The sequence below is a fragment of the Salvelinus fontinalis genome, chromosome 33, assembly GCF_029448725.1.
Source record: "Salvelinus fontinalis isolate EN_2023a chromosome 33, ASM2944872v1, whole genome shotgun sequence".
Classification (NCBI taxonomy): Eukaryota; Metazoa; Chordata; class Actinopteri; order Salmoniformes; family Salmonidae; genus Salvelinus; species Salvelinus fontinalis.
In genome coordinates this window covers 47371923-47516101 of record NC_074697.1, presented here as the reverse complement: position 1 = coordinate 47516101, position 144179 = coordinate 47371923, and the positions used below count along the sequence as shown (strand labels likewise).

The window sequence follows — 144179 nt, the reverse complement described above, 5'->3', positions numbered from 1 at the left end:
CAAATTCAATTGGGGATCATCAGCAAGCTTATATCTTCAACCAAATACAACCCATTTAGTTTTAGCAATGTTCAAACACCAATTTGTTCATATCAACCCACTCAGACACCATTCTTAGTTCACTACTCAGTACATCTGTTAGCTCATTACATTCTGATGCTGCGCTATACATTGTTGAGTCATCAACATACATTACCACTCCAGCTTTGTTCATTACTTGATGAAGGTATATCATTAGTAAAGATAGGCTTTATCACAACCGGCTGTGATTGGGAGTCCCATAGGTGGCTTGGTATACGACAGTAGTAGACCAGGCTGCCTAGCTTGATAGCTAGCTGCTAGGCTAGCTGCTACGCCAATGTAGTACCATCTTGTTTGAGCAAGGATCCCAAGACATATATCAGCGGTCCCAGCATTAACGTTAACTGCGTCACAGGATCCAGATATGAATAGGAAAACTATTATAAACTTTTATTAGCTAACTAGGTAGTGTGTTGTTGAAGTAAAACAAACCGAGGATGTTGAGGATCAGCGAAAAATAAGTGTTGTTTCCTACCTTCACCACCTGGGCGGCGGTCCGGGACCCAGTTGCACAGGGCGGGGTTCAGACCCAGGGCCTCAAGCTTAATGATGAGCTAGGAGGGGACGATGGTGTTGAATGCTGAGCTATAGTCAATTAACAGCATTCTTACATAAGTATTCCTCTTGTCCGGATGGGATAGGGCAGTGTGCAGTGTGATGGCGATTGCATCGTCTGTGGATGCAGGGTGTCAGGTAAGGTAGAGGTGATATGATCCTTAACCTCACTAGGGTATGTGGGACGCTAGCAACAAACAGCCAGTGGCAACAGCCAGTGAAACTGCAGGGCGCCAAATTCAAAACAACAGAAATCCCATAATTAAAATTCCTCCAACACACAAGTCTTTTTGCCCATTTTAAAGATACACTTGTTGTAAATCCAGCCACTGTGTCCGATTTCAAAACGGCTTTACGACGAAAGCACACCAAACGATTATGTTAGGTCAGAGCCAAGTCACAGAAAAACCCAGCCATTTTTCCAGCCAAAGAGAAGAGTCACAAAAAGCAGAAATAGAGATAAAATTAATCACTAACCTTTGATGATCTTCATCAGATGACACTCATAGGACTTCATGTTACACAATACATGTATGTTTTGTTCGGTAAAGTTCATATTTATATCCAAAAATCTCAGTTTACATTGGCGCGTTATGTTCAGTAGTTCCAAAACATCCGGTGATTTTGCAGAGCCACATCAATTTACAGAAATACTCATAATAAACATTACTAAAAGATACAACTGTTATGCATGGAATTTTAGATCCACTTCTCCTTAATGCAACAGCTGTGTCAGATTTTTTTTAACTTTACGGAAAAAGCACACCATGCAATAATCTGAGTACAGCGCTCAGACACTGTAAAGGTTTTCTTCCAGGGGTAAAGGAGAGGACCAAAATGCAGCGTAGCCAGTGCTCAACATGTTTAATTAAACAATAACCATGAACACTTAACAAATAACAAAATAACAAACCGTGAAAACCGAGACAGTCCTATCTGGTGCAGAACAAACACTGAGACAGGAAACAAACACCCACAAAACACCAGTGAAACCCTGGCTGCCTTTGTATGACTCTCAATCAGAGACAAACGATACACACCTGTCTCTAATTGAGAATCATACCAGGCCGAACACAAAACCCCACATAGAAATAGAACACCTAGACTAACCCACCCAACTCACGCCCTGACCAACTAAAACAAATACATAACAAAGGAAAACAGGTCAGGAACGTGACAGAACCCCCCCCTTAAGGTGCGAACTCCGGGCGCACCAGCACAAAGTCTAGGGGAGGGTCTGGGTGGGCGTCTGTCCACGGTGGCGGCTCTGGCGCTGGGCGAGGTCCCCACCCCACCATAATCACTCCCCGCTTCCGTATCCCCCGCCCAATGACCACCCTCCAACTAAACCCACCTAAATGAAGGGGCAGCATCGGGATAAGGGGCAGCACCGGGATAAGGGGCGACAGGTCCTGGCTGAGGGACTCTGGCAGGTCCTGGCTGAGGGACTCTGGCAGGTCCTGGCTGAGGGACTCTGGCAGGTCCTGGCTGAGGGACTCTGGCTGGTCCTGGCTGAGGGACTCTGGCTGGTCCTGGCTGAGGGACTCTGGCTGGTCCTGGCTGAGGGACTCTGGCAGGTCCTGGCTGAGGGACTCTGGCAGGTCCTGGCTGAGGGACTCTGGCAGGTCCTGGCTGAGGGACTCTGGCAGGTCCTGGCTGAGGGACTCTGGCAGGTCCTGGCTGAGGGACTCTGGCAGGTCCTGGCTGAGGGACTCTGGCAGGTCCTGGCTGGCTGGCTGGCGTCTCTGGCAGGTCCTGGCTGGCTGGCGTCTCTGGCAGGTCCTGGCTGGCTGGCGTCTCTGGCAGCTCCTGGCTGGCTGGCGTCTCTGGCAGCTCCTGACTGGCTGGCGTCTCTGGCAGCTCCTGACTGGCTGGCGGCTCTGGCAGCTCCTGACTGGCTGGCGGCTCTGGCAGCTCCTGACTGACGGACGGCTCTAGCGGCTCCTGACTGACGGACGGCTCTAACGGCTCGTGGCAGACGGGCGGCTCTAACGGCTCGTGGCAGACGGATGGCTCAGATGGCGCTTGGCAGACGGATGGCTCAGACGGCGCTGGGCAGACAGATGGCTCAGACGGCGTTGGGCAGACAGATGGCTTAGACGGCGTTGGGGAGACGGGCAGTTCAGGCACCGCTGGGCAGACGGCAGACTCTGGCCGGCTGAGACGCACAATCGGCCTGATGCGTGGTGCCGGAACTGGAGGTACCGGGCTGAGGGCACGCACCTCAGGGTGAGTGCGGGGAGGAGGAACAGGGCTCTGGAGATGCACTGGAAGCCTGGTGCGTGGTGTAGGCACTGGTGGTACTGGGCTGGGGCGGGAAGGTGGCGCCGGATATACCGGACCGTGAAGGAGGACACGTGCTCTTGAGCACCGAGCCTCTCCAACCTTACCAGGTTGAATGGTCCCCGTAGCCCTGCCAGTGCGGCGAGGTGGAATAGCCCGCACTGGGCTATGCAGGCGAACCGGGGACACCACCTGTAAGGCTGGTGCCATGTACGCCGGCCCGAGGAGACGTACTGGAGGCCAGATACGTTGGGCCGGCTTCATGACATCCAGCTCGATGCCCAACCTAGCCCTCCCAGTGCGGCAAGGTGGAATAGCCCGCACTGGGCTAAGCACGCGTACTGGGGACACCGTGCGCTTTACCGCATAACACGGTGTCTGACCAGTACGACGCCCTCTCACTCCACGGTAAGCCCGGGGAGTTGGCTCAGGTATCCAACCCGGCTTCGCCACACTCCCCTTTAGCCCCCCCCCAAGAAATTTTTGGGTGAGCCTCTCGGGTTTCCAGCCACTCTGCCTTGCAAGCGCCTCATAATGACGCCTCTCCGCTTTTGATGCCTCCAGCTCCGCTTTGGGACGGCGACACTCCTCTGGCTCTGCCCAGGGTCCTTCTCCATCCAGAATCTCCTCCCATGTCCATTCCTCCTTGTACTGCTGCTGCTGTTGCTGCTGCCCGTTGCCACGCTGCTTGGTCCGGGTTTGGTGGGTGTTTCTGTAAAGGTTTTCTTCCAGGGGTAAAGGAGAGGACCAAAATGCAGCGTAGCCAGTGCTCAACATGTTTAATTAAACAATAACCATGAACACTTAACAAATAACAAAATAACAAACCGTGAAAACCGAGACAGTCCTATCTGGTGCAGAACAAACACTGAGACAGGAAACAAACACCCACAAAACACCAGTGAAACCCTGGCTGCCTTTGTATGACTCTCAATCAGAGACAAACGATACACACCTGTCTCTAATTGAGAATCATACCAGGCCGAACACAAAACCCCACATAGAAATAGAACACCTAGACTAACCCACCCAACTCACGCCCTGACCAACTAAAACAAATACATAACAAAGGAAAACAGGTCAGGAACGTGACAGACACAAAACTAAGCCATACAGACATCCGCCATGTTGTGGAGTCAACAGAAACCAGAAATATCATTATAAATATTCACTTACCTTTGATGATCTTCATCCTTATGCACTCCCAGGAATCCCAGTTCCACAATAAATGTTTGATTTGTTCGATAAAGTGCACTATTTATGTCCAAATACCTCCTTTTTGAGGTGCAGGAAAGTCCAGGCGAAAGTTCAGATGAAAAATCATATTACAGTTCGTAGAAACATGTCAAACGAAGTATAGAATCAATCTTTAGGATGTTTTTATCATAAATCTTCAATAATGTTCCAACCGGAGAATTCCTTTGTCTGTAGAAATGCAATGGAACGCAAGCTAACTCTCACGTGAACGCGCATGGTCAGCTCATGCCACTCTGGCAGACCTCTGGCAGACCTCCTCATTCAGCTCCCATTCCCCCATCCTTCACAGTAGAATCATCAAACAAGGTTCTAAAGACTGTTGACATCTAGTGGAAGCCTTAGGAAGTGCACTGTGACCCCATAGACACTGTATATTCAATAGGCAATGACTTGAAAAACATAAACCTCAGATTTCCCAGTTCCTGGTTGGATTTTTTCTCAGGTTTTTGCCTGCCATATGAGTTCTGTTATACTCACAGACATAATTCAAACAGTTTTAGAAACTTCAGAGTGTTTTCTATCCAAATATACTAATTATATGCATATGCATCTAGCTTTAATGGCTGAGTAGCAGTCAGTTTAATTTGGGCACACTTTTCATCCAAAATTGCGAATGCTGCCCCCTACCCTAGTGAAGTTTTAACTAGCCTGTCAAAGCACTTCATGATGACAGAAGTGAGTGCTGCGAGGCGATAGTCATTTCATTCAGTTACCTTTGCTTTCTTGGGTACAGGAACAATGGTGGACATCTTGAAGCAAGTGGGGACAGCAGACTGGGATAGGGAGAGATTCAATATGTCCGTAAACACTCCAGCCAGCTGGTCTGCGCATGCTCTGACGCAGCTAGGGATGCCGTCTGGGCCGGAAGCCTTGCGAGGGTTAACACGCTTAAATATCTTACTCATGTCGGCCACGGAGAAGGACAGCCCACAGTCCTTCGTATTGGACCGCGACTAAGGCCAGGGCGTGACACATATTCGGCATACAAGTGAGTCTGTAAATGCAGCAATCATTGCAATGCAGACGCAACCCATTTAATGTATAGACCCTGAGTAAGGAATTGCATTTTGTCAGGGCTGACAAGATAAAGGTAAACTGTGAAGGCAAGGAGATTGAATCTAAAACAAATGTATCTTACCTTGGTGTGTCCCTAGATCAATCCCTTTCCGGAGACCTGATTGCTGCTAAAATTCTTTCTAAAATGGCAAACAAATTTACATTTTTTATATCGGAACACTGGATATTTTAACATCAAAGTTAAGTAACTGCTTGTCTCAACCTTGATTCAGTATCATTTTGATTATGCCTGCTCAGCTTGATATAGTGGGCTATCAAAAAAGCATAAAAAGAGAATGCAGGTCATGCAAAATAATGCTACCAGGTATATGCTGAATGACCCCCTAGGACCCACATAGGGGTACAGGAGTTCTGGGAGGTGGGCTTGCTGCCTTTGGAGTCCAGAGTGGACCAACTTAAACTTAATCATATGTCTGACATCTTAAATGATCGTACCCCAGAGTACATGAAAAACCACATTGCTATACTCTATAACCGACACAGTTACAATACCAGAGCTACAGTAGTGTTATGGCTTGTAAAATCCCAAGAGTAAACAGTACTGTGAGGAGCACGTTTGTCTATACAGGCATTTGTCTATGGAAAAGCCTCCCCTTGGAGATCAAGCAAAAAAAAGTAAAAATAGCTTTAAAAAGCAGTCAAAGGTTTTCCTTTGGACAAGGCTGTCTAAGTTAGAGAAACCACTCCACTGCCCCTTGTGCCCCCTACTGCTGGTCAGGTGCATTTATTTGAAGGATCGGTATGATGTGCAATTAATAGATTGTTTTAATGTGAATTTAATATGGTTGATTTTTAAGGTTAGGGAGAAGTGCAGTGAATAGTGCCACTTTTTAGGATGTCAATATAAATGAATGCATTTATGGTTGTTTGTAATTTTGTCTTGCCTTTTAATCATTATATGTGTTATTGTTTTTACAATTGAGAACCACTTTGGAAACAAGCGTTTTAATTAATACTTTCAAGTGATATCCTCTGGGTCCACATTGTACATTTTGATGTATATGTCTGTGTTCCAGAATAAATTCAATTCAATTCAATAGCTATTTCAAATGTTTCTCTGGAAACATCTATGGTAAGATCATTGATATGCATTTATTCAACATTCCAGATTTTCTATATAATTATACTGTTTCTGCGGTAACCTGTGGAAAATAAGAAATAAACTAAGGCTCTTTAAAATGTTCCTTTCATTGAATGACTTTTCCTCCTTTCTTTCCCAACGGCTTGAATAAAGCAAAACCCCATGCCAGACCATCTGTAATAAGTTGAAGATACAGCCGTAATAAATGTATGTTAAAATACACTACAGCCATGTAATAGGATTGGGAAAATAAAATCTACATAAGGAAAGCCCTTGAACTAATAGCTTAGATGCTCTATAGACAGCTCTATAGACAGGTTGGTTGTTTAGCAACAACAGCGACACGTGTGCAACTATGGGGCAAAACAGACAGGGTCGGCTTAGATTGTTGACAACATGTAAACTATATTTCGTCTCCAATGTTCATTGAAAATATGAATAAATGTGCACAATGAGCACTTGTTGTCTCTAAAATACATTGTTACAGTTGTTCGGTAGCTAGCTTGTGAATTTAAGCCATATTAGCATGGACTTCAGTCAAAACACCTCAAAACAAGACACGGTATCAAGAACCAGATGAAACTAGCTGAAGCGAGCAATCTATGATTCCCCACATGGATGTTTCTTGTCATTGTTACCAGCGATCTGACCACCAAGAATCACAACAACACACAGCCTTCTGCCTCATTAAAGCATGCACATTGTTTTCGTGATGTTGTCAGCTAACTCGTCTTTTCTCCAACATGTTGGATTTGAGATCCAGCCCGTTATCAGCCTCAAAACCCCATGCTTATGTCAATGCGTTGCACTCAATAGGAAAGGATGAGTGTCACAGGGTTGAAGCTTATGTCAATACATTGCATTCAATGGGAAACGATGAGTGTCAACCAATTGACGCTTACGTCAATAAATGGCAGTCAATGGGAAAAGATGTGTATCACAGGGTTGATGCTTATATCAATACATTGCATTCAATGGGAAAATAAGAGAGTCACAAGATTGATACTTATGTCAACTGGCTATGCTCCCAGCAATCTTTGCAGTGCCAATGGGAAAAGATGAGTGTCAACCAATTGAAGCTTATGTCAACACATTCCAGTCAATGGGAACATATGAAAAAATGAGACTTACAGACAGAGAGACAGACATATGGACATCTCTCTCTCATCCACCCTAGCCCTGTCTCCCTCCTCTCTCTCCTCTCTCTCTCTCTCCCCCTCCCTCCCTCCCTCCCTCCCTCCCTCCCTCCCTCCCTTCACTTCTCCTTGCCCCCCTGTGTCTCTTTCTCTCTACCTCCTCATTATCCCCCCTCCTCTTTTTAATTTTTAATTTAACCTTTATTTAACTAGGCAAGTCAGTTAAGAACAACTTCTTACATACAATGACGGCCTACCACACATTTAGCTGCATCTTCTTCTCCCTCCCTCCCACATAAATATGTGTCAAGGGCTTTCAAAAATGACATTCAATGCAAAAAAGTTGGTGAAAGGCAGACAGACAGGCAGACAGAAAGGCAGACAGACAGACACATGCAGGCAGGCAGGCAGAGACAGACAGGCAGACACAGATAGACAAACTGACACACAGACAGTTTCGAATTTCAAGTCAATCTAAATAAATGTGAAAAATATCCTTTTCAGAATTCATTCTAACAAGGATCTTAGTTCCTAGAACTGCAAGACCACTGTGACCAATGTAGGTCAAAAATGCTTTTGGGTCGATTAACCCTTCAAAACCGCCACTATAACCCCCAATTTAGTCACTTCCTGTAATTGTGTAATTGCAGGAAGCTGAAATTCAAAGTAGAGCCTCCTAGGGACACTTCAACAATGCCCTGAGTTTCAATACTTTACGTGAAGAATTTAACGTTCTACAGAGGATGGAAGACAGTGTTTCTGTATAACTGCAGGGAGAGAATGAAGCACCATGTTGAGGATGAACTAAATCATTTCCTTTTGCCACAGTAAGCTGAGCCTCAACACAGGGCATCCCTATAAGGTCACGATGGGTTGTGGTCAAGGATGTCTTAGCTAGCTCAATTGCAGTCCACGGGTTCGTCATGGTTATGTGAAGAATGTAAGTAACACTTTTTTCTATGGAAGAAAAGCCTTGTTCTCTGTAGGACCAAGTTTGAACAGTGAAGAGTTCATGGTTAGGTGTAGGCTTGTGTTCATCTGGAGCATCTGTTAAATGATCCCATACCTACATTTTGTTTCTAAACTCCACCGTTCTGCCGACGTCACTCAAAAAGCACATGAACTCTAGGTCAGGCTTCACGTGTGGCCTACCTTTCTGAAATGTAGTGGGGCGTGGGGTAAATTAATTAATGCATGTTTTGTTTGCATAATTCCATCTCAAGCAGCAGAACTGTCAGCCATTGGGGCCAAAGTGACAGTCAGTGAGAATGAAGAGGAGGAGCTGAAGAAATAGAATGCAGGTAAATGTGTGGATATGAATTCATTTGAGAGTTCGTTTTGTTCAGTGATATGAACACCATTGTCTAAATGTATGTTTTGTTTGCATATTTCCAGCCCAAGCAGCAGAACTGGCAGGCATGAGGGCCATACCCACTGGGCAAAACACTCCTGTTCAACATCTATTTTTGATTTACATTTGGTTGAGTTGTCAACTAATGTGACTTCAACATGAAATAAACAAAACGTTTCACCATGTCATTGAATTTAAGTTACTTTAGTTTTCCATGTTGATTCAACGTCATCACATAGATTTGTTTAGTTGAAATGACGTGGAAACAATGTTGTTTTAACCAGTTTTTGCCCAGTGGAGAACGAGGTGAAGGAGCTGAAGAAAGACAATGCAGCTAAATGTGTGGATATTAATTTCATTTATCCCTTCATTTATTACATTTATGATTTGGTCGCCTGTATCAGATCGAGAGCTCCAAACATTTTCTCTCTGTAATTGCCGCCATGGAGGCCAAGTGACAGCCAGCGAGAAAGAAGTGGAGGAGCTGAAGAGAGAGACTGCAGGTAAGAGGCTTTTATACTGTGACACTAATTCTACCAACCAACAGAAAAACGTTCACAAACTGTGCATCTATCATTTCCAGACTATGTTGGTGACAACTACCTTTTTCTATCTCCTCGTCTACTCTCATCTGAGAGTCAAGTGATACTGTATGTTACACGTGTCGTTTCCATTCTTCTTATAGAAGTCAGGACATTTTATGAATTCATCTTTCAAAGAGGCGAATATCAATGCCTTGGGCTGGTTGGAATCTCAGGTCCGCAGTGACAGACATAGACCACATTGGAGTAACACAGTGTATTGTGTGCTTGATGGTCCTGTACTGAAGTACAGTCTATTTGAAATACTGTTGTGTTCACAGACAGATCAAAGGCGGCATTCTCTGCCAACCAGAGGAATTCATTTGAGGAGGTAGGACCCTTCACTGATGATGCCACTCTGATCTTCACCAAAGTCACCAAAGTCATCACAAACATCAACAACGTGACCAGCCCAGTTACAGGTACTATTTACACACATTTCTACATGTATGTACTCATCATTTCCAAAGAGACCAGCTACAAGAGTCCAATGTCACTAACAGGCTGTCTATGACAGAACGCCAGTGACATTGTTGATCCCTCCATGCTATTCCTCTGATGCAGGTCCCATCACAGCAGCAGTAAGAGGAGTCTACTACTTCAGATTCACTGGATTGAACAACCGCAAATCTCTGTACGTGAGTGCATGGTTTGATGCACAATCGCTGGCCCAGAATGTTTTTGCAACTGAGCAATAGTCATGGAGGGCAGTAATATGTATGCAGTGGAGCAATTCTAAAGATGGAGCAGGAGGACTCGATCTACATGATGCTCCCAAAAGGTTAACACTATCAGGCTCATTGATAATGGCTTTCAAAGCAACTTCCGTGGATTCCTGCTCTTCCCTAAGGGGAACACAACTAAAGATGTAATGAGCCAAAATATAGGCATGAGTTACTCTGCCAGATACACAAATAAAACAAATCTGGTGAGACAAAGATAGTGATATCATCATAAATTGCTTATTTTTTTAATTAAAAAAACATGTCAGACAAGCAGTAGCCAGCAGTAATTTAACAAAGGTTGTGTTTCACTGCTTAGATGTTGCCAGATCTTACACTGCTTGGATAGGTATTTTACATATTAGCTAACCACATCATATGTTAAAACGATCTATTAGTCAATGACATAGTCAATGACGTGGCACGTAACCATTGGTTGATGTTATCAACATCTGAGCAGGGGAACGTAACCCATGTGTTATATGTCGTGTTCAAAACAACTGGGATTTCGGATCTCGGAAATCTCAAACTTTCGACTTTAGTGCGTTCAAGACAACTGGGAACTCGAAAGAAATATATATATTTTTGAAAGGTCCTTAAACTCAGAATTCCAAGCCAGAAACTCTGGCATCTTTCTAGAGCTCCGACTTTGCGACATGAAGATCACCGATGTTATGGTTTGACCTCGTTTTTTCAGAGTTCCCAGATGTCTTGAAAGCACGCATCGCAATCCGTCAGTCGATGACTCAGTCGATGATGTCGCACACAACCATTGGATGTCTGGGAGTGGTCTGAGTGGTGAGAGGAAACTGAAAACTAGGTTTTATTGGCAGAGAGGTTTGGAACTCTGTTTCTTATTGGTCTATTAACTAATTTCTCACCTGGTGATGTCGCCAGACAGGCCAAAACTCCATCCCACAAAAAGAGGCTGACGTTTCAGGCGGTCTTGTCAAACAGCTCTTAAACTAAAAGGCCATTATCATTTTTACAATTTCTCAGTATTATTCCAAACTCATAGCGTGGAAATATACACTGAGTGTACAAAACATTAGGAACACTTTCCTAATATTGAGTAGCGCCCCCTTTTGCCCTCAGAACAGTTTAAATTCGTCGAAGCATGGACTCCACAGGGATGCTGGCCCATGTTGACTCCAATTATTCCCACAGTTGTGTCAAGTTGGCTGGATGTGCTTAGGATGGTGGACCATTCTTGATACACACAGGAAATGATTGAGCGTTGCACACTCAAACCGGTGCTCCTGGCACCTACTACCATACCCTGTTCAAAGGCCCTTAAATACACTGCTCAAAAAAATAAAGGGAACACTTAAACAACACAATGTAACTCCAAGTCAATCACACTTCTGTGAAATCAAACTGTCCACTTAGGAAGCAACACTGATTGACAATAAATTTCACATGCTGTTGTGCAAATGGAATAGACAAAAGGTGGAAATTATAGGCAATTAGCAAGACACCCCCAGTAAAGGAATGGTGCAGCAGGTGGTGACCACAGACCACTTCTCAGTTCCTATGCTTCCTGGCTGATGTTTTGGTCACTTTTGAATGCTGGCGGTGCTTTCACTCTAGTGGTAGCATGAGACGGAGTCTACAACCCACACAAGTGGCTCAGGTAGTGCAGTTCATCCAGGATGGCACATCAATGCGAGCTGTGGCAAAAAGGTTTGCTGTGTCTGTCAGCGTAGTGTCCAGAGCATGGAGGCGCTACCAGGAGACAGGCCAGTACATCAGGAGACGTGGAGGAGGCCGTAGGAGGGCAACAACCCAGCAGCAGGACCGTTACCTCCGCCTTTGTGCAAGGAGGTGCACTGCCAGAGCACTGCAAAATGACCTCCAGCAGGCCACAAATGTACGACGAACGCGACATATGGACAATAAACACAATTTCATTTTATCAATGGAAATGTGAATGCACAGAGACACCGTGACGAAGTCCTGAGGTCCATTGTTGTACCATTCATCCACCGCCATCACCTCATGTTTCAGCATGATAATGCATGGCCCCATGTCACAAGGATCTGTACACAATTCCTGGAAGCTGAAAATATCCCATATCTTCCATGGCCTGCATACTCACCAGACATGTCACCCGTTGAGCCTGTTTGGGATGCTCTGGATTTACTTGTACGACAGCGCGTTCCAGTTCCTTCCAAAATACAGCAACTTCGCACAGCCATTGAAGAGGAGTGGGACAGCATTCCACAGGCCACAGTCAACAGCCTGATCAACTAAAATATGTGAAATTGTTGCATGTTACGTATATATTTTTTGTTCAGTACACATTAATTAAATGAACGCTGAAAAAATAATAGAGCCGGCATATTACTTATAAGTGCATGCATTTACTTAACAGTTCTCAATATAACAACTGACCACATACCTATACTGCAGTCAATTTTACACAAAGAACCTGTGGTTTTCAGATGTAAGAACAAATGTTAAACCTCCCCACCTTAGTTACATTGACATTTATTGGTTGTAGTTCCTTTCACCTTTCTAAATCCATCTGAAGCCACCCTTCCAGTGGGATCAAGATTATCCTGATTTTCAGCATCAAAATAATCCTTGTCACTACCTTTGAGGTTTGAAAAACGCAACTACAATCTTTAATATTGATAAGGTCAGATTAGATTACCATTTTTTTTTTAAATACCCAATTCTAAGGTTTAAAAAATCATGAAACTAAAGTACATAAAAATAAACTATACTATGAAACAAATTACATTATGGGGAAAAAAGCCAACTCGGCTCCATCATTCATTGAATCAGAAGCTCATTCATCACAAAGCCCACTGATATTGCCAACTAATTTTAATGACTTTTTCATGGGCAAGAAAAACAAACTTAGGGATGATATGCCAGCAACAAACGCTGACACTACACATCCAAGTATATCGGACCAAATTATGAAAGACAGAATTGTACTTATGAATTACGTTAAGTCAGTGTGGAAGAGGTGAAAAAATGATTGTTGTCTATCAACAATGACAAGCCACCGGGGTTTGACAATGGGGATGGAAAATTACTGAGGATAATAGCAGACGATATTGCCACATCTTCAATTTAAGCCTACTAGAAATTGTGTGCCCTCAGGCCTGGAGGGAAGCTAAAGTCATTCCACTACCCAAGAATAGTAAAGCCCCCTTTACTGACTCAAGTAGCCGACCAATCAGCCTGTTACCAACACTTAGTAAACTTCTGGAAAAAATGGTGTTTGACCAGGTACAATGTTATTTCACAGTAAACAAATTGAAAACAGACTTTCAGCATGCTTATAGGGAAGGACACTCAACAAGCACAGCACTTACACAAATGACTGATGAGTGGCTGAGAGAAATTTATGATAAAATGATTGTGGGGGCTGTCTTGTTAGACTTCAGTGCAGCTTTTGACATTATCGATCATAGTCTGCTGCTGGAAAAACACATGTGTTATGGCTTTAAACCCCCTGCTATAATGTGGGTAAAGAGTTACTTGCCCAACAAAACACAGAGGGTGTTCTCTAATGGAAGCCTCTCAAACATACTGGAGAGAGAGACACAGCTGCATGTGAGCTCTCACATTTTTCAACATGTTTTTTTACAAAAGGATAGATTTGGAGTTAGATAAACGTGGATTTTTCGGCAGGGACATATGCAGGATGCTACCCTCCTCAGCATGGCCTTCGCTCCAGATCAAAACTCCAAACTTAAACCTAATTTTGTCCAAAATTACCTGGAGGGATTACTGCAACCAAGGTTTCCTTTTTCCAAGCTATACGGAGGGTGCTCTAGCAAACAAACAGCAGAGACCTGAGGACACCATCCAACCTGGAACTGAGTGAGTAGTGTTTGGTCTAATGCTATTTTGAAAGCCAAGAAGAAAAAGAAAAATGAAAAAAATGGGGGGGAAAGTACATTACAATGATATATTTTATTTTATACTGAGTTAAGGCTGCCAGGCTTGCTAGGACAGACCAGATACAACTTCAATTAGCACTGAGGTGTGAAGTGAGAGGTGTCAAGGCCTTTGGGCCCAACAAATAGCAGGAGTCTTTGAAGTCCCCTTTGAAGCCTCCTCCTGCTGTTCAAAGACCATCCTCTGGCATTTTCTACAAGAAATCTGCCTCCAGAAATAAAAGCTTCTCCCAAGTGGGTGTGACACCTACTCAAGTTGCCTGCTGCACTGCTGCTTGGATTCCACCTGGCGATCTGTTCACCGTCTGCCCTGGCCTGTCTCCGCCTGTCTGGTACAAGTACCCCCACCACACTCACCCCTCTCTCCCGAGCTTTCGCTCGCCTCCAGCACACAGGCACTGTGGGGCGAGGAACTATGAACTTACAATGGCTAGCCCCAAGTCATTATATATTTCCATTTTTTCTTGTGCATTTTGCTATTTTGCTATTTGCCTCATGACTCCTGCATGCTTTGTTGACTACAAACTTTCTTTATCCAACCGTGGGACAGACTATGTTTATTCCAACACTCGGGACTCTGACTCTCTATTGGTTACATAGACTTTTGGCCTCCCATCCTATTCTAACCACCTCTTGCCGGCTTTGTATTCATGTTACCTGATGAAATTGCTGTACAACATGATCGTGTTGCCATCTAATGCACATTCAGATGTCATAAATCAGCACTGCAGAGCTCTCTCTGTCCAATGCTGTGCCTTGATTGTATTACTGTTGATGATATCTGGAAATGTGTATGTACACCGTGGCCCATCTACTGTTGCTATCCCCAATTCTGACTTGTGCTCTGATATCTGCTTCACTGATTTCTGCTCCCCTTTAATCACCAATTCATTAAGTCAGGATTCCTATTTGACTCAGCCTTGCCTCCTTGCCCGTCCAACATTTCCTCATCTCCCACCCCTTCTAATGTGACTATCCCTAATGCTTCTTCCTCTTTTTCCCCTGCCCCGCTACAAAGTTTCTCACTGCAGGCAGTCACTGAGTACGGGGTAATAAAGGAGCTCCTGAAACTTGACCCCCAAAAAAACCTTTCTTCTTTAAGGTTGCTTCCCCTATCATCGCCAAGCCCATCTCCGACCTTTTTAACCTGTCTCTCCTTTCTGGGGAGGTTCCCAATGCTTGGAAGGCAGCCACGGTTCGTCCTTTATTGAAAGGGGAGATCAAGCTGATCCTAACTGTTATAGGCCAATATCTACTTTTCCCTGTTTATCAAAAGTGTTGGAAAAACTTGCCAATAATCAACTGACTGGCTTTCTTGATGTCTACAGTATTCTCTCTGGTATGCAATCTGGTTCCCACTCAGGTTATGGATGTGTCACTGCAATTTTAAAGGTTCTCAATGACGTCATCATTGACCTTGATTCTAAGCAATGTTGTGCTGCTATTTTTATTGACTTGGCCAACGCTTTTGATACGGTAGACCATTCCATTCTTATGGGCTGGCTAAGGAGTATTGGTGTCTCTGAGGGGTCTTTGGCCTGGTTTGCTAAGTACCTCTCGCAACGAGTGCTGTGTATAAAGATAGAACATCTGCTGTCTCAGTCACTGCCTGTCACCAAGGGAGTACCCCAAGGCTCGATCCTAGGCCCCATGCTCTTCTCAATTTACATCAACAACATAGCTCAGGCAGTAGGAAGCTCTCTCATCCATTTCTATGCAGATGATACAGTCTTATACTCAGCTTAGTGTCCAACAAGCTTTCTCTACCCTTAACCTTGTTCTGAACACCTCCAAAAGGAAGGTCATGTGGTTCGGTAAGAAAAATTCCCCTCTCCCCACAGGTGTGATTACTACCTCTGAGGGTTTAGAGCTTGAGGTAGTCACCTCATACAAGTACTTTGGAGTATGGGTAGACGGTACACTGTTCTTCTCTCAGCACATATCAAAGCTGCAGGCTAAAGTTAAATCTAGACTTGGTTTCGTCTATCGTAATCGCTCCTCTTTCACCCCAGCTGCCAAACGAATCCTGATTCAGATGACCATTCTACCCATGCTAGATTACGGGGATATAATTTATAGACTTTCAGGTAAGGGTGCTCTCGAGCGGCTAGGTGTTCTTTACCATTCGGCCACCCGATTTGCCACCAATGCTCCTTATGGGACACATCACTGCACTCTATACTCCTCTGTAAACTGGCCATTCTGTATACCCGTCGCAAGATCCACTGGTTGATGCTTATTCATAAAACCCTCTTAGGCCTCACTCCCCCCTTTCTAAGATATCTACTGCAGCCCTCATCCTCCACATACAACACCAGTTCTGCCAGTCACATTCTGTTAAAGGTCCCCAAAGCACACACTTCCTTGGGTCGCTCCTCTTTTCAGTTCGATGTAGCTTGTGACTAGAATGAGCTGCAACTGGACAGTTGTATCTCAATCTCTTCATTCAAAGACTCAATCATGGACGCTCTTACTAACAGTTGTGGCTGCTTTGCGTGAAATATTGTTGTCTCTACCTTCTTTCCCTTTGTGCTGTTGTCTGTGCCCAATAAACCATGTTTTGTGCTGCTCCCATGTTGTGTTACTACCATGTTTGTCACGACTTCCACCGAAGGTAGTTCCTCTCCCTGTTCGGGTGGCGCTCGGCGCTCGGCGTCGCCGGCCTACTAGCCATCACCGATCCTTTATTCCTTTTGTGTTTGTTTTGTCTTTGGTTCTTTCACACCTGGTTTCATTTGCCTTAATTTCTGTGTGTATAATTTACCCTGTTGCCTGCCTAGGTTTGTGCGGGATTATTTATTGTGATGTTGCTCGTTTAGGTTGTGCCCATTTTGTTTCACGTATTTATACTGAGTGTGTATAAATTTAGGAGCTTTGTTTGTTCCTCTTTTCGTGAGTAACGGGTTTCTCTGTTGTCGAGGGCGTTTGATTTTGTTATTGTGCCTTACCTGTATGTTGGTGGACTTGCCCATTAAAATTACGCATCTCGGACATTTCTGCTCTCCTGCGCCTGACTCCTTCACCTACCTCTAAACACAATCTTGTCACAATGTTGTTGGCGTGTTGTGTTGCAACCATATTGTGTTGTCATGTGTCGCTGCCTTGCTATGTTGTGTTCTTAGGTCTCCCTTTATGTAGTGTTGTGTTGTCTCTCTTGTCGTGATTAATCACAGCCCCTGTCCCCGCAGGAGGCCGTCATTGTAAATAAGAATTTGTTCTTAAGTGACTTTCCTAGTTAAATAAAGTTACATTTTAAAATTTAAAATTTAAAAATAAGTTTGCCCTAAATATTTCAAAAACTAAAAGCATTGTATTTGGGACAAAACATTCACTAAACCCTAAACCTCAACTAAATCTTGTAATAAATAATGTGGAAATTGAGCAAGTTGAGATGACTAAACTTCTTGGAGTAACCCTGGATTTTAAACTGTCATGGTCAAAACATATTGATAGAATAGTAGCTAAAATGGGGAGAAGTATGTCCGTAACAAAGCGCTGTGCTGCCTTTTTAACAACACTATCAATGAGGCAGGTCCTACAGGCCCTAGTTTTGTCGCACCTTGACTACTTTTCAGTCGTGTGGTCAAGTGCCACAAAAAAGGACTTTGCAATTGGCTCAGAACAGTGCAGCACAGCTGGCTCTTGGATGTACACAGAGAGCTAATATTAATAATATGCATGTCAATCTCTCCTCACTCAAAGTGGAGGAGAGATTGACTTCATCACGACTTGTATTTATGAGAGGTATTGACATGTTGAATGCACCGAGGTGTCTGTCTAAACTACTGGCACACAGCTCGGACACCCATGCATACCCCACAAGACACGCCACAAGAGGTCTCTTCACAGTCCCCAAGTCCAAAACACACTATGGGAGGCGCACAGTACTACATAGAGCCATGACTACCTGGAACTCTATTCCATATCAAGTAACTGATGAAAGCAGTAAAATAAGATTTAAAAAACAGATTAAAAAAACAGCTTATGGATCAGCGTGGACTGTGAAGCAACACAAACATAGGCACAGATACATGCATACACACACAAACACACACACGATAACAAACACAATATACACACACAGACACATGGATTTCAGTTCTGCCCACAAATTTTCGATAGGATTGAGGTCAGGGCTTTGTGATGGCCACTCCAATACCTTGACTTTGTTGTCCTTAAGCCATTTTGCCACAAATTTGGAAGTATGCTTGGGGTCATTGTCCATTTGGAAGACCCATTTGTGACCAAGCTTTAACTTCCTGACTGATGTCTTGAGATGTTGCTTCAATATATCCACATCCTTTTCCTCCCTCATGATGCCATCTATTTTGTGAAGTGCACCAGTCCCTCCTGCAGCAAAGCACCCCCACAACATGATGCTGCCACACCCCTGTGCTTCACGGTTGGGATGGTGTTCTTCGGCTTGCAAGCCTCCCCCTTTTTCCTCCAAACATAACGATGGTCATTATGGCCAAACAGTTCTATTTTTGTTTCATCAGACCAGAGGACATTTCTCCAAAAAGTACGATCTTTGTCCCCATGTGCAGTTGCAAACCATAGGCTGGCTTTTTTATGGCTGTTTTGGAGCAGTGACTTCTTCCTTGCTGAGCGGCCTTTCAGGTTATGGCGATATAGGACTCGTTTTACTGTGGATATAGATACTTTTGTACCTGTTTCCTCCAGCATCTTCACAAGGTCCTTTGCTGTTGTTCTGGGATTGATTTGCACTTTTCGCACCAAAGTACGTTCATCTCTAGGAGACCGAACGCGTCTCCTTCCTGAGCGGTATGACGGCTGCGTGGTCCCATGGTGTTGATACTTGCGTACTATTGTTTGTACAGATGAACGTGGTACCTTCAGGCGTTAGGAAATCGCTCCCAAGGATGAACCCGACTTTTTTCTGTGGTCTTAGGTGATTTCTTTTGATTTTCCCATGATGTCAAGCAAAGAGGCACTGAGTTTGAAGGTAGGCCTTGAAATACATCCACAGGTACACCTCCAATTGACTCAAATGATGTCAATTAGCCATCAGAAGCTTCTAAAGCCATGACATCATTTTCTGGAATTTTCCAAGCTGTTTAAAGGCACAGTCAATACGTTTACACAGTATGTAAACTTCTGACCCACTGGAATTGTGATACAGTGAATTATAAGTGAAATAATCTGTAAACAATCGTTGGAAAAATTACTCGTGTCATGCACAAAGTAGATGTACTAACCGACTTGCCAAAACTATAGTTTGTAAACAAGAATTTTGTGGAGTGATTGAAAAACGAGTTTTAATGACTCCAACCTAAGTGTATGTAAACTTCCGACTTCAACTGTATACAGAAATTAATGAAGTTGCTGAAGCTTCATCCAGGAATGAACTGGATGTTCAACGGGGCTGCTCACTTAGTCCTTTATGTAAAGAGAGGCATCATCACATGACAACGCTGTAAGACAAGGCATAAACCATCCTGCAGGTAACTGAGTAAACAATACTCAATAGCAAATGTTTTCCATTACTAACATGATGGTGGATATACTTCAGGACCCTGATACATCCTCAAACCACAGGTGTCAAAGTACACTACATGACCAAAAGTATTTGAAGATCTGCTAGTTGAATATCTCATTCCAAAATCATGGACATTAATATGGAATTGGTCCCCCATTTGCTGCTATAACATCCTCCACTCTTCTGCGAAGGCTTTCCACAAGATGTTGGAACATTGCTGCGGGGACTAGCTTTCATTCAGCCACAAGAGCATTAGTGAAGTCGGGCACTGACGTTGAGTGAATAGGCTCGCAGTCGGCATTCCAATTCATCACATAGATGGGGTTGAGGTCAGGGCTCTGTGCAGGCCAGTCAAGTTCTTCCACACCGATCTCGACAAACCATTTCTGTATGGACCTCGCTTTGTGCACAGGGGCATTGTCAAGCTGAAACAGGAAAGCGCCATCCCCAAAATGTTGCCACAAAGTTGGAAGCACATAATCTTCTAGAAAGTCATTATATGCTGTAGTGTTAAGATTCCCCTTCACTGGAACTAACTAGCCCGAAACCATGAAAAACAGCACCAGACCATTATTCCTCCTCCACCAAACTTTACATTTGGCACTTTGCATTGGGGCAGGTAGCGATCTCCTGGCATCCGCCAAACCCAGATTTGTCCGTTGGCGGGGGGTTAAGTATATATCCCAGAGACCCTCCAGCCCATTGTTATAGTCCTGGATGGCCGATGCCACTCGCTCCATAGTAAATAAGTCCATGAAGTCCCTTAACCAAAGGTCCATGCCGAAACAGTGAAGTTTGACTTATTGTCTGTTTGACTTATAGGAAGGCAAATGCAATGATGCTTTTTGTGGTTCTAGATTGGATATTGTCCACACTACTTCTATGTTTTCAAAGTCTGAGACAGTGGGCCTCCCTTCCGAGAACATTAAGACAACGGCCCCACCATTAATTTGCATATATAATTTATAGTACAATATCTTAAGTTCACTCAATGGGCAGAGACATACCTTTGGTTGAATAACTGGGTGAAGCTTGGTGAACCTTTTCCAGAGGAGAGGTATGGCACACACTCAACAATGCAAATTAGTTAGTTGACATTATTCAAGGACACAAACTATCTCAATCATGGTGCTTGGGCACATTTAAAAATGTATACAGTACAGTCAAAAGTTTGGAGAAACCTACTCATTCAAGGATTATCTTTATTTTTGCTATTTTCGACATTGAAGAATTATAAAGAAGATATCAAAACCATGAAATAACACATATGGAATCATGTAGTAACCAGAAAAGTGTTAAACAAAGTAGCCAACTTTTGCCTTGACAGCTTTGCACACTCTTGGCATTCTCTCAATTAGCATGTTGAGGCAATCACTTGGAATGCATTGAAATTAACAAATGTGCCTTCTTAGTGGAATTTCTTTCCTTCTTAATGCGTTTGAGCCAATCAGTTGTGTTGTGACAAGCTAGGGGTTGTATACAGAAGATATCCCTATTTGGTAAAAGACCAAGTCCATATTATGGCAAGAACAGCTCAAATAAGCATGTAAAATGTAAATGTAAATGTAAATATAAGCAAAGAGAAACGTCAGTCCATCATTACTTTAACACAGTCAGTCAATCCGGAAAATGTCAAGAACTTTGAAAGTTTCTTCAAGTGCAGTCGCAAAAACCATCAAGCACTATGATGAAAGTGGCTCTCATGAGGACCGCCACAGGAAAGGAGGTCCCAGAGATACTTATGCTGCAGAGGATACGTTCATTAGAATAACTGCACCTCAGATTACAGCCCAAATAATTGCTTCACAGAGTTCAAGTAACAGACATATCTCAACATCAACTGTTCAGAGGGCACTGTGTGAATCAGGTCTTCATGGTCGAATTGCTGCAAGGAAACTACTACTAAAGGACTCCAATAATAAGAAGAGACTTGCTTGGGCCAAGAAACATGAGCAACAGACATTAGACCGGTGGAAATCTGTAATTTGGTCTGATGAGTCCAAATTTGAGATTTTTGGTTCCAAACGCCGTGTCTTTGTGAGATGCAGAGTAGGTGAACAGATGATCTCCACGTGTGTGGTTCCCACCGTGAAACATGTAGGAGGAGGTGTGATGGTGTGGGGGTGCTTTGCTGGTGACACTGTCAGTGATTTATTTAGAATTCAAGGCACACTTAACCAGCATGGCTACCACAGCATTCTGCAGCAATTCGCCATCCCATCTGGTTTGTGCTTACTGGGACTGTCATTAGTTTTTCAACATGACAATGAACCAAAACACACCTCCAGGTTGTGTAAGGGCTATTTGACCAAGAAAGAGAGTGATGTAGTGCTACATCAGATGACCTGGCCTCCACAATCACCCAACCTCAACCCAATTGAGATGGTTTGGGATGAGTTAACCCACAGAGTGAAGGAAAAGCAGCCAACACATGCTCAGCATATGTGGGAACTCCTTCAAGACTGTTTTAAAAGCATTCCAGGTGAAGCTGGTTGAGAGAAATCCAAGAGTGTGCAAAGCTGTCACTTTTTATTTAATTTAACTAGGCAAGCCAGTTAAGAACAAATTCTTATATACAAAGATGGCCTACCCCAGCCAAACCCTAACCCGGACGACACTGGGCCAATTGTGCGCCACACTATAGGACTCCCCATCACAGTCGGTTATGATACAGCCTGGAATCGAAACAGGGTCTGTAGTGATGCCTCTAGCAGTGCCTTAGACCGCTGTGCAACCCGGGAGTCATCAAGACAAAGGGTGGCTACTTTGAAGAATCTAAAATATATTTTGTTTTGTTTAACACTTTTTTGGTTACTACACAATTCCATATGTGTTATTTCATAGTTTTGATGTCTTCACTATTATTATACAATGTGGAAAATAATAAAAATAAAGAAAAACCCTTGAATGAGTCGGTGTGTCCAAACTTTTGTCTGGTACTGCATATCAAATCAAATCAAATCAAGTTTATTTTATATAGCCCTTCGTACATCAGCGAATATCTCGAAGTGCTGTACAGAAACCCAGCGTAAAACCCCAAACAGCAAGCAATGCAGGTGTAGAAGCACGGTGGCTAGGAAAAACTCCCTAGAAAGGCCAAACCAGGCTATGAGGGGTGTCCTCTTCTGGCTGTGCCGGGTGGAGATTATAACAGAACGTGGCCAAGATGTTCAAAATGTTCATAAGTGACAAGCATGCTCAAATAATAATCAGGAATAAATGTCAGTTGGCTTTTCATAGCCGATCATTAAGAGTTGAAAGCAGCAGGTCTGGAACAGGTAGGGGTTCCATAACCGCAGGCAGAACAGTTGAAACTGGAACAGCAGCAAGGCCAGGTGGACTGGGGACAGCAAGGAGTCATCATGCCCGGTAGTCCTGACGTATGGTCCAAGGGCTCAGGTTCTCCGAGAGAGAGAAAGAAAGAGAGAAGGAGAGAATTAGAGAGAGCATACTTAAATTCACACAGGACACTGGATAAGACAGGAGAAGTACTCCAGATATAACCAACTGACCCTAGCCCCCCGACACATAAACTACTGCAGCATAAATACTGGAGGCTGAGACAGGAGGGGTCAGGAGACACTGTGGCCCCATCCGATGATACCCCCGAACAGGGCCAAACAGGAAGGATATAACCCCACCCACTTTGCCAAAGCACAGCCCCCGCACCACTAGAGGGATACCTTCAACCACCAACTTACAATCCTGAGACAAGGCCGAGTATAGCCCACAAAGATCTCCACCACAGCACAAACCAAGGGGGGGCGCCAACCCAGACAGGAAGATCACGTCAGTAACTCAACCAGTAACTCAACCTCAGCATGAAAGAGCACCAGTAAGCCAGTGACTCAGCCCCTGTAATAGCGTTAGAGGCAGAGAATCCCAGTGGAGAGAGGGGAACCGGCCAGGCAGAGACAGCAAGGGCGGTTCGTTGCTCCAGAGCCTTTCCGTTCACCTTCACACTCCTGGGCCAGACTACACTCAATCATATGACCTACTGAAGAGATAAGTCTTCAGTAAAGACTTAAAGGTTGAGACCGAGTCTGCGTCTCTCACATTGGTAGGCAGACTGTTCCATAAAAATGGAGATCTATAGGAGAAAGCCCTGCCTCCAGCTGTTTGCTTAGAAATTCTAGGGACAATTAGGAGGCCTGCGTCTTGTGACCGTAGCGTACGTGTAGGTATGTACGGCAGGACCAACTCGGAAAGATAGGTAGGAGCAAGCCCACATAACGCTTTATAGGTTAACAGTAAAACCTTGAAATCAGCCCTTGCCTTAACAGGAAGCCAGTGTAGGGAAGCTAGCACTGGAGTAATATGATCAAATTTCTTGGTTCTAGTCAGGATTCTAGCAGCCGTATTTAGCACTAACTGAAGTTTATTTAGTGCTTTATCGGGGTAGCCGGAAAGTAGAGCATTGCAGTAGTCTAACCTAGAAGTAACAAATGCATGGATTCATTTTTCTGCATCATTTATGGACAGAATATGTCTGATTTTTGCAATGTTACGTAGATGGAAAAAAGTTGTCCTTGAAACAGTCTTGATATGTTCGTCAAAAGAGAGATCAGGGTCAAGAGTAACGCCAAGGTCCTTCACAGTTTTATTTGAGACGACTTTACAACCATCAAGAGTAATTGTCAGATTTAACAGAAGATCTCTTTGTTTCTTGGGACCTAGAACAAGCATCTCTGTTTTGTCCGAGTTTAAAAGTAGAAAGTTTTCAGCCATCCACTTCCTTATGTCTGAAACACAGGCTTCTAGCGAGGGCAATTTTGGGGCTTCACCATGTTTCATTGAAATGTACAGCTGTGTGTCATCCGCATAGCAGTGAAAGTTAACATTATGTTTTCGAATAACATCCCCAAGAGGTAAAATATATAGTGAAAACAATAGTGGTCCTAAAACGGAACCTTGAGGAACACCGAAATGTACAGTTGATTTGTCAGAGGACAAACCATTCACAGAGACAAACTGATATCTTTCCGACAGATAAGATCTAAACCAGGCCAGAACTTGTCCGTGTAGGCCAATTTGGGTTTCCAGTCTCTCCAAAAGAATGTGGTGATCGATGGTGTCAAAGGCAGCACTAAGTTCTAGTAGCACGAGGACAGATGCAGAGCCTCGGTCTGACGCCATTAAAAGGTAATTTACCACCTTCACAAGTGCAGTCTCAGTGCTATGATGGGGTCTAAAACCAGACTGAAGCATTTCGTATACATTGTTTGTCTTCAGGAAGGCAGTGAGTTGCTGCGCAACAGCTTTTTCAATTTTTTTGGAGAGGAATGGAAGATTCGATATAGGCCGATAGTTTTTTATATTTTCCGGGTCAAGGTTTGGCTTTTTCAAGAGAAGCTTTATTACTGCATATACATATGTATCGCATATAGAAGGCGGTTTCAAAGTCTGGGACAGTGGGCCTCCCTTCAGAGAACATGGAAGTATATTTACCATCCTGTTAGCAATGGAGAAAAAAAATCCTATTGATTATTGTTTACTCGTTAACTTGCAGGATGATGAATCTATTTAACATGCCAAATGAAAAGTTTACTTTTTTAATCAAATCTCTATTTTTGATGTAAATGGCATGTTATAGAATTGCCTAGACACTTTTTTGCGATTTCATTTGGTTTTGAGAAACTTAGATTATCAGTAATATACTTCCTCATTGCTCGTTCTGCAGTATGGGGCCACGGATATACATGAACAAAGGCTCCAAAAACGGCAAAGCTGTCAAAATAGTGATGCAAGTCTTTAGTATTAGTATTTATTGGGATTCCTATTAGCGGACAAAACTGTTGACAGCTGAGGCATACAGGTTGCAAAATAGCTGGGAAGGTGTATTGATTCCCAAAATGTTCAATGTACACATGGTGTATGAACTTATACATAAAACAACGCTTGATTCAACAGTTTTTTTCAATTAAAATTATTATGCAAAATTCTTGCCACCAACAGAATGTTATTTACAGTATATACTGTATATCAGGACTACAACAAGCTCAGCTCTGCAGAGTTTGCTGCGAAGAGACAGAATCACAAAATCATTTATTTTGGTATTGCCCCCAGATTGTTTCTTGTCACAGATTCAGGAATGGCTGAAAAATCACAACAATTATTTAAAGAAACCTTACAAATAGCAATGTCGGGCAATTTGGAAAGCCAAGTATTCCCAAACTGGAGTACCGGTACCCCAGGGGTACTCGCAAAGCTGTTGGGGGTACACCAAATAAAAATGTGATTCAGCAAGGCTCTTGCTGCCAAGGGAATGCCTGACAACTTGAAAGATGTTTTGGACACTACAGTGAAAATGGTTAACTTTGTTAAAGCAAGGCCCCTGAGCTCTCGTGTATTTTCTGCACTATGTAACGATATGGGCAGCAACCATGTAACGCTTGTACAACATACAGAAGTGTGCTGGTTATCAAGGGGCAAAGTATTGACACGTTTTTTGAATTGAGAGATGAGCTTAAAGTTTTCTTTACTGACCATCATTTTCACTTGTCTGACCGCTTGCATGATGACGAGTTTCTCACACGACTGGCCTATCTGGGTGATGTTTTTTCTCGCCTGAATGATCTGGATCTAGGATTACAGGGACTCTCCGCAACTATATTCAATGTGCGGGACAAAGTTGAGGCTATGATTAAGAAATTGGAACTCTTCTCTGTCTGTATTAACAAGGACAACACACAGGTCTTTCCATCATTGTATGATTTTTTTGTGTGCAAATGAATTCAAACTTACTGACAATGTCAACTGTGATATAGCGAAGCACCTGAGTGAGTTGGGTGCACAATTACACAGGTACTTTCCCGAAACGGATGACACAAACAACTGGATTCGTTATCCCTTTCATGCCCTGCCTCCAGTACACTTACCAATATCTGAACAAGAGAGCATCATCGAAATTGCAACAAGCGGTTCTGTGAAAATTTTATTTAATCAGATGCCACTGCCAGATCTCTGGATTGGGCTGCGCTCAGAGTATCCTGCCTTGGCAAATCGTGTTGTTAAGACACTGATGCTCTTTGCAACCACGTACCTATGTGAGAGTGGATTCTCTGCCCTCACTAGCATGAAAACTAAATACAGACACAGACTGTGTGTGGGAAATGATTTAAGACTGAGACTCTCTCCAATACAACCCAACATTGGAGAGTTATGTGGATTCTCATTAACCTGTGGTGAGTTATTCACAATTTTTGATAAACAAATAAGGTTTTATATGTAAGATGGCTAATTAAAGAGCAAAATGATTGATTATTATTATATTATTATTTGTGCCCCAGTCCTATAAGTGCTCTTTGTCACTTTCCACGAGCCGGGTTGTGAAAACCTCACACTCATTCTTATGTTTAATAAAAGTATCGTATAGTGTGTGTGTGGCAGGCTTACAATGATGGCAAAAAACAACATTTGAGAGTGCGCTGACCCTGGTGCTAGAGGAGGTACGCATCTGGAGGTTGAATGTTTGAAAGGGGTACGGGACTATAACACGTTTGGGAACCACTGGTTTACATCATAAATATAACAACACAAGACATTGTGCACTATACACATTTACACTGCACCACCGTTACAAATGTACAATACTGTACAATATTACAACAATACAATATTACAATATCATATTGAAGGTAAGATGGCGCCAACAGCCTCCCGGGTGGCGCAGTGGTCTAGGGCACTGCATCGCAGTGCTAACTGCGCCACCAGAGTCTCTGGGTTCGCGCCCAGGCTCTGTCGCAGCCGGCCGCGACCGGGAGGTCCGTGGGGCGACGCACAATTGGCATAGCGTCGTCCGGGGTAGGGAGGGTTTGGCCGGTAGGGATATCCTTGTCTCATCGCGCTCCATCGACTCCTGTGGCGGGCCGGGCGCAGTGCGCGCCAACCAAGGGGGGCCAGGTACACGGTGTTTCCTCCGACACATTGGTGCGGCTGGCTTCCGGGTTGGAGGCGCGCTGTGTTAAGAAGCAGTACGGCTGGTTGGGTTGTGCTTCGGAGGACGCATGGCTTTCGACCTTTGTCTCTCCCGAGCCCGTACGGGAGTTGTAGCGATGAGACAAGGTAGTAATTACTAGCGATTGGATACCACGAAAATTGGGGAGAAAATGGGATAAAAAAAATTTAAAAAAAGATGGCGCCAACAGATATGGCAGCTCTGCTTCTAGTTCCTAAGCAACTTTGCAGTATTTTGTTTTTTTAATGTGTTATTTCTTACATTATTAGCCCAGAATTTTTGGGGGTGTTATTACATACAGCCGGAAATAACTTTTGGATATCAGAGCAGCGGTAACTTACCAGCAGTACAACAAGGAATACGACTTTCCCGAATTGGATCCTTTGTTCGTACCCCCCAGGGTGTTTTGGCTGCTCCAAAACACCGCCAGCGAAAAAAAGGTATTCGGAGTGGACTTACAGTCCGACTCAGGAGGTGGGCACACCATCCACCGCTTCCGAGTATATTACTCGCTAATGTTCAGTCTCTGGATAATAAAGTAGACATGCTCAGGGCGAGGATCTTCTTCCAGAGAGACATTAGGGATTGTAACATACTCTGTTTCATGGAAATATGGCTCTCCTGGGATATACTGTCCCTGTCCATACAGCCACAAGCATTTCGCTACACCTGCAATAACATCTGCTAAATATGTGTATGTGTCACGCCCTGGCCATAGAGAGGCTTTTATTCTCTATTTTGGTTAGGCCAGGGTGTGACTAGGGTGGGCATTCTAGTTTCTTTATTTCTATGTTTTATGTTTCTATGTTTTGGCCGGGGATGGTTCTCAATCAGGGACAGCTGTCTGTCGTTGTCTCTGATTGGGAATCATACTTAGGCAGCCTGTTTTCCACCTTAGTTTTGGGTAGTTGTCTGTGTTAGTGGCCTGTATATCCCTAGTCAGCTTCACGTTAATTTCTGTTGTTTCTTGTTTTGTTGGCGACATTCAAAATAAAGAGAAATGTACGCTCACCACACTGCACCTTGGTTCGGTCATTTCCACCCTGACGACGTTCGTGACAGTATGTGACCAATACAATTTGATTTGATAATATTTGGGTCTGTGCAGATTGTGTGAGTGTGTGCACGGCCAGCTCGCTCATTAGGTAGGATTAGGTGGCCACCTATGGCGGCAGATTGACGAGGGTGGCATTTTCTGAGCTAAACTGACCAAGACGCACCTCCAACAACAACACATAAAACCTCACATAATTCTTCCCAAAAACAATGACAATTTCTCTCAACCAGTGGCATACATTTCCCTACAAAGGGAAACCCAGCCACAAGCTACCCAGTGATGCGAGTCTACAGTGGCTTGCGAAAGTATTCACCCCTTGGCATTTTTCCTATTTTGTTGCCTTACAACCTGGAAATAAAATGGCTTTTTGGGGGGTTGTATCATTTGATTTACGCAACATGCCTACCACTTTGAAGATGCTAAATCTTTTTTTTTTGTGAAACAAACAACAAATAAGACAAAAAAACTGAACTTGAGTGTGCATTACTATTCACCCCCCCCCCCCCCCCCCCCCCCTCCAAAGACAATAATTTGTAGACACCTTTTTTGCAGCAATTACAGCTGCAAGTCTCTTGGGGTATGTCTCTATAAGCTTGGCACATCTAGCCACTGGGATTTTTGCCCATTCTTCAAGGCAAAACTGTTCCAGGTCCTTCAAGTTGGATGGGTTCCGCTGGTGTACAGCAATATTTAAGTCATACAACAGATTCTCAATTGGATTGAGGTCTTGGGTTTGACTGGGCCATTCCAAGACATTTAAATGTTTCCCCTTAAACTACTCGAGTGTTGCTTTAGCAGTATGCTTCGAGGCATTGTCATGCTGGAAGGTGAACCTCCGTCCCAGTCTCAAATCTCTGGAAGACTGAAACAGGTTTCGCTCAAGAATTTCCCTGTCTTTAGTGCCATCCATCATTCCTTCAATTCTGACCAGTTTCCTAGTCCCTGCCGAAGAAAAACATCCCCACAGCATGATGCTGCCACCAATATGCTTCACTGTTGGGATGGAGTTCTCAGGGTGATGAGAGGTGTTGGGTTTCACCAGACATAGTGTTTTCCTTGATGGCGAACACCAAACATGTTTGCTTATTTTCTTTTGCAAGGCACTGTACTAGATGGGCTAAATGCCTTTTATGCCCGCTTCGAGGCAAGCAACACTGAAGCATGCATGAGAGCACCAGCTGTTCTGGATGACTGTGTGATCATGCTCTCTTCACTGAGATTTTCAACCTCTCCCTGACCGAGTCTGTAATACCTACAGTGCATGTTTCAAGCAAACCACTATAGACCCTGTGTCCAAGAGAATGAAGGCCTTGATTTCCACATCCACGGACATTGGTTTTTGGTTCGGTACAGACAAAATATGAACCAATTATAGACATCTATGTTTGGTTCAGATTTGGTGTGGTCTGGACAAGAATTGGTCCAAACATATACTTCTATTATTACGTCTTTTCAACTTTGATTCAGAACCAAAAATTAGCCTGATTTCAAAATCCGAAAAATAAGTATTTTTCAACATCCGGAAAAGAGTCGTTTTCAAGTCCTGGAAAATATTTTAAATGTACGGAAAAATATGTATTTTCACCTTTCATTCAGAATCTAAATTTAACCTAACTTCAACATCTGGAAAATACGGATTTTACACATCTTTTCAACGTCATATTGCTTACTGGGACTATTGTAGTTTTGGGGGCAGCATTTTTTACTCTCTCCTAGGGCGGCAGAAAAGCAAGACCGGCCCTGAATGTGTGTGTGTGTGTGTATGTTACCTGATGTGAAAGAGAGTTACATGTGGTTATGGCTCTATGGAGTACTGTGCATTTCCCAGCCTCTGTTCTGGACTTAGGGACAGCGAAGAGACCCCTGGTTGAATGTCTTGTGGGGTATGTATGTGTAACGGATGTGAAATGGCTAGCTAGTTAGCGGGTATGCGCTAGTAGCATTTCAATCAGTTACGTCACTTGCTCTGAGACTTTAAGTAGGGTTGCCCCTTGCTCTGCAAGGGCCGTGGCCTTTGTGGAGCGATGGGTAACGATGCTTCGTGGGCGACCGTCGTTGATGTGTGCAGAGGGTCCCTGGTTCGCGCCCGTGTCGGGGCGAGGGGACGGTTTAAAGTTATACTGTTACATTGATGATGTTGACCCGGATCACTGGTTGCTGCGGAAAAGGAGGAGGTTGAAAGGGGGGTGAGTGTAACGGATGTGAAATGGCTAGCTAGTTAGCGGGTACGCGCTAGTAGCATTTCAATCAGTTATGTCACTTGCTCTGAGACTTTAAGTAGGGTTGCCCCTTGCTCTGCAAGGGCCGCGGCTTTTGTGGAGCGATGGGTAACGACGCTTCGTGGGTGTCAGTTGTTGATGTGTGCAGAGGGTCCCTGGTTCGCGCCCGTGTCGGGGCGAGGGGACGGTTTAAAGTTATACTGTTACATATGGGTGTCTGAGCTGTGTGTCAGCTGTTTGAACAGACAGTTATCATTAGCGTTAGCATTTTTTTGAGCATTTTCAAATCTCAGAGACAAATATATTGATAAAAGTCACCTTGCCGAGAGACATTTACATGGTTATCAGAATGTCACACCAGGGTAAGCCTACACAAAACATAACCCTTATTTTAAGTGTTTCTAAAATCCCCCATGGGAAAAATGAATGGTGAAAAAGTTATTGGAACAATTTCCCTAGGATTTATGGGTATTATGTCACCTCCACTATGGGGGCTCTATAGGCAAAATATGTGCATTGATTGAAACAAAACACAAATAGGCCTATGCTACAGTTTGTTAACACCATCTGCTCTAAACTTCGCTCACTGTACATAATTCTAAACAACACTGTAGGCTACTTTGGAACAACACTGTACATAACTCATGCTGCCAAACATACCCTTGTAAAAGTGACCATCCTACCGATCCTCGACTCCGATGATGTCATTTACAAAATAGCCTCCAATACCCTTCTCAATAAATTGGATGCAGTCTATCAGTGCCATCCGTTTTGTCACCAAAGCCCCATATACTACCCACCACTGCGACTTGTATGCTCTTGTTGGCTGTCCCTCGCTTCATATTCGTCACCAAACTCACTGGATCCAGGTCATCTACAAGACCCTGCTAGGTAAAGTCCCCCCTTATCTCAGCTCGCTGGTCACCATAGCAGCACCCACCTGTAGCACGCGCTCCAGCAGGTATATCTCTCTGGTCACCCCCAAAACCAATTCTTCCTTTGGCCGCCTCTCCTTCCAGTTCTCTGCTGCCAATGACTGGAACGAACTACAAAAATCTCTGAAACTGGAAACACTTATCTCCCTCACTAGCTTTAAGCACCAGCTGTCAGAGCAGCTCACAGATTACTGCACCTGTACTTAGCCCATCTATAAATTAGCCCAAACAACTACCTCTCCCCCTACTGTCCCGTGTGGCTCAGTTGGTAGAGCATGGCGCTTGCAACGCCAGGGTTGTGGGTTCAATTCCCACGGGGGGACCAGGATGAATATGTATGAACTTTCCAATTTGTAAGTCGCTCTGGATAAGAGCGTCTGCTAAATAATGTAAATGATGATGTAAATGTACTGTATTTATTTATTTAGCTCCTTTGCACACCATTATTTCTATCTCTACTTTGCACATTCTTCCACTGCAAATCTACCCTTTCCAGTGTTTTACTTGCTATATTGTATTTACTTCGCCACCATGGCCTTTTTTTTGCCGTTACCTCCCTTATCTCACCTCATTTGCTCACATTGTATATAGACTTATTATTCTACTGTATTATTGACTGTGTGTTTGTTTTACTCCATGTGTAACTCTGTGTTGTTGTATGTGTCGAACTGCTTTGCTTTATCTTGGCCAGGTCGCAATTGTAAATGAGAACTTGTTCTCAACTTGCCTACCTGGTTAAATAAAGGTGAAATAAAATAAAATAAAAATGCATATTCCCATATGGGAATAAAATCTGATATCAAATGCTTTGCATGCAGATGCTGTATGAACGTTTCACCGGTAAAACTTGAAGAATTGTCATTCCCGATTAACGGTGAGAAATGTGAAGGGACGGTTACCACATAAATGTGTGCATAATGTAGAGGACACACATGCACGGGTGATATCTATTATTAGCTCTGGGGAAGAGGCTTCCAGGGGGGTGGGATGGGCGATTACCTTCGGCGGAACTGAAGCATCTGCCTGTATTTAACACCTGAATTATCATCTGAGAGAGCTGATGAAACGACAACGGTACATACAGAGCCTTACACGTGTTAGTGCCAATTGCACACTTATCATGGAGTACCCATCTATGTAGGCTGCAACATTAAGTATAATGTTCATGCCACAGGAGCGGGCACAGGTGAATGGCGCCTCAGTTGTTGTTAGGAATTTACCACAAAAAAACGTGCTAAAATAATGTGTCAGAATGTACACAGCCAAATGAAAATAATTCCCGACCATGATTGATGATGCTCTTGAGCATTTAACACACTGTTAAAACAGACGCGCGTGCCTGTATTTTCATCTCGAGGTCGCGCATGAAGAGGGCGTAGTTGGAGGAGGTGTTGGGGGGCAACATTTGTGCAAGGCGGGGGACGAGGGCAGGGAGAGGTTCTGCAAACGGAAGGGGATGAACAGGAAGAGCAAGGGCTGCGCACACAGAGGGGGAAACTGCTGGCAGTGTTGGTTTTTCTAAATGTATTTATTCACCCCGTCTCCTTTCCGATTGTGGTAATGATTTTTGTTATCTGTGTAAATGTCCCTTTAAGTTAGTTTATTGGCGCCACGGTCAGTTCTTCCTCTACAGTAAGCGTATTATCAAGCTAGCGACTCTTGACTGTCTCCAGCCTGCAACTTCCCGTCACTTGAGAAGAACGAAGACGGAAAGAGCGAGCAGCTGAAAAGGAAACAGGGTCTGTCAATAAGAATACAGCTAAACCTACACGGATATCAGACGGATAGACAAGTCTATATCATTGTCTTCTTTTAGTCGACTAGGCGGATCTGTGTTCTTCTCATTGGTTTGCCTACCAACCTTCGTTGTTTTCCTTGTTGAGCACCCAGCTGCGGCTTGCCACACTGTCGCCGAGGCTCGAGCCAACCACTGGTGGGGGGTTTAATGGGAGCCTTGTTTCGATAGAACTCCCCCCCCCCCCCGCCCCCTCGACGGACCCTTGCTCGAATCCAATTCGGGCGCTGTCTTCCCGGGGGGTGCCCGGTTTTTGCTTAGTCTGACTGGGGAAGGAGGGCGGTCCCCCAGCCTTGACTGTCGCTCTGGCCGACCCTAGTGGACCCTAATATGGCAGGAAATCTGAAGAAAGGCGGAGGACTGATCGGGATGATGAAGGACGCGTTTCAGCCCCATCACCACCTCCATTCCAATCACCAACCAGGGGCCGTGGACAAAAAGACGGTGGAGAAATGCTGGAAACTAATGGACAAGGTGGGTGACTAGCAGTCATATAACTATCCATCTAGCTACCCGGCTGATGATCTGTGGCCAGGAAGCTAGCATAGATAGCAAATTAGCTAGCTCGCTAACTAGACAGCTACAGTACTAGCTAGTTAGTTAGCTAGGGGTAGCTACACCGACCAGCTAGGCTACACCGACTGGTAGAGAAAGTGGTAAATTAGCTAGTTAATGATATGTATTGTATTAATCTACAGAAGATGTAGCTAGTTGAAGTTAGTTAGAACTACCTATATGGTTGTAGCTAGTTAGCTTGATGCTGGTGGTGGCTGGATTGCTAACTATGTTAGCCAGCTACCTTGGCAGCTAGCTAGCCAATTAACGTCAGCTAGCAACATTGACCAAGAAAATATCGCTTGCATGGTGGTGGTGACTCAATCATCATACCAGATTAGGGTCTTGAAAATAGTAGCTAGTTAAGTGAGCAAAGTTAGGCTTGGGCTTTGACCATAGCCACAGAGCTATATTTTACTGTTCAGAAGATCCATTCCATTGACAAAGGTGTGCAATAACGTTGTAACATGTTATTCATCATTTGGGATTTAGTTAGCTGGCTAAATGTACTTTTAATGATCAGTGATTGTATGATCAGATGTTAAACACAATAATTTTCAAACAATGTGGCAACAATCTAACTGCTCGACTCCCAACACTTACTCTAGCAGTGACTCATGAAGTCCAAAGTATTGTGCAGCAATGGAAATGGATACATGTGATTGGGGACACTGCCCTGTGTAGGGTGCCGTCTTTCGGATGGGACGTTAAATGGGTGTCCTGACTCTCTGAGGTCATTAAAGATCCCATGGCACTTATCGTAAGAGTAGGGGTGTTAACCCCGGTGTCCTGGCTAAATTCCCAATCTGGCCCTCAAACCATCATGGTCACCTAATAATCCCCAGTTTACAATTGGCTCATTCATCCCCCTCCTCTCCCCTGTAACTATTCCCCAGGTCGTTGCTGCAAATGAGAACGTGTTCTCAGTCAACTTACCTGGTAAAATAACGTTAAAAATAAATAAATAAATAAAATAAATCATAAAGAATTAGCTCCATTTACTTCACAAGAGGCGCAATTCACAACATCATTTCTTGGAAAATGTAGCTGGCTGACCCCTAGTTTCCTGTGCGATTCACACGGAATTATCACAGTGATTCAGAGGACAAGACAGCCTTTTTGTTTGTTTCTCTATGAGTAGTCTACACACATGTCACTATTTCCTCTTATCTGTAAGAACCCAAGCCCCTGAAGATTGTCATAATGGCATGTTGGCCAGTTTGCATTGCTTTCCACCAGACAAGCACCTCTGCATTGACTCCGTTAAATAAAGGTTAAAAAATGATTTATGGAGAAGAGGTCACTTCACACAAACAGAAAAACGGAAGTGACACTGCAATGTCAGTTCTCCTTTTCTGTTTCAGAAAGTGACCGTGGCTTCCCATTCAATGGCACACACAAAGTCTAGTCTGTCTGAGGCGTAGTTGAGGAAGAGGTGTGTGTGTGTGTGCCCACAAGACCTTTTGAAATAGAAGACTTTGTCCACGATGGAGGGTTGTTGAAAGAAAAACCACTGTGACAAAACCTGTGATATGTGATCTATGGCATGCTGATTTTAGCAGACTGCTACCCAGTATCGACTTTTCTGTCAAATAGTGTGAGTGCTTCAAGGCAGGATACGACTTTAAAAATTACACTTGCGGAGTCTTTGTTTGCTACTGCTGCAACTGGCGTCCTATCAAGTACTGTTCATAGCATTTGTACAGTATGGTTGTCCTTTCCCTCTTTCAAAACAGGTTCATAATCACTACACTGACCCTTCTGCATCAGGTTTAACCATTTCAATACACGTTTCTCTTCATACGGTTATGCCCCATGCACAAGTTAGCCTATCTGCCCATTCAAATATCACAAGGACAACCCGGACCACCGTGCATGTTTGTAATAGATCTGCCTAAGAACTTCAAAGTTAAGCAGTAAAAGTGTATGACTGGAATTGGCCTATAGGGTTATTACAGGCTTACTGCTTCTCCCGTGTTGATTGGGTCGCTAGTCAATGTTTTAGGGGTTTTATCATAACAGGAACCTGCAGTCATGGGTTACGTCCTGAATTGCGTCCTATTCCATATATATTGCACTACTTTTGACCGGGGCCCGTAGGGGGACGCACCCGTGATCTCGAGCACAGTGGTATGGAGAGAGAGGGGGGGGGGGGGGGTTGGTTCTGTCCCAGTCTCCGATCCTGAGGTTAGCGAGAGAGCGGAGGAGGGGAATGTGGAACAGCTGAGAGGCAATCTTTTGGTTCAGTCCAGGCCACCACGACTGGATATGTGTGTGTGGGCCATGTTTAGCCAACTCTAGGACTTCCCTTCCTTGGCTACAGGCTTATCTGCTCTCTGACAGGATTCATGCACTTGGGTTGGAAGCACATCAGGGTTTATTGTGACCCCCTCTGACTGACCTCAGTCAGTTGGCTCCACTGAACACATGTAGATGGCATGTAGTACTGTGCGCCTCCCGTAGTCTGTTCTGCTGTGATGACACCGTGTGGTATTTCACCCAATAGATATGGGAGTTTTATGAAAATGTGATTTTGTTTCTAATTCTTTGTAGGTCTTTGTAATCTGAGGGGAAATGTGTGTCTCTAATATGATCATACATTTGGCAGGAGGTTAGGAAGTGCAGCTCAGTTTCCACCTCATTTTGTGGGCAGTGTGCACACAGCCGGTCTTCTCTTGAGAGCCAGGTCTGCCTACGGCGGCCTTTCTCAATAGCAAGGCTATGCTCACTGAGTGTACATAGTCAAAGCTTTCGTTCGTTTTGAGTCAGTCACAGTGGTCAGGTATTCTGCCACTATGTACTCTCTGTTTAGGGCCAAATAGCGTTATAGTTTGCTCTGTTTTTTGTTAATTCTTTCCAATGTGTCAAGTAATTCTCTTTTTTGTTTTCTCATGATTTGGTTGGGTCTATTTGAGTTGCTGTCCTGGGGCTCTCTGGGGTCTGTTTGTGTTTGAACAGAGACCCAGGACCAACTTGCCTTGTGGACTCTTCTCCAGGTTAATCTTTCTCTAGGTGATGGCTTTGTTATGGAATCGCTTCTTTTTCGGTGTTTGTAGAATTTAGCGCCTCTTTTCTGGATTTTGATTAGCGGGTATCGGCCTAATTCTGCTCTGCATGCATTATTTAGTTTTAAATTGTACACCGAAGATATTTTTGCAGAGTCTCAATTTGGTGTTGGTGAGAGGACCCCAGACCGCACAACCATAGTTCTATAACTGAGTCAAGAATTTTTAGACATATCCTAAATGGTTTGTTGAATTTGATGTTCCTTTTGATGGCATACTGAGATTACTGTCAGGTCCCAGGAATCTGTCTCTCTCTCTGTTTCTGTCTGTCTCTCTCTCTCTCTGTTTCTGTCTGTCTCTCTCTCTCTCTGTTTCTGTCTGTCTCTCTCTCTCTCTGTTTCTGTCTGTCTCTCTCTCTCTCTGTTTCTGTCTGTCTCTCTCTCTCTCTGTTTCTGTCTTTCTCTCTCTCTCTCTGTTTCTGTCTTTCTCTCTCTCTCTCTGTTTCTGTCTTTCTCTCTGTTTCTGTCTTTCTCTCTCTCTCTCTGTTTCTGTCTTTCTCTCTCTCTCTCTGTTTCTGTCTTTCTCTCTCTCTCTCTGTTTCTGTCTTTCTCTCTCTCTCTCTGTTTCTGTCTTTCTCTCTCTCTCTCTGTTTCTGTCTTTCTCTCTCTCTCTCTGTTTCTGTCTTTCTCTCTCTCTCTCTGTTTCTGTCTTTCTCTCTCTCTCTCTGTTTCTGTCTTTCTCTCTCTCTCTGTGTTTCTGTCTTTCTCTCTCTCTCTGTGTTTCTGTCTTTCTCTCTCTCTCTGTGTTTCTGTTTGTCTCTCTTTCTCTCTCTCTCTCTCTCGCTCTCGCTCTCGCTCTCGCTCTCGCTCGCTCTCTCTCTCTCTCTGTTTCTGTCTGTCTCTCTCTCTCCCTCTCAATTTCAATTTGAGGGGCTTTATTGGCATGGGAAACATGTTTGCCAAAGCAAGTCTCTGTTTCTCTCTCTTTCTGTCTCTATCTTGCTCTGTATCTCTCACCCACCCTGCTCTCTCTCTCTCCTCTTCTCTCTGTGTGTTGTCTTTGAACCCCATGTTATTCCACTGATAAGATCAGCCCGGAGCTCACTAAGCAGATGCAACCAGCCCTGCTCTGTGACTAGGCCACTCAAGACATGGTGGGTTCATTTGAAGGTTGGCCAATTCAGCATCAACTTGTGAATTTGGGTGGTGTTTATGATGGCTGAGTTCAATAGACGTAATAGGTTTAGGTCCAGAATTGAGACGACAGTCACGTTCTCCATTTTATTACATGACAGTTTTGCTCCTGTATCTCTTTATAATGCACTAGGAGAGTGACCTGTCTGAGTGCAAGTTGAACATGAATGTAGCCAGTAAGTCTAAGGTAGACAACAGATAACACTCTGTTTTAGATGGGGCTTCTATACTGGATCCAAAGAAGAAGCTGACAAAGTTGGATGATTGATTGTTTTCGGGAAAATAGGCCCTCTTCCTTGTTTCACTCTGGTCAAGTTACTCATTCATCCCAGAATGCTGTGGCATGCATGTTTATGGTGTATATTGATTATGTGTTTTATGGTTGTGACTCAGCTAGGGCTGTGGGGGTCACGACATTTCGTCAGATGGTGATTGTCAAGGAAATGACGGTCGGTCTCACGGTAATTGACCGTTACTTAACGTAAACACATTTAGCATCTCCTGGCTTCCGAACACAGCCTACAAGTCATTTTAATTAGTCTAAAAAATCCATGTAATAAAGCCTACACTGTCACATAAATCCATCATTTATTTTAAACAGGCCTAAAGAACCGTGATATGAAGAAAATGTAGTCTATTTCAGAAGAACAGAATAGCATACTCTGTGTTGTCCTGATGTGGCGATGCCAAATGGCTGTGGGCTACACTAGTTCATTTAACAGACAAGATTTGCTTAAAAATCTGTGGCATTATTTTATAGTATGAAGAATACAATTGAACAAAGCTGAATAAAAATAAAAATGTTCTCAGCGATTTGAGGGAGTGCGCACGTGCAGCTGTTCTCTGTTGAGCGGTTAACAAAGAAATAATTATTCCTATATGCTAAATTTAGAGTTATTAATGTAACTTTAGTTGTTCTACAAACATTGGGCTATGTTTTGATGTTTAATACATTGTAAGGCTTCACGATGCGACTCTAATGATGATTTGAAAAAAAGTTGCTTGAAAGGCATGAGCTCTGCTTTGTTTTTTTATGCGCAGGCTGTACACATTACATCAGTCTCTCGTTCACAATTTGACAAACGCTTGATAATGCCTCGAATTTCACGGCGGCATCCCCTTTGTGGCCGTAATGCACGCAAAAAAAACTCCATGCCTTCTGCGGCCCGGAGTGCTGCGTCATCCAAAGCGTCTCTCACTCACACACCTCTCCGTCACGTGATCGGGGTCTTTCTCACAGGCTATAAGTGAAGGCCGACACATCGGGGACGCAACTGCGCTCGTGCTTATCGAATTCCGAGGTGCATATCGAAGATATTAGAAGAACTGTCCACATTTACTTCGCCAGTCAACAAGATGAGTAGGCCTAACGAACAGCAAAAGCACTAGCCTATGTCACTCTACTATCCCCCATAGTACAAAGGTCGACCTGTTCTGTGCGAGGAATTAAATATTCCAAACATAATCCGGGACAGTTGTGGGATACGATGGATCGCAAATTAATACAACCACTAGCATCAAATTTTGTTATGCATTGTGGCTGACGCAACAACGTTTAGCTTAAAATGTGATAAACTATTAGGCTATTTCCTTCACATTATAAGCTCAGCAATGCACACACGGCAGTAGGCTATAAGCGCGAATGTTCCATTAGCGGGAAAACACCATTATCAAAAGTGACCGTAATTATGCATGCAATGCTTTTATTATCATTTATAAAGGTGAATTTTTATGGTGAAAAAGGAGCTTCCCCAAACTTGAAACTCACTCGCTGCAGGTTAGGCTCTACACCCCGGATGAATGTTCTTCATTTTAAGTTATTTGTCCTCTTTAGTTGTGATGCAAACCTTAGTAAGACATATAGGCCTATGGGCTAGACTACATGAGGTGTGCGACCTATGATCCGAAAAAGTCAACAAAGGCATTGTTTCTTGCCTTAAGCTGGGCATCATTCACAGGTGATAGGCTAACATTGTCACCCATCAGACTATTCTTAATTTAATCGTAACTCTGACACCGCTTATTATATAGGTCCTGGATGGCAGGAAGCTTGGCCACAGTGATGTACTGGGCCGTACGCACTACCCTCTGTAGTGCCGAGCAGTTAGATGCCGAGCAGTTGCCATACAGGCGGTGATGCAACTGGGCAGGATGCTCTCGATGGTGCAGCTGTCGAACTTTTTGAGGATCTGGGGACCCATGCCAAATCTTTTGTCTCCTGAGGGGGGAAAAGGTGTTGTCGTTCCCTCTTCACGACTGTCTTGGTGTGTTTGGACCATGATAGTTCGTTGGTGACGTGGAGACCAAGGAACTTGAAACTCTTGACCCGCTCCATTACAGCCCTGTCGATGTTAATGGGTGCCTGTAGTCCAGGATCAGCTCCTTTGTCTTGCTCACATTGAGGGAGTGGTTGTCATCTATGCACTTAAATAGCGAATGGAGGACGCTTTTCACCGCGGTTTATTTTCATGCCAGCCAGGTAGGCTATACTCCTGTAGTAAATACAAGCAATGTGCTTAATATTAGGAAAGCTGAGAAGTAAATATAGTAGGTTTAGCCTATAGAAAGCTGATGGGATCCTCCTCTTTTTATTAGCAGCCATCACTCTTTCTCCTGCAGTTGCATAGCCTATAGAAATAGTGCGGTAATACGGTTACGGTCGCCGCAGCAGCCCTAGTCTCAGCTGCATGTCATGCTTTGCTATATTATTTCCCACCAGATGTGTTTGTAGCTTGAGGGGATTGACAATGAGGAAGTGCAAACCAACGCACAGCCAAGATGCCAGAGTCTGACAAATAATTGTAAAAACAAATATTGTCAGCCCCTTGCATCATCTCATGTACAATCCATGACATGATGATTCATACGAAAACAGAGCCCTTCCCTTTGTGTATTGGAGAGGGACAGACCTGTGTGTGTGTCGTCTATTACCAGACCAACAGGAAGCTTTAATCCTGAGATGACTATTTCATTCTCTTCACTGTGTTGAAGGCCTTAAAATAGACTCGCTTAGCAAACCCTGAGAGTCACTATCTCAGCACTGCTCTCTCACTTGCTCTCTCAGGCACTTTCACTCGCTCTGCCACTTCTCCTCCGAGAGGCTTTTCTCACTCTCTCACTTCCCTCTAGTCCTTACTGGACGTGACGCTCTGGCGACACTCTGGTGCACAAGTGATTACTTGTCAGAGAGAGCTCGAGTATTTTACGTTTAGGCGAAAAGTGGTATGAAAAAATATAATCCACGTCATCACACTATCATACCGATGTATTTGTCAAATGGTGTTCAGCGGTAGTTTCGTTTGAGTGATATCGATGGTCCCCTTTTCACTGAACGTTATGTTTTGCGTTGGAGTACTGCTTGTGCATGTAGGTTAAACACTCAAGCGTGCACAGAAGTTAGTTTGTTCAGTTAATGTTTGGGTACTTGTCAGGGTTGTGGTCAGTTCACTTCCCGAATTGAAAAGATCTTCATAGAATCCAATGTGCAACTTTTCAATTCAAGAAATAGCATTTTTATTAGCATTTTTATTTACTTCCTGAATTGTATTAAAGAGGAATGGATCCCAACCCTGGTATGTAATTAAGCATACTACTATGTCTCTTCCACCACGGTTGCTGGCTTCTCATTTGTTTCAGGAAGCTGATTCATCATCCCTATGTGTCCAATCCTCTCCCTCCATCCAGGTGGTGCGACTGTGCCAGAACCCCAAGCTGGCACTGAAGAACAGCCCACCTTACATCCTGGACCTGCTGCCAGACACCTACCAGCACCTCCGCACCATCCTGTCCCGCTACGAGGGCAAGATGGAGACGCTCGGCGACAACGAGTATTTCCGCGTCTTCATGGAGAACCTGACCAAGAAGACCAAGCAGACCATCAGCCTGTTCAAGGAGGGCAAGGAGCGCATGTATGAGGAGAACTCGCAGCCCAGGTGAGAGGATGACGTTTTTGGAGATTGAGGTGGAAATCGAACTCGTTGTTAGACGAAATGCAGGTACTTTTCCTAAAATACTTAGTGGTCTCACAATTGCCATTTCCTGATTTAAAAATAAATAAAATACATAATAATAATTGTTCCGAGACCTCAAGATAAGTGCCTTTGTTTTTGTACAACGAGTGTGAGTATTGGGCCGTCTCATCCTCCTCCTGAAATGATCCTGTGAGGTTGCACTCTAACTTGTGTTAGATGACGCTTAGTTCATTCACTACCAGAATATTAACCCTTTTCGTTAGCCCAGAGCTAAGCCGAGCTGTACGATGCTGGCCTTGGTTACACATCCACCATAAGTCCAGGAACTGTGATTTGAAGGAACATGTCGAAAAGCAACTATCTGAGCCAGTACGGTTTGGGACGGCACAATAGTGTGAAAAGGCTCTGAATTTGTTTCTCCTATGTCTGAAGTGAAGCGGGGGGTTTGTTTTGTGTGCTGAACCTCTCCCTGTCATAGCAGACAGGTGTAGGGTTAGATCTCATCGGCGGGTACGTTTCTGCACCTTCTTAAAGTGGAGCAATGTAGGCTTGTACTGAGTAACAGCCAAAGAGAAGAGTGCTGTGGTTTGTGCACGTGAACATTTGTGGTCAGGATGACGCTATTTGCCTGTGCTCTGTCTGTCTTTGTGTTCACATGCTTTGCCGTTAGTATCCCGCAGACTTGAGGCTTATAAAGGAGCTAAAGAAATTGCAAAAGTACAAAATGTAGACTTAACACCTTTTTTTAAATTATTTTTTTAAATAAAATCAACAACAAAAGAATCACTCCATACACAGTACAAACATATACATACGATCAACTTACAGACACACACAACCAATGACTACATCTTATCTGAACAGACCCGCATGTTCACACCCCCATCCCTAGTGCCCGCATTGTTGTTTGCCACTTGGCCTTAAATTGTATCAATTTAACGAACACGGTTTTAGATGAAACCGCTAATCAAAATGTAGTCTTAACATCTTTTTACATGACCAATATCATATTTTCCCTTTTATGATTTGTAGCTCGGGGGCCAAATTATTCAAGCATCTCAGAGAAGGGAATTGTATGCAGTGCCTTTTAGCAAAAGTTGAACAAGCGTGTTCATTTAGATGCCATTTTATAAATCCCGTCAGAAATGCAGGATTTGGCCTAAATCTGGTTGGGGAAATAGACTGTAGAAATGGTCTATTCTACTTTGCCAACGGCATCCTATATCATTCCTACTCTGATGCGCGATAACTACGGCCCCGGGTTATACAGTTAAAAGTGACAATGAAGCTTGAGTTGCACATTTCTAACTTATTGCTGGACACACTCCAAGCCTCTCCCAGCTCAACCGATTACACGCAGTGGGAGCATGAATACGATGCCTTGAGTTAGGTATCAAGTATCAATGGCAGGATGTGGCCAAATATTTTCTTCTCTAACTGACACAAGTTGGACCCCTGAGCTCATCTCCGATCTACTCAAAAAACACAACCCTTTCTTTCAACTTTTATGAAAAACTGTGGTTCATTTCCTTCTTTTTAATGCAACGAATCAGAGTAGCGATGACTCTCTGCCTGTAGTCTTGCATGGCTTCTGTTTTTTTTAGGACAATGAGTCTCCTTGTGCTGAAACTAAGGGAGAGGAGGAGGCTCAGCTCACATTCCTCTTCTGTCTTCCCCCTAATTGAATTAGCATTAAGTAATGGGCCTATTTGAACAGTCTTAACCACTCCTTTGTGAAATACATTTTCATCATCACTTTATTACAGAGCGAGTGGGTTCTAGAGCCGGAGCTGGTAGTAACCGATGACGACCCCCCCCCCCCCAAAGGGACCAGAGACAAAGAGCGCTATTGTGCCTAGAGGGCTTCAGTGAGTAAGCTCTAGCCCAGTAGCTCTAGCCCAGTGAGTAAGCTCTAGTCTAGCCCAGCCTTACACGCTGACTAAACCGGGCGCGCGCATGTTGATTTTTGTCCGCCCGCACCGGACGCGATCAGGACACAGAGGTTGAAATATCAAAACGAACTCTGAATCAACTAGATTCATTTGGGGACAGGTCGAAACACATGACAGTCATGGCCGTTTATCTAGCTAGCTAATTTGTCCTGGGATATAAACATTGGGGTTTTATTTTTTACCTGAAATGCGTAAGGTCCTCTACTTTGACAATTAATCCACAGATTAAAGGGTAAACTGTTGTTTCTAGTCTTCTCTCTTCCTTAAGGCTTCTTCTTTGGGCTTTTTATGGCAGTTGGCAATCAACTTTAAGGTACATTACCACTACCAACTGGACTGGAGTGTGGACCTCAGTTCGTCTTTCAATCACCCACGTGGGTATATGCTCCTAAAAACCAATGAGGAGATGGGAGAGGCGTGGCTTGCAGGGATGTAGACGGGACACACAGAAATGTAGGAGCACAATGAAAAGTGTTTGACGTATTAAAGCTAGTGCTCCTAAATTAACATTCCAGGTCGCACAACTAAGTATTTAGGCGCAGATACAAGTAAAATGGTCGCACTGTAGAGCCCTACGTACCACTCTCTTTCCTCCTGGATAGGATGGAGATGGTTAGAGCAGTTTGATACAGTGTTAGCTTCAGCCTCGACTTAAATAGTTTCCTGTGTCGACAAAATGTTAGCTATTCCCTTTCCTCTGGTGGTTGATAACGATGGAGCACCGTTTCAGTGGAACATGATGGATGCTAGCTATGAACGATATGACGATTACGCGGTCCTCCCACAGGGTTGTTTGCTCTCGGACCGTTGCAGTACAGAGAGCGATAGTGGGTGGGTGTGGTGCCGAGATGCCCTGCAGACTTCTCCACAATATTACCGCCGCGAAATTTGCTCTTCTACTTATGATGATTTTGGCGTCCGGCCCTCCATATTTAGATTTGAGCAGTACAAATATTTTTCGCCCGCCTTGCACGCAGTCACACTGACACACAGCCCCCATAGTTCTGAGTCGTGTGATATTTGCATTCGGCGTTCTGACTATTGCTGGTTGATTACCACAACCACGGTAGACTGAAAGCCTTTTGCTCATTTGAGTTGTGCTTTTTGTGCAGCGGTGGCCTGCCATGGGAGTCTAGCTGCAACGCTGCTGTGTGTGAGGGGGTGAAGGGTTGGCTGCGCCCTGTGAGCTGCTAGAAGGGAACTAATGATTAACAGTGACACTGTGCGCGCCACACAGTTTCTTCCCGGTAGACTGCGCGCTTCCTTTTCCTGTTTCTCACAGGCCACCTAGTGCCATTTCTACCCCGCTCAGAGAGAGGGGGAGGGTGCGCAACGGGGAGAAGGAGCACAGCAAACGCTAGCCTGTTCATAACCGCAAAGTCCAGACTGAGTATGGAGTTGATCAATGGGTGCAGAAATAGGCCCTTCCAACCTCCCCTATATCCGGATATTGTTCAGACCTCCCTGAGCTTCGCCGTTTGATCTGGCTTCCTTGGCTAAGGCCCTGACCAGCGCTCCATCCTGACTGCTGGTAGTTAATATATCCTGGGGGGAGAGGAGGACTGGTTCCCAAATGGAACCCTATTCCCAATATAGTGCACTACTTTTAACCAGGGCCTATGTAGGGAATGGGGTGGCATTTGGGCAACAGGAGAATCGTCCCGAGGCGGAAGGGGTTCTACTCCAAACCCCGTTTTCATATCCACGGGGCAGGACACCAGAACAGGAGTGCGGCTTTCCTTTTCAGCGTGGCTGCTCTCTCCTCCTCCTCCTCCTCTCACTCCACCACATGCCCATGATCCTGGCCTTGTTGGATCGATGTTTTCAGATCAACATTAAAAGGAAGGACTCCCATCTACATTCTCGCAGCCCCTTTGCAGCCTCCCGCTGCCCGTTGCAGCCTCCGCTGGCTACAGCCGAGGGTTATTGCAGACGGTGGCACCCCAGGGATGTTGGGAGAAGGATCTGCGCGGTTGGCCGTGGGCCTCCTACTTCGTCTTCCTCGCTACTGCAGACACTCACGGTCTCTGTGCCCTCCTTTCTCTCCGCAGACAGAGGAAGCCTCCCATATCTTCTTGCACCTGGCAGTCTCAAGCTAGTCTGCACGTCCCTGATAGTGCCTCAAAACCCCCTTTTTGTTGTGTCCATCTCTTCTAATGCCACCTGACGTAGAGACATATTCAGTCTCTTCTCTAAATAAGCAGACACAAACTATTGCAAATGGTTCCTTTTGGTAGCTTTGCGAATGTTGACAAAGCAGTTGTCGTATGTAGCTGCTATGAAAATGGGCTTCTCCGCCTCCTATCTGTGCTTCCGGAACTTTGTGGTATCACGCCATGTTCATGTCCCTGGCAGCAATAGTGCCACGGCATCCCTCTATTTGCATAGGGCATGTGCCAGTTGCTAAATTTGTCCCTCAAAGCCCTGACCCAAGATAATGTACGACTTCCCATTTTCTATAGACTTTCCATTTTTCTATACCAGCCTACTGGTAAAACAATAGTTCCTCATTCAGGAGCAGGCTATTGGCTTTGACTATCTCTCCCATCTTATCTGCTGGCAAAGGTCTGTGCCAACGGATCAATTCCAGCAATAGGGAAATGCACTGCCGGATAACAATATAATTCCAAAGGATGTGTACATTTTTAGGGCGCATGCAGAGAATGTGTGAGAGCCTACGTTTTGCATACTGTAGCATCACTCGGAGTCTGCTTATTTGTATTTAACCTTTTAACTAGGCAAATCAGTTAATAACAAATTCTTATTTACAATGACGGCCTAGGAACAGGGCAGAACGACAGATTTTTACCTTGTCAGCTCATGGATTTGATCTTGCAGCCTTTCGGTTACTAGTCCAACACTCTAACCACTAGGTTACCTGCCGCCCCAGTGTTTTAGGCTGCTGAATTTGACATTCTTTGCCACTTCATGTACCAGCAGTTACTAATATATAACTCCAATACTGTTCTGTCTGAGAATTTTGGGCTGTTTCTTGATGAGGTCTGTCAGATCAGACAGACAATTTGTGGTTGGTTGTGATGTGAGAAATGGAAAACATTTCTTAATGTTTAAACAGCATTTAAATGATTATTTATTTTTTAACGTTTGTACGTAAGAACAATAAGAAAAAATCCTAGTATTCCATGTGAATTTACAATCCAGCTGCCAGCAATGGTTTTGGTCTCGGTCCCTTTCAGATGGTTAAGCATTGCACCTGTAGTCTGCTACCCTTACTGTACCTCAATTCCACCCCGCGAAGTTCGCATATCCTTTATATTTAACTTCTCAACGTATTGCCATACAGGTAGGGCTGACCCAATTTAGTCGACTGGTTTATTGTTTGGCCGATAGGCTGACGGTCGGGTGAGTTTTTAATTATTTTTAAAAAATCTTTTAGTCGAGCAGTCTAAAATATATTAATGTTGCAATGCGCCCGAAATGGCACTCTCTTCCCTATTTAGTGCACTACTTTTGAGCAGAGCCCTATTGGGCCTGGTCAAAAGAAGTGCGCCATGCAGTGAACAGGGTGCCATTTTGGACACTTTTTATTTTATTTTATTGCACATTAGGACATTAGGGACCATGCCAGTTATCTGAGTCTGACTCTGAGTCTGACTTAATTTGGCTTTGTGAAATGCCCTCGACTGACGGGCCTTTTACCCCATCATGCCACATGCAGGCCAAACTGTTAGCGCTGCTGTGAATGGAAATGCACTTAACGCTTCCTGAGCTCCGGTTCAGCTCGAGTTCCACTGGCCTGCACATCACCCCGAGCCCGATCTCACACACACGCGCGCACCCACACACGCACGTATGCACACACTGAGGCAACACTGCATCGTTTATTTATGGCATACTGCTGCCAGTTTCAAAATAATATAGACCGTATAGTTCTCCTACTGGGTTATGAGGAACATTAGGCTTTAAACAGTTCCTTATTTGACCTTAGGACACAGCAAATAGGCGATGTAAGGCTATTTAGACAGGAAATGGTAAGAATACCGCATCGGTTGCTTCCTAACACTGTTAGCACGGAATAGCACTTTTCGGGTGGAACTTTTTCAGGGGTTAAGCGGCGACTCGTGTCTTTCAGTCTTTATCAGGGTGGATGATATTAGAGGAATTAAACGGTTAATAATTATTATTTTTAAAGCGAGCCTCTGTTTTGCGTTGGTGCATCCGGATGTGTCAGTCAAAGTATGTGTCTCTGTGTGTGCGTGCATGCACTCAAGCACACTTGTTTGTGTGTGTAAGTCTGCTGTCACTGCTGTTTCCTGACAGAGATCCGGTGAGCAGCCAGTTCCGGAGAGTTAAATGTATAATGTGATGACTGTGATGAAAGGGGAACCCAGTGTGGTTGCAGTGTTTTTCTATGTAGAAGTGTCTATGACTATTGTGGTGTGATTGTGTTGCTGCTGCACGGTGGGTGCTGAGGATCCTAGTTCACAGACAGACACCGACAGCCCGACTGCTACATTGTATTGCATTGAGAGTAGGCCTACCACCAGGCTTACAACATGTCAATCCCCCTCTCCCCGATGTAGGCCTAATCATGTAGGCCTAATGTGTAGTGCCACCAGCCACTGTGATTTAGTCCCCCAGACCGTCCGTTCGCCAGTAATTGGCTTCAAGTGGACCGCCCCTTTAACTTTCTCGCCTTCTATCGTGGAAAACAGGAAATGGGGAGGGAGCAGCCAGCTGCTGGTCAAAGGTCAGGCCCTTATAGGAGGAGGGGGTCACCACGAGCGCCGTATCCAGGGATAGCTTGGCCCATTGCCACGGTAACAGAGGAGATCTATGCTCTGTTGTCGAGGCAGCGGTGGATTGAGGGGGCATATGTATCTGCGGGTTAACTACTGTAGCTCATGCAGAATAAGAAAATGTATCTGCCCCAAATAGCACTCTATTCCCTATATAGTGCACTACTTTTGGTCAGAGCCCCATTGGAGCTGGTCAAAAGTTGTGCACTATATAGGGAATAGGTGCCATTTGGGACGTAGAAAAATAAATGCCACGCCGGGGTTAGCAAAACAACCAGCCGCCCACGCACTGAGGTTGCATTTACTCAAACACTCTCTCTCTTTCTCTCCTCTCTCGCTTTCTCTCCTCTCTCGCTTTCTCTCCTCTCTCTCTTTCTCTCCTCTCTCTCTTTCTCTCCTCTCTCTCTTTCTCTCCTCTCTCTCTCCTCTCCTTTTCTGTCTCTCCTCTCCTTTTTCTCTTTCTCTCCTTTATCTCTTTCTCTCCTCTCTGGCTAACGATGTCCTTGGGTTTTTCAGACAAAGGAATGGCCATAAATAATGAATGAGGTTGTGTGTTTTTTTTAATTTTTTTTTTAGTTGTTGGCGTAGTCTTTTGGACTTTCTAACTAACTTTCCTTCGGCACTATTGTTGTTTCTGTGAACACTGGTTTTGAGTTAAAGCTGATGACGCATACAGAGGAAGAGGAGTAGGGGACTAGTCTATATGCGCTTGTGGGGATCTGAGAGGATACGATAAGCCTAAACAATGTGTTAATAGCGCCACCTTGCCCTCTGATAGGAATAGGGAAGCAGTGTGTCGTCTTCACTGTCCACTAGGCTAGTCTCTGTATCAAACAACATACATGAGATGCGTTTTAAAGTTTAGGGCTCCCTGCCTTGTAGCATTGGAGCCATGCCCAGCCGCGCACAGAAATACAGAGCAAGCGTTGTAGCTCCGAGTTCTACCCTAGTCAGAGATATGAGGACACACATACAACAGACCCGCTGCCAGGCGCACTGTAAACTCATAAGCTACAACATCACTCTCGGGAATGGCAGTTTAACTCGTTGTCTCGTAGAATGTGACCCTTAATGGTGACTAGACACACACACTAGTCTCTCTCACACACAAGGCATACCCTATGCCAGTGACGGGACACAGTTATGCTTCACCGAGGGCACGTTGCCACCTACAGAGCAATGCACTCACACTAGCCTTGTCAAGAACCAGGCTTCCTTAAAACTGGAAGCCAGGGGAAGTTCACGGCGGAAAAATGGTAAAATGAGGTGGACACCCGGTGTAAGTTAGTGACGCAACACATCACACCAATCAAATGTCTTGCTTGGGCGGAACTCTAATTGTGCAAACTAGCATACGGAGCAACTCCACAAAATGTGTCCTTCCTGGTCTGAAAACGGCGCTGAACATAACACGGAGCACCAACAGCATGTGGAGGGAGGGGTCTTGAGATGTAGCAACCAATCGTAATCTTGCTGCTGGGAGCCAGCAGACCATTCAGATCATTTTTGCAAGACCTCTAAGGGAGGCGTGACAGTGGCATGATTTTAGCGGTATGGCGTCAAGACTACCCTCACACAAACTGTGTATGTGTGTGGTGAATCCATACGCTTTCTGTTTGCCATCACTGCCCACTTGGTTAGCTAGGGTCAGTAATGGCCACCTCACCAACAGGACTCCCCCTTCTCGAAATGTGAGCACTCATAATTTGGCATACTTTTCCAGCGGAAAATAAATTTGTGATTTAAATTAAGCCTGTTGGTTGAATTTGAAACTTAAACTGGAAAGTGTGAAGGAGGGATTAGAGAATTGAATTGGAAGACGGGCTTAGTTTTGCAAGGGCCGTGTCAAGGTGACGAGGGGAAGCGGCGCAGGACTGATTTTCTAGCGGGGCAGATGGGCTTCTACTGCTGCAGAATGCCTCGCCTCACTCAAAGGCTTAGCTGGAAAGCCATTCACAAAAAAAAGAGGCTACATTTTCTTTTTCTTCTCGTTTTGGCAGTTGAGTGTCAAAAAATACCCCCACAGGCGCGCACACACACACACCCACACAATTTGGCAGGGTGTCTGTATCCTCACTCTGTCTTTTTCGAGCTCATCATAAGGCTGTGTCCTCTCCTCTATCCCCTTACACTCCCTTCCCCACCCTTCCTCTGTGCTGGCATTGGAGAGAGGGGGAGACGGTGCCGCCACACTCGCGCTCTCTTGTGCATGTCAATGCTCCCAGCCCCCCCCCCCCAAGAGCCTCGCACAATCCCTCACTGTGCTATCACGTGCTTTCTTTGCCACTTCGTGCCGCCACTGCGTTCGCCCGCCTGCCTCTCGCCTCGTTGCTCATCTGCCCAGGGGCCTCTGGAATCGGAAAAGTGTGCCAGGCATGTCGTGGCCCCCAACCCCTCCCTTCTACCCGTCAAACCCCAACCTGCACACCCAGGGCCCAGGCTAGCGTGTGTAATGTGATGGAGGTCTAGTCCCTCCTGGCTCTCTCTCTCAGCTTCCACCATTGAGCTCAGCCCCTGGCCTTACAAAGCCATGTTAACATGGCATATTAGCTATCGGTGGCTAAATTTAGCTGAAATGTGTAGTGGCTGTTTTAAGGAATCACACCATGGATTAGTTTGTCTTGGCCCATAAGACTACTTTCAGGGTGAGGAACCATCCAACGTCAAGTTGTATAATACTCTCTCTCTCTCTCTGTTCCTCTTCTGTAGACGGAACCTGACCAAGTTGTCGCTGATCTTCAGTCACATGCTGGCCGAGCTCAAAGCCATCTTCCCCAACGGCCTGTTCCAGGGGGATAACTTCCGAATCACCAAGGCTGACGCCGCCGAGTTCTGGAGAAGATCGTTTGGGGACAAGTGAGTCCACCTCTGCTCTCTGCAAAAAGTTGACATTTACAGCACGCTAGCCAGTCATAGTGAAAGCATTTAACATTTAAGTGGTAAGATTGGATATATTTATGCACCACATGATGAAAACTAGAAGAAAGAAATTGCTTGATGTTTCAAGCTACGTGAGGTAGCCTAGGTAAACAAGATAGAAAGTAGTTAATTAAGTCTCTTTTTGTTTAGGAGGGGGGGGAAAAAATAAACTATTTTTATTGGTCACATTTTTGTCAGTCACCATAAACTCCCAGAACCAGGAAAAGCAACTGGCCAAATTTAAGCCCACAAGATTTCATATGGCCTGACCAAAAATGTCTCCATAGAAATGACAAAATCGTCCCGTGGCTTAATGTCGCAGCTGACCCCTGCTCTAAAACACTATTGTTGCGCTGTGGCGAATAACACGTTTGGAACGTCCATATTCAGGGTAGAATCAGAAGTGGGATCGGACACCTTAAGTGCAATAACAGGTTTAACACAATGCATCAACGTTGCTTGTTCAACTCAATGGGTATAGTACAGTAAACCATATTGTCCCGATGATGTGTTTTAAGGACGATAGTGCCTTGGAAGGTGTTCCGGCAGGCCCTGCACGAGTTCCACTCCATCAGCTCGGGCCTGGAAGCCATGGCCCTCAAGTCCACCATCGACCTCGCCTGCAACGACTACATCTCCGTCTTCGAGTTTGACATCTTCACCAGGCTCTTCCAGGTTGGGCCTATACTCACACGCACGTGCAAACACACACGTACATGCGCATGGACACACAAAAACACCAGCACAAGTGCATGGATATACACACACACACACACACACACACACACACTCGCATGCCTAGATGCGCGCACAAACACTCAAATTCAGGGTCTCAAACACTCAAACACACACACTCACACACAACCCCCCTTGTACTACATTCCACTGCGCCAATGTACACAATTTCTCTTGAGAGATGAGTTGAGAAACGAGTCAGACAATGTGTTTGTGTTGTGTATATCAAATTGTATTGGTCACATACACACGGTTGGCAGATGTTAATGCGAGTGTAGCGAAATGCTTGTGCTTCTAGTTCCGACAGTGCAGTAATCTTGTTAGCTATTACTGTAGCTCCCATGGAGTAGAGTCCTCCATAGTTCCACCACACACCGTAGCCGCACTTTCTAACTCACATGAGTTTGGCAAAGCAATACTTATTGTGGCCATGTGTGTTTCTCTGCTGTGAGGTATCGGGTGGCAGTTGCCTGCATCCCTGCCTGCTGAGAGACAGGGCCAGTGTTTTGAGTTGAGTGGCTGCGTTGCGTGTCTCCAGGCTGAATAGAGGCCTCTTGCTGGCCCTTGTTGGCATAATGCAGTCCAACTCTTAAAGAATCCACTTTACAGCAGTGGATCGCAACTGGTTTTGCTTCAGGACCCAAATTGAACCAGGTTGTCTTAGCCGCGATCCAAAATTCGCATCACAAATTTTATTTTAGCCAAAATGCAGTCTGGAAAACTGTTTAATTCTATATTGACAGTAAATGTGCTAATTATATGGCAAGGGAACAACAGTCCCACCTTTTTTATTGTCAATAACCCATATTCTGGTTTGAGACTCCAAAATCAACCAAATCTGCAAAATAAATAACTCTATATTGAAAATATTAAATATTATGATTGAAGAAAAGTAGTTCAGAGGTTAAATTATAAAAAAAAAAATAGGTTCATTATTTCTACACATTTTATACCTGGTTTTAGTCATATAAATTCAGACTGCTGTATAGAATTAAAAAGTAAAACCACTCACGACCCAATCAAAACCTTGGACCTACCAGTTAAGAATCGCTGCTTTACAGGGAGTCGGGACTGGATGAAATTGTTAAGTGCCTAGGAGAGGAGTGGCTCTTTTTGGGCTAATTCTATCAAGTTTTTAAGTGGCCACCGTACAGAGAACAGAGAGAGCTGCTAGTCAGCTGTGAGGAACAAACTGTACTAAAACGTACCCGTCCTGTCACAAAGGACCTTGGGATCTGACTCGTCCTTAGGAAATATGACTGCGTTATTGACATTTTTTGCAATTTTGATCCACTAGTGACACATCGCTAATCTAGTTGCATTGTATCAAGTTCTAGTTCCCGGACACAGATTAAGCCTAGTCTTGGACTAATGTACCTTCACTGGAGATTCATCTGTGTCCAGAAACTCCCCTGCTGCTCTTCTTCACACACGTCATGTTTAGTGCTGCTGTGCCTGTGTGCAGTGGCCTAAATGCTAAAAGACCAACAACCAATGTCCCCCGTAAGTAATTGTCTCAATTGGACAAGTGCAAGTAGTTGCCCCTTGTTTCAATCCATTTTCTTCCGTTTGGTCCCTAACGAATATGACCCACGCCACTTACATGCCAATTTCAATACCTAAACGCGAAGGTTAATATAAATGTTCCCCTTTTTTTTAGTCATCTGTTTCTTTTGTCGTTTCTAAGGGTCGACTAGTATTTGTTCCCTGAGGGGGAAGTGTTCTAAAGTCTTATTTTTTTAAAAACATTTTATTTTGTGTTTTCTTTAGGCCCTAGCTAGCTCCCTGGCTTGTGTGACAGTGAGTGGATTGGATACAGTGCAACCTAGGTGGCTGGCTGTCTGCGTGTCGTGCTGAACAGCTGAATGCATGTTCTTTATTTGGGTTTTGGACGCGCCCTGGAAATAGCCGCGGCGTGTTTGCCGAGAGCGCTCGTGTTCTTTTGAAGCCCCCTTGCACATCAAGGTCATGCTTCTCATCAGCATGTGAATGAACCTGTATGATAGTGGATAAACTGCAGTAGGGCAGAATTAGATGGAAGCATTATTTCCAGTTGGTAACACAAGACGTAGGGTGGTCTGGTTAAAAGTAGTGCACTATATGGAATAGGGTGACATTTTTGTGACGTATCCATTTGCTCGTTGCTAGCTTCCTTTGCCTGTAGTAGTAAATGTATAATTATGACTGCTGTCTGCCCGGTATGTCTTACTAATGACTATGGTTCCTGTGCTATCTGACGGTTAGGTGTAGTGCGTTAGTAGATTTGCTAGCGGCTCTCATCGATGATGCTGCATGCATGACACTCGGCAGGCAAAGAGAAACGCGTTTTACAATAAGTGGGAGGTAGCTTTCTTTCTGTTCGTATTGTGGCCTGAAGTAAAAGCTGACTGATGTAGCCTAGCCGACTCCAGGACCGCGTCCCCGGGTTGTGTACATTGGGCGTAGGCTAAGAAAAAAGTGTCTTAAATTAAGTGCTTTCTCGTTTTACAGCTAAAAATGACATCTGAGAATGCGTCTTTTAGAAGAGGAAGTGACAGGATGAAGTGACAGGATGGCATCTTCGCGGTCTGTTGGGTCACCATACATGCATGGCCCATCGGTTAACTGTATTGTACAAGGCTAGGTCTTTGGTCACTTTCTTTCCACTTCATTTTGTCACTAAAACCATCAGCGCGAGTTCACTTCACGCTTTCTTTGACCGTTTTCGACGTGTCAAGAGACCTCACAAACTCCCTGGTGTGGATCCCCCTTCGTACCGCTACGTATGCTAGTCTAATTACTAAGTCAATTTGAAATGAGTTTGTCATAGTGCGTTAGCTTTCATTTGCTAGCAGTAGAACTTGCACGAACACTGGTCTTAACTCTCTTTCCTCTTTTCTGTTGTCACCAAGCATACATTTTGTTGTCACCAAGCATACAGGCAGTCGTATTGCAGAGCAGGGTGATTTGACTCTTAGTACAGTACCTTCGTAGCTTCTCACTATGGTTACCACATTACCATTCCCCGGGGGCAGATCTGATATGAAGATAGGGTTGCATCTCTGGAGAAAGTAAAGGGAGCTCTAAGAGTCCGTCATGATTTTGTTGCATTACTCGCCACGGTGTACCGCTGTGTTGTACCACTCTGAGACGACGTGACTCACCCTCTGCTCTGTGCTGCGTGGGCGTATGCAGCCTTGGTCGTCTCTGCTGAGGAACTGGAACAGCCTGGCGGTGACTCACCCGGGCTACATGGCCTTCCTCACCTACGATGAGGTCAAGGCCCGGCTGCAGAAGTTCATCCACAAGCCTGGCAGGTCAGTGGGAGAGTCTACATGCACACACACCTCAGCCAGATACACTTTCTCCTCTATTGTCAAAGCACAAACACAATGAGAGAGGATGATGATGTTTTGTTATCAACTGGGTGGTTCTCAAGCCCTGAATGCAGGTTTCGCTGACATCTGTGGTGTATCAGACTGTATACCATGGGTATGACAAAACCATTTATTTTGTACTTCTCTAATTATGTTGGTGACCAGTTTATAGTAGCAGTAAAGGCGCCTCGGGGGGGGTTATATGGCCAATATACCACGGCTTAGGGCTCTGTGTTGCGTCGTGCATAAGAACAGCCCTTAGCTGTGGTATATTGGCCATTTACCACATCCCCTCGTGCCTTATTGCTTAATTATACACTTTCATTCAAGTTACTATCTCATTATAACCATGACTTTACACTTTCACCTTTATTTTTCTCCCTACAACATATGTGACGGTCACTGACTTGAGTCTTGCCCGTGCTGTCACGTACTCTCACACTCCAAAAACTGCTACTTCGACTACTGTTAAAGCGCCCTGCTTTCTTAGTCTGCCTGTCATGAGCTTACACACACACACAGTAACAAACTCGACCTAACACACTCTGGCGAGCACCGCCAGCTTGGCTGTCGAACGCACACTTGCACAATGACACCAGAAGGCGCCAGTCCACCCTCACCCCTAGTCTCACGTGCCCCCCCTGTGGCACATGGAACAGCATGGTACCTAGCATCAATAGGTCTATTGTAGAGACTGGGCGGATGTCAGTACTCGCTCCAACAGAGGGCAAGTGTGTGACACAATGCAGCAAGTATTGAGCCTTCGTTCACCTCTTGTTCCAAGATGACAAAATTGGTGACTCTTTAAACTGATTTGAATGAATAAGCGTTAAGTATTTGTGGATAGTGTATTCATACTAATAACGCTTGAGGATTCTGTGACGTGTAAACGTTTCCAAGCGTTGTGAGCATGTACTGCATTGTAAGCCGTGCCTGTGTGTACGCTTATAAATTCGGTTGCTTATAGGGTGCACACTCACGCTTACACTAAGCAATACAATTTTGAAGCATGTACAGTATATTGTTTACTGAAGTTTGTAATGGCTGCAATTTCTTTATAAAAGGCTTGTTAATTAAAATGTATCCTTTAGTATTGAACTCAGGACAGAGAAGCTCACCAGGAGTTTGCTTAGGCTGGGGATGAGCTGGGATTGGGCTTTTTGTTTAGGGTGTTTTCCCTATTGTCATTGGTCTTTGGTATGTGTGTTCCACAGCTACATCTTCAGGCTGAGCTGCACGCGGCTGGGCCAGTGGGCCATCGGCTACGTCACTGCAGATGGGAACATCCTGCAGACCATCCCCCACAACAAGCCCCTCTTCCAGGCCCTCATCGACGGCTTCCGGGAAGGATTGTGAGTTCGCCGACCTCTCTCTCCCTTTCTCCGCGTGTCTGCCTTTCTCTCTCTGTCTCTCTAACTGTATCTGTCTCTCGCCTGTCCGTCTCTCTCTCTCGTCTCGCTCTATTTCTCGCTCTCTCCAGTCTCAACTCGAGCTGATCTTTCTATAAACAATGTGGATCATTTTACATCTCAAAGTTCTTGTGCCACTGAACTCAAACCAACATGTCTCATGTTGCATCGGCCACGACTCCATGTCCCCTTCTGTTTTCATGAGCAGCAGGAGAGTTTGATTTGCAATGTGCAGTCAGTGGTTTTTGTGGATAGTGGCTATAATGTCTCCTACAGCAGTGGTTCCACACTCTGGTCCTCGAGTACCCCCAACACCTTTCTGTTGTAGCCCCGGACAAGCACACCTGATTCTACTTGTCAACTAATAATCAACTCCTTGACAAGTTGAATTAGGTGTGTTTGTCAGGGGGTTTAAACAAAAATGTGTACTGTTGGGGGTACTCGAAGACCGGAGTTGGGAACCCCTGTCCTAGAGTATGCCATTGTTCAAACTTCTGTTTTTTTTTATTTTTATAAACGCTGTGGTAAGAATCTTTCAGCCTGTAATCAAATGCTGAATTAGTCTGTGAAAGGTTGAAAGACGTAGTCGGAAACATACAGCTGCGACTCAGATTACACCCTATTCCCCATATGGTGCTGTGTGTTTTTTAAATGTAAGATAAAAAATGATTTTTCCCCCGTTTTCTCCCCAATTTCGTGGTGTCCAATTGGTAGTAGTTACAGCGTTGTCTCATCGCTGCAACTCCCGTACGGACTCGGGAGAGGCGAAGGTCGAGAGCCACGCGTCCTCCGAAACACAACCCAACCTAGCCGCACTGCTTCTTGACACAACGCACATCCAACCCGGAAGCCAGCCGCACCAATGTGTCGGAGGAAACACCGTACACCTGGCGACCTGGTCAGCGTGCACTGCGCCCGGCCCGCCACAGGAGTCGCTGGCGATGAGATAAGGATTTCCCTGCCGGCCAAACCCTCCCTAACCCGGACGACGCTGGGCCAGTTGTGCGTGGACCTTCCGGTGCGCGGCCGGCTGCGACAGAGCCTGGGCTCGAACCCAGAATCTCTGGTGGCACAGCTAGCACTGCGATGCCACCCGGGAGGCCAGTGCCATGTTTTTAAACCCTTGTGGCGGGCCCTGTGTGGCTTTAGTCAATAGTAGTGTACTTTATATCGGGAATAGGGTGTCATTTGAGACAACCTACAGTACCAGTCAAAAGTTTGGACACACCTCCCTCTGAGAGAACGCCAAGAGGTGTGCAAAACTGTCATCAAGGCAAGGTGTGGCTACTTTGAAGAATCTAAAATATTTAACACTTTTTTTGGTTACTACATTATTCCATGTGTTATTTCATAGTTTTGATGTCGTCACTATTATTCTACAATGTAGGAAATTAGTGAAAATAAAGAAAAACCCTTGAATGAGTATGTGTCCAAGCTTTTGACTGGTACTTGAATGTGTGTTGGTTTACCCTTGTGAGTGACCATCTCCTCTGCCCAGCTACCTGTTCCCTGACGGGCGCTCCCAGAACCCAGACCTCACAGGACTGTGTGAGCCCTCGCCACAAGACCATATCAAAGTCACACAGGTAGGTCTCGCTCTCTCACTCTCTCACTCATTCATTCATTAATAACCTTACATACTGCACATCCTGAATCTCGGGTCCTGCTCTGTAGAGAAAACGTTTTGAAACTGAGTGAAAAAGGGTACTCTTTAAACTTGTCCAGTAGGAAATTCAAATGTATTTTCTGTTTTTAAATGTTTTTGCTATGGTGAGCCTTACTGAACACGACCCTGGCTCCTTTTTTAGTTGCAATATAAGGGTGCTTTTAATCTGCTCGATTTGTGTTTACTGTACATGCTATCCTACGCTCTGGGAGGTCTGCTGAAATCCCATGGCTGACCATGTATCTCTGTGTGTACGTCCTCAGGAGCAATATGAGCTCTACTGTGAGATGGGCTCCACCTTCCAGCTGTGTAAGATCTGTGCGGAGAACGACAAGGACGTGAAGATCGAGCCCTGCGGTCACCTCATGTGTACCTCCTGTCTCACCGCCTGGCAGGTACTGTACCCCTAGTCTCTTTCACACTGCTGGGTAAGGGGGGGGTGTTTGGTGGGTGTGTGGGTCAGTGGACGGAAGTGTATATGTGGGTGCATGCATGTGCATTCTCATATAGACATGAATGTTCCTAATCCCCCTCTCGATTCTTTTCTTCTCCTTCAGGAGTCGGAGGGTCAGGGCTGCCCATTCTGCCGGTGTGAGATCAAGGGCACGGAGCCCATCGTGGTTGACCCCTTTGACCCCAAGGACCCCATAGGGGGCTCCTACGGGAGCTGCAGGGGTATTTTCGGGGCGGAGGGTGCCCCGTCGCCCAGCTACGACGATGACGACGACGACCGGCTGGAAGACCCCCACCTCATGATGAGCAAGCTGGCCTGTTCCAAGGTGAGCGTGGTCTAGCTGGGGCCTAAATCTGATTTGGAGCCCTCTTCCTCCTTACTGTAGCTCCTGGGTGAAGTTTCCCCGAGGTACAGGTCTAGGATCAGCTTCCCCTCCCCCAATCTTAACGTTTTAGTGGGGAAAATGCGAAAACTGGCCCAAGATAAGTGTCTAGGGACAACTTTACATGACTCTTCCTCTCCCTGGGCCACGTTCAGCAAGGCACAACATTGTGGAACGTTCAGATAGAAACGTATTATTTGTGACAGAATTTCTCTCAAAGTTTACCGACTGAATGTTGGCACATAGCCTACTGTAATCCTTGTGGACTATAAATGTGCACCCCCGCTCTAAACTGAACTCCTCTGAGGAACTCTTCCTCTCTCTTTCCCACACCTTCAGAGTGTAAGATCACATCGCTTTCATCTTTGACTTCTAAGTTTCCGGGTTAGCTTTGCTTCTTCCAGGTATTTGATGTGCAGGGTCTTTTATTTTTCTATTGTGAGACAGCATCTTTCAGCTGTCTCTTTGTAACACGTCAGAACTCAGCCAGTGGAGTAAGCTTGAATAGACGAATACTTTAAGAGTGAGATTACACAGCTTTGATGTGATGGGAATTGTTTCCTTTGGTATTGAAGAGTAGGTGTGCAGTGACAAGTTTCCAGAACTCTCTCCCTGAGCTGTAGTGTGATGTTGCAGGTGGAGCGGCCCCCTTCGCCCATGTCCCTGGCGCCGCAGTCCTCCCTGCCCCCCGTGCCCCCCCGCCTTGACCTCCTGCAGCACCGACCGCCCAACCCCCCAGGAGCATCCAGCCCAGGGACCACGTCCAAGGCAAGCTCTTTGCGCATTCAGTCGAAAAATGGGAATGTCGCAAGTTGAAATGTGTGTGAGAGACGGGCCTATTTAGCCACTGTTGGACCGCAATGGAGGTTGAATAGAAATTAAAATAAGTAGTAATAATTTATGTTTTGTATAGCACAGACCAAAATCCTCAAAAAACTTTGTTAAATATCAAAGTGTTTTTGGCATGACCGCTGTTAATTAATGTGCTTCCGTAAGTTGACAAATGCTCCTATGAAGGAGGCTACTACTTCCTATGAAAACAGATGAAATTGATTCAGTCCTCACGGTCTGTAATTGTGCTCTCCTTTCCTGTAGGCGTCCTCCCACCACAAGGACAAGCCTCTCCCCCTGCCCCCAGCCCTGAGGAACCTGCCGCCCCCTCCTCCACCAGACAGACCTCTCTCTGCCGGGCCCGACGGGTGGCTCGGCAGACGGCCACTACCCTGCACCCCCCTGGGGGAGCCCAAGCTTCCCCCGGCCCCGCCCAACCGCAACCTGGCCGACTGGAACCCCAGGCCGGTGCCCAAGGCCCCCGGACAGCCACCCGGTGTGGGAGACAGGCGGGGGGTCCGGGAGCTCTCCAACAGACACTCCCTCCCCCTGGCCCTACCGTCAGCCCTAGACGGATGCACCGACGGACAGCGGAACAACAGCTCGCTCAGTTTGGACCATCAGCTGGTGAAGGGAGCCCAGGTATAATACTAGCTTCTGTTAGAGCAGTTGGTTAAATGTGGTTTCACAGACATGGATTTCATCTATACCAAGAGTGTGTACAGTTGCACGTGACTGTTAGGATCACAAGTGAGTATTTATAGAAATAGGACTTTAGCGGTGTCTTCTCTGTTCCTCCCCAGAGTTTTGGAGGCACGGCGTCTGGCAGTCAGGAGTATGACAACCCCAAAGTGAGGCCTTCAGTCTCGGCCAATGCCATCTATGCTCTGGCAACAAGGTACACGCACTCCTCTCCCTGCTGTGTGAATGTGCTATATGATGTATAAGGCCAGGAGTTTTTCCTGGCTGAGTGACTTTACCTGAGTTATAGGTATAGCCTATAGTCAGAACCTAGAGTTTTCCCTGATCAGGTCCCAAAATCCCAATCTGTTTATATTAAGTGTCCCCCTCACTCCCTGTGTTGTCAGACCCCATCCAGATCTGATGCCTGTGGCTGGGGAGGAGATCTACGAGAGTGACGAGGAGTCCGACTACATGATCCCCACCTCTCGGCCTGTCCTGGCCCCCATGGCAGCCCCCCTTGTGGTGACAGAGACCCCAGCTCCCAAATCCCCCCAGCCCAGCTCTCTTAACTCATGGTAAGCACCCTCTGCTATAAGACCCACTCATTGAGAAACGCTTAATTGAAAAGTTTCACTCTAAGTTCGTTGATAACAGTGATGATATTGTAGGTGTACTGTGTACATCTTCAGTAATGTATTTTCTTATTCTGACAATTGATTGCACGTCAATAGCGAAAAACGCAAGTAATAAAAATATATATATTATAAAGTCTAGCCATATGATGTCATGTCCTCTTAGCTTCCCTCCCCTTCCTGTGTTTGATAGGCCCATGCTGAAGGACCTGGATGAAGGACCTCAAATGTATGAAGCCATGTATAACATCCAGGCCCAGGCCCTCACAGCCTCCCTGCTTCACCTGGCCAGAGACTCGGGTACTTCCCTATCAGAAAACTATGGCTGTGTGCCAAATGGCACCCTATTCACTACGTAGTGAATTACTTTTGACTAGTACTTTATGGCCACTCTGTTCTAAACACAATCTGCTTCTGCTTATTATAAACACACATGTAGTATACCCCGTCTTTGCTATTTCAGCACTCCAGCTCTATTCTCATTTTACCCCACCGTTCTAGCCCACTCTATTCTATTAAATTCCATTCTATTTGAGGAGATTAAAATGCCATTGTTTCATTTCACCCTTCTGACCTGACTGTGAATCCCTCTCTTCCCCAGATTGCTCTGAGCTGCCCCCCCTGGCCAGTACCAATGGCCCTATCTGGGAGATCCCCTGCCCGGTCCGGGAGCTTCCCGAGGAGGTAGAGGAGGAGAACGGCTACGACTTCCCCAAACCAGCGTTGCCCGTGGCCCGACGCACCCTCTCCGAGCTGGGGGCAGCCACCAGCGCCGCCTTCAGCCATCTCGTCATGGACAGCGAGCCCGGAGCGTCTGCCTGTAAGGCCCCCACAACTCAGAGCCAGTGATGTAGTTAATTTGTAGGGTCAGGAGTTTCAAAAAGGGGGTAGTTCGAGCCGCATGTGGCTTGAGAGCCATGTGTTTCAGACCCTTATAGTTAATTTGTAGGGCGGGGAGTTTTTTCTGACCTCATCTGACCAGGGAACACTGGACCCTAGGTAGTTTATTTGATAAAGACATGTACAGCAAACGGTGCACCAGATTTGAGCTAAATAAATAGCCAATTCTCATCTGCAATTGTAAGATATAGGCTGTTACTAGAGCCCAGAGTTTTTCCGTCCCAGTCATGGGTTGAGGAAAAACTCCTGGCCCAGTGCACCTCGAATGGTTGACCACCCCTGGGTATTTAACGAGGCTGTCCATCGTGTAGTATTCCTATGTCTTAAGTCTTCAAGACTTACGATTGCGAATCGAGATTTGGGCAGGAGTACTGAATTGTAATGTGCACGCTGCTTGTTGTTCTGTGGTTTGTGATGCGGATGCTGTTCTATTCTCTTCCCTGTTCTTGTAGCCTTCTCCGAGTCCAGCGACGCCCCAGAGCGGCCGCCCAAGCCCCTCCCCCGACGCTTCAACTCAGAGCGCAGGCGCAGCCCCATACCTCCTGGATTAGGCACTGGAGGAGGAGGCGGAGGAGGGTCGGGAGAAGGAGGTGGAGGAGTAGCCAACCCCCAGATCACCAGCGAGATTGAGCATCTCATGAGCCAAGGCTACACCTACCAGGACATCCAGAAAGCCCTGATGATTGCACAGAACAATATGGAGATGGCCAAGAATATCCTGCGCGAATTTGTCTCCATTCCCTCCACTGCGCACATTCTTACATAGTACCTCTGCTCCAGCCCTGCCCAGCTCAGCCCAAAGCAAAATCGCCTGCAGTACTAGCGCTTCAGTGCTAACTGGAGCCCCTGCAGTCTCCTGTCCGGCGCCCTCTCAAAGCTAGCTCAATGCTAACGGTGTGTGACTCCGAGCCCTGCACTCCACGTGATTTCTCAAGAGTGTCTGGACGCCTTTTGTAATGTGCTGCAGGGCCACTCTCCATATCCCACGTGGTGATGCTGATGGCTCATCGTGCAACCGAAGCTTCGGCGGGTCTTTCTCAGTCGTTTTCGCGTCCTCCCGAGGCCTCTACCGAAATGTAATCAACACCTCGCAAAAAAAAAACTTGTACGTGTGTCTATATAAGAATTTAATATATAACAAAATATATATTAAATGTGTATAATGTATACATATATATTTCCAATGAGTTCCGCTTCGAATGTCATTTTTTTTCATGTCGTTCATGTTAAGGATAGGTTGCAGAGGACAAAGATAGTGGTTCTTTGAAACCGCTCTGAGGGAGAGAGCACCTTTCTATAGTCCCCAGCCCTCACTTTGAGGAGAAAGACAGACTCGGTTTAGCATTTAGAAGCAGGCGTTTCCTAAACATTTGGCAACATGTCAAATGTGGCCTTTTAATGATATTGCTTCGGTACTTTCTGGGGAAATGAATGTTTGTGTTGCGCCTCAAAGTAGGATAATGTTAGTGTTAGAGGTCTGGACTGTCATCTCCAGCTAAGGTTGTAGCCCGGTGTGTGTTTGTGTGTGCGCTTTCAAGTGATCTACAGCTATGGGAAAGGTTAAACCCACAGGGGATGTGTCTTTGTCTGGGATGTGTCTTTGTCTGGGATGTGCCTTTGTCTGGGTTGTGCCTTTGTCTGGGTTGTGTCTTTGTCTGGGATGTGTGTACGGTGTGTCTGGCCATTGACTTGGCTAGTAAGGGTAGTGACGCGTGATGGCTGACCGAGTTCACGATTGACAATTTTGACTTAACCCTGGTGAAGAGCAAAGCTGTGTTATGACTGTGTTATTAGCTATATGCATAATTTCCTACTGTGGGTAGCATTATTTCCTACATCGAATCACCTCACCAGTGATTTAGATGACCAAACTGGGACTGGGAAGCCTGTGTTTAGTTTGTTCAGTGAGACGGTTTTTAGAGGCAGTCCTGGCTCTGCTGTTAAGCCACACAAATGTGTGATACCAACTTCGGATGACTTGGATGTCTATGTTAGAGCAGTGGAGGAGGGGGGGGTTCTCTCTCTCTCTCACTCCCACTCCCATTCTGTCAGATCTAATCAATCGAAGCCATCTGGGAGGTCCCGATTGGCCCATGTCCCAATCCCTCTTCTATTCCTGTGCAAAATGAATGTGGGTTAATCGTTCTTCCTCAAATGTAGTGTATCTTTCTAAACATACTTCTCTCTACCAATCGTCTGAATGGGAGGGGCAAAGTGTACTGAAATCTAATGGTGGGCAAAAAAGTATTGACGGATTCTATTAAAGGCCCAGTACCGGGCCAAGATTTTATGATGGGTTAAACACAGCTCAGATAATGAGAAGAGCTTCGTCCGAGATGTACACCGAAGCTGTTCAGCGTTGTGAGAGAAAAAAAAATATGTAATCGATTTACTTTAATAATATATTATTATTATGATCATTATTGTTATTATTAATTCAGAAGTGCTTTACTGCTGCTACTATTGTTATTGCTATACTATTAAGCCTTAAATGTACATTTGTGAATATTGTTGTTTAACCTCCTCTTTTTTTTAAAGTGACAGTATCTAATTTGTGTTCTTTATTTGGTGATGTAGCATACTTGAAAATGCAAGCAGCTTGGGTTGTGCAATTCAAGCTGAATTCAGTTGTTTTCTTATCTTTAGTGTTGGACTGGATAGCCTTTAGGGGAATTATGATGACATCATAAATCGCACCGTCAGCATATTGACGTAAGTGGTAGCACCGGCAAAACGAACGATGTGATTGGTGAAAAGGAACAGTGCCATAACTCAGTCAGACGTCTGTATTGTAAATGCCTCTACTTTAAAGGGGAGTACATCTAATCTAGATGAAATTGGGTGTTGTGCAAGCTTTGTTATTAAGGATCGTCTCAATTGCACAGCTGCAAAAAGCCCAGTAGCTTAGTGAACAAGGACTTGTTGAGACGCACACCCAAAATGTTGACGGGTCGCACCCCCCCCCCCCCCCCCCCCCCCCAAAGGGGAAAGAAAGTTTCACGTTCTATATAACTCTTATTTATTTTTGTAAACCTTTCCGGTTTGACAGGGTTTTAAAGAGTTTTATTTTTCCTATAGAGATATTACAACCATTGTTTGGGTCGGGTCAACGCAACAGCAGGGTTTGTGGACCAGTTGGGAATGTGGACATTTTGTTCTCTGTTTTCACGGAGAGGTTTCCCAGGTTTCCTCAAAATCCCGGTTGGAGAATTCCCAAGTTTTAGGATTTCCCTCCCTGTTATTACTTCCTGATTTCAGGAAAACCTGGGAATTGTGGGAACATTTCTGGAATTTTGCAATCCGATCTGTAACTCAGGAATACCATATGTACACTAACCAGACAAGTGACTTTTCACATGGACTGTTCCGACTAGTCTTGACTCAATGAGTTGACAACACATTGTTAAACTAACGAATGCACTCATCGAAGGTGCACCATGTTCCTGTATGACTACATGATAGGTCTTCATTCACTTTGAGTGTTCCGATTCAGTGGTTATAGGGCCTTCAGAGTTTGAACGCAATCCACAAACCTCTATTTTTAGGGAGGCTATACCGATGAATATGCGAATGTCCACACGTATTGAATTGACAAATGTAGTCTATAACTAATTGTCATCATAACTTGCACATCATCTTGTGCTGACTTCTCTTACATTGTTGGTTAATATGTAAAAATTGCACTGGCTCAAATTCCCATATTTTTATCTCAAGACAGGTACTATTGAGGTACATTGACTTCACCCCTAAAGGTGGAGAGGCTCTGATTCTACAGCCGCAATGGGCTGTAGAATCATCGTATAGGCTAGCTTATCAACTGTATCTCAGTCTCCAGACTGGAAGAGGTTTGTGGTGTCCTTTATTTTTCTTCTGTTCCTAGTTGCCTTGAGCGAAACATTGATGTAACTTTTGAGTGCACCATGTTCAATCGGGATTGTGAGGTTTCGCCTCCCGAGTGACAACAGTCTAAGGCACTGCGTTGCAGTGTTGCGGCGTCACTACAGCCTGGGGTTTGATCCCAGGCTGTGTCATTACCGAGTCCCATAGGGTGGTGCACAATTGGCCCAGCGCCATCCGGGTTAGGGAAGGGGTTTGGCCGGTGGGGCTATACTTGGCTCATCGCGCTCTAGTGACTCCTTGTGGTGGGCTGGGCGCCTGCAGGCTGACGACGATCGCCAGTTGAACGGTGTTTCCTCCGACACATTGGTGCAACTGGCTTCTGAGTTAAGCGAGCGGGTGTTAATAAGAAGCGTGGTTTGGAGCGCCGTGTTTCGGATGACGCATGACTCGACCTTCGCCTCTCCAAGCTCGTTGAGGAGTTGCAGCGATGAGACAAGATCTTAATCACAAAATTGGGGAGAAAAAGAGGGGTAAAATTGCAAAAATAAATAAAGGATTTGTGAGGTTTCAGAACGGAATCGCTTTTCCTTTAATATGAATTACTGTACTGATTCTTGTCTATGTATAAACATGTACAGTGCATTCGGAAAGTATTCAAACCCCTTGACTTTTCCACTTTTTTTTACTGCTTTATTCTAAAATAGTTTAAATAGTTTTATCCCCTCATCAATCTATACGCAATACCCCATAATGACAAAGTAAAACCTGGTTTTTATACATTTTTGCAAATGTATAAAAAACATTACATTTACATAAGTATTCAGACCCTTTACTCAATACTTTGTTGAAGCACCTTTGGCAGCGATTACAGCCTCGTGTCTTCTTTGGTATGAAGCTACAAGCTTTGCAAACCTGTATTTGGGGAGTTTCTCATATTTTTCTCTGCAGACCTTTTCAAGCTCTGTCAGGTTGGATGGGGAGCGTCGCTGCACAGCTATTTTCAGTTCTCTCCAGAGATGTTCTTGTCTGGGCTCAGGCTGTGCAAATCAAGGACATTCAGAGACTTGTCCCGAAGCCACTCCTACGTTGTCTTGGCTGTGTACTTAAGGTCATTGTCTGGTTGGAAGATGAACCTTGGCCCCAGTCTGAGGTCCTGGGCGCTCTGGATTAGGTTTTCATCAAGGATCTCACTGTACATTCCTCCGTTTATCTTTCCCTCAATCCCGACTAGTCTCCCAGTCCCTGCCACTGAAAGACATCACCACAGCATGATGCTGCCTCCACCATGCCTCACCGCAGGGATGGTGCCATGTTTCCTCCAGACGTGACGCTTGGGATTCAGGCCAAAGAGTTCAATATTGGTTTCATCAGAACAGAGAATCTTATTTCTAATGGTCTGAGAGTCCTTTAGGTGCCTTTTGGCAACTCCATGCCGGCTGTCATGTGCATTTTGGCTTCCGTCTGGCCACTCTACCATCAATTCCTGATTGGTGGAGTGCTGCAGAGATGGTTGTCCTTCTGGATGGTTCTCCCATCTCCACAGAGGAACTCTAGAGCTCTGTCAGCGTAACCATCAGATTCTTGGTCACCTCCCTGACCAAGGCCCTTCTCCCCCGGTTGCTCAGTTTGGCTGGGTGGCCAACTCTAGGAAGAGTCTTGGTGGTTCCAAACTTCTTTCATTTAAGAATGATGGAGGCCACTGTGTTCTTCGGGATCTTCAATGCTGCAGACATTTTTTGGTACCCTTCCCCAGATCTGTGCCTTAACACAATCCTGTCTCGGAGCTCTACGGACAATTAATTTGACCTCATGGCTTGGTTTTTGCTCTGACATGCACTGTAAACTGTGGGACCTTAAATATAGACACGTGTGTGTGTGTGTGTGTGTGTGTGCGCGACTTTCCAAATCATGTCCAATCAATTGAATTTACCACAGGTTGACTCTAATCAAGTTGTAGAAACATCTCAAGGATGATCAATGGAAACAGGATGCGCATGAGCTCAATTTCGAGACTCATAGCAGAGGGTCTGAGTACTTATCTAAATAAGGTATTTCTGTTTTTTATTTTTAGTACAATTTATGTTATTAATTTTAAAATAAGGCTGTAATGTAACAATGTGGGAAAAGTCAAGGGAATACTTTCAGAATACTTTCCGTATGTGCCTTCAGAAAGTATTTATACCCTTAGACTTATTCCACTTTTTTTTTTGCAGAAATCTCATTTACATAAGTATTCACACCCCTGAGTCAATATATGTATGAATCACCTTTGGCAGGGATTACAGCTGTGAGTCTTTCTGGGTAAGTCTCTAAGAGCGTTGCACTCCTGGATTGTACAATATTTGCACATTCTTTAAAAAAAACTATTCTTCAAGCTCTATCAAATTGGTTGTTGATCATTGCTAGACAACCAATTCCCACTCTTGCCATAGATTTTCAAGCCGATTTAAGTCAAAACTAACTCAGCCACTTGTGAACATTCACTGTCTTCTTGGTAAGCAACTTCAGTGTAGACTTGGCCTTGTCCTGCTGAAAGGTGAATTCATCTCATATTGTCTGGTGGAAAGCAGACGGAACCAGGTTTTCCTGTTTTGCCTGTGGTTAGCTCCATTCCGTTTTTATTTATTTTTTATCCTGGAAAGCTCCCCAGTCCTTAACGATTACAAGCATACCCATAACATGATCCAGCCACCACTATGCTGAAAATATTGGTGCTCTGTTGTATTGGTTTGCTCCAAATATAACCCTTTGTATTCAGGATAAAAAGTGAATTTCTTTGCCACATATTTTGGGGTATTACAACAGGATGCATGTTTTGAAATATTTTTTATTCTGCACAGGCGTCCTTTTCATTCTGTCAATGAGGTTAGTATTGTGGAGTAACAACAATGTTGTTGATCTTTCCTCAGTTTTCTCCTATCACAACCGTTAAACTCTGGAACTGTTTTAAAGTCACCATTGGTCTCATGTTGAAATTCCTGGGCATTTTCCTTCCTCTCCAGAAACTGAGTTAGGAGGACGCCTGTTTCTTTGTAATGACTGGGTGTATTGATACACCATCCAAAGTGTAATTAATAACTTCACCATGCTCAAAGGGATATTCAATGTCTGCTTTTTATACCACTAGGTGCCCTTATTTGCAAGGCATTGGAAAACTTCCCTGGTCCTTGTGGTTGAATCTGTGTTTGAAATTCACTGCTCAACTGAGGGACCTTACAGATAATTGTATGTGTGGGGGTACAGAGATGAGGTAGTTATTCAGAAATCATGTTAAACACTGTTATTGCACACAGAATCAGTCCATGCAACTTATGTGACTTGTTAAGTACATTTTTACTTCTTTAGGCTTGCCGTAACAAAGGGGTTGAATACTTATTGACTCAAGACATTTTCAGCTTCTCATTTTTAATGAATTTTTAATCATTTAGAAAACTATTTTCCACTTTGACCTTATGGGCTATTGTGTGTAGGTCCGTGACATAACATCTCACTTGTATCCAGTTTAACTTCAAGCTGTAGCACAACAACAAAATGTGGAAAAAGTCGAGGGGTGTGAATACTTTCCGAAGGCACTGTAAGTGTATACTGACTTTTTTTTCTACATACTATACCAATTTGTGCTACGATACTGTCACTTTAAAAACGAATTGTATAGTTACTGATTTAAAATATGTGAAAATTGCTGTTTCATTTCATTTTGCATTCCTGTACGTGTCAGATTTTATATCCCCCCCCCCCCCCCCCCAAAGGTTTTTGTTTACTTATGTGGATAATTTTGTGCGCAGTGCCATATGTTTAGAAGTGTCTAATGTTCTCCTGATGACTAGAATAAGGCATTGTCTGACGAGCGAACATGGTTTCAGCCCGTTGGTCTAACAATCTAAGATAGTCCAGTATTGGTTCTTACCTATACGCCTTCTCTGCCTTATGGGACGACGTCACCACATTACACATCAAACTCCTCTCCCCAATTGGAATTGATCCATTTTTTATCAGAAGAGGGAGCTGTCTGTCCTCGATGCCATTTTTCTCTTCAACAGTCGAGGCGTTTCTTTAACTTTTTGATGGTTTTTAACGCTCATCACTTTGGAAGTCTGCACAGTGCTATACTGTTTATTAAAAGAGTAGGTAAAGACGTCATGTCTCAGTTTAACGGTACTTATCCATAGCTGAACACAGTCCTTGAGCAATCTCTCTCTACTCTGGTTCACACGTGTCGCAACACCTGTGTTGCGGAGAAATGCATTTTCTTCAGTTATACAGTTTTTAAGCCATGTTTTATACATAACATGTTATTGGCTGCTGATTGTGCCCCAGGCTTGCTGGCTTGGGCTTTTGGAGGAAACTTGGCCAGTCCCAAATCAAACCCTAGCCCCCTATGTACATTTTAGGAGTAGTGTGGTAATTGCTCCCTCTTACCTTCTGATAGGAAAAGAGGCATTTTCTGCATATTGTATTTACCGAATTCCCTCAATCCTCCCTAAGTGCATAGGGGCTATGGGTCGGTTTGGGATTGGGCAAGTGTCCGCCTCTCTCTCGCTGCCTTACTGCTTCAGCTTTTCTCACTACCAAGGTCTAAACTGCCATCAGTGCTCCGACGTCCGCTTTGGTTTAAAACATCTGTCTCTCCATGTATGTGGATGGTCCGATAATGTGGACCTTTCAGAGTCCATTGTTTTTTTGTTATGCATTTTCCATTTATAAACGTATTTATTAATTTACCGCTGTACTCCTCCCCTAAAACGTCACGAAATCCTGTTTTTCTTTTCTGGAATTTGAAGCATTTTTCTTTTCTTAAAAAAAAATTAAATATGCATTGTTACGCTGCATTTATTTAGTCCATAATCATTTATCTTTATCATAATCGATATTTCCACTGTATCCATTATCATAGACATCCCTCAATTTGATGCAATCGTGTCTTGTCACTTGAATCACAAAGAAAGGACAGAGAGAACCTGTTGGGCAATTCCCCGATTCTCCGCCCTTCTCCCGAGTCCCGAGCCATGCAGTCATGGATTTAACAATATTGGAAACTACCTCAAACGCTTACACTGACTACTTTTAAGTCCACGAATGGGGAGGGTGCACTGTGCAAATGCACACTTTGGGAGAAGGGTGGAAATCGGAACGCAAACCTTGGACTTTAGGTTCGACGGTGAACTTGAACATGTTTTAATTGTCAACATTGGTGTGCGCTTATCCTCCATTTCATCTTCCAGTGATAAGCGGACAATCTGCCAGTCGACCTACAACAGTCATCCCTGCGTGAACACACCTTGGTAAGAATTTGTTAGCACCGTTGTAGTGTTCTTAAGAAAGGTCTAAGATCCGTTCTGCATATTGGCCCGGTACACCCATTTCTTGTTGCCCTCATCTTGGTATCGATTAAAAATAGAATAAAACTCGCAAATCCATTACTTATCTGAATATGTTTTAGTACTCTTGGGAGGAAACATGGGAGATGACCAGCTACTGTAGTACACCATATATTCCTGTCTTCACAAGCCGAAATTGAGCTTCTCTTCTAGCTATGTTTTATATTTGGAGTATATACAGTATTCTTTCTATCAATTTCTTGCTAGTCCTGTTAAAAAAACGGAAAGTTGCAGGTTGTCAAGATGTACAATATTTTCAGGCTTGAAGAGAGACACGTTTTTCATTGAACATGCATTTTTATTTGGCATTTACTTAAAAAAAAAAAAACGTTTTTACAAACAAAAGGAATCCGTTCACCTGTCCTGAAGTTAATCAGTCTTTGCAAGTCATAGACCATTACAAACCATTTTTTTGAATTATCAAAAAGAACACTGATAGTTCTTGTCAAAAATATCAACAACAACAAAAATAGTGAAAAGGGGAGATATTGAAGGCTGTAATTAGACAGTACAGAACTTACATTTTACTTCATACTATCAAAGATTGATGACTGTCATAGTTTTCTCCTCAGATTGTACCGTAACACATTTGATTGGGAGGACCATGAGTAAAACTGGTGTCCCTAATGATTTGATGCAGACTTAAGCAAAACCACCTTTTTGACCTGTAGTGTCTTTAGTTATTAATAAGAGTAGCTTCTGGGTTGTGTTTTAACATGGCCATGAGCGAGCTCTTGGAATCTCACCTGTTGTGATTTTAAGAAAGCTCAAACTAAGGAGTTGTGTTGTTATCGAGCCATTCTCTGGTGTAGAAATGTTAGTGGGCTGACCAACTGATAAAACAAATTCTTGCAATTTTGTTTGCAGAATGAAAACTACTAGGTATCATAGCATAGCATTTCAGAGGGGTTCTGTGTAAAACACTATCAGAGTTTCACATTTAGTCCCTGTTCAGATGACTTTCATGTGGTTTATATTGGTGGGGGAAAAATAAGAAACCCACGCACTACTCTTGCTGGTATCACTGCTCTTTACGTATCTGCCTCAAGGCCTTCGTCAGGTTTTTAGCATTTGTAATTTTTTACTCTGACGAAGGCCTCGAGGCCAATATGTAAAGCTTGGTAAAGAGCAGTGACGCTAGCAAGAGCAGTATGCGGGTTTCCTCTTTTTTCTCATGTTATTCAACTGTTACCATGCACCTGCAACAAAGCTGGCTCAGATGTGCGAGTGCCTGTTTGAATTTTAAATATAGTTTATTTGCCATTGTGGAGAGTGGGGTAAGTTGAGCCATTTAAAAAAAAAAATGTTTAGCATCACTCAATCAAGGAAAATATAGTGTTCTTTCTAACAAAGTTATCTACATGTATGTCAGAATGTTGTGTGTCCCTGGAAATAATACTAATGTAAACATTAGTTTTGAGAACAGCTTGTCCAAAGAAAGTGGTCTCTTGGCACAACGTACGTATGGCGTAAGTTAAGCCGCCTACACATTTCTGTACTGAATGAAATATTACTACTACTTCTCTTAAAACCATGTCTGACTTTATTTCCCAAACACAATTCAACACGATCACAATAGTTTTTTTTCTTTTAAATAATTTGAAGCATCTTTTAACACCACTTAATTTTTTTAAACACTTAACAGGCCAGGTCCTGTTAACCCATATCCCAGCGATAATGTCTGGCATTGCGCCTGGGAAGAAACACACTTACATTTGCTCAACTTGCCATTGGCTCAACTTACCCCAAAGCAAACATTAACGATATTAGCCTTTTTCTTTTCTTAAAAAAAATTAAATATGCATTGTTACTATTAGCCCTCATGCTAGGTTTAGGACCTCCTATTGAAGCTTACAGAGACACCAACTGATATGTCTGTGTGAATATAACAATCTTAAAAGAATCTACTTTGGTTTAGATACAAGCATCATGAACCTGGTAACACAAATCCATTTGATTTGGTGAAGATACGTTTTTTGGGACCTAACTTGCTTACCACTTTTTACATGTGGTTTCTTCCTTCACATACTCCCTGAAATTATGACCTCTTCCCATTTTGGTCAAATGATTAGTTTTATGTATGGTTTCCTCGAAACAAGGGTGGCCAAACTTACCCCTTTGGCTCAATTTAACCCACTCTCCCCTAGGTCAAAGAGCCATTTTACCTTTCATCAAAAACTAGCTTCACTCGCATTACACACGCAAACACTCCTTCACCCAACTTAAACCAGAGATCCACATCCAAAACAAACAAAACATGACAAAAAATGATAACAAACTAAAGAAAATCAGTGCACTGGATATTTTCACAAAGAATGATAAAACAAGTGTGAACGAATGGAAGCTATTCTGCTAGCTGTGACTTGTAGAATGAGGCTGAATGTATAAGGCAGACAGATGTTTACGAACAAACATATCAGCGTGATTCTAACCTCTTATTTACAAACAGTACAAGAACTAGACAGCAGTTTGTGGAAGAAAAAGTAACCAATAACACTTTGGCCTCATCGGAGCTCTGCTATTGGCTCTGGTAGTACAAAAGAACCCAATCCTGGATATTTCACTACATATCCTTCCTTCCATGAATAAATCACTGATTTGACCTGATTTGCATAGGTCTTCACCTATCCAAGTCACGTCAGCTCAGCGATCACTCCAATGAAGGAAAGCAGGAAGGATACATTCAAACAGGGCCTATCTCTCATAAGATAAGAGGAGGATACAAGGCCTTATGTGTTCATTCACAAAGCCAAAAACAAGCGTACGGTTAGTTTCAGGGGTAAGTAAAAAAAAAAAAAGAATAATAATAATAATAATAAAAGACTAAACTCAAACGGAATTTGCTAAATGATATGTGATGTCACGACCAATACTGGAGTCCACTTTGAGAACATAGCTCTAAAGGTTGGATGTTGGTTTACATGGGTAGATGAAGCAGGCTATATACATGTAGACATGGTAGGTAAGCCTGTCATTAGGCACCCAGGGCCCCATGGTTTCAGTGTACAGACTTTAGCAAAGTAGGAAGTGAAGGCAGGCAATCACGTGCAGAACAACAGCAGGTGGACCTCTAGAGTAAAGCTAGCTCTGGTCCAGGGCGTTAGTTCACGTTCCTCCACTATGCTGCAGAGGAACACGCCTTAACGCCCTGGACCAACAAAAAAAGCACCAAAACTAGCCATGTCTTTTTAAAAGGTTTTTCTTTGGTTATTTTAAATAAAGAAATATATACAGGATATAATATATATGTACACTTCATAAAGAGCAGTTCCAGGCTGATCTTCAGTTATTGGTTGCCTGAGTTGGCATTTGGATTAAGGTGTGTGTATATATATATATATACTGCTCAAAAAAATAAAGGGAACACTTAAACAACACAATGTAACTCCAAGTCAATCACACTTCTGTGAAATCAAACTGTCCACTTAGGAAGCAACACTGATTGACAATAAATTTCACATGCTGTTGTGCAAATGGAATAGACAAAAGGTGGAAATTATAGGCAATTAGCAAGACACCCCAAAAAAACGAGTGATTCTGTAGGTGGCGATCACAGACCACTTTTCAGTTCCTATGTGGCCTGCTGGAGGTCATTTTGCAGGGCTCTGGCAGTGCACCTCCTTGCACAAAGGCGGAGGTAGCGGTCCTGCTGCTGGGTTGTTGCCCTCCTACGGCCTCCTCCACGTCTCCTGATGTACTGGCCTGTCTCCTGGTAGCGCCTCCATGCTCTGGACACTACGCTGACAGACACAGCAAACCTTTTTGCCACAGCTCGCATTGATGTGCCATCATGAATGAACTGCACTACCTGAGCCACTTGTGTGGGTTGTAGACTCCGTCTCATGCTACCACTAGAGTGAGAGCACCGCCAGCATTCAAAAGTGACCGAAACATCAGCCAGGAAGCATAGGAACTGAAAAGTGGTCTGTGGTCACCACCTGCAGAATCACTCCTTTTTTGGGGGTGTCTTGCTAATTGCCTGTAATTTCCACCTTTTGTCTATTCCATTTGCACAACAGCATGTGAAATTTATTGTCAATCAGTGTTGCTTCCAAAGTGGACAGTTTGATTTCACAGAAGTGTGATTGACTTGGAGTTACATTGTGTTGTTTAAGTGTTCCCTTTATTTTTTTGAGCAGTGTATATAAACCATCCTTATTTTGTGCTCTAAATGGGTCTTATGGGTGCATAGAAGAAGCCCATTCATAAAAAATTGCTAGGCTGATCCTAGATCTGCATGTTCTATGTTATGCAAATGCTAAACATGACTGAACATAATGCTAAAGAACTAAGAATCTGGGAATCAGGTTAGAGAACTGCAGCACATATCAGATGGGTTGTCCCGGGAGTTGTAGGCCACAAGGCATCAAAGGATCCATCCCACCCTGAGAGAGTGAACTGGGAACTGGGAGCAGCTGCAGGAGTCGCCCCTTCACACAGCCACACTCACTTCTGCACGTCCATGTACTTATCACCCTTTACTCCAGAGGACGGACACACACACACACAGAATCGAAACAATGTGTAAATGTGTTAAAGGTTGTATCATAGGACAGCTGGTAAGGAACATTCAACATCTTCAACACAACATTGCATTGTATTAACCACTAAAGTTCAGATACTAAAAGATACAATTTTAACTATCATTTGGATGAGTGGTTGTACAATTTATAAGGAAGGTAAAAAAAAATAGCCAGTGTCCATAGTTACCTGGTCACTAGGGGGCTTCTTGTCTCCGTTGACACCTAAAAGCACTGCCTCCTCCGTGTTGTCATTATTCATCTCCACCATAGTGCTGTCCTTATTTGGTTTGGTACTAGAGAGAGAGCGCAGAGTCACCAGCATGACCAATGGAATACCCTTTATACACTACTAAGCCAAGACAACCCGAGCTGGGCTGTTTATGCCTCCAACATAGTTGCGATACTAAAAAGGACAAGAAACTCTCTGAGCCAGCACAGTACGGTTCGGGTCAGCACAATAGTGTGAAAACGGTATCTGATAGAAATGATAATGACACATCAGGTAAAATCATGAAGAAGGGGAAAAAAAATGACAATGCACTATTTTAGAGGTATCCTCTAAGGGATATCCAACAAATTAACCTATCTGATAATGGGTCATGATTCCAAAATATGGTTGCAAAATTACAAAAACCTTCCCTAAAAATGCACAGCTCTTCCAGCAATTATGGGTGGAGGATTCCTGGAAAACCTGGGAATTTTGAGAATGCTTCTGGAATTTTGCAAACCTTAAATAAAATAAAATTGTGGAATACACACTTACAGATCCTGCTTGCCCGAACGCCCACATGGGATCTTGCCCTTCTTGTACAGGAAGTACAGCACACTGCCAAGGATAGCCAGCAGGAGAATACAGATGATGATGACAGCGATGATCACACCGCTGCCCTCTGGTGGGACAAAGAATAAAGAGGCAGAACCACGGGTCATTTCCTGTCCGGTAATTGCTTCGTGATAGCATCGTCCTCTTACGGAGTTTCATATTTTTTGTGTGTGTGTGTGTACGCGCACACGTGCTTGCGTGCATGTCCATGTCATTCAGGAGTGCCGCTTGTATCATTCAGAGACAACAGAATGCACAGGTGGTGGTAATGATGAACAGGCGTGCAGTCTCTGAATAGGTTGTTCATCATGGAAGAAGTTCTTTACTGAGGACTAAAGATCAGTCAGAACAAACACTTTCCAGAGTTGTGCTGCTTGGTTTCTCTGTCAGAGAATACCAACCAGAACTACAGTAGGAGGCAGCAGGACAAAGGGAGAGAGAAAGAGCGAGGGAAGGTAAAGAGGTGGATGGGTGCACTTGGGGATGGACCTCCCCTGGAGGAAGGATGCAGATTTAGATGGATCCATTTCCATCAAGGTACAGAATGGGTGATACCACTCCCTTCTCACAGGAGGGGGTTTGTACTCAAAATGCTCCAGATGCAAATGGAACTTTTCAGCCTGGTTTAACAAAAACATTTTGGGGGTTATGTTTCTGATGATTCATGAAGCATCATTCAGTGAACATATTAAAATGATAACATTGTGGCATTGTAACTAACAAAGTATGAATATAAAAATAAACTAATTCCAGATTTCATCTAATTATATTTTTCCACTTGATAATTTATAAGTATCTCTCCACATAGATAAAGTTGTGTAATACTGTACCTTTTCAGACAGTATTACAAAGTCACAAACAGAGAGATCCCATTAAATTATCAATTATTCCATGTCACAAGTGTTGCCTCCTGAGTAGAGAGTACAAAGCCCTCCCCTGCATAGAGAATGAGGGTGCTGTGGAGAGAAAGAGAGAGTGTGGAGGGTGATGGTGGTGGCTGGGGGTTCAGTCTAGGCAGTGTGAGCTGGGTGGAGCGAGGTGTGGGCAGGGCAGCCTTCTAAGCGTGCTAGGTGGGTGGCAGCATCAAGACCCAGGACCAGAAGTCACAAACCTTTCTTGACTCTCTTCGGAGGAGTTACTGGGGTTACTGTTGTTACTGGACAAACCACACGGACACAGTTATCACGATAATACAGCAGCTCTATGGCAACCTAACACTGTTAACAACTGTGAAACAACCGCCTTGTCTACTTAGCATGGCCCTAATCACTTATCGCCTTTGTTACAAACACAGATAGGCAGGAGACAGGAAACAGGAGCGGCTCTGCAGTCTGCACCAAACAAAAAATGCCCTAATGATTTTCAGGAGCGGCAGCGCTGGCTATTTAATCATATTTTGTCATCAATAAAACAACAACAAACAGGATTTTCCCTCAGAGGGACGGAGGCAATGATTTCCTGGCGTGACGTGAGCGGTCCAATGAGGTAATGGGAGTCAGAAGACTATGTTGAGTGCACTTTAACCATCAACACACAGCTACAGTTTCAGCCTTGCTCCTGATCTGTGTGCGAACAAGACAGATCTTTATGCAATAGGGCGATATGCAACCATTTAGTGAACCTAGTCCGAAATAGGATGACCGTGCAGTAAGAGTTCTATGGCTGGTTTCCTGGATCCAAATTGAGCCTAATCCTGGACTTAAAAGCGTGCTCAATGACAGCCCAGGATCTCCATTGAAATTGCTTTCTAGTCCAGGTCAGGACTAGTCAATCTATCTGTGTCCGGAAAGCCGGCCCATAAAGATTCAATTTAATCTAACATCTAATTATGACAGTTATCAAAGAACACATCAGGATGGGTTCGTATTATATGACTGATCAACACATGGAAAATAAGCAGCTCTCGCCCACCAGTTAGTCAATAAAAGGTTTCTCAACCATGACCGTCCTCATCAGTATAAACCTTAATACACCCACAGAGACCTTTTTGAATTCTGATTCAAAAAGCACCCGTCGCATTTTTTCATTTTCTTTCCTTTTTTCCCCCTGCCTGACTCACGCAGAAACAGCTAAACTAGACCATCAACCGCTCAACAACAAAAGTGTGAGAAAAAAAGGTGACTGATGAATGAAGTTCCTTGTTGCGATAGCACGGTCGTCTTTATTGCAGTCACGCTGCACAGGTGATCAGATCTCCCAACGCTTGCCAAATTCTAAGCGTCCCATTGATATGACATCGCGATCTTCTGGAATGTGCAGCATGACGGCAATAAAGACGATGCGATGACAGTGAGTGTTATACCCTAAAAGAGTGGTACGCTTACCTGTAGTACTGGGATCTGACGAGGTCGTTTGGACAACTGAAAACAGGCAAAGGGAGAGTGACACTCTCCTGTTAGCACACTGACAGTTAAAGGAAAACTAGGAAAGGGAAAGGGCGATTCCTAGTCGGTTGTACAACTGAATGCATTCAACTGAAATGTGTCTTCCGCATTTAACCCAACCCCTCTAGCAGCTTTACTAAAGATGATTTGAGGCTCAGGTTCAAGTTCTGTCCATGTTTCCATGAATTAAATCATTTGGTTGTTCGTGTATTCTGCCTGCTCATTTTCTCTTAACAGTCAAACCGGACATGTTGGCATAAAATATACAAGACATGACAAATAAGACAGTGGAGAGACAACTTACTGGCTTTGATGCTGAAGGGGAAGGAGTCTGTGCCATGGACGTTGGAGGCATTGCAGTTGGCTGTGATGTCAGAGGTCACCTTGACGCTCACCACACTGAGAACCCCGTCCTCTGTCTGTCTGTGGGACACCTCCTTCAGGATCTAGCACACACAGGGAAATAAAGCACAGATAAGACCAGTAACCAAAACATTGTGTATGTCCCAAATGGCATCCTATTTGGGATAAAGTGCACTACTTTTGCCCAGAGCCCTATGGGTCCGGGTCAAAAGTAGTGCACTACAATGGGAAAAGGTGGCCATTTGGGACAAACAAACGCAGATATATCGGTTCAGAAAGGAATGTTGAATATGAGTTGCTTTGTCTATTAACGTTGTTACAGGAAATGACCCAGGTAGCCAGGATCGGAACAGATCTGTGTGTAAATAGATCAAAAGGGGGGAAAAAACACACCATTGTCCCTCTTTCCTTCCAAAGCCAGTCTAAACATTGTCTGTATGAGCTGACCCAGAGAAGCCCTCTTTTCCTGCTGGTCTGACTGTCTGTCGGTCTGTCTGCTTACCTGTGATTCGTCAGAGGAGCTCCAGGTGATGATAGGGGTTGGGTATCCTCTAGCATGGCAGCTCAGGTTGAGGAACTTCTCTGTGACCTCCTCCAGGACTGTGTCTGCTGACTCCATGATCTCTGGGGGTCCTGCATGGAAGAGGGGGATGGAGGGTTAGTTGTGTCTGTGTGTGTGTGTGTGTGTGTGTGTGTGTGTGTGTGTGTGTGTGTGTGTGTGTGTGTGTGTGTGTGTGTGTGTGTGTGTGTGTGTGTGTGTGTGTGTGTGTGTGTGTGTGTGTGTGTGTGTGTGTGTGTGTGTGTGTGTGGGCGGGCTCACCCTGTACGTGGACATGTAAAGAGCCTCTGGTCTCCAGTCCTTCCAGTGAAGGCACCTTCACCACACACACATAAGTCCCCGCCATGTCAAACACAGCGTCCTTCAGGGTCAGTGTGTGGCCCTCTGCAACTTTTTCTCCTTTCTAAACACACACAAACACACACACACACACACGTCTATGAGGGAAACAATATAAATCAAGCAACCACACCTCTTAAAGAACCTTTCTGAGATTCGAAAGACATAGTCGAGACAGATATCAGGGGGCTGTGGGAGCTGTTTTGTTAGAAATTAGCGATCATGGTCTGCTGCTGAAAAAAAACATCCTCTGCCTTATTGTGGGTCGTGAGTTACTTATCTCACAGAACACCGCGGGAGTTATTTAATGGAAGCCTCTGTAACGTAAACCAGGTAGAGTTTGGCATATGTCACGGTAGCTGTCTTGGCCTCTTACCTTTTTTTTCTTTTCTTTTTTTTTACTAATGTCCTACCACTGGTATTGAGTAAAGCTTGTGTGTCTATGTACGCTAATGACTTAACATTATACACGACAGCTACCACAGTAAGTAAAATCACTGCAACACTGAACACAGAGCTGCAGTCAGATCTAGAACAGGTGGCAAGTAATAAGCTAGTCCTAAATATATCAAAAACTAAAAGAATTGTATTTGGGACCAAACACTAGCTAAACTCTTAACCTTATCTAAATCTTGTAATGAATAATGTGGCAATTGAGCAAATTGAGGAAACTAAACCTGCTTGGTGTAACCCTAGATTGTAAACTGGGAGGTTCAAAACATATTGATGCAACGGCAGCTAGATGGGGAGAGGTCTGTCCGCGATAAAGAGCTGCTCTGCTCTTATATGGTCAAGTGCCCCGAAGAAAAACAGGCAAATGAACCGCATCACTACTTGTCTTTGTGAAAGATGTTGCCATGTTGAAGGCAGCCAATACACAGCTCAGACATCCATACATACCCCACAAGACATGCCACCAGGGGTCTCTTCACAGTCCCCAAGTCCAGAACAGACTCTGAGAAACGCGCACCACTACTGCACATGACCACATGGAACTCTCTTCCACACCAAGTAACTCAAGCGAGCAGGAAAATCAAACTTCAAAAACAGATAAAACAACACCTCATGGCAGAACGCGGAAAGTGAAGAGAGACACACGCATACACACACACTCTAAAACACACATTCTACACACACACACACACACACATTGTAATTTTGAGGTACTGTAATTTACCTTGAACCATTCAGTGTGTGTGGGCAGGGAGGACAGGGCATTGCAGGTGGCCATCAGCTCCTCTCCCCGAGCCATGACGTGGGTGTCTTTGGGAATCAATACAGCCAGGTCCAGATCTATCGACACATAACATGCACTGTTAAGAACACTGCTACACTACTCTATATACAGTAGTCCAATGTTAGCAACCGGATCGAAGGGGCAATGGTATACATTGTTCCCATGCAGTTTCACATTCGCGGGACCACCAGTTTGAGAACCACTGCACTACATTACACTACATTTCACTACTACTGCAATAACTAGGCCAGGAGTTTTTCCGGAGCCATGGAATAACTCTAGGCCCTAGTCATAGACTATAACGAGGGTCCTAAATCTATCCTGGTCATGTCACAACTTTTGGGGCTACTAATAATGACTAATGTCCCAGAAATTGTACCAGAGGAACTTCTCACTCACAGTCAACGAAGAGCTCTGTGTGCCCTACGGTTTCTTCATATGTGTCCAGGTCCAGTGCTGTACACGTGATGTTGCCGTTGCTTAGACGCATCACGTCTTTCAGGACCAATACATTCAGCTCAGATTTCAGCTCTTGCTACAGAGAGGGAGTGGCATTTATAACACACATCAACAGTGTTGTGTATGAACACAGACATTCATTCATCACTTACAGTAAACGTATGAATAAATGTATATAGTTCTGTTTATGGTTGGAGACACAGATTTTTTTTTTTTTTACATGGGACTAGGAGTAAGCATGGGTTTCTTACCATATTGTGCATGAATGTAAAGGGTGGTTGAGGATTCCCGTTGGCACGGCAATGAACCTCAACTGTGTCCCCTTCTTTGACACGCCCCTTTGGTGACTCCACCCACACATCAAGAGAAGTGGTTGGATCTGAAGAGATTTTTATTTGATTTAACCTTTATTTATCCAGGCAAGTCAGCAAGATGTAAGACCTAGTTCTTGTTAACAAAGATGACCTGGAAAGCGGCAATTGTGGCCATATCAAGTTTGGCACAAAACAAGAGAGACTTCACAACTGGACAGGAACATGTGGCGACAGCACAAACAGTCAGAAAGTAAAAATGTTGCCCTGTAGCATAGTTGCTTGCATTTATGATTCATACTTCTTGTTGAGACTGAACACGATTTGAGATGGCAATGTACTTGTGTAAGTCTGTGACTGTGCATGTGTATAGTTTTCTACTGTCTCCATATGAGGGGGGACACATTAAGAGGGTGCACAGTAGACTCACAGTGGACAGTGATGTTGATCTTGTTGGTCTCCGTCATCTTGGTTCCACCAGGGACGAGGTAGCTGACTTCGCAGTAGAAGAACGAATCCTTGTCTTCCTTGACCACATTCAGGTGAAGGTCACTCTGGACAGTGTACAGACCACTGGACTCCTTAGTGACCCGGGTCACCACACTGACCTCTGTGAGACATGCAGCACATATGGAAAACAGAGATACTTGAGTTGCTGTAGAAGTGTAGATGTTGATGTGTGCCCAGGTTGGCCAGGTTGCATACATGGGGTGGTTTACTATCGCTTCCTTTTACTTTCTATTTTTAAATGCAGTTTTTCTAAATGAATATTTTCCGCTCAAATCCACAGCCGCATCTCATGTTCAGGCACATGAAACAGACATCTGTTTTTCCAACAGGCATGATCTGTCATAGTAATCGTGGATCTTTGTTCTTTAAGTTCACTGTCAAATTCTTGACTGAAGTCAATCTGATTTTCATATTTGGCAACAGAAAAAATATGTTTGTTCCTTATGAGGTCCGAGGCATGTTTACTACATTCTAAATGTGTTTATTATTGTCACGTTGCCCAGCACCAAAAAGCAGGAAGTGCGTGAAGCAGATGTGGAATAGCGAGCTGTTTTATCAACTCTGTTTCACCTAGCGTAGACACTAATGTCAGAGGGTGTCTATGGACACTGTGGTCAAAGCCTCGGTCGCACTCACCGCCTGGTGTGTTCTGCAGTGGGCTCTGGTCACGGTACCAAGTGATGTTAGGCCTGGGGTAGCCATTCTTAGCCTCACAGCTCCCTATCTGTGGTGAAAGATGACATGACACGGTCAGTGTGTAAACCCTTTTCTCCTCGATTTTGGGGATAAAAAGCTTCATTTGAAATATTTGATACAATAAAACCATCCTAATTTTCATTTCTCTAAATGGTTAGTGCTACAAGTCCTCAAAAGTTACAAGCCCTTACCTTATCCACATGCTATACCCTGAAGTCCTCACTGACCGTAGCTATCGCTAACAATGTGTTTGTTTGTTTGTTTTTACCTTAGATGGGTTCGTATTGCTGACAGAGATCCCAGAGTGCACCCCCTCAATGTTTGGACGATCAGGTGACGCTAGAGAGGAACAATGGATGACATCACATAGGGAGCGATAGCTAGGATAGTTCAGGACTAGGCTAAACCTGGGTCCAGGAAACTGGTCATAGCAATAGGTGCATTACACTCTTACCGAACACCTTGAGCATGGTGCGTCCCTCCATGTTACCCGCTGCCATTCCGTTGACTTGGCAGATGAACTCTAGCTCATCCTCCAGCGCCACGTCCCTGATGGTCAGCGCCACCTCGCTGCTCTTCCCCATCCCGTTCACACTGATCTTGTCTGTGAACTGCCCGTCAAGGTCGACTACCTGTATGTTCTTGTCTCCGTAGTAGATCCTCGAGCGGATGTTGGTCTTCGTGATCTACGATCGAAGGTTGAATTTAATTGTCAATTGGAAAACAGGGCAGAGACAGAGGGGCGGATGCTTGAGATCCATGGGCGTAAAGTACATCTTTGTGCCCGTGTAAAATCTCCCATTTACATCAATGTTAGCTGTCGCATAAATGTACACATGGATCTCAAGTTAGGACTCAGCCCAGAGAGCTAAGAGAGCATGTGTTCATTTGTGAAACGGGGATCTGAGATGGAAGGAATGTGTTAGCCTGGTTGTCAGATCTGTTGGTCCTTGAGCCAACTGCTAACACAGTTAGATTTGGCAACCAGACTAACGTGTGTGTGTGCGCGTCTGTCCATGTGTATGCATTTGTGTGTGGGACTACTCACCATGTACCACTGGATAATGACGTCATCGTGGTTGTCTGAGACCGTGAACATGCAGGTGATCTGGGCCGTGTCCCCAAGGAACACCTCCACTCTGTCCTCCATGTTCACCTCCACCTTGGCCCAGGCTGCTGTAGAGACAGAGTTTGAGATCAATTACATTGCAGGCAGACTGCAGAATCAGTTACGTTTAAAAGCCACTTTGCACAATGACGTGAAAGTTTGTAGCTTTGATCATACTTTAGTAATCATTTATGTGCCAACATTAACGATGGAAACCGCAGTAGGGGGAAACTGCGCCGATGGCCGCCCCACCGCTGTCTTCTAACACACGTGCAATGATGTCAGACGGGAAAAAACAGTTAGTTGTTTGCAGTAACTTCTTTGTTTTTGTAATATCACAACTTTAAAGAATGTATGCGCACACACACACACACACACACACACACATCTGCCTGGCCCGACGTGGTGGGAGCTGAAAAGAAGCAACGCAAAGCTCATAATGGTCAAAGAATAAATAGGCTATGACAGGAATTCTGGAAGCCCACCCATGGTCATATTAATGTGCTGCATTCCAGTGTGTCACTGTTCAGGAGGGAAGAAAGACTCAATTTACAGACAGCATAGTGAGCCAGTGTTCGTCTCTCTCACAGAGGAATGAGCGGTTTTCCCCTCCAAGCGTCTCACAGCGTGAGGCATCGTATGAGGACACACAGGCCAGAAGGGCCATTATGCGCTTTACACACATTATGCACTTTACACACATGATGAACTTTACACACAATATGAAAGCAGACTCCTTCCTATAGCGTAATCTAGTACACTTCACTTCCGGTTGAACACGAAATGAGGGAGAGCTCTGTTTTGTTGTTTTGGAAAGTTTTGAAAGTGTATTGAAAAGTTTCTTAGTACGAAAGGAAATGCCAACAACGGACAGTGAGCCATCGTGCTCATGCATAAAAATAACTAGTAATGAAAGAAAAGCATTGCCAGTTTGAATTTAGAATTTTTCTTCTTTGTTTTATAAGAAACATTCATGTTGAAAATTCCAAATTGTTTGCATAGTTAACTCACACACAGACAGCTCGGACACACACACTTACCCCACCAGACATGCCACCAGGGGTCTTCAAAAAAGTGTACAGTATTATATAGAGCCATTATTGCATGGAACTTCCATCTCATATTGCTCAAATGAAAATCAAACCTGGTTTAAAAAAACAGATAAAGCAATACCTGACGGCACAACGCCTCTCCCCTATTTGACCTAAATAGTTTGTGTGTATGCATTGATATGTAGGCTGCATGTGCCTTTTTTAAATTGATGTAGTTCTGTCCTTGAGCTATTATTGTCTTATAATGTTCTGTATTACGTCAAGTTTCATATTTTGTGTGGACCCCAGGAAGAGTACAAAAAAAAATTGAGATTGGTAATGACCCCTTGCTGTGCGTTTAGACTTTTCCGCCAAGATGCAGCGTTAAGTCACTTTCAGTAGCATGCTGTGAGTTAAGAGAAAGAAATGTGGCAAGTCAATCATGTGTGATTTTTTTTGATGTGGACAGAGTGTGTGGGTGTGTGTTTGTGTGTGGGGGGGGGGGGGGGGGGGGACTTATTGGATGCATGGTCTACGTACATGCACTGTGTGTATGTGTGCGTATCTTCATTTTCACTTTAATAGGTGAGTTCACATTGAGGGCACATTAACACTCACTGAGTACTTTTGATCTCAACACCGTCCTGTCCTATAAACATACACACACACGCTTCTCTGGACCCGCCAGAGGCTAATGGAGGAAGAAGGATGTAGTCTTAGTACAGTGATCCAATTAGGTATCCCCACAAAAATATTTCCTGTGCATTAGTAACGGAACAACAGGCCAATGCTGACTCACTCTGAAGGGGTCATGTTTACAGTCATCATGCTCCAATTCTAAAGCTATCCTCTCTATTTACAATACCAGTCAAAAGTTTGGACACATACTCATTCCAGGGTTTTTCTTTATTTTTACTATTTTCAACATTGTAGAATAGTAGTGAAGACATCAAAACTACGAAATAACACATATGAAATCATGTATTAACTAAAAAAGTGTTAAACAAATCAAAATATATTTTATATTTGAGATTCTTCAAAGAAGCCACTTTTTTTATTTTTTTAAAATGAAATATGAACATTTTATTTCAATTTTCTAGGTGTAACGTTAGCTAGCTAGCACAGAAAACAATAGCTGAGGACATCGTCAAAGAATCCATCCTACTATTGACATTTTTCAGTTTTCCTTTTTTATTGATTTTTGAATATCCGAAACATACAATATACTTGCAGTGAAGCCGCTCAACAACTACATCATACCAGTCATCCAACAGACTCATATTCAGAGCGACACACAGAAGCATCCAGGCTCAATGCAATGCTCAAGGGCACGTTGACAGATCTATCACCAGGCCAAAAAACGTGACAGTACTATTTCTAAGGTCAATTTTAGATCAATGCTATGCATTTTCACCCATTCCTGAACCTAAAACCAGAAACAGGCTACCTGAGGGCAATACCAAAATAATTGGTCTATTGATTCTGTATCCTCACAACAAAATCTGCAGAGCTTCGATGATTTTATGCCCCAAATATTCAACATTTTGTTGGTGGCAAGAATTCTATCTAATAATTTTAGCTGAAAAGCACGAAGTCTTGAATCTTGCGTTGTTTTATATATCAACTCATACACCCTGTACCATGGAATCGGTACATCAAAAATCTCTTCCCAACTATTTTGCAATCTGTATGGCACAGTTGTCAACATCCTGGTCCTCAAAATAAACTGGTATACGTTCCTATTTATGCTATTTTTATTCCTCTGCCAGTTTTGATCCTTTATATTGGGCAGACTGACCAGTTCCCTACCTCCTCCCGCTGCCACCTGCCTCCTCCATTTTTGGGGTAATGCTGTAATCAATTGGTTGTACTCTTGGATTGAGCAGATCTTCCCGTACAATTCTGATAACTCCATGAAGAACATAGCTCTACCATTCCAATTTACAATATAATTTAAGAACAAAATACTCTTTTCAAACATCTTTCCCACAAATACAGGTATTTTATCAACCAGCACATTTGAGTTCAGCCATAATATTTGTTGTAATATTTGTTCTATCTTTACAGGGGGATGAAATTGAAATTGTAGCCAGCTCTGCAATGCTTGTTTGAAAAAGAGAGATACTTTTTTTTAAAGTATCATTGTCAATTAATCGAAAATTATCCTTTTTTAAAAGTATCATTTTCAATTAATCGAAAATGAGACATTGCAATCTGCACAAAGGCAAAAATGATTTTTAAACAATGGATGAGCTTTTCTTAGTAATCTACTTGAGAACCATTTAGGGTTCAAGTAAAACTTTTGAATAAGTGAAGATTTTAGAGAGAGGTTTAGTGCTTTTATATTTAACAATCTCAACCCACCCAATTCAAATGCATTATATAGATAGGCACGTTTTATTTTGTCTGGTTTAGCGTCCCAGATAAAGCTGAATATTTTTTGCTCATATGATTTGAAAAACAGATCATCAGGAGTAGACAGTGCCATAAGTAAGTGAGTAAACTGAGATATGTTATGACAAAGGAGTTAATCAGGGCAATTTTTCCACAAATAGACAGGTATTTACCTCTCCATGGTTGCAGGATCTTGTCTATTTTTACAAGTTTTCGATTGAAATTCATTGTGGAGAGCATATTTATATCTTTTGTGATATGAATACCAAGTATGTCTACTTCACTATCAGCCCATTTTATAGGTAAACTGCAGGGTAATAAAAGTTATATAAAAAATAAAAGTCCAATACGTAATATTGTACACTAGGTTTTACATTATTGATTAAGTTTCTTCCATGTAAGAGAGAAAGAGACAAGAAAGTAGTCAAGACGACTAGCTTGATTAAGTCTCCTCCATGTAAAGCGACAAGAAAGTAGTCAAGACTTTCTAGGTCTGTGTTTTTTAGTCTCCAAATATCCACTATTTCTAATGTGTCCATAATATTTGTGATTTCCTTAAGGGCACGGTGATGATAGTTTGTAGAGTGATTACCTTTACAGTCCATTGAGGTACTTAACACTGTGTTATAGTCTCCTACCATAATGATTTGATCATTTTGTTGCCTGTAAGTTCAATAAATTGGTATAAATGTTTTCGAAGAAGTATGGATCATCCTGATTTTGCCCATATTTATGAGCCAAATCACTTTTTCGTCCACTTTCATATTCAAAAGATCCACCTTCCTTGCGAATCATTCCTGACTATTTGCACACTCAGATCGAAATGTATGTTAAGTAATATCATCATACCTTTTGAGTTCCTTTGTCCATGACAGAAAATTATTTCACCACCCCATTCCTATTTCCACACAACTTCATCAAAGGATGTAGAATGAGTTTCCTGTAAACAATATATGTTATATTCCTTTTCTTTTAGCCATGTAAAGACTTTTTTATAATCTGCTAAAACGTTACAATTATAACTGGCTATAAATATTTATCCCCTTACCATAACTAGATACTACTATTCTCAGTCTAAATTGACCATAATTAGTGCTTGTAAAGTTACTACCATCAGGTATGACGGTCAAAATAGAGCTTTCAAATTGCTGATATTTAGAATTCAAGAAATAGGTTCTAGCGATATTTGTTTCATTCCCTTGCCTGTTTGCCTGTTTGATGTTAGAACATTGAGACAAGATATTATGTGTGTAGTAAATCTGAGTAGGTGTATGATATTGACTCTTTCATTACCCTGTTTTCCCTGAGTAGACGATCCATGTTGGAATCGTGGATTTTTACCTTGGCTGTGAGTGCCTTGTTTTCTGTTTGGAGAGTGAGGATTTCACTCTGGCTAAACTCCAAACTCCCCCTCAGGCCTGCTACCTCCTCACACAACTTTTCCAGTGATACATGGATTCCAGCCACAGCACTAGCCTCTACTTCAACGGTAAGTAAATCGTTCATGTCTGTAGATGAATCGGTTTTTCCTTTTTGGGGGGGGTTAAAGTTATTTTGTGAGGTAGTTGGATCTTTCCATGATGTAGTATGTTGTTCCTCCATAGCGTAAAGCTGTTGGTACTCGTCGATTTCCCTCAGGATCTCCTTAGTATCCAGGTTGGCTCTTTACTGCAACCAGTTGTTTTACGAACAGATAACAATGAGTCTTCCCCACGACGATGACAGGTGTCTGTAGTACAGCCAGCTAGCACTCACGGAATCCACACAAAACATTTTTACACAAACTTGCAGTCCTAGCCGTAAAGGCTAACCGCGTCGTAGAATCCTTAACTACAAAACTTTAGTTCTGATTAAAATCGCTTTTAATGAACTTTTTTTAATATAAACAACAAACCGAGTGTAGACAGTACCATATTCTGTTGCGCACTGATGACTTATCCACCCTTTTCCTTGATGACAGCTTTGCACACTTGGCATTCTCTCAGCCACCTTCATGAGGTAATCACCTGGAATGCATTTAAATTAACAGGTGTGCCTTGTTAAAAGTTAATTTGTGGGATTTCTTTCCTTCTTAATGCGTTTGAGCCAATCAGTTGTGTTGTGACATGCTAGGGGTGGTATACAGAAGATATCACTATTTGGTGAAAGACCAAGTCCATATTATGGCAAGAACAGCTCAAATAAGCAAAGAGAAACGACAGTCCATCATTACTTTAACACATGAAGGATAGTCATATCCGGAAAATGTCAAGAACTTTGAAAGTTTCTTCAAGTGCAGTCGCAAAAACCATCAAGCGCTATGATGAAACTGGGTCTCGTGAGGACCGCCACAGGGACCGCCACAGGAATGGAAGACACAGAGTTACCTCTGCTGCAGAGGATAAGTTCATTAGAGTTAACTGCACCTCAGATTCAAATAATGGACACATCTCAACATCAACTTTTCAGAGGAGACTGCGTGAATCATGATAAATATATTTTGATTTGTTTAACACTTTGTGTGTATGTGTGTGTCCAGTGCTTGACTTGGACTGAAATAGGTGCTGGTACTCAGTGTGGCTGCCGGTACTGTTTATATTAAGGTGCAGGAGCTAATATTCTATAAGAGGAACAGGAACTCAAGCAGTAGAACATTTTAAGTGCCGGTACTCAGCTCCGGTAAGCTCCTGCTCAAGACAAGCACTGTGTGGGGGGATTGACATTGGTCTCTGTACTGAGATTTATAACAAGTTACTGATGTTCGGGAGGCCAGAATGTGAGAGGAGCCGTTCCCCTTGTCCCCACATTGTGTACATGTGAGGTGAGTACCTTCACGTGCAGAAGAGATACTTTAAAACCTCATGTTGCCCTTATAAAGGCTTTGTGAATGCAGGCATTATCTTACCTAACATGGTAGATAATAATCACATGGTATAGCATTATCTCGCAAATAAACAAAATGCTTGATATCAGGTGTTGAAAACATACTTTCATCATTGTGACATGACGCTTTGAAGGTTTTTAGAATGTGATTACCTAGTAGATTAGACTGGACACATGAAGAATGTCTTTTTAAAAATGTTTCATGAATGTTTTTGAAGAAAAAAACGTGGTTTCAAACACAGCATTGTTGGCCACAGTCAGACTTTGGCTGGAGACAGTTGCCAGCATACCTAAGAATCAACCACCTTGAACATCATAATTGAGTCTAATTAGCACAAACGAGTCTGAGACACACGTCTGGAGCGGGCTGACAACAACTCTGATTATGTCTAGGTGTTGACATGCTCTCTGACAGAAGACAAGAGATTTTAAAGGAGTTTCCTTACAGTTCACTAACAAGGAAGTCACTGTTGTTAGTTCAAGTGAGGACAGAAGGTGTCCCCACCTTGCATGGAAGTGTTCCAGCTGTCCATGCTCAATCATGTGAGACCCGTGGGCTTGCCAACAAAGCATGGCGTAATTACACCAGACAACACAGACAAGCATTTTCAGGTTAATTCTTCATTATTGTTTCTCCTTTCAAAGACATGTAAAGGGAGAGCTCTCTTTTTCAGGCCATATTATATCAAACATTTTGTATACCTGCACACCAGACTTTGATGTCTTTGTAGACATAACTCCTGCCTGCAAACACCTAGTGCTGAGCAATTAACCAGGAATATAGGTTATTTTTTGGTTTTGAACTTCTTACGGTTGAGATCCCGTTAATGGGATCGACTTGACAACAGCCAGTGAAAGTGCAGTGCGCCAAATTCAAACAACAGAAATCTCATAATTGAAATTCCTCAAACATACAAGTATTATACACCATTTTAAAGATAAACTTGTTGTTAATCCCACCACAGCGTCCGATTTCAAAAAGGCTTTACGGCGAAAGCACACCATCTGATTATGTTAGGTCAGTACCTAGTCACAGAAAAACACAGCCATTTTTCCAGCCAAAGAGGAGTCACAAAAAGCAGAAATAGAGATAAAATTAATCACTAACCTTTGATCTTCATCAGATGACACTCATAGGACTTCATGTTACACACTACATGTATGTTTTGTTCGATAAAGTTCATATTTATATCCAAAAATCTTAGTTTACATTGGCGCGTTATGTTCAGTAATGTTTTGCCTCCAAAACATCCGGTGATTTTGCAGAGAGCCACATCAATTTACAGAAATACTCATAATAAACATTGATAAAAGATACAATTGTTTTACATGGAACTTTAGGTAAACTTCTCCTTAATGCAACCGCTGCGTCAGATTTAAAAAAAACTTTACGGAAAAAGCACACCATGCAATAATCTGAGTACGGCACTTAGACACAAAAACAAGCCATACAGGTACCCGCCATGTTGTGGAGTCAACAGAAGTCAGAAATAGCATTATAAACTTTGATGATCTTCATCAGAATGCACTCCCAGGAATCCCAGTTCCACAATAAATGTTTGTTTTGTTCGATAAAGTCCATAATTTATGTCCAAATATCTCCTTTTTGTTCGCGCATTTAGTTAAAAAATCCAAATTTATGACGCGCAGGCCAGACGAAAAGTAAAGAAAATCCATTACAGTTCGTAGAAACATGTCAAACGATGTATAGAATCAATCTTTAGGATGTTTTTAACATAAATCTTCAATAATGTTTCAACCGGAGAATTCCTTTGTCTTTAGAAATGAAAAGGAACGCAGCTACCTCTCACGGGGGCACGCCTGAGTGAGCTCGTGGCACTCTGCCAGACCCATGACTCAATCAGCTCTCATTCCCTCATCCTTCACAGTAGAAGCATCAAACAAGGTTCTAAAGACTGTTGGCATCTAGTGGAAGCCTTAGGAAGTGCAATATGACCCCATAGACACTGTATATTGGATAGGCAAACCTACAAACCTCAGATTTCCCACTTCCTGGTTGGATTTTGTCTCAGGTTTTTGCCTGCCATATGAGTTCTGTTATACTCACAGACATCATTCAAACAGTTTTAGAAACTTCAGAGTGTTTTCTAATGTGCATATCATAGCTTCTGGGCCTGAGTAGCAGGCAGTTTACTCTGGGCACCTTATTCATCCAAGCTACTCAATACTGCCCCCAGCCATAAGAAGTTTTAAACAACTAATTGAGGACATACTTTCAATTATTTAAATTCCATTTGGTTCGTTTTTTTTTCTGTGAGCTCAATGTGCACATCGCACAGTTCTCTAGAGATAAATCAGATCCAACCTGAACTGTGCGATATAGTAGGGAGTTGTAGTTTCCAACAGGCCAATATTCAACATAGTGTAGCGCATAAAACGTGGTAATTAACTACAATGACCATAATCCATTGCGCATCACTTGTCCGGTCTGTGTTTATTTTACACCTGCTACGGAAGAGAGAAGAGTGTGCAATCGTGATATAGAGAGCAGCTGTTGCTTCATGAGGTACAGTAACTCTACCTGAAAATACATGATCAAGGTCAGGGTTTCCCAAACTCAGTCCTGGGGCCCCCTCTGGGTGCATGTTTTGGTTTTTGCCCTAGCACTACACGGCTGATTCAAATAATCATAGCTTGATGATGAGTTGGTTATTTGAATCAGCTGTGTAGTGCTAGGGCAAACAACTAATCGTGCCCAGGACCAAGTTTGGGAAACTAAGTGATCCAAGTTATTTATAGTTGGTATTCAGTAGTCATAAAAGTATACCTTATTTACTTTGAAGAACTACAAAATAGTGATTTTGTCAGACAGCATAGGCAGCAGCTCTATAGAGATGAGATGATGACTTTGAAGACAAATAAAACAAATATATACAACAACATATTTTATTCAAGTAAAGTAATGTGAATAAATGAGGGTTAATAAGTGATAAGCAGTAATGGGCAGTCACTACCATCATGGGACTGATTAATTGTTTTATTCTGTGTTGTTACAGCATTCAACCCACATAATGCATGGTGCATTTAATGTGAAAACCAACCTCAAAAATCTCTCTCTCTCTGTCTCTCGCCCATCTGAACCCAATCAGCCAACCAGCTGCTACGCAAACACGCGCACAAGCAACCACACAAACAGCACATACGCTGGTGCACACTCCCTGACCATGTCCGAATACATACTTAAACTGCATACTCATTTCGCCATTTGTTCTAGTAATCAGATTAATTGCACAATCACGCATCAGATGATGCATTCTGAGTACTATTTTAGAAATTTCACATACTATAAAGCTTTCCTTTTTCCCCCCATAACCTGCAGCCCAGAAAAACAGAAGTCTCCAGACAGGTAGATGAGATACGGCACTGGCTTTTCAAAGACTGGAATGTGTTTTGACTCAAAGCGATGGATGGAGGGACACTTGGCACACTGTGCCCTACCTGCCTCCCTCCCTCTGTCTGTCGGTCTAGCTAGCCTGGCTTTAGGCCAAGCCAGCAGCTGCTGGAGAGATGGGAAGCAGGTGTGGGGCACTCACACACACACACCACTTCTTATCTTTTCATATACTTTATCTCCCCACCTCATCCGCTTCAACCACTGGACCTCGACAGGATATCTGGGTTTCAACCACACTAGCTGACGACCTTCATTGTTAATTACATACATTCAGAGTCTCAGCAGTCATCTTTGGGATTCAATTAATGTTGCTACTGATGATTTTAACGAAATCATTAAGGAGGCTGTCCATGTGCTTTCCGAACTGAGAGACCTGAGATCAAAGCACCATCTGGTTCTTTGACATCTCCACCCCTCTGGGTGACGGTGAAGGGAGCGCTCCGGACAAGACTGCTCATCCCTGTCGTCTGGCTTGGGGGGCTATGGAGGGGCACAAATCCCTGTGAGGGGAGGGTGGGTCAGTGGATTTACATCTGTGCTCAGACCCCCAACCAACAACCACCCTTAAATGAAGCATGTCCTCACCAATCAACCCTGAAACAAAGTTTGTTTACATAACGTACATAAATAATGCCTACAATGTATTTAATCTACTCTTGATCTCACAGTCAGGCGAGTGTGTCTCTGAATAGTTTGTAGCTATAAAGTCTGACTCGCTAGATTAATCTGTTCTAAACAAGATTAGGGCCAAATCTAAATCTTCTTTATAATTTTTCGATATCAGCTGTGGATTCTTCCCACTAAAAATACATCTTTTTTATTTTATTTATAGTGGGCTCTAACATGGTTTTCTGTAAATTGACTTTTCACAAAGCTAAAATGATTAGCTCGGATGAACAGTACAGTTTACAATCCAGGAGGGTAGAACGCAGCTATTCAATGCATACTTATAATTTTCCCCATGCATGTTTGTTATAGAATCTGCTCACTGCACGATATGTGTTTCCATACATACTTATAAACACCACTCATTGTTCATAATGACAGTTCAATGACATCGCTGTCACCTCTAAGAATAACAACGCCATATAAACCCTCCTCACAGCTGTCCATGTCCCTTAATGTTGATGATGTGGTTGTTACTGACAAGAACCACATGGCTGAGCTCTTTAATCGCCACTTCATTAAGTCGGGATTCCTATTTGACTTAGCCATGCATTCTTGGCCTTCCAACATCTCCTACCCCTTCTAATGCAACTAGCCCCGATGATCCTCCCTCTTTTTTCCCCTGCCCCGCTACAAAGTTTCTCACTGTAGGCGGTCAATGAGTCCGAGTTGCTTAAAGGAGCTCCTTTAACTTGACACCAAAACAACATCTGGGTCAGATGGTTTAGACCCTTTCTTCTTTAAGGTTGCAGCCCCTATCATCGCCAAGCCTATCTCTGACCTTTTTAACCTGTCTCTCCTCTCTGGGGGAGGTTCCAATTGCTTGGAAGGCAGCCACGGTTCGTCCTTTATTTATAGGGGGAGATCAAGCTGACCCTAACTGTTATATGCCTATTTCTACTTTTCCCTGTTTATCAAAAGTGTTGGAAAAACGTGTCAATAATCAACTGACTGGCTTTCTTGATGTCTATAGTATTCTCTCTGGTATGCAATCTGGTTCCCACTCAGGTTATGGATGTGTCACTGCAACCTTAAAGGTCCTCAATGATGTCAACATTGCCCTTGACTCTAAGCAATGTTGTGCTCTTTTTTTATTGACTTTGCCATAGCTTTTGATACGGTAGACCATTCCATTCTCGTGGGCCGGCTAAGGAGTATTGGTGTCTCTGAAGGGTCTTTGACCTGGTTTTCTAACTACCTCTCTCAAAGAGTGCAGGGTATAAAGTCAGAAAATCTGCTGTCTCAGCCATTGCCTGTCCCCAAGGGAGTACACCAAGGCTCGGCCCTAGGCCCCACGCTCTGCTCAATTTACATCAACAACATAGCTCAGGTAGTAGGAAGCACTCTCATCCATTTACATGCAGATGATACAGTCTTATACTCAGCTGGCCTCTCCCCAGATTTTGTGTTAAACGCTCTACAACAAAGCTTTCTTAGTGTCCAACAAGTTTTCTCTGCCCTTAACCTTGTTCTGAACACCTCCAAAACAAAGGTCATGTGGTTTGGTAAGAAGAATTCCCATCTCCCCACAGGTGTGATTACTATCTCTGAGGGTTTACAGCTTGAGGTAGTCACCTCATACAAGTACTTGGGAGTATGGCTAGATGGTACACTGTCCCTCTCTCAGCACATATCAAAGCTGCAGGCTAAAGTTAAATCTAGACTTTGTTTCCTCTATCGTAATCGCTCCTTTCATCCCAGCTGCCAAATTAACAGGTAAAGGTAAGGGTGCTTTCGAGCGGCTAGATGTTCTTTACCATTGGGCCATCAGATTATCCACCAATGCTCCTTATAGGACACATCACTGCACTCTATACTCCTCTGTAAACTGGTCATCTCTGTATACCCGTCGCAAGACCCACTGGTTGATGCTTATTTATAAAACCCTCTTAGGCCTCACTCCCCCATATCTGAGATATCTACTGCAGCCCTCATCCTCCACATACAACACCCGTTCTGCCAGTCACATTCTGTTCAAGGTCCCCAAAACACACACATCCCTGAGTTGTTCGTCTTTTCAGTTCGCTGCAGCTAGCGACTGGAACGAGCTGCGACCAACACTCAAATTGGACAGTTTTGTCTCAATCTCTTCATTCAAAGACTCAATCATGGACACTCTTACTGACAGTTGTGGCTGCTTTGCGTGATGTATTGTTGTCTCTACCTTCTTGCCCTTTGTGCTGTTGTCTGTGCCCAATAATGTTTTGTGCCGCGGCCATGTTGTGTTGCTACCATGTTGTGTTGTCATGTGTTGCCGCCTTGCTATGTTGTGTACCACTAGTTCCCCCTGTTGCCTTACTAGAGGTCTTAAAATCCTTAAGAGAGGAATCTCTCTCTGAGGCGTTCCCAAAGACGTAAATATGAGAGCCTTGTCAAGAGCTCATCAATCAAACGAGTTCTGCTGCTTTACCCTCTGTCTGTTCTAACAGGCACCAAAGAAAGAGTTCCCCTTTTATCATCAGATCCATCAAATGCCCTTTTATCCGTCAAAAACACTGATCCTCAGAAGTTACACTACACAGGCAATACAATTTGCAGTCAAGCACGTCTGCACACACAGAACATGTTAAAAGTCTTATCATCAAATATGCTTTGTGACTAGACCGTGCGTGCTTCAGAGCGAATGAGAAGAAGCCCACTATGAAGCATCAGACACTAGGACACCAGGACTTGGCCGTCCCCTAATTATTGCCCGGCTCATTAACTTTCAATATCCTCTTTTGGGAGTCTGTTTTTATTAAGAGCAGAGTGTAGTTACCCCCTAGACACTGCTGTTAAATAAATGTAGGATTTTTCCCACCAATGGGTAAATGTAGGATTGGGGAGGGTAAGTTGATCCTTGATCTGTACCTAGTGGAAACTTCACCCCAGAGCATTTTATTTACAACTTCCTGCTAGGTTTTGAATAGCAACAGCAGGGTGACAGCACTTCTTATCAGAGGAGCAACTGAAAAACATGTCTCACTACTAGCTACAGACTAGGGTTTCCCAAACTCGGTCCTAGGCCCCCCCTGGGTGCACGTTTTGGTTTTTGCCCTAGCCCTACACAGCTGATTCGAATAACCAACTCATCATCAAGCTTGGATTATTTGAATCAGCTGTGTAGTGCTAGGGCCCCAGGACTGAGTTTGGGAAACCCTGCTATAGACAACCGAGAACTTAAAAACACATACATACTGTATATCATTAGCACTGATGTGAAGAATAACGACCCACATTTCACCAGTGGGACGACTGGGTTCCCTTTGATACATATGCAGTACCGTATAACATGCTACTTTTAATGTCCAAAACTGAAATACCATGTTGAACAATTATTGCAATGGCGGTAGTTCTGTAAATGTCTGTACTTTGCATTAAATTCCAACAAGTTGGAACAAATGTGTTAAATGATGTGTTCAACAATAATGTGGACGCTGCCTGAATAAGGCATGGCTAACAGGCGAATCCCTTGGCCTTGGACCATGAGTAAACCAATACATAGTGGCTACAGAATAAATTCCAACAAGAAACCCTAAAAAATACAAACAAAACAGGGAGACACAAAGGGTCAAAGACATCACAGAGCAATTTTTATGTGTCAATGCTAGCGTTATGGCTGAGCTCCAACTCATCAGACCTGCCATGGCTCCTGCTGAGTTAGCTGTTAGCCAGCTAGCATTAGAAAGGCTAACTCCAACTTCACTGTGCTTAGTTAGCTACAGTAGCTAGCTAGTCCCGGAAGAGGCTGTGATTCAGGTGAAACTTTACATGCTGAGAGATAGTACTGACATGGGCAGCTGCAATAGGCACATTCCCATGCCAAAAGCAAACGGCGGCTGCCTGATCATCCATGAACCAAATCCTTTCCCCTGGGCCGTCGTCTAATGCCCCAGTCAACATACCGTTACAGTCCAATGATTTATAAGTTAGAGGAGTAGGAGGATGAGCAGAAAGTAAACATAAGATGGAGAAATGGGACCACACACGCAACAGAACATTTTTTTCTCAGTGAATCCGATCCCTTCGTACTCTTTCAGTAGCACACCTGTTCCTAAAATCACCTCAGGCTGGATTTTTTTTTACCTCAACACTCCTCTTCTCTTCTATTGGTCCATCTGGATGTTGTCTTGAATTCCATAGGGAGAAAGGTTGTGAAACAGGGAGGTACTACCTGAACCTGTCCAAGAAGGTTACAGTTTCTACAGTGCACCCTACTGAACACGGCCCCGTCTAGAACGTTCTCTGGCTCCCACTGTGAAGAGACTGAAGACTACGACTGCAGATTCAGCAGAATCACTGGCCTAATCACTCCTTAAATATTTGTTCTTTCTTTGGTATTGCATCAAAAGATGAACACCAACGAGAGTTCACTGTGTTCTCCTGCTTTGATAACTTGGAAACCTGTTGCTCTCCTCCACGCACACACTCCAACACTCAGTTTGCATACCCTATGCATAACAGTTTGAGTTATACATGACTTCTGACATTATGTGGGATGATATAAGTGAAATCATAACAAAATGGACGCCATCTCACAGCTGCGTTTTAACTGCAAACTCAGTGGGTTCCCGCCTTATGCCCTGTCACATTGTGGTACAAATTTCCCCTTCCATCCTACTTCCCACATTTTGAAAAATGTGGCCTCCAAAAGGATTTGTGTACTCAAGAAAAGGCTAAAATAACTCAGAAGTATGGGAAAGGCCAGTAGGGACAATATTATTTTCGTGCCGCCTTCATTGTGACGACAGAGCGAATCCCATGACATGCCTTCTGAAGTATGAAATGTATGCTGGAACTCTCTCTCTCTCTCTCTCAGTGGCAGATCTAAAGATAGCCACCTCTGGAAGCAATATGCCCATGCAGGCCGAGCCAACATGATGAAGTATTCAAGAGCGGCTCTCTCCTTTTTTGGTGTACCTTGAAAGTGGCGTGAATCAATGCCAGGTAGTACACAGTACTATACAAGGGGCTGAGTGTGCCAGAAAAGATACAGTTCACCCTGTGGGACACAGAAGGCCCCCATGAGTAATATTTTAAAGCAGGGTTCCCCAGCAGGTGATCTGATTTTTATTTTATTTTTATTACATTTTATTTTTTTAATCATTGTTAGACATAAAAGATTGTAAAAACACCAGGAAATCAGCTCCAAGTGATTTTAATTTTGGAAAACTATTCCCAAGTATTCCCACACGTAATACATTGTATACAAATGTAAGCAAGGTTTGAAATGATTATGTTTTAGCAAAATATAATATCTGTTTGGGCTTCTTGCTATCAATTTGCAGTTGACTAATGATTTGTTCCAGTCCCCCGACCATCCGCTCAAGAAAAAATCCTCCCGCGGCTGAATCTAGTTAATGATCCCTGTTTTAAAGGCATTCGATATCCACGCAGTGAAAAAAAGCCTTGATGTGGAGATAAAACAAAATCACCTTTATTTTGGAGCTAATTTTACCTCAAGAGCTGTTCCCTGCTAAAAGTATGTGTCGCATCAGAGCAATGAATTGGTACATTATGGTGACGTTAAAACTAGTGTTTATTTCATCTCGGTGTGCTAGTCCTGCAAGTCGTCGGCAATGTAAGGGTTGTTCTAAAGAATTCACTTCAGTAATAACATTAGTTGACTGAAAGTGGGTCTCTTTGGCAGAGTAACACTATTAGGTAAAGGACTGAATGAAACAAGGAGGACCTTTACTGTACTCACAATAATCACAGAACCATCTCAACACCATCTCTGAGCAACGCAAAACAAATACTGGATACATTGTTTAGGAAAATGGGTCCCGCAAATACTAGACGGTCGTGATTCAATGCAGTCCTAAAAAATGTACAATAAAATACATGTTAACAGTGACACACCTCTAGAAACCAGGCCTGAGGGGAAAACTGGATGAGCCCCAGCCAAGTACTTCTCAATAAGCCTGTCTGTGTAATGTCTGCCAGTCGGTGCCCTTGGCTGGTCTGGGCAGAGGCTCAATGGAGCTCTGGAACACCCTGGCTGCGTCCCAAGGCACCCTACGGGCCCCTGTCAAATGTAGTGCACTATATAGGGAAAAGGGTTGCCATTTGGGACACAGCCCATAACAATGGAAGAAGAGAAGAAACTTCAAATGATTTACATGCAGGCAGGCTGACAAGAGAATGCAGGAGCTTTTTCCCAATGTGCTTCAAGTTATCTGTAGCAATTCTGAACTAACAAGACTATTTCTTGTCATCGTCAATTTCACAGTTTGAAAGTACTCTTAATCTAAAAGTCTAAGGGGGGGACTAAGTTAACATATATCGTTATTTTAAGATAGTCATACCATGGATCATTTGGCTATTTAACTGTGAATTTTAGGACTCCTTTGGGTATCAAACTATTTTTTTATCTAAACATATAACATTTTTTTATCTAAACATATATAGAATATTGAGCCTTACTACTATAGCCCTTAGAAACGCATTGAATATCACGTTCATAGGGCCTCCCGGGTGGCGCAGTGGTCTAGGGCACTGCATCGCAGTGCTAACTGCGCCACCAGAGTCTCTGGGTTCGCGCCCAGGCTCTGTCGCAGCCGGCCGCGACCGGGAGGTCCGTGGGGCGACGCACAATTGGCATAGCGTCGTCCGGGGTAGGGAGGGTTTGGCCGGTAGGGATATCCTTGTCGCATCGCGCTCCAGCGACTCCTGTGGCGGGCCGGGCGCAGTGCGTACTAATCAAGGGAGCCAGGTGCACGGTGTTTCCTCCGACACATTGGTGTGGCTGGCTTCCGGGTTGGAGGCGCGCTGTGTTAAAGAAGCAGTACGGCTGGTTGGGTTGTGCTTCGGAGGACGCATGGCTTTCGACCTTCGTCTCTCCCGTGCCCGTACGGGAGTTGTAGCGAGGAGACAAGGTAGTAATTACTAGCGATTGGATACCACGAAAATTGGGGAGAAAATGGGATAAAAAAAAGAATTAAAAAAAAAAGAATATCACGTTCATAAATGGCCCAAAAAATACATGAATAAGACTTTGAAGTGCCTGTCCTATATCTAAGAGATATAAGAAATCTCAGGAAATTTTGTCGTTTTTTTACACATATTTAACCCCTTATTTTTGTTGCCACAAACCTACCTCCACACTTCCATTCGTTTTTGTATGGGTTACATTTAGACGAGTCCCTTGACACTTGTGGGGGTCGTAGAGCAAAACGGAGAACACCATTGTGTTAGGACCCTACAGACGTTTTCGTAAGAAGACCGGTTTTCGGCATGTCTCATGGACTGACAAACACGCCTGTAGCTTGGCCACCTTCCACCGCAGATGCGGAAGCCATAGGCGGAGGCGGTGGATTGAGATGCAGCCTGATATCTCTAGCTTAAACTGACCGATTTTGATGGGGATTTTTTTATTATGATACTTAGAGTGACGCATGGGTTTGTCAATAGACTTATAAGGGTTGAACATTTTATGCTTTAGAGCATCTTAGATTAGCTAAATGGTGTCCCATCCTTCAAATTGTTATTTTCTTTTTTTATTTAACCTTTGTTTAACTAGGCAAGAACAAATATTTCTTATTTACAATGACGGCCTACCCCGGGCCAAACCCGGACGATGTTGGGCCAATTGTGCGCCGCCCTATGGGGCTCCCAATCACAGCCGGATGTGATGCAGCCTGAATCTCCAAAGCATACAGTAGCTATAATGAAGAGCTACTGCAAAGATAGATTAAAATACTGTACTGTCCACTGTGTATTTATTTAATGTGCTTCTTTATGAAAGATGCTAAGATTTAAATGACCTCACCCAATAATCCAGCTCTATAAGGAGGCGCCATACAACACATAATCGTGATATGATCTTGTACATTTGCACACTGTCCGAACAGAGTTACAGTCGGCTAATGGCAACTGCACAGTACGGCCAGAGAGAAGAACACTGTCTGGAATGTAAACAGACGCTGACACGGCCAGAGTGCTCTAATGTATGTTCCATGAAACAGCAAAAACACACACACGCGCGCACATGCACTTGCACGCGCGTACACAAACACTCAGGTGGATGCATCCAGGGAGTCAGTAATGCGGTCTGCACTAAAAGGCTCCTAATGTGCCTCAGATCAGCAGAGAGACATTTGGTGTTTCAGAAAACAACATCCATTATTAAGCAGCGGTGTGTACTGATGGCATTGGACGACACACGGCTTCTGTCAGGGGCCGAGCGATCTCCCCTGCTCCCCCATTTCAACCAATCAAATGAGCTCCCGAGGGTCACTCCAGTACTCTCCAAATACCTATTCAGGCCTCCAGCTAAAAGCAGCGCTCTTTGAGGCTCTGCAAGAGGGACTCCGGTGGTCCCTCACTTTTGATCCGAGATCCGAAATGCAAATGGACGTGGCTGAGGCCAAAGACAATAGTCAATGTGTGTCATGTTTTACCAGCAACTACAGAAATGGAACTTCTCATCTTCTCTGGCTAGTCTGGCTCATCTATAACGGCATTCAATCACATCTGCTGTATCAAATATACCGAACAAAAATATAAACGCAACAGTTAAGTGTTGGTCCCATGTTTCATGGACTGAAATAAAAGATCCCCGAAATGTTCCATATGCACAAAAATATTTTTCTCTCAAACGTTGTGCAGACGTGTTTACATCCCTATTAATGAGCATTTCCCCATATCAAGCAGCTGATTAAACAGCATGATAATTACACAGGTGCAACTTGTGCTGGGGACAATAAAAGGCCACTCTAAAATATGCAGTTTTGTCAGTGAGTGAGGGTGCGCAATTGGCCTGCTGACTGAAGGAACGGCCACCAGTGCTGTTGCCAGAGAATCTAATGTTCCTTTCTCTACCATAAGCCGCCTCCAACGTTGTTTTAGATCATTTGGCAATACGTCCAATACCAGGAAGGGCCTCTTCTTCCTTATCCTCCTCCTCCTCTACTGCTCGATGGTGACTGGCTGGTGTTGAGTTCTCTCAGGTCATTAAACCTCCCCATAGGAACAGAGTGCAGTGTGTGTTTGACCCCAGAGCAAAAGTCAAGGGGTTGAGAACCACAATCACATAGGTTTAGCTTGAGCGTGAGAGATAGCTTTAGAAATGACCAATGCACCCTGCAGTCATGACATGAAATACTACAGTTAAGTAAGAGTCATGTAAGCTTTCTGTAGTTCACAGTAAGTTCATGAAATACTTTGTATTGCTGATCTACAATATTTTCCACACAGAATATTGAACAGTTTCTCCACACAATGATGAAAATCCACACAAATAGTATATATTAGCTTCTTCCTGGAAAATAAAATTTTCGCTGGAATATTCTAAACTCACATGATCTAAAATAACTTTCTGCCTTCACATTGAGATGCTGTAGTTTGTTTCACCTCGCAAATCAGAAGCACATGCCTTTTTTTCTGCTTCAATACATCAGCTGTGCTCATGTCCACATAACTGCTAAGGTGTGCTGTGCTGTACTGTGTGAGTGAGTGATTGGCCTGTGTGTCAGACAAGGAGAGCTTCAGAAGCTACTTTTTTGATGAATTCCACCATCTGAGAATCTGGCCGTCACAAGAGTCTCCCACAAGCCTCTCCAGCTGATAGATTTGGAATTTGGAAGACATTTGACATATGCTGCTATTCAAGTAATTCAATTAGCATATGTTTTTGTGCAGCATAAAGTACATTTAGTGAATCAAGGGAATCTCTATCCCTGGTTTCACCTCGCATTAGCATGATGTTTTCGTGTTCCAAGATCTAATCAAATCAACAACAAAAAAATGGTCACATACACATGGTTAGCAGATGTTAATGCGAGTGTAGCGAGACGCTTGTGCTTCTAGTTCCGACCGTGCAGTAACATCTAACAAGTAATCTAACAATTTCACAACAACTACCTTGTACACACAAGTGTAAAGGAATAAATAAGAATATGTACATATAAATATATGGATGAGCGATGGCCGTGCGGCATGGCAAGATGCAGTAGATGGTATAGAGTACAGTATATACATATGAGATGAGTAATGTAGGGTATGTAAACATATATAAAGTGGAATTGTTTAAAGTGACTAGTGATACATTTATTACATCCAATATTTAATTATTAAAGTGGCTAGAGATTTGAGTCAGTATGTTGGCAGCAGCCACTCAATGTTAGTGATGGCTGTTTAACAGTCTGATGGCCTTGAGATAGAAGCTGTATTTCAGTCTCTCGGTCCCAGATTTGATGCACCTGTACTGGCCTTCTGGAAGATAGCGTGGTGAACAGGCAGTGGCTCGGGTGGTTGAAGTCCTTGATGATATTTTTGTCCTTCCTGTGACAACGGGTGGTGTAGGTGTCCTGGAGGGCAGGTAGTTTGCCCCCGGTGATGCGTTGTGCAGACCTCACTACCCTCTGGAGAGCCTTCCGGTTGTGGGTGGAGCAGTTGCAGTACCAGGCGGTGATACAGCCCGACAGGATGCTCTCAATTATGCATCTGTAAAAGTTTGAGTGTTTTTGGTGACAAGCCAAATTTCTTCACCACGCTGTCTGTGTGGGTGGACCATTAAGGTTTGTCTGTGATGTATATGCCGAGGAACTTCAAACTTTCCACCTTCTCCACTACTGTCCCGTCGATGTGGATAGGGGGGTGCTCCCTCTGCTGTTTCCTGAAGTCCATGATCATCTCCTTTGTTTTGTTGATGTTGAGTGTGAGGTTATTTTCTTGACATCACACTCCGAGGGCCCTCACCTGCTCCCTGTAGGCCGTCTCGTCGTTGTTGGTAATCAAGCCTACCACTGTAGTCTCATCTGCAAACTTGATGATTGAGTTTGAGGCATGCATGGCCACGCACGCATGGGTGAACAGGGAGTACAGGAGAGGGCTGAGAACGCACCCTTGTGGGGCCCCAGTGTTGATAATCAGCGGGGTGGAGATGTTGTTTCCTACCCTCACCACCTGGGGGCGGCCCGTCAGAAAGTCCAGGACCCAGTTGCACAGAGCGGGGTCGAGACCCAGGGTCTCGAGCTTAATGACGAGTTTGGAAGGTACTATGATATTAAATGCTGAGCTGTAATCGATGAACAGCATTCTTACATAGGTATTCCTCTTGTCCAGATGGGTTAGGGCAGTGTGCAGTGTGATTGCGATTGTGTCGTCTGTGGACCTATTGGGTGGTAAGCAAATTGGAGTGGGTCTAGTCCACGTGTTCGAAGCAATCTTGAAGCGTGGAATCAGATTGGTCGGACCAGCGTTGAACAGACCTGAGCACGGGCGTTTCCTGTTTTAGTTTCTGTCTATAGGCTGGGAGAAACAAAATGGTCAGTCGTGGTCAGATTTGCCGAAAGGAGGGCGAGGGAGGGCTTTGTATGCATCGCGGTAGTAGCAATGATCCAAAATGCTGCCAGCTCGGGTCGCAGATTCGAAATGCTGATAAAATTCAGGGAGCCTTGTTTTCAGATTAGCTTTGTTAAAATCCACAGCTACAATAAATGCAGCCTCAGGATACATGGTTTCCAGTTTACATAGAGTCCAATGATGATCTTTCAGGGCTGTCGATGTGTCTGCTTGGGCGGGATATACACGGCTGTGATTATAATCTAAGAGAATTCTCTTGGTAGATAATGCGGTCGGCATTTGCTTGTAAGGAATTCTAGGTCAGGTGAACAAAGGGACTTGAGTTCCTGTATGTTGTTATGGTCACAACACGACTCGTTAATCATAAGGCATACACCCCCGCCGTTCTTCTTACCAGAGTGATGTTTGTTTCTGTCTGCGATGCGTGAAGAAACCAGGTGGCTGAACCGACTCTGATAATGTATTCCGAGTGAGCCATGTTTCCGTGAAACAGAGAATGTTACAATCTCTGATGTCTCTCTGGAAGGCAACCCTTGCTCGAATTTTGTCTACCTTGTTGTCAAGAGACTAGACATTGGCGAGTAGTATACTTGGGAGCGGTGAGCGATGTGCCCGTCTACGGAGCCTGACCAGAAGACCGCTCCGTCTGCCCCTTCTGCGGCGCCGTTGTTTTGGGTCGCCTACTGGGATCCGATCCATTGTCCTGGGTGGTGGTCCAAACAGAGGATCCGCTTCAGGAAAGTCATATTCCTGGTTGTAATGTTGGTAAGATGACGTTGCTCTTATATCCAATAGTTCTTCCCGGCTGTGTGTAATAAGACTTAAGATTTCCTGGGGTAACAATGTAAGAAATAATACATAAAAAAACAAAATACTGCATAGTTTCCTAAGAATGCGAAGCAAGGCGACCATCTCTGTCGGCGCCATGTTGTACAAACCTGTACAATTGTTTTATCTGATCAAGGTTTGTCATGTTTACACATGGTCATCAGAATGTGTGCACAGACCAGGACACAGGACGCATGTAAGCGCCAGGTAGAAACGGGCCTTTGACATTGTGAAGGTGTTTCATAATAATCCTAGGCTCCCAGCTTCAGCACAGACTGAGAATCAGTCATATCCCAGCCAACAATTCTAGGGAGAGAGAATGTTTTTATAATGTTACCCGTAATGTTCCCCTCATGTTTGTGTCCAGTTTTTCTGAGGGTTTGGAGAATATTCCGTCAACATCCCACCAAACATAAACAGAACATGGGAACCATGTTCTCAAAATGTGAGATATTAAAGTTTAATGGGAACGTGGCAGTAACATTTTTGTGTATCGCTTGTCAGGACGTCACCCCCCAAAAAATTGTTACATTACACATTTTTACTGTTGCCAAGCCCATCAAGGCATTGATTGGTGAATCACTGATCAATTCACAGCTACTTTTGTCTGTTGGCAAGGTTAGGAATACTCACACACACCGATTTTAACATACAGTGTTTTCAACTGAAACATTTGACACACTTTGACTACATGGTGCATGTTCATTTATACAGTAATTATTATTCAGTATGTCCTCACCTGGGATTTTAACTCACAGCCTCTTGGTTCACAGCATTCAGATCTTACAGGTAGGCCACTATGTCTGTCAGGTATCAGTTCATTTGACTATCATTGATTTAATTTACTTATTTACTTTCTGTATAGTTGTATAATGTTGTTGGGGCATATTTACCTGTTTTCACGATACTCCTGAGTCACTATGATCATTAAGCGTTTTTCAGAGTGTACTTTTAACAGAACTCAGTTTCACTTTGAAGTGCATTCGCCCTGTTGCTTACACCTAAGCTGTTTCAAATCTACACACGTGTGTAGGGAGGAGGGGTTAGGGTTTCTTCTAGACAGGGCTTAACGATGCTGGCACATAACCTAAAAATATCCATTATTGGGACAGTAGTTAGGATTTTCGTCATTGGTGCTAGTTTGAGACCCACTTGGGGAGTCACCCTACTCTCACATTCTTAGCAACATACAGTACCAGTCAAAAGTTTGGACAAACCTACTCATTTAAGGGTTTTTCTTTATTTTTACTATTTTCTACATTGTAGAAGACATCAAGACCACGAGGTTGGTTGAGAGAATGCAAAGAGTGTGTAAAGCTGTCATCAAGGCAAAGGGTGGCTACTTTGAAGAATCTAAAATTGTCAATATATTTTGATTTGTTTAACACTTTTTTGGTTACTACATGATTCCATATTTGTTATTTCATAGTTTTGATGTCTTCACTATTATTTCACAGTGTAGAACATTTTAAAATAAAGAAAAACCCTTGAATGAGTAGGTGTGTCCAAACTTTTGACTGGTGCTGTATGTTAATGTCATTATTTGGAAAAGTTACAACACACCTATCTGATCTAATTTAAATGTGTTTCTCATTGAAAGATCGGTAGGAATCAGTAGAATTCTAAATAGCAGAGCATCTCAAAGAGAACTATCGTCTTTTTAAAATCTACACCACATATAACATAGAACAAACATAAGGAATAAGAAATCACATCAGCTCTCGTCATTGCATTTCTATCTGTACGATTTCAAATTTGTTGGCAAAACATGGCCCAGATAGTAGTGTTGCTTCTGATAGAAACATACCCAGAACATTGTTGCCATATTCTCAGAATATCAGAAATGTGCATATTTACAGTAGCATGTCTGTTCTTTCTCACATTTGACATTTAAGCAATGATGATGCCAGTTATACCAAAACAATATACAGCACAGAGTTCCATCTCCAAGTTTTAAAGAGATACTTCGGGATTTTGGCAATGAAGCCCTTTATCTACTTCCACAGATACATTGTTATGCCACTGCGTGCAGTTTGAAGGATGTTGCTAACTAGCGTTAGCACAATTGCTAACTAGCGTTAATGCAATGACAGGAAGTCTATGATGACTGCTAGCATGATAGTAGATACCAAAGACTTCTAGTAATTGTACAAATGCGAGTTAGTCATTGGCTGGCAAAACTACCTTCAAACTGAATGCAAAGACAGAAAAATGCTATCCTTGAGTTCAGTAGATAAAGGGCTTCACTGGCAAAAACCCATAGTATCCCTTTAATGTGGTAAAATAGACACATTTCTAAATAATCACTTGGGACCAGTGTTGGGGGTAAAAATGACTTACAGTAATACATTACTTGCATGAGTGACAGAGTAGTATAACGAGTTATTTTCTTCACATTTTTTAATATAATTACAATTACCTTTTCAAGTAACACGTATATTACTTTCAGAAGCATATCTTTACTGGCATGTTGTATATATGTTTTAGAACCTACAGCATGAATTCATGCTAACGGAATTCATGCTGTAGGCTAATCCGTTTCCAATAGGATATCATAAAGCTGAAAATCAAAGAAATATGGCAGCTGTGTTGTTACCCCTCTTAACCTTTTCCTTGTGTAAATGCTCCCAATATTTTTGAATTAATGGCACCGAGGAGAAAGAGAACAACATTTTAGTCAAACGCAAACTCTGCAAAGGCAGCACTGATCTCTTCGTCCAGAAACACCACATCAAACCTGAAAAAGCCTCTGGAGGTCATACCCAAGGGCACAAAGTTCCAGAAATGCATGAAAGAGGGGAAATCTATACACATTATGATAATAGACAAACATGCATAAATAATATTTCCAAGTGTTCTGATGAATTTTCCATATAAACAATTGAAATGTCTGATAAATGCAATTGAAAACGGCAATAATGAAATGAATGTGAGAGTAGGGTGGCTCCATTAGTGGGTCTCAAACCCCGGGCATGCCATGCAATCTCCACAGACAAACCTTGGCATTAGAATTACCTTACTGAAGAGCTCAGTGACTATATTCTAGGTCTGGTGCTTATGGGACAGTATAGTCAGGCCCTATCCAGAAGAAACCATAAACCCTCCTCCCTCGGCACGTGTAGATCTGAAACAACTTGATAGGTGAATGCACTTTGAACTAAATCTCAGCTCTGTTAAAAAAATATATATTTTCAGAATTATCATTAAAAACAGGTTGATATGCCCCCCAAACATTAGGCAACTATACAGAAAGCCATTCAATTGCTGAAAAAAGTCAATAAAATCAATGATGAGAATAGTCAGATGAGCTAATACCTGACACGGACAATGGTGGCGTAGCAGAAAGATCAGAATACAGTGAACAAACAGGTTGTGAGTTCAAATCCCAGGTGAGGACATGTTGAATAATAATTACTGTATAAATGAACATGCGTCATGTATGTTGGAAACACAATGTTAAAAGCACTGTGTGTGTGAGTATCCCTTGCCAACCTCCAAAGAGCTATAAATGGAACGTTGGTTCAAGACGTGACGTGTGTAATACGTTTTTCTTTTGGACACAAATGTTCCTGCAACATTCCAATGAAAAGTGTCTAGAACATTATATCTTGTGTCCTGAGAACATGGCAACCATGTTCAATGCATGTTTGGTGGGACGTCGATGGAATATTCTCCGAACCCACAGAAAACGGAACACATGAATGTTCTTGCAACGTTCCCATGAAACGTGTCTAGAACATTAATATCTTATATTCTGAGAACATGGCAACCATGTTCTGGGTATGTTCTATTTGACATGAACAGATTGGTTTCTTGGAAACATTCCTTGCACATCACAGGAACATTTCTTTGAAAACGTTAGTTAATGACCGAAAGAGAATGTTTGTTGTTAGCTGGGATGATCCCTCTGTGTTTGTGTTTGCAATGTCCTCAGTTGATACTTAGCAACGTGACTTATCCTATCAGTGGGCAGACTATATTTTCTACACCACTTTGTATGGTGATTCCTGAAGTCCCAGACTCAAACAAACACATATTTAGAGTATAAAAGGACAATTATGGTCGAAAAATAAACGCAATCTCACTCATTTAGCCCATTGTCTACTCTATGTAAGAGCGTTATTCAATTTGATCTGGCATTAGGCGCTAAATTACTGGGCAAAGACAGTGTAGAAGGACCATTTTACCAAACACAAAGTCTTTAAGTGCTCAGATTCCTGAAAATCGAGTAAACAGCTCTGGGCTTTAGATGTGGCTTCCACACAACACAATTCATGTGACAGTGGACACTGGACAGTGAAGCACACAGAACAGAACAGGCCTCTTTCATTCATGGCACAAGCAGGCTGTTAGTACTACCTTAGGTATGTTAGCACTTGATATAAAGGCTTACGGTGATCGAAACGATATGTACTGTATCTCTATCCATGGTCAAAAAAGTGAACAAACTAGTTCATAGGTTTGGACGGTTGCATGGAATGCAGTCAATAAGATCAAAGTGTGTGTGCATGCGTGCCTTTCTCCCTGCCTGTGTGTGTGTGTGTGTGTGTGTGTTGTCAGCTGAGGGGGTGAAAAGTTGAAACCAATGTCACCCCATTAGTTCACACAGACTCACACAGCACAGCTGTCATCCCTGACTCTCTCCAATCCTTTATCGTGACACTACCGTAATAGGTGGAGCTATTTAATCTAATAACCTAATACAGTGAGAGGTGCATAGCCACAAAAATATGCCAATTGCTGAAACACATGACCGCAACTGTTCCAGAGGGGCAATGAGGAAAATAAAGCTAGCAGGAGTTCATTTCGCTCTCTGCGTTTGTCTCCCCACATGTTCTTCCTAAAACAGGCAGAGACGGCAAGAATTGGCACGTATAACATCTTAATAAATGAGAAATCTGGAGAAAACCACAATACTCTTTCACGACCAGATGATGAGTCAAATATTAAAGCCACTGTTTACATGCCAACTGGCCTTTGTCCTGACAAATTTGTTTGCTTATTGTATCCAAAAGCATACAAACATGAAATAATGTCCTTCTATGGTATCATGCCTTGTCCTCTGAGAAAACGCCAGACAGCAAAACAAACTGAGAGTCATTACTAATTGTGTAGGTGTGAAATAGAATCAAAGACTGATACAGATAGACAGTATGATGAAGGTGCAGTCATAATATACTAGTATGTAATATTTTTTTAGTATACGCTGGGTGGTTTGAGCCCTGAATGCTGATTGGCTGACAGTCGTTGTATATCACACCGTATACCACGGGTATGACAATACATTTATTTGTACTGCTCTAATTATGTTGGTAACCAGTTTATAATAGCAATAAGGCACCTCTGGGGTTTGTGGTATATTGCCAATATACCACGGCTAAGGGCTGTATCCAGGTGTTGCGCTGTACGTAAGAACAGCCCTCAGCCGCCGTATATTGGCCATATACCACACCCCCTCGGGCCTTATTGATTATTTTATGAACCGGGTAGTCCTGGATGCCCAAGGGGGTGTGGAATATAGCCAATGACACAACCCGGATCGCCTGCATACAGCCCGTAGCCGTGGTACACAACATAACCAAAAGTATGTGAACACCTGCTCATTGAACATCTCATTCCAAAATGATGGGCATTAATAAGGAGTTGGTCCCGCCTTTTCTGCTATAACAGCCTCCACTCTTCTGGGAAGGCTTTCCACTAAATGTTGGAACATTGCTGCGGGGACTAGCTTTTATTCAGCCACAAGAGCATTAGTGGCGTCAGGCACTGATGTTGGGCGATTAGACCTGGCTCGCAGTCGGCGTTCCAAATCATACCAAAGGTTTTCCATGGGTTTGAGGTCAGTGCTCTATGCAAGCCAGTCAAGTTCTTCCACACCGATCTCGACACACCATTTCTGTATGGACCTTGCTTTGTGCACAGTGGCATTGTCATGCTGACAAAGGAAAGGGCCTTCCCCAAACTGTTGCCACAAAGTTGGAAGCACATAATCGTATGGAATGTCATTGTATGCTGTAGCATTAAGATTTCCCTTCACTGGACATAAGGGGCCTAGCCCGAACCATGAAAAACAGTCCCAGACCATTATTCCTCCTCCACCAAACTTTACATTTGACACTATGCATTCAAGCAGATAGCGTTCTCCTGGCATTCGCCAAACCCAGATTTGTCCGTCGGACTGCCAGATGCGTGATTCATCACTCCAGAGAACGCGGCGAGCTTTACACCACTCCAGTCGACGCTTGGCATTGCACATGGTGATTGCACATTGCACATGAGGCTTGTGTGCGGCTGCTTGGCCATGGAAACCCATTTCATGAAGCGCCTAACGAAAAGTTATTGTGCTGACGTTGCTTCCAGAAGCAGTTTGGAACTCTGTAGTGAGTGTTGCAACCGAGGGCAGACGATTTGTACACGCTACGCGTTTCAGCACTCGCAGGTCCCGTTCTGTGAGCTTGTGTGGTCTAACACTTTCGGGCTGAGCCGTTGTTGCTCCTAGACTTTTCCACTTCACAGCACTTACAGTTGACCTGCGCAGCTCTAGCAGGGCAGAAATTTGACTAACTGACTTGTTGGAAAGGTGGCATCATATGACGGTGCCACGTTGAAAGTCACTGAGCTCTTCAGTAAGGTAATTCTAATGCCAATGTTTGTCTGTGGAGATTGCATGGCTGTATGCTCAATTTTATATACCTGTCAGCAACAGTGTCCACATACTTTTGTATATATAGTGTATACTATAAACTGGTTACCAACATAATTAGAGCAGTAAAAATAAATGTCTGTAACGGTAGTCCTCCTCCTCTTCAACCGAAAAGGAGGAGTAGTGATTGAACCAAGGCGCAGCGGGTTGTGAATACATAATTTAATAAAGACACGACAAAACAATGAAGACAGAAAACGACCTATACTTGAATAAACTACAAAATAACAAAACCGAAAATGAATAGACAGACCTGAACAATACGAACTTACAAATAATGCGAAGAACGCACGAACAGGGAAAATAGACTACACAAAAATAACGATGAACAAACAAACCGAACAGTCCCGTATGGTGCGACAAACACTGACACAGGAGACAACCACCCACAACGAACACTGTGAAACAACCTACCTAAATATGACTCTCAATTAGAGAAAAACGCCAAACACCTGCCTCTAATTAAGAGCCATACCAGGCAACCCTTAAACCAACATAGAAACAGAAAACATAGAATGCCCACCCAAACTCAAGTCCTGACCAACTAACACATACAACAAACTAACAGAAATAGGTCAGGAACGTGACAATGTCAGACAATCAGCATTCTGAATGCTGCCATTTTACGGGCTCTGAACCAACTGTGCTATTTTTTTTGTTTTTTCCGCATTGTTTGTAACTATTTTTTATTTTATTTTGTACATAATGTTGCTGCTAACGTCTCTTATGACCGAAAATAACTTCTGGACATCAGAACAGCGATTACTCACCTCGAACTGGACAAAGATTCTTTCTTTAACAAGTCCGACGTGAAGTATTATACAGCTTTGTCGGGAACGAGCCCAAATCCCCATCATTTGCGTGAAGAAAAGACGGAGAATTAGGGGGTGGAGGTCGGGCTAAGAATTCGTAGGTGAGTGAGTAAACCTCCACTACCATCCGTTCTATTGGCCAACTAGCAATCATTGGAAAACAAAATGGATGCTATATGAGAAAGACTGGCAAAAGGCTGGCAAAACTACCTTCAAACTGAATGCAAAGACATAAAAATACTATCCTTGAGTTCATCTGACTCTGGGGAAGTAGATAAAGGGCTTCACTGGCAAAAACCCATAGTATCCCTTTAATGTGGTAAAATAGACAAATTGCTAAATAATCACTTGGGACCGGTGTTGGGGGTAATAATTACTTACAGTAAAACATTACTTGCATGAGTGACAGAGTAGTAAAACGAGTTACTTTCTTCAAATATTGTAATATAATTACAATTACCTTTTCAAGTAACACGTATATTACTTTCAGAAGCATATCTTTACTGGCATGTTGTATATATGTTTTAGAACCTACAGCATGAATTCATGCTAATGGAATTCATGCTGTAGGCTAATCCATTTCCAATAGGCTATCATAAAGCTGAAAATCAAAGAAATATGGCAGCTGTGTTGTTACCCCTCTAACCTTTTCCTTGTGTAAATGCTCCCAATATTTTTAAATTAATGGCACCGAGGAAAAAGAGAACAACATTTTAGTCAAACGCAAACTATGCAAAGGCAGCACTGATCTCTTCGTCCAGAAACACCACATCAAACCTGAAAAAGCATCTGGAGGTCATACCCAAGGGCACAAAGTTCCAGAAATGCATGAAAGAGGGGAAATCTATACACATTATGATAATAAACAACAAAGGAAAACTAACAGGTCTGTGAGAGCCGGAATTCTTACTGGTTGGTAGGTGATCAAATACTTATGTCATGCAATAAAATGCAAATTAATTACTTAAAAATCATACAATGTGATTTTCTGGATTTTTGTTTTAGATTCCGTCTCTCACAGTTGAAGTGTACCTATGATAAAAATTACAGACCTCTACATGCTTTGTAAGTAGGAAAACCTGCAAAATCGGCAGTGTATCAAATACTTGTTCTCCCCACTGTAGCTGGCAGGGATTTTCCATGCATCGGCAGGACAGAGAAGCTACGTCTGGTAAGACGAGGGGTGGGGGTGTGTGTCTATTTGCCAATAACAGCTGGTGCGTGATGTCTAACATTAAAGAAGTCTCGAGGTATTGCTCGCCTGAAGTAGAGTACCTTATGATAAGCTGTAGTGTCACGCCCTGATCTGTTTAACCTGTCATTGATTGTCTCCACCCTCTACAGGTGTTACTTATTTTCCCCAGTGTATTTATCCCTGTGTTTCCTGTCTCACTGTGCCAGTTCGTTTTGTATGTTCCCAAGTCAACCAGGGTTTTTTCGCGTTCTCCTGTATTCTCCTTTTTCTAGTCCTCCCAGTTTTGACCCTTGCCTGTTTCTGGACTTTGTACCCGCCTGCCTGACCATTCTGCCTGCCTTGAGCACGAGCCTGTCTGCCACTCTGTACTTCCTGGATTCTGATCTGGTTTTGACCTTGTTGCCTGTCCACGACCATTCTCTTGCCTACTCCTTTGGATTAATAAACATTGTAAGACTCCAACCATCTGCCTCCTGTGTCTGCATTTGGGTCTCGCCTTGTGCCTTGATATGTAGACCACACTATCTACCAAGAGAGTTCCCATCTATATTATTCATAGCCGTGTATTTACTACCACAAACTGATGCTGGCACAAACACCACACTCAACCAGCTGTATAAGGCCGTAAGCAAACAAGAAAATGCTCATTCAGAAGTGGCGCTCCTAGTGGCAGGGGACTTTAATGCAGGCAAACTTAAATCCATTTTTACCTAATTTCTACCAGCATATCACATGTGCAAACAGAGGGAAAAAAACTAGAGACCACCTTTACTCCACACACAGAGACGCATACAAAGCTCTCCCTCACCCTCCATTTGACAAATCTGACCATAATTCTATCCTCCTGACTCCTGCTTACAAGCAAAAACTAAAGCAGGAAGTGCCAGTGACTCGCTCAATATGGAAGTGGTCAGATGACGCGGATGCTACGCTACAGGACTGTTTTGCTAACACAGACTGGAATATGTTGCGGGATTCATCCAATGCCATTGAGGAGTATACCACTTAAGTGCATCGACGACGTCATCCCCACTGTGACCGTAAGTAAATATCCCAACCAGAAGCCATGGATTACAGGCAACATCCGCATCGAGCTAAAGGCTAGAGCTGCCGCTTTCAAGGAGCGGGAGACTAATCCAGACGCTTATAAGAAATCCCGCTACGCCCTCAGACGAACCAACAAACAAGCAAAGCGTCAATACAGGAATAATATTGAATCCTATTACACCGGCTCTGACGCTCGTCGGATGTGGCAAGGCTTGAAAACTATTACGGACTACAAAGGGAAACCCAGCTGCGAGCTGCCCAGTGACATGAGCCTACCAGATGAGCTAAATGTATTTTATGCTCGCTTCAAGGCAAGCAACAACATGTATGAGAGCACCAGCTGTTCCGGACGACTGTGTGTGCAAGACCTTTAAACAGGTCAACATTCACAAAGCCGCGGGCCAGATGGATTACCAGGACGTGCACTCAATGCATGCGCGGACCAACTGGCAAGTGTCTTCACTGACATTTTCAACCTCTCCCTGACTGAGTCTGTAATACCTACATGTTCCAAGCAGACCACCATAGTCCCTGTGCCGAAGGAAGTGAAGGTAACCTGCCTAAATGATTACCGCCCCTTAGGACTCATTTCGGTAGCCATGAAGTGCTTTGAAAGGCTGGTCATGGCTCACATCAACAGCATCCTCCCGGATACCCTAGACCCACTTCAATTTGCATACCGCCCCATACATCCACAGATGACGCAATCTCAAGTTCCTTGGTTTCCACATCACCAACTAACTATTATGGTCCAAACACACCAAGACAGTTGTGAAGAGGGCACAACAACACCCTTTCCCCCTCAGGAGACTGAAAAGATTTGGCATGGCTCCCCAGATCCTCTAAACGTTCTACAGCTGCACCATCGAGATTATCCTGACCGGTTGCATCACTGCCAAGTATGGCAACTGCTCGGAATCTGACCGTAAGGCACTACAGAGAGTAGTGCGTACGGCCCAGTACATCACTGGGGCCAAGCTTCCTGCCATCCAGGACCTATGTATTAGGCATTCAGAGGAAAGCCCAAAAAATTGGCATAGACTCCAGTCACCCAAGTCATAGACTGTTCTCTCTGCTACCGCAAGGCAAGAGGTACCGGAGCGCTAAGTTTGGACCAAAAGGCTCCTTAACAGCTTCTACCCCCAAGCCATAAGACTTTGTCGTGTCTGTGACTATCATTGAATGTGAAGACTTATTTTAACAAATCAATTCTCTATGTGTAATTTAATTACACGATTAAACTAATCATGTAACTTTAATTAACTAGGAAGTCGGGGCACCACGGGTACATTTTTATAGAGTGTCAATTTCCCAAATATAACTCTTCAGAAATTTCATATCTTATCGATTAGTCATTCTCAATAATGTATTATTATTACCTCATCAGTTCTCATTGCTGAATGTCGCAAATATCTGCACGAACCCTAGACTAAATCATGAATCAGCGATATACAAATTGGCTTAATTATTTATTTACTAACCAACTAAATAATCACAGAGAATTACATAACAAACAAACAGTAGATATTTGAGTTACTACATGATACAAAGAAAAAGTCCCTTGTGGACGAAGCCGATATGACGGCTTGGTAGACAAAGGAAAGGGGTGGGGACTGAGAAAGAGCGTGAAAGACTAAATGGATTCACTACACACAGTTGATAATTATATTCATTGAAATGCTAATCGTTTGCACATGAACGGCCGCTCATTCAAGAATAATTGCAATGCATATATTTACGCCCGTATGTCATTGTTGTCTTCTCTGTTGGAATCGCCTGTCCATCTGCTGGAGAGTCAGTTCATCAGAGTCTCTGGTTAACTTCCCCAGATGTCACAATGTCCTTCGTGGTTGTAGCTTTCTCTGCAGCTCTGTTCATCCCAGGCCTGCATCTACACGCTGTATAGTCTAATGGTCTATAGAATTGTAGCCATTCCAACGCGAGGACTCCGTCCCGGCATTCTCTGACTTAATGTAAATTTTGTAGGAAGTGGGTTTTATACTCTGTGGAAGAAGGGGCGGTTCCATGATGCCTAATGTGATGTCTGGGCTCACAGAGATGTGGCTACTGACTAGTTAAACTTTACATGAAAATCTATACTCTCATTTAGAAGGTTAACATCACATTACATCTTTTCACAAATAGTTTAATGTTTAATCATGTTTCACAATATTTAGATGTAAACCTGACAGCTGGGAAATGTACACTTTAAGAGATACAGTTATGTGTGTTTCCTGTCCTTCATGAGATCACCAAATGAAACACACGGACCACTCCCACATTCTCAACAATAGAAATATTGTTTAATTATTCAAACTTTTGATGTCCAAGGATCTCCCTGTGTTCCACAGTTTACATTCCAATCTCGAACACTACAGAGCATAGGGGCAGCTTATTTTATGACCGACCATAAAACAGCCGACTTCCCGCTCTCCCCCTCTATGAGAGAGAGAGCACGCTGTAGAGCGGACCCAGTGTAACCTGATCCTTCAGATCGTCAAAGGAAAGTTATGACAACTTCTACCCCCCCCCCCCCCCCCATTTGTTTTTACACTGTTGCTAATTGCTGTTTTATCTATGCAGAGTCACTTTACCCCTACCTACATGTACAAATTACCTTGACTAACCTGTACCCCTGCACATTGAATCGGTACCGGTAGCCACTGTATATAGCCCCGTCATTATTATTTTATTGTGTTACTAAATATAATGTTTTACTTTAGTTTATTTGGTACATATTTTCTTAATTCTTTCTTGAACTGCATTGCTGGTTAAGGGCTTTTAAGTATGCATTTCACGGTAAGGCTATTGTTTTCGGGCGCATGTGACAAATTTAATTTGATGACAAGACATGTATTTTTTATGCTCTAATTACATTGGTAACCAGTTTATAATAGCAATAAGGCACCTCAGAGGTTTGTGGTATAGCGCATTCGGAAAATATTCAGACTCCTTTAATTTTTCCACATTTTGTTACGTTACAGCCTTATTCTAAAATTGATTAAATTGCTATCTTTCCTCATCAATCTACACACAATACTCCATAATGGCAAAACAAATGTTTGCAAATGTATTTAAAAAAAAATGAAATCACATATACAGAAGTACCCTTTACTCAGTACTTTGTTGAAGCACCTTTGGCAGCGATTACAGCCTCAAGTCATCTTGGGTATGACGCTGCAAGCTTGGCACACTTGTATTTGGGGAGTTTTTCCCATTCTTCTCTGCAGATCCTCTCAAGCTGTCAGGTTAGATGTGGAGCGTCGCTGGCCAGCTATTTTTGGATCTCTCCAGAGGCGTTTGATCAGGTTCAAGTCCGGGCTCTGGCTAGGTCACTTAAGGACATTCAGAGACTTATCCCGAAGTGACTCCTGCATTGCCTTGGCTGTGTGCTTAGGGTCATTGTTCTGTTGGAAGGTGAACTTACGCCCCTGTTGGAGGTCCTGAGCACTCTGGGACAGGTTTTCATCAAGGATCTCTCTGTACTTTGCTCCGTTCACATTCCTTGAATCCTGACTAGTCTCCCAGTCCCTGCCTCTGAAAAACATCCCCACAGGATGATGCTGCCGCCACCATGCTTCACAGTAGGGATGGTATTGGCCAGGTGATGAGCGGTGCCTTGTTTTCTCCAGACGTGATGATTGGCATTCAGGCCAAAGACTTCAATCTTGGTTTCCTCAGACCAGAGAATCTTGTTTATCATGGCCTGAGAGTCCTTTAGGTGCCTTTCGGAAAACTCCAAGGGGGCTGTTCCGTCTGGCCACTGTGATAGAAAAATTACATATTTACCTGGTTTATTTGATATTAATGGTTAATATTTAACTAATAGTAAAAAAATCTCAGAACTGAATAACAGGAGGAACCTAAACTCAATTTCAAGTCTCATAGCAAAGGATATGAATACCTATGTAAATAAGGTATTTTCTCATTTTTTTAAATTATACATTTGCAAAAAACAAAAAAAAAAACCTGTTTTCACTTCGTCATTATGGGGTATTGTGTGTTGATTGATGAGGATAACATTTATTTAATACATTTTAGAATAAGGCTGTAACGTAACAAAATGTGGAAAAGGGGAAGGGGTGTCACGTTCGTCGCAAGAATCGGACCAAGGTGCAGTGTGGTATGCGTACATTCTTATTTATTTAACGAATGAACACTGAACAAACTAACAAAATAACAAAATGAACCGTGAAGCTATATGGATAGTGCAGACAGGCAACTAAACATAGAATAAGAACCCACAAACACCAAAGGGGAAATGGCTACCTAAATATGATCCCCAATCAGAGACAACGATAAACAGCTTCCTCTGATTGGGAACCCTATCAGGCCACCATAAACATACAAAACCCTAGACATACAAAAACCCTAGACAATACAAAACCCCTAGACAATACAAAACCCCTAGACAATACAAAAACTAGCGTAATCCACCCTAGTCACACCGTGACCTAACCAAAATATAAAGAAAACAGAGATATCTCAGGTCAGGGCGTGACAAGGGGTCTGAATCCATCCACTGCTTCGTGGATAAGAACAGCTCTTAGTCTTGGTATATTATACCCCCCCCCCATTAAAAATGAAGACATCTTTACTTTCATTCATTTTGAGGAGTGCCTTGGATTTTTGGAAATCATGAATGACTGATATAGACACTGTAAACTGTGCACAACTAGTGTTATAAGGGCCACGCATCGGGGTTCAGTTATAATGTGCTGGAATTGAGCGCATTCCTCCATAGCTGACCCAGATCATAATTTGAGACAGTTCGCTACAGCAGAAAAATAATCCTGCAGCAAGAGGAATTGTGAATTATTATGTGGATTATAATTAATGTACATTTTTTGTAGGGATTGATACATTTTTTGTTTGGGCAAATCACGTCTGCCATTTTAAATGGAAATTACAAACTGTAAAAGTCATTTTAAACATTGAATATACTACAAGTTTGCATTTCCTGATGTGCAGGAAAATTCTCAGCAACAAAAGAGTGAACAAATTAAAATCCTACATCTGTACCACACATACTGTAAATCCCACTAGTTAGTGTGTGAATGGTGTCAGTTTCACCCTATTATTGCCAAAATTCCAGTCTACAAACATTAAAATATTCACTATGCCCTACCATATGTAAACCATATCATGGTATTTATCTGAGGGAAAGTGACAGAAACAGGCAACTGGTTGGCCTTACACTTACTCAAATAAATAACATTATAGATCACAAGAAGAGGTTAAACTCAGGATACAATATCTGAGAGAAAGGAAGTTTTTGTCTGGGATTGAAATTATGTATTTTCATACTCTGTGAGTAACCTCTCTGTCCTATATAATTGTGAGAATTTACTGTGTCCCATGAGTCCGATGTATCATTTGCATTAGTAAACATGTGGCAAGGTAAACGGTAGGGGGTTGATGACAGTCAGTAGCAGCCTGGGACGGAGCCAGAGAGCCAGGGTGCACTTCCTTTGGGAGTGCTATGTTCAGTAGGTGTAAGGAGAGACGCTGGGAGACGAGAAGCAAGTACAGGGAGTGAACATTTAATAAACAACGGACATGAAACAGAACATGGACAGAGTCTGGACAGGGGAAACAAAACAACTCTATGCTGACAAGGGGATCAAACTGAGGAACAGACAGATATAGGAGGGGCAATCAACAAAGTAATGGAGTCCAGGTGAGTCCAAAGACACGCTTGTGCGTGTAACGTTGGTGACAGGTGTCCGTAATGATGGACAGCCTGGCGCCCTCGAGCGCCAAGGAGGGGGAGCGAGAGCAGGTGTGACAGTAGGCACTAATCAGAAGAAAACACTCAAAACTATATGAAAGAAACAGTTGTTTTTGTCTTCTGCTGAAAAGTGTTTTGCTACGGTGTGCACACAGGAACACGACCCAGGGCTCTATGAACAGGAGGCATATTCACATCAGACTTTATTTAGATTCCAAACATCTCAATATATTTAAGGTGGAGACAATGAAAACCTTCAACCTAAAAGAGTAATGTAATTGAGACCTACTGTTATTGCAGTGCTTCCGTTTTGTGAAGTTTAGTGTGTGTAAATCCTTTGACAGCCAGTAAAATAAGGCACCAGTCTAGAAGTCGTTTCTGGTAGAGCTCTCTTCCAACTCCAGGGTGGAAATCAGGCCTTAGCACTATAAACTGTTATTACCTCCTGATGTTTGTCGGATAGCCTAGCTGGCAGCTTCCTCGTGTGGGGTAGGTGATTACCACTGCTGGCTGGTCGCACTGGTTTTTTGAATACTGATTACCTTTGAGTTTCAACTCAAAGCTCTGTCTTTCCCTCGTCACTCTGACTGAAAAAACAGATATGGGCACTAGGTTTTCACAAGGCCCATAAAAGTAAAAAAAACGTGGGCGTAGTCGAAGAATCAAGGTTTACTAGAGGACAACACCAACAATCCAAAACCAACTTTGTGAGCATAACCAATGTAAGATACTGCCACAACTGTAGAGCTAAGTTTAACTGAAATGAAAGAAATTGAACAGAAATTCAGTTCTCAGATTTGTATTCCAGACCTTGATCAAACTCGTGTTTATGAATGACCAACTTCAGTTCACTAATTACGTTTTGTGCAAGAGCAGAGCAGCAATTTAAGTGACCGCTGATGTTCTTGGCCAGGAATAGAGCTCTCTATTTGTCAAAGACGAACCCAAATTACTTTTCCTCAGTGGACAAAGCATCAGTTTATGGCTGACCAGCAATGGCCTACAGAGTTTGACTTGGTTTGGTTTGTTGCTTTAACCCAGACCCAAGACTGGCTTAGCAAGCACGCAAGCTATTCAAGCGAGTAAAATGACTCAACTGCAATAAAGGAAAAATGTCTGCTCTCAAAACAGAAACACCTAGATACTTCAGACACCAAAAGGAACAATATTTCCTATGAGCTTGGTTTCTGCTCATGAGCTCAGGGTAAGAGAGAGAGAGTAGGAAGCCTCATATTAAAGTGATGATGACACAGCAGTAAGTCACTGAGTGTCTTTTTTTGTGTATTCTGTGTGAAAAGCTACTAATAACCAATCAAAAGATGTGTAACCTAATAGATGTCCCCTCTCTTACAAAGCAGGCTAGCTATTGGTTATTCCTGCAGTTAAAATGTCCAAGGCGACACAATGTACAGTGATCGAAACAATGAATCAAATGTCTCTGTAATCTCTTGTTCTGGGAGTTTGATGACGGGGGCTTTACATGACTGTGGTTGTGATGGCGAGATCATGTAACGTGTGTGGGCAGTGCAGCAATTCTCGCAGTAATATATTTTGCATTTTCCGCTAAATTATTAGGCTAGATCAGAGGAGGCTGTTGGGAGGAGCTATAGGAGGATGGGCTCATTGTAATGGCTGGAATGGAACGGTATTAAACATACCAAACATATGGAAACGACATGTTTGACTCCGTTCCATTCATTCCATTCCAGCCATAACAATGAGCCCATCCTCCTATAGCTCCTCCCACTAGTCGCCTCCAGGCTAGATAAATGACAGGGAGTTCTAGGCATGTAGTTACAGCAGTCAACCATTATGTCAATGACACCAGTCTGACACTTATTCAGCTCCAATGACAGAACCCTTCATCTGTATCGAAGCAAATGACAAGAGATCATGAGCTAGAAGGAGGAGTGAGAGTGGGTGGCCAATACAGGGGGATTCCAGAGGCTGGAGGACTTTAGAGGAATCAGGTAGCAGCAGTACTTGAGAAGTGACCCCAGGGGGATGTGGAGAGACAGGCTACTGGATTATAAAGACCTCAGTAACCTGAACCTCAGTCTGGGTTCTCTCAGACAGTTTAAGTGCCAGGTGTATGCAGCCAGTGGTGTAAAGTACTTAAGTAAAAATACTTTAAAGTACTACTTAAGTAGTTTTTTGGGGGTATCTGTACTTTGCTATTTATGTTTTTGAAAACTTCTACTTTTACTTTACTACATTCCTGAAGAAAATTATGTACTTTTTACTCCAGAAATTTTCCCTGACATCCAAAAGTATTCGTTACATTTTGAATGCTTAGCAGGACAGAAAATGGTCAAATTCACGCACTTATCAAGAGATCATCTGGCACGACTTCCGCCGAAGTCGGTCCCTCTCCTTGTTCGGGCGGCATTCGGCGGTCGATGTCACCGGCCTTCTAGCCATCGCCGATCCTTTGTTTTACACACCTGGTTTCAATTCCCCAATTACATGTTCATTATTTAACCCTCTGTTTTCCCCATGGTTTTTGTGCGTGATTGTTTTACGTATGTTCGGTCTGTTATTGTGGGCCCCGTATTACGACATGTTATTGGATTATTTGAGTACTTGTGTTACTCATCTCTGCTGTTCTGCGCCTGACTCCTCTGCACCAGCTACACCCAGACCACTACAGAATCACGCATCATCCTTGGTCATCCCTACTGCTTCTGATCTGGCGGACTTTGTTTTTAAATTATGTCTGAGTGTTGGAAAGAAAATTGTACCGCCTGGTTTGCTTAACATTAGGATTTTTTTTATTATTCATACTTTTTACTTTTACTTTTGATACTTAACTATATTTTAGCAACTACGTTGACTTTTGATACTAAATTATATTTAAAACCAAATACTTTTAGACTTTTACTCAAGTAGTATTTTAACGGGTGACTTTTGCTTGAGGCAATTTCTATGAAGTTATCTTTACTTTTACTCAAGTATGAAAATCAAGTACTTTTTACACCACTGTTTGCAGTTGTGTGTGCATCTGTCTACGGAGATCAGATCAAAGGGAATCTAAGGTATTGGAGCTAAGGTATAGGGTACTGATGGCAAGATAGTGGTGGCATCTGAAGCGATTTCAAACAAACTAAGCATTAACGGATCAATGGACTGTTCGACAGTCCCAGTGAAGAACAGTTGTTAATGCAACATGTGGCAGGTTTCTTTCATACGGGCTGCCTCATTGCACATCTGCAGACATTGAAAGACTGTAATAACAATATCACATCAAGCCAATCAGTAAATGCATAATTGAATGCTAAATGACTTAAATGTAAATGTAAATGAATGCAGCGTTGAACCAATCAAAATCAAAATCAAATCTGAACCTGGAAAAAATACAAAAAAAGACTAAAGAATTGTCTTTCTTTATCATAAAAAAAACATTTGTATTGTAGCTGTTTAAAACAGTTGATGACAGATTTAATTCAACGAGGCGGATTGCTTAATTGATCGAGCAGTGGTTGTTTTACAACCAATTAGCTTAAGCAAGATAGCCAGTGGTAACAACGTGTCAACAATTCCCTGATGTCAACAGTAGAGGGGCCTGGGAGGGAGCCTCCACACAAACAAACAACTCAATGGACTGCTCCTTTAATTCCCCCATTCTGATCCAGCATACAGTGTATTGATTGCGGTAATGCCTGTCTGTGGGGACGATTCATACTCTCTGATCTGTACTTCACAGAGGACATTTCCCTTCCTGGCTTTTGTCTATTGTTGTCTCTACTCGTGCCATCTCTAGTATTGAAAGTCGTTCCGCAACAGCCTTAAACCATTAGGCCTTTTCCTCCTGATAACACAGCAAACATAATGCCCTGGTAGCCACTGCTATACTCTCTAACTTGTTTCACAATTCAGATGGTGTGCTCCGCAAATTCAAATCAAATTTAATTTGTCATATACACATGGTTAGCAGATGTTATTGTGAGTGTAGCGAAGTGCTTGTGCTTCTAGTTCCGGCAGTGCAGTAATATCTAACAAGTAATCTAACAATTCCACAACAACTACCTAATACACACAAATCTAAGTAAAGGGATGGAATAAGAATATGTACATATAAATATATGGATGAGCGATGACCGAGCGGCATAGGCATGATGCAATAGATGGTATGAAATATGTATATACATATGAGATGATTAATGCAAGATATGTAAACATTATTAAAGTGGCATTATTAAAGTGACTAGTAATCCATTTATTAAAGTGACCAATGATTTAAAGTCTGTATGTAGGCATGTATGTGTTAGTGATGGCTGTTTAACAGTCTGATGGCCTTGAGATAGAAGCTGTTTTTCAGTCTCTCGGTCCCAGATTTGATGCACCTGTACTGACCTCGCCTTCTGGATGGTAGCGGGGTGAACAGGCAATGGCTCGGGTGGTTGTTGTCCTTGATGATCTTTTTGGCCTTCCTGTGACATTGGGGGCTGTAGGTGTCCTGGACGGCAGGTAGTTTGCCCCCGGTGATGCGTTGTGCAGACCGCACCACCCTCTGGAGAGCCTTGCAGTTGTGGGCGGTGCATTACTCATCTCATATGTATATATATTTCATACCATCTATTGCATCTTGCCTATGCCGCTCGGTCATCGCTCATCCATATATTTATATGTACATATTCTTATTCCATCAGGCGGTGATACGGCCCGACAGGATGGTCTCAATTGTGCATCTGTGTAAGGACCGACGCCGGAGAAGAGAAGCAGGTACCGGGAGTTTACATTTAATTAGGAACAGACAAAGAGCAATACAGACACAGCGTCAACACAATGACAAACGACAATCAATGCAGCAACAGAGATGGGGAACTGAAAAATATAGGGGAGGTAATAAACAGCTGATTGAGTCCAGGTGAGTCCAATAATACGCTGATGCGCGTGACGGGGGGAAGGAGGGTGTACGTAATGATGGTGGCAGGAGTCGGCAATGCTGGGGAGCCTGGTGCCCTCGAGCGCCAGGGGGGAAGAGCGGGAGCAGGCGTGACAATCTTTCAAAATGTGTGAGGGTTTTAGGTGGCAAGCCAAATTTCTTCAGCCTCCTGAGGTTGAAGAGGCGCTGTTGTGCCTTCTTCACCACACTGTCTGTGTGGGTGGACCATTTCAGTTTGTCCGTGATCTGTACGCCGAGGAACTTAAAACTTTCCACCGTCTACACTGCTGTCCCGTTGATGTGGATATGGGGGTGCTCCCTTTGCAGTTTCCTGAAGTCCACAATCATCTGCTATGTTTTGTTGGCATTGAGTGAGAGGTTGTTTTCCTGACACCACACTCAGAGTGCCCTCACCTACTCCCTGTAGGCTGTCTCGTCGTTGTTGGTAATCAAGCCCACTACTGTTGTTTTGTCTGCAAACTTGATGATTGAGTTGGAGGCGTGCATGGCCACACAGTCATGGGTGAACAGGGAGTACAGGAGGAGGCTGAGCACGCACCCTTGTGGGGCCCCAGTGTTGAGGATCAGCAGGGTGGAGATGTTGTTTCCTACCTTCACCACCTGGGGGCGGCCCATCAGGAAGTCCAGGACCCAATTGCACAGGGCGGGGTTGAGACCTAAGGCCTCAAGCTTAATGATGAGCTTGGAGGGTACTATGGTGTTGAATGCTGAGCTGTCGTCAATGAACAGCATTCTTACATTGGTATTCCTCTTGTCCAGATGGGATAGGGCAGTGTGATGGCGATTGCATCGTCTGTGGACCTATTGGGGCGGTATGCAAATTGAAGTGGGTCTAGGGTGGCAGGTAAGGTGGTGATATGATCCTTGACTAGTCTCTCAAAGCTCTTCATGATGACAGAAGTGAGTTCTACGGGGCGATAGTCATTTAGTTCAGTTTCCTTTGCCTTCTTGGGTACAGGAACAATGGTGGCCATCTTGAAGAATGTGGGGACAGCAGACTGGGATAGGGAGAGATTGAATATGTCCGTAAACACACGAGCTAGCTGGTCTAAGCATGCTCTGAGGACGTGACTAGGGATGCCGTCTGGGCCGGCAGCCTTCCCTAGGGTTAACACGTTTAAATGTCTTATTCACGTTGGCCACGGAGAAGGAGAGGGAGGGGCCGCAGTCCTTGGGCTGCAGTCCTCGCTTGTTTGATTGCCTTGCGGAGGGAATAACTACACTGTTTGTATTCGGCCATATTCCCAGTCATCTTGCCATGGATAAATGCGGTGGTTCACACTTTCAGTTTTGCACGAATGCTGACATCTTAACACGGTTTCTGGTTAGGGTAGGTTTTAATAGTCACAGTGGAGTCAACATCTCCAATGCACTTCCTTTTAAACTCACTCACCTAAACAGCGTATAAATCAATATTATTATTCCCAGTCCGATTGATCAAAACAATCTTGAAGCGTGGATTCCGATTGGTCAGACCAGCGTTGAATAGTTCTCGTCATGGGTACATCCTGTTTGAGTTTCTGCCTATAGGACAGGAGGAACAAAATGGAGACATGGTCAGCTTTGCCGAAGGGAGTGCGGGGGAGGGCCTGTATGCATCGCGGAAGTTAGAGTAGCTGTAATCCAGTGTATTACCTGCACGAATGCTCCAATAAATATGCTGATAAAATTTAGGTAGCCTTGTTCTCAAATTTGTTAAAATTCCCAGCTACAATAAATGAGGCCTCAGAATATATGGTTTCCAGTTTGCATGGAGTCCAGTGAAGCTCCTTGAGGGCCGTCATGGTATCGGCATGAGGAGGAATATACACGGCTGTGACAATAACCGACAGGAATTCTCGTGGGAGATAATATGGTTGGCAATTGATTGTGAGGAATTCTAGGTCAGGTGAACAAAATGACTTGAGTTCCTGTATGTTGTTACGATTACACCATGAGTCGTTAATCATGAAGCATGCACCCCCGCCCTTCTTCTTCCCAGAGAGATGTTTATTTCTTTTCAGCGCGACGCAGTGGCTGTGCTGACTCCGACAACATATTCCGAGAGAGCCATGTTTCCGTGAAACAGATTATGTTACAATCCCTGATGTCTCTCTGGAAAGCAACCCTTGCCCTAATTTCGTCTACCTTGTTATCTAGAGACTGGACATTGGCAAGTAATATACTCGGAAGCGGTGGTTGTTGTGCACGCCTCCGAAGTCTGACCAGGAGGTCGCTCCGTCTACCTCTTCTGCGGCGAAGTTGTTTTGGGTCGGACTCTGGGATCAGATCAAATGCCCTGGGTGGTGGTGTGAACAAAGGACCCGCTTTGGGAAAGTCGTATTCCTGGTCGTAATGTTGGTAATTTGACGTCTCTCTGACATCCAATAGTTCTTCCCGGCTGTATGTAATAAAAATTAAGATTTTCTGGGCTAACAATGTAAGAAATAATACATAAAAAACAAAATACTGCATAGTTTCCTAAGGACTAGAAGTGAGGGGACCCTCTCTGTCGGTGCCATCTTGCCATCTCGCCATCTTGTACCCACAAGTTAATGGAAGATTGATTCGATTTAAAATTCTATTTATAATCACTAAGCTTGGCTTGTGGAACTTTCCTGAATCCGTACACCAGTATGGCTGCAGACTGCTGAGAGAGGGTACATCAGGAAGCCTGGCTTTGTTCAATAGCTTTGACAGGCTGCTCAACGTAAAGAAAATGTGCACCTTTCTAGCTAGCCAGATATAGCAGAAATACGGTTGCAGGACAGATCCTTTGGGGTACAATTAAACTAACATTACGCTAGCAGATCCTTAACTGCCTCTGGTTGTTGTTTTAACCTAATCCCATCATAGGGGCAATTGGAAAAGCCCCCAAGTTTCCTTAACGACCCATAACTTCCCTAGAAAACATACCCTGACAACTTCCTCTAGCCGTTTAGAGGTGAGGACAACGTGTTTTTATAACATCGTGACTATCGATCAATCAGGTACTATCCCAGTTAGCATTGATGTGTCTTCAGACTTCAGAGCACCATACCAGTAACCAAGCAACATCATCACAGCTCAGCCTCATTGTCCTCTTTTTGAGTCAGATTACAAGTAGGATGCAAGACAGTGCAAGATGCTAAATGCTGAAAAATAAATCACATGAAGTGTCCTACGTTCATGTTTCTGTTCCTGTCCCTTCTTGCTAATTCTTTGAAATGATAACATTTTAGTAAGTCTGCTGATGTAGGTTACAAGTTTATGCTTTGCAAGATGTATACAGTTTATGAGGAATGTGTGTTTATTTTAGATATTACTTTAAAAACAATTTCACAGTACATTATGTTTGCCAATATGATTTACATTGTAAGACATTGTCACACAGGTCTAAAACCGATGAATGGCCACTGTGTGAAGAATGACCATTGTGTGAATTTACATTGCCCAAAAGCGTTTCTGATGGATGTTGCACAGTAACAACGAACAATATCAAGAAGCGCAGGTGGCCCGTTTCTTGACTTTGTCACAAGGACTTTGTGTTGGTTGGTTATGGCCTGCTTTCAAATGTAAAAGTATAAAGCATTTGTATAGGGTTAGACCTACATAACATTTACATGATATGACACATTTCTTAGGTGTTGCACATTATGTAATACGATCTGTCACATTTGTTATGTCACACATTTGATGGATGATGTATATGTTGTCATTACACACAAAAGTTAACGATAAATATGTGAAATATTGAGATTTCTTGAAAAAATGTATGATGAACCCACTGATCTATGACTAAATGTTAATTATTGCCCCTAGGTACATACCGTACATGCTCCCCAATCACCATATCTGATAGGTCATTATAGACATCAGGCATGAGTCTGTGGTGAGGCTTCACTCACAATGATTCCAAGCAGAGTGTGAAAAAATATATGAATTATGCAGGATCACGTCCCAGGTTACTACTTTGAATTCCTGGATACATTTGACTGTAGGGGGGGTTCTACCTAAACAATTCATTGTTACATAAACAGGATGGGGATGGAGAATGCATGCCACTGGCTGTAACCGGTTGCTTTTATCAGAAAGTTAAGGTGAACAAGGCTTTCTAATGTAAGAACTCTGTCACAGTGAAAATTAAAATGGGGCTTGGAAGTGAAACAGTGGCATTCCACGCTCTATCGCCTCTGCCAGAGGCCTGAATTTAGGGACTTCCGTTTCAAGCACAGCTCTCCGCTGATTCGCTGCCCAGATCTGCACTTCATTATGTAAAAGTTGTGAGGTTGGGCACAAGGACTTTTATTGTGTACATTGACAGGCGGCCCCTCGCAACAGCAGTTGTCCGGAACGGGGCACCCAGGCCCTCACCAGCTTCTCTCAGCCATGGTGAAAAAGATGGCCATTTAATGGGAGATGTCTTTGTGATGAGCATGCCCTTTGACCCTGTAATTGTCTGGCGTTACAGGAAGTAGATTCTATTATTATCAAAGGGTCGTTATAGGAATCCCTGACGCTACCATCCCTCCTTTGATGCCTCGGAAATATAATGTTTTTACTATCGTGAAAGACTTATTTGAGACAGAAAAGAGCAATCAATACATTTCCTAAGATACAGAAGGTTTATTTAGGTATAAGCAGCTTCATTTATGTATTTAGATAAATTATTCAAGTAATGTTCCTACTTTGAGGGTAAATATCAAACCATTTGCTGGGGCCTTGTGGCCAATAACAAGCTGGCATTCTGTGTCCAATATGACGCTTGGCCTGGATAGCAAGGAGATAAGGGCGATAACTTTTGATCACTCTGGCATAGTAATCAATTGAGGCTGATATGAATTCCAACACAGCAAGACCAGACTAGACACGTTCTTTTCAGACTGAACCCATCTGACGTTTCATGCAGCTGTCAGATGTAAATGATGCCCATCGAAGAATAGACCAGACAGACAGCATATGATCATTTGAAATCATGTGTGTTTAACCTTTTACTGCAGGGTCACACAGTTTTGTTATATTTCAGTCTTCTGTGATATGTATAAAGTGTTATATTTGGATGCAAACTCAAAATTGAATACATTTCAACTCTATATCTGACATGGTACAGGTGTCTTCTTTTTTTGTAAGCCCATAACCATGTGTTTGAGGTAGCTGCTAGTCTAAAAAAAATAAACTTTGAAACAAAAATACATCGCAGAAGACTGAAATATAACAAAACTGTTTGACATAGAAACACCAGATTTTCTGCAGGTTTTTAAAAATAATGTTTATTAATTATGAAATTACAAAAAATATTAATAACATTCCACCCATAAGCCCATTAGGTAATTTGACTGCAGGAAAAGGTAACTTGTTTGAAATTAAACTTGACAACATGAATTGAATGCTGTTAATCCAAATCCATAGTAAGAAATCAAGAACATGACCAACAGTAAAGACTGAGGACGTAGCCTATAAATTCATATGACGTAACCTGCTATCGACCCCTGCTATCTGTATTTTTAACATGATAGCTATGGCACTCCGACAGTAGTCCAAAACTACCATCACCTTCCTGAGAGACAAGGGGTGTGGGATAAAAGGGGAGGTGGGAAGAGGATGGAAAGGGGTAAGAGGGAAGGGAAGTCAGACATGCAAAGGAAGGGTTATAGGGGAAAGAGGGAAGCCATGACCGTCTGTCTAAACAAACAAAAAACAGACAAACGGTATGAAAAAAATGCTTTGAAATGACCGATCTATAAATAAGGGTATTATATGCACCAACAGGCCACCGCACCCTTCCACTGATCGTGTTGTTGACAAACGTGTTTTACTAGCCTGTGTTATAATACTCTACACCACCATTCATTTTTCACATTGTGAATTAAAAAAATTGACATTAATTGTGTGTTTGGTGTAAGCTTAGCTTGGCCTGACATTTTTGATCACTGTGTGGTTCTCTCTCGGACAAGTTGGGAGTTCCCTGCCAAGAGGGGTGACATGGAGTACCGGCTGGCTTAGCTAGCCTAGCTAGCATGGAGCCTCAAGTGGAGGACGCTAACAAATGCTGCAGGGGCTGTGTTTAATTTCCTTTATTCCGGGACAATGTGGACCAACAAGACTTCCAATGTAGCAGCTGTTTGCTTGCAGAGGACTACAGGGGCAACGTGTCTACTCTTAGCAAACAGGTAGCGAACCTAAGCAAGCTACTGGGGAATCCACGCCCGTCTGATTTTTCATTCTCTTCCACGCTAGTAGCCGGACGCCACTCTGGCCTGATGGAAGTGTCGGCTCTCCACAGCCAACTGGCCGGTACTCTGCAGGGATCCCTCCCAGAAGGGGTCTCCCCGTTCCTTGGAGAATGGAGTTGGTGGGATGATCCTGGTGGATGTTCCTGTTCTCAATCCTACCAACCAGACATGGAGATATGTCACTCGCAGTGTAAACTGAAAACATTGTCCTCTTGCAACGGGGCTCTCCTTGGAGATGTTGTGCCCGGATCGGACACAGACCAGAAACAGCTTCGCTGCCCTGGATCCAGAGGCTCCGGCACCTTCTTCCATGGCGGCTTCTGATTCGAGATCGGATTCGGAGGCCCCTGCGCCTTCGTCCTCTGTTCTGTCTCCCTCTCTGGTACCTCAGGTTCAGATCCTCAGAGCTCCCACCCTCATCAGACCGTGAGGCTGTCTGAGACTCCGGCCCATTCATGATCCACAATGGATACTACAGCTGGCTTGGGTCCATCGATCCCCACTGCCCTTTGGTCCTCGAGGGTTTTGCCAAACCACATGAGCGAAAGAAAGGCCGGACCTCCTCAACCATTGCACCAGCCGTCGTCATCGGCAGTTCTATGGTAGGAAACATCATGGTTCCCGGGTGGAAAAACTCTGTGCTATCCTGGAGTACTGGACATTACAAGGCTGCTTCTGCTTCAAACTACATTAGGGGGGCTAGCTCGGGAACTTCTGAAAATAGATTGTAAAGACCTGATTCTAGCACTGAAAGATTCCAAAAAACAACCAATTATTTCAGGTCCGGTACCATCTTTGGGCCGCGGGTGTTAAAGAATTCAGCAGGCTACTGTTGAAATCACTTTTGCAGATAACTTTGAAACAGAAGATGATCTAAAGGAATGATGGATTCCATCCAAATCATCTTGGCTCCTGGACTCAGTCCACGCATTTCAAGGCTGCATTGAGACAATTACTTATCAATGACCCAAGCCCAGCTCAGATAAATCCCTACCATTCTGTCGCTGAGTTGTCATAATGCTGCAGCAAATGTACATTATCCCAGAGACATTGGCAGACATAATGTAAGTAACCTAATTTATGTCCCTCTACATTTACATTTACATTTAAGTCATTTAGCAGACGCTCTTATCCAGAGCGACTTACAAATTGCTGCCCTGAATGCCTCTGTTGATCATACAGCTATTGTATTCAGTAATCATGTGCCAATGAACAGGGTTCATGTGCCCTAGTAGGAAGTCCACTGTGTGCAGCTCACCCTACACTATTAATTAAACATAAATAACATGAGCATGTCTACTTCTGCTAAGCTTCCAATTAAAGCAATAAAAAATCAAGCATCCCAGAAAAGTAAGGTTCGTGAAATCAATAACTTGCTAATAACAGATGGCATTTATATTCTGAGACCCACTTAGATAATACATTTGATGATACAGTGGTAGCAATACATGGTTATAACATTTACATCAAATACAGAAACGCCAATAGCGGGGGTGTTGCTGTTAATGTTCAGAACCACGTTCCTGTAAAGCTTAGAGAGGATCTCATGTTAAATACTGTTGAAGTACTATGGCTATAGGTTCATCTGCTTCACTTAAAGCCCATTCTTGTGGGAAGCTGCTATAAACAACCAAGTGCTAACAGTCAGTATCTGGATAATACAGTTGAAGACGAAAGTTTACATACACTTAGGTTGGAGTCATTAAAACTAGTTTTTCAACCACTCCACAAATGTCTTGTTAACAAACTATCGTTTTGGCAAGTCGGTTGGGACATCAGATTATTTCACTTATAATTCACTGTATCACAATTCCAGGGGGTCAGAAGTTTACATAAACTAAGTTGACTGTGCCCTTAAACAGCTTGGAAAATATCCGAAAATGATGTCATGGCTTTAGAAGCTTCTGATAGGCTAATTTCATAATTTGAGTCAATTGGTGGTGTACCTGTGGATGTATTTCAAGGCCTACCTTCAAACTCAGTGCCTCTTTGCTTCACATCATGGGAGAATCTTTAAAGACTTTAAAAACCTTAAATAACATTTTGGGCAAAAAGGCAAACTCGGCTCCATCATTCATTGAATCAGATGGCTCATTCAACCCACTGATATCATTCATTACACTGATATTGGCAATTACTTGAATGATTTTTTTACTGGCAAGATTAGCTAATTTAGGCATGACATGCAAGCAACAAATGCTGACACTACACATCCAAGTATAACTGATCAAATTATGAAAGACAAGCATTGTAATTTTGAATTCTGTTAAGTCAGTGTGGAAGAGGTGAAAAAAATATTGTTGTCTATCAACAATGACAAGCCACCGGGGTCTGACAACTTGGATGGAAAATTACTGAAGATAATAGCGAACGATATTGCCACTCCTATTTGCAATATTATCTTTAATCTATGCCTACTAGAAAGTGTGTGGAGGGAAGCAAAAGTCCTCCCTGGAGGGAAGCAAAAGTCATTCCGCTACCCAAGAATAGTAAAGCCCCGTTCACTGGCTCAAATAGCCGACCAATCAGCCTGTAACCAACCCTTAGTAAACTTTTGGAAAAAATTGTGTTTGAGCAGATACAATGCTATTTTACTGTAAACAAATTGACAACATACTTTAGCACGCATATAGATAAGGACATTCAACAAACACGGCACTTACACAAATTACTGATTATTGGCTGAGAGAAATTGATGATAAAAAGACTGTAGGAGCTGTTTTGTTAGACTTCAGTGCGCCTTTTGACATTATTGATCGTATTCTGCCGCTGAAAAAACATGTGTGTTATGGCTTTACACCCCCTGCTATATTGTGGATAAAGAGTTAGCTGTCTAACAAAACACAGAGGGTGTTCTTTAATGGAATCCTCTCCAACATAATCCAGGTAGAATCAGGAATTCCCCAGGGCAGTTGTCTTGGCCCCTTACTTTTTCAATCTTTATTAATAACTTGTCACTGTCTTTGAGTAAAGCCAGTATGTCTATGTATGGAGACAACTCATCACTATACACGTCAACTACTACAGCGAGTGAAATCACTGCAACCCTTAACAAAGAGCTGCAGTTAGTTTCAGAATGGGTGGCAAGGAATAAGTTAGTCCTAAATCTTAAAACTAAAAGCATTGTATTTGGGACAAATCATTCACTAAACCCTAAACCTTAGATAAATCTCATTCATAAATCTTGTTATGAATAATGTGGAATTTGAGCAAGTTCAATTGACTGTCTGCATTGTGTCCCGCCACCCGCCAACCGCTCTTTACGCTACTGCTACTCTCTGTTCATCCTATATGCATAGTCACTTTAACCATATCTACATGTGTACATACTACTTCAATCAGCCTGACTAACCGGTGTCTGTATGTAGCCTCGCTACTTTTATAGCCTCGCTACTGTATATAGCCTCGCTACTGTTTTTCACTGTTGTTTTTATTTCTGTACTTACCTATTGTTCACCTAATACCTTTTTTGCACTATTGGTTACTATTGATAAGTAAGCATTTCACCAGAAGGTCTACACCTGTTGTATTCGGCGTATGTGACAAATAAACTTTGATTTGATTTGACTAAACTGCTTGAAGTAACCCTGGATTGTAATAAACTGTCATGGTCAAAACATTTTGATACAACAGTAGCTAGGAAGGGGAGTAGTCTGTCCATAATAAAGCGCTGCTCTGCCTTCTTAACAACACTATCAACAAGACAGGTCCAACAGGCCATAGTTTTGTCGCACCTGGACTACTGTTCAGTCATATGGTTACGTGCCACAAAGAGGGACCTCGTAAAATTACAATTGGCTCAGAACAGGGCAGCACGGCTCGGCCTTAAATGTACACAGAGAGCTAACATTAATAATATGCATGTAAATCTCTCATGGCTTAAAGAGGAGGAGAGATTGACTTCATCACTACTTGTTTTTGTAAGAAGTGTTGACATGCTGAATGCACCGAAATGTCTGTTCAAACTACTAGCACACAGCTCGGACACCCATGCATACATACCTCAAAAGACATGCTACCAGAGGTCACTTCACAATCCCCAAGTCAAGAACAGACTACGGGAGGCGCATAGTACTACATATAGCCATGACTACATGGAACTCTATTCCACATCACGTAACTGATGCAGCAGTAGAATCAGATTTAAAAAACAGATCACAATACACCTTATGGAACAGAGGAGACTGTGAAGAGGAAGACACACAGATGCTAGCACGCGCACTCTACACACACGTACATTGTGTAATATTGTTGTCAGGTGGTATTATACATTTTGTATTGTAGATAAGTTGTGGTGTAATAATGTTATATGGTGTACTGTTTTATTTGTGATGTAAGTGCCTTAATGTGTTTGGACCCCAGGAAGACTAGCTAATGGGGATCCCTAATAAATACAAATACAATGTGTCTTGTTTCCATCCATTTTTCCTTCATTTCCCCTCACCTTTTTCACCTAGGAATCGTTCTGGTTTGATTTATGTGTAGATTTGGTAAGTGCAGGCATACTGCACCCATCACACAGTGATGATATTTGACTCACGTCTCGTGGTCTGGTGATAACACAGATATGCTATTCACTACTGTAACATGACTGACAAAGATTAACCCTGGTAGGAAGACATGACCTGACAGTAAGCAGCTAGGCAGCTGATTTTCCATATTCCACCAAATGACCCCAAAAACATTTGTAACAACCAGTATATCTGCGAAGCATCTAACAAAAACATAGCTAGACCTTAGAGTAGGCTACCTAAAATTATAAATAATTTAAATCTTTCATTATGGTCAATTATAAACTGGGTGGTTCAAGCCCTGAACGCAGATTGGCTGACAGCCATGGTATATCACCATATCATACCACGGATATGAGTTATTTTTTATTTTTACTGCTCTAATTACATTGGTAACCAGTTTATAATAGCAATAAGGCACCTCAGGGGTTTGTGGTAAATGGCCAATATACCACGGCCAAGGGCTGTATCCAGGCACTCTGCGTTGCATCTTGCCTAAGAACCACCCTTAGCCATGGTATATTGGCCATATACCACACCCCCCGGTGCCTTACTGCCTAAATATATAATCGCATCAGTGCAATGCTTTTCACAATTGCAGTTATCTGAATAAATAGTCTAGTATAGTTTTGATCTAAAAGAAGTTAGCTATAGAACAGACTCGAAAAGTGGTCTCTTTGAGACCATTTTCATATTTTTCATAGCCAGTTACAGATTGCATTCCACAAGAGTCACACATTCTTAACATTACAGTCTCTGGGCATTCAGTCAAAACAAAATGATTAATCATATACAGTAATAGTGAGGGCATGCATAACAGCATGAAAAAAGAGCTTACCTTTTTGATAATATGCATAGGCTAAATGACACAATCTAATAACCACCTTTTAAGACAGAAATTGCTGTATAGGGGTGACTAATTCAATCCACTTATTCTGTTCACTTACTACTATTATTTATATGATGACAAATAAATAACTATTTTAAACGCATTAGACGTGCACGCGTGTTCTGATGTAATGCGCAAAGACTTCCAATTACTTGAATTAATCCGTTATTGTAACTAGTCCACATACATTGGGGCGGTAGGTAGCCTAGTGGTTGGAGCATTGGGCCAGTAACTGAGAAGTTGCTGGACCGAATCCCTGAGCTGACAAGATACAAATCTGTTCCCTGATAGGCCGTCATTGTAAATAAGAATTTGTTTTTAACTGACTTGCCTAGTTAAATAAAGGTTAAAAAAACGTTTTAATTCCATACAGTATAATTTAACTATAACTGACAGTAGAAAACAGATATGCTTTTTACACCCCATGCAGCTAGATTCATAATTTGTGATAATAAGATATCATTTGCTTTTCAACTTACATAAACGATTGACCAGAAAAATACCAGAACAAGATAGCAACATCACATGTTTGAAGTTTGCTGGGTCTACGCAGCCTTATTCAGAGCGGGGCAGAGTAGCGCTCCATCAAGTAGCCAGCCTTCAGTAGCCAAGCAACCCCGCAAAGTTTCCAATGTACAGTACAGTCACAAAACGATACACCGCTGAAAACCGAATCCTTTGCAGAGTTTTCAAGAAGTTAGATCTGCATTAGGTCACATACCTTTCCAGGTCAGAGAAAGCAGGAAAAGTCCCACGAACGCGTTCATTCGTAAAGCCATGTTGTTTCTTCTGCCCAGTGTCGTCCTGAGAGTGAGTGTGAAGACTGGCCGATCCTGGCAAACTGCAAGACAGACGCAGGGTGCTAGAGAGGCAAGAGATGTAGGGCAGATAGGGTTGACAGCGACTGTGCTGTTGGTAGGAGGAACTTATAGGGGAGGGAGCTCAATACAGTAAGTAGCCTAATCGTTATGAACAGATTGCAAAATGATAACATGGTTTGGTACAAGGTTTCCTCAATTGTCTAGAATAGAATAGGATATAATAGAAAATATAGCAGCGAAAAGCAATAAACGGGGTTCAGAGGATGACAGAAAGGACACAAGATCTGTTGGACAACAAAGCAAGCACTCATCATGTAGGAACTATCTTATTTTATGTGCAAACAGTGAAAACATGACCATTTGTATCCACAAGGATGATCCAAGATAAGTTTAGTCTAGTGCTGTAGGTTGGTTATCTTTGAATGCAGGTAATCATTCTTAAAGTCCTTACTTAATGTATTGAGTTTCAGTGATGGGGAAGCTGCTCTGAAAATCTAGTTTACCAAGGTATCAATTCATTCACACTGAAATAAGTTAAGCTACACTAAAGCTACCCTTAAGAAAAATATAGTTTACTTAACTAAAGTTAGTTTGAAAAAGTACATACACTACATCCAAACTACTTCATAAATTATCATATCTAAATCTGAAATGTCATAGACTACAAATTGCAAAACCAGATCAAGAGTCTGGTGGTGCAAGCCATGTAAGGTTGCAGTGACTTCCTATTCACATAGCTTCTAAGAACATATACACGCAGAAAAAAAGGTAGTAGGAGAACCCTTTTTGGTTCCAGGTAGAACCCTTCTAGGTTCTAGATAGCACTTTTTTTTAAAGAGTGTATATATGGTTTACATACGGTTAACATTCACAAAATGTCATGGACCCATGTCCATCTGTTCAATTCTTGAAGCCCTGGTGTGATATAGTGCCATCTAGTGGTGTAGCATGACTGCATTTGAATGCCGCAACTAATCATTCTCAAATTCATCAGAGGCTAATTTATTGAGTCTACCGTATATACCAAATCTGGAGTCATTCTGACTTATGGTTCATGAGATGAAGATTTTCTAATGTATTTTGAGCATATGTGCTAAAGTGGACCTATAGGTACAGTGCAACCATATTGAATGAAACAGCAATGTTTTTTCAAAACCATTAAAGACAGATGTAATGAGTCTAAATACAGCATCTGGAGTGAATCTGATCTATGGTTCATGAGGAGAAGATGATTGCAGATGATTCTGAGCATTAGCGTTACATATGCAAAGAATGAGTTGTTAATAGCTTCCTTGTTTTCTGAGATATCGATACCTAATTCAATGTGGTTCATTTTAGGGACATCTATGCTAGCGATGACAAGTTTCGTGTTGATAGGCTGTTGTGGACTGGATTTACAGTGGTTTTAAAGGACACGTACAAGCAGATTTTTTTTCTTTGTCAATAACTCAGCCATCTTTTGGTCAGTTAAGACATGCGCCATGGGCCTACATTCCAAAGGTGGTGTCATTTGGTCCTATGGTTCAAGATAAGAAGATTCTTAAAGTATTTGAGCATATTTTAGCGTATTCGCGTATGCGCTAATGTGCATCTGCTGGCGGACATCTTTGAATGCATCAACGTTATTTTCTCAAACTCTTTATAGACTATTGTGATTATTCCAAAAACCAAATTTGGAGTGAATCTGACTTTTAGAAGTATTTTAATCATTAGCTCTCGCATAGTCAAAAAAAAGGTCATTGTTAATATTTTCCTTATTTTTTAAAGATATTATTGGCAAATGTAATATGGTTCATAATGTCTTCGATGACCCTAAAAAGTTTCAAGTTGATAGGCCATTGTGGAGTGTATTTACTAAAGATTTAAATGGACACGTAAAATATTATTTTCCTTAATTATCAATAACTCAGCCATCTCTTAACCGATCCATTAGCTTTTTTCAAACTAAGTTAATCTAAGTTAAACTAAGTTAATAAGACGTTTGGGGAAGGTGGGGGGTGCTAGGCTGACAAATGAAATTGTTTTAAGATGGTCATACTATGGATCATTTAGCCATTTGATTTAGAATTTTAGTACCCCTTTAAGTATCAAAACAATTATTTGATAAATATTGATTTTGGCCTTTACTACTAAAGCCCATAGAAATGTATTGAATAACACATTCATAAATGGCAAAAAGGACAGTAAAAATATAAATCATAAGAAACAAAGTTTTGAAATGTCTGTCCTAAATCTAGGAGATGTAAATATAACTCTGAACATATTTAGGTTTTTCTTTACACATATTTAACCCCATTTTTGGGTTAGGCACAGAATTACTTTCATACTTGCATTCGTTTTTTAAACCGATACCGGTTACCTTCAGATGAATCCTGTGACACTTGTGGGGGTCATAGAGAGAACGGAGAACACCATCGTGTTCGGGAGAATCTCCCCTTTCAACAGTGGGGTCCCATTAGTTTTTACCCCAAATGGTTCGGAAGCTACCAAATAGAAGTTGGCACACCATCGTGTTTGTGAGAGTCTCCCCTTTCCATAGAGTGGTCATAATAGTTTTTATAGGTCAAACCGTTCCGACGCTACAGACGGTTACCTGAGAAGACTGATTTTCGGGATGTCTCATGGTCTGACAAACATCGCTCTAGCTCTGCGACGTTTCACTGCAGATGCGGAAGTGCGACACTGGTGGATGCCAAATATCTCTAGCTTAAACCTACAGATTTTGATTAGGTTGTTATGTAACATGACTCTAGGGGGTTAAGAGATGTAATGTTGTGTTATTTGGACTTATGGTTCATGAGAAATATGTTTTTCAAAGGTTTAACCAACATTTCCAAGATGGAGGAAAATCTATCCTGATGGACCTTTGTTCAGCATGGGGAAAGACACCTACATATAAAGTTTCAAGTCTCTAGGTCAAACGGGGCAACGGATATAAGGATTTCAGTGACTGCTTATAACAGTGCCCGCTATTGGCCAATCGTTACCATTCTTTTTTAACAAGTTACTCATGGCCTCAATTTCTGTACGCCAAATTAGAAAGTTATCAATCTATGTAGTTGTACATTGAATAGTATCCATTGTAGGGTAAGCATAGCCACATGGACATGGTATGTGCTTTATGAAAAGCATTACATAAATCTTAGAAAGCTCAGAGAAGACAATCACCAATAGAGTTATTTATTTCATCTGCATATTTCAGCTTGGCCAGCAGCTGTTGGGTCGTGGGGCCCTAAGGGCCTACAGGGGCCCCTGCAGTCATGGCTGTCCTATCAGATCTCAGGTCCGTGATGAATACTTCCTTGGTGACCACAGTACTGACCAGTGAGCACAGACTTATATATCAGATAAATGGTGGGAAAAAGCATTGTGAAAGATATGATCGGACTGGGGGTCCCTTAAAATGTAATTATGCTGAAATTATGCATCAGCCTGTTCTCTTGCCGGATTCGT

The 144179-nt window shown here is 43.3% G+C and overlaps 2 protein-coding genes across 6 annotated transcripts; one reads left to right on the top strand and one right to left on the bottom strand.

Moving 5' to 3' along the window:
* Nucleotides 1-33119: 33119 nt before the first annotated feature.
* LOC129832429 (E3 ubiquitin-protein ligase CBL-like) lies at nt 33120-72168 on the top strand. 2 transcript variants are annotated; one of them, XM_055896483.1, is made up of 16 exons: nt 33120-33978; nt 41942-42189; nt 51650-51796; nt 52378-52534; nt 55769-55890; nt 57165-57302; nt 58858-58945; nt 59289-59420; nt 59583-59804; nt 60498-60629; nt 60957-61334; nt 61496-61590; nt 61781-61951; nt 62202-62308; nt 62610-62828; nt 63361-72168. In XM_055896483.1, the coding sequence occupies exons 1-16, from the start codon at nt 33835-33837 to the stop codon at nt 63672-63674; spliced, it is 2814 nt and encodes a 937-aa protein (XP_055752458.1). In that variant the 5' UTR covers nt 33120-33834; the 3' UTR covers nt 63675-72168. The 2 variants fall into 2 exon arrangements, with proteins under 2 accessions (XP_055752458.1, XP_055752459.1); XM_055896484.1 differs by lacking the exon at nt 41942-42189 and having other exon boundaries at nt 33888-33978.
* A 235-nt stretch (nt 72169-72403) lies between these two features.
* Nucleotides 72404-140792, bottom strand: LOC129832430 (cell surface glycoprotein MUC18-like). 4 transcript variants are annotated; one of them, XM_055896487.1, is made up of 17 exons: nt 140627-140792; nt 85379-85506; nt 84785-85016; nt 84599-84669; nt 84271-84358; nt 83555-83734; nt 83065-83192; nt 82754-82889; nt 82295-82410; nt 81040-81181; nt 80722-80852; nt 80161-80302; nt 79797-79832; nt 78584-78628; nt 77413-77539; nt 76837-76942; nt 72404-76607 (listed from the first exon to the last, which is right to left on the bottom strand). In XM_055896487.1, exons 1-17 carry the CDS (start codon nt 140682-140684, stop codon nt 76605-76607), a joined length of 1869 nt encoding a protein of 622 aa, XP_055752462.1. In that variant the 5' UTR covers nt 140685-140792; the 3' UTR covers nt 72404-76604. The 4 variants fall into 4 exon arrangements, with proteins under 4 accessions (XP_055752462.1, XP_055752460.1, XP_055752461.1 ...); XM_055896485.1 differs by having other exon boundaries at nt 72404-76602; XM_055896486.1 differs by having other exon boundaries at nt 72404-76602; nt 85379-85503.
* Between the last annotated feature and the right edge of the window lie 3387 nt (nt 140793-144179).

Excerpts from the sequence above, each read along its gene's own strand:
- LOC129832430 (XM_055896485.1), bottom strand. The coding sequence starts at position 140,684 with ATGGCTTTACGAATGAACGCGTTCGTGGGACTTTTCCTGCTTTCTCTG. Across the intron at positions 81,182-82,294 it reads CACACACTGAATGGTTCAAG|AAAGGAGAAAAAGTTGCAGA; the intron begins GTAAATTACAGT and ends GTGTGTGTTTAG. Across the intron at positions 77,540-78,583 it reads TCCGAAGAGAGTCAAGAAAG|AGGGCAGCGGTGTGATCATC; the intron begins GTTTGTGACTTC and ends TTGTCCCACCAG.
- LOC129832429 (XM_055896483.1), top strand. The coding sequence starts at position 33,835 with ATGGCAGGAAATCTGAAGAAAGGCGGAGGACTGATCGGGATGATGAAG. Across the intron at positions 61,335-61,495 it reads AGCTGGTGAAGGGAGCCCAG|AGTTTTGGAGGCACGGCGTC; the intron begins GTATAATACTAG and ends GTTCCTCCCCAG. Across the intron at positions 61,591-61,780 it reads ATCTATGCTCTGGCAACAAG|ACCCCATCCAGATCTGATGC; the intron begins GTACACGCACTC and ends CTGTGTTGTCAG.